This window comes from Papio anubis, chromosome 10 (assembly GCF_008728515.1).
Source record: "Papio anubis isolate 15944 chromosome 10, Panubis1.0, whole genome shotgun sequence".
Taxonomy (NCBI): Eukaryota; Metazoa; Chordata; class Mammalia; order Primates; family Cercopithecidae; genus Papio; species Papio anubis.
The window spans coordinates 20,380,384-20,524,562 of record NC_044985.1 but is presented as its reverse complement, the minus strand read 5'-3'; the positions used below and the strand labels follow the sequence as shown (position 1 = coordinate 20,524,562).

Genomic DNA, 144,179 nt, shown 5'->3' with positions numbered 1-144,179 from the left:
TGCTTGTCCCACCTCTTTCTCCATCTGCTTTAGTCACTGCCATGTGATGCCTGAAACTACACAACATCAGGCATTAAAGCAAAGCAGAATGGGCAAAGGCTCCTGGATCTCTCATGACATCACTGAGCTGCAGAACCAACACTGTACCCGGAATTCTTAAGTAAATAACAAATGCCCTTGTGTTTAAGACACTGCCAGTTGAATTTCTGTTACTTGCAGCTGAAAGCATTTCTAATATGCGCTGACAGGCTAGCATAAGAAGAGGGTTTACTGTAAGGATTCACGTGGCTAAAAGGAAGTTAGAATCTCATAAAATTTTAAGAACAGGGTCAGACCACATAGACAGTAGTTCTGAACAGTAGTTCTAAATCCAGGGAAGCTGTAAAGACCCTCATTAACAGTTTTAAAGATCCTTACTCCAGTGCTCAACTTTTTATAATCTTTTATCTGCCTCATAGTCTCTGCTTCCTCATCAATGTGAGTCCCTTAAGATATCTCAAGTCTCTCTTAATCTACTGAACTTCTAGTTCTAGTTCCCACTAGAAATTCTCAATATGTCCCTGTTGAAATCCCTCAGGAGAAGACTATAGCTGACCCAGCTCATCTTTTTCTGCTAGGCACACAGGACACTGGCCAGCCTATAGCTTCTCTGTTTTTGACACAAGTATCCTATCTTAGTCCAATCAGCTATGCTTGGAGGAAAAAGGTCACATGGATAAAACCTGGCCATACAGAGCTTCCCCTTCAACAACATTATATATGGGACAGACGCTTGGTCTGGCATAGGGACACACAGAGTCTAGCATAGCACAGTCAGGAGCAGAAAGGTGAAGCTATCAATGCCTTGCACTCTTATCCTCATTTCTGCCCCCCTCCCTCACCAAATTAGTCTGGTTCTAATACTTTTTGTCCATTTTGAGTTTTATTACTGGCAACAGTTATGTCTCACACAAATAAAAGATGTCTCCAAATGCATCTTTGGTTACTACCAGTAGGAAAGAAAAAGAGAAAGACAGACAGAGAGAGAGAAGAAAGAGAAAAGAGAGAGAGAGAGAAAGAAAGAAAGAAAGAAAGAAAGAAAGAAAGAAAGAAAGAAAGAAAGGAGAGAGAGAGAAAGAAAGAAAGGAGGGAGGGAGGAAGGAAGGAAGGGAAAAGAGGAAGGATGCAAGAAAAACAGAGCGAAAGAGTATTGTATTTCACTGGCACAAACAGGTGTTGATGGCAGAGACTTGGCACTTTAGCCAGAGAGGAAGACAGAATGCAAAGCCATGTAGGAGTGAGGTCCAAGCCAACTCCCAACTCAGCCCAGAACCAATGGGAAACAGAGAAGGTTTCATGGAAGATGGAGGTTTTAATTGATGACATAAACTAGACTAATCCCACAGGCTCCTGCAGTACAATCCTGCTCCATGGAAAGCATTTTATGAACTCAGCCATACCCTGGGTCATACCATTCTTCCCACAGGAGTGTCATCTCCCTTCCCCTGGCATCAGCACTATGATACATTTTTACTGCATATCTCATCAGAGAGGCTTAAATTAATACCATTTCTAAAACAGCATAAGCATCCAATTTATCCCTGGGAATATGACAAGCAATGGGAAAACCCAGCCCAACATATCTAAAAGCACAGTGAAACTATGAAAATGGGATTTTACTCCATGACTACCAAAAGGTTCTTGCAAGCATTTGCTTTGCAGAAACCTTGGCTTTCATTCCTCTCTTGATTTTTTAAGCCAGTCTTTGAACACTACTCAGTAGGTCGTTGGCCCTTTTGATGTGTGGCACTTGCATAAAAAGGATGAGTTATTTAATTTTCTGCAAAGGCAACCAAGCCTGTTCTGTATGTAAAGAGGCAAGCAGTTCAGGCATATGTGACTGTGTGGGAGTGAAAGCGTTTCTTCTTTGAAGGTTCAAAGTTAACATGTCAATTGAATTTCAAGGAATTGTGCATTGGACCCTAAAATGTGGAAACTAAGTTAGGCAACTTGAAGTGCAAGGTTAAAGCAATTATCAGGAAAATTAAGAGGAACCGAAGGACTGCTTATGGTGGAAAACTTTTTTTTTTCTTCTTTGTTTCCAATTATCTAACTTGGCTATCTTCTTACCAAATAGAATGTTGGCAATCCAGCAGAAAATCCAAAAGAAACTTAAATTGGCTACGACCTCAAAAGCAAGACAAATTAGAAGTCTGGCTTGATTATGCAGATTGGTTAGAATATAGGCTGGTGACAAAGGTCATTTAGCCTGAATGATCCAGATTGATCACTTGTGTGGAGTTGAGTTAATGTGTGCTGATAGAAGTTTTCAATTTTTGTGTAGACAAGGCCTGAGAGGAAGTGAATAACACTCAACAAATTTGTTGAATGTCTGTATGTGGTAGGCTGTGTGCTAAAGGCTACAAATACAGAAATGAAAAAAGACAAACATCTACCAAAACTACTCTGTAAAATGAATCTACGAAAGATAGACTAAAAATAAATTAAATATTCAAAAAGATTATGAGTTTTGAGGATGATGAAGTATTTTGAGTTTCATGGACTTTCAACCCCCACCTCCCAACCCAGGGACCAGCCTATTTGAATCCAATCCAATCACCTTAAATGGAATTGAAGACCTTCTACAATTTGATCTCAGAAAGTACTTTTACACTCTATCCCCAGCCAAACATCTCCAGCCCCACGCCATACCCTCTAGGGTCAGTTCACCTGTTTTCTAACGTACTGTCACTCTGTGGATTCAGTCAAGCCATTCTCTCCCCTTGAAATATCCTCTCCTTCTTCATTCCTCATAACCCCCCATTCTTCCTCCCACCAGTCCTTCCTGCCCTACCATATCTGACTGTTGAAGCCCCCTTTTTTCAGCCTAATAAAATGCAAAAGCCTCCATGAAGAACATCAGTGATTCTTCTTAGTCTACAATTACCACGCGCTCTCTGGGCTCCTATCACATTTTGTTTATAGCTCCTGCTGGGACCACATTACTTTTACCTGTCTCTGTAGTCATATACATATCTCCATCTCCTACTAGTTTGTTATTCTGAAGAGAGTTGTGTGGTCTTATTCATTCCCTTAGTCGTGCTAGATTTGCACAGAGTAGATATTCAACACATTCATTGCTGTATTGAACGGGGTTGAAGAAGGACAAAGCAAGATGCATGACTATGTTCTCCTTCCAGAAAAAGAGCCAACAGTAAAGCCTAAATAGCCTGCAGAAATTAGTTTGTGAGGTTTCTTTGTATCTCTCGTTATTTTTCTATATCAACACGCTGCTTTGACCATGGGTTTCCCCTCCAGACTTCTGTAATTCTTGATATTTTTTGTTTTAAAAACTTATTTTTGTTCTGAGGCACTCTTCCTTTGTGTGTCTATCTGTACTAGGAAGTTGGGCCACTTCAGGAAAGCATGGACCAGTATATGGCTGACAGAACTTCCTTATCATCAGAACACGCCCACATCCAGACTTTTCAAGGAAATGTACGTTTTGCAGGAATGTTCACCACACTTTCAGCTAGAGGGTTCTCTCTTTCTCAACTTTTATTTTAGATCCAGGAGGTACATGTACATGTCTGTTACAAAGGTATATTGTGTGATGCTGAGGTTTGGGATGCAAATGATCCCTTCACCCAGGTAGTGAGCATAGTACCCAATAGGTAGTGTTTCAACCCTTGCCCCCTTCACTCCCTCCCTACTCCGTGGTAGTTCCCAGCATCTATCGTTCCCATCTTTGTGGTCACGGGTACCCAGTGTTTAGCTCCCACTTACAAGTGAGAACATGCAGTATTTGGTTTTCTTTTCTTTTTTTCTTTTTTTTTTTTTGAGACGGAGTCTCGCTCTGTCGCCCAGGCTGGAGTGCAGTGGCGCAATCTCCACTCACTGCAAGCTCCGCCTCCCGGGTTCACGCCATTCTCCGGCCTCAGCCTCCCGAGTAGCTGGGACCACAGGCGCCCGCCACCTCGCCCGGCTAATTTTTTGTATTTTAAGTAGGGACGGGGTTTCACCGTGTTTGCCAGGATGGTCTCGATCTCCTGACCTCGTGATCTGCCCACCTCGGCCTCCTAAAGTGCTGGGATTACAGGTGTAAGCCACTGCGCCCGGCCCATTACTCGGTTTTCTGTTTCTGCATTGGTTCGTTTAGGATTATGGCCCATCAGCTAGAGGTTTCTTTCTTCCAGAGCATGCCAGTCAGTTACAAGAGGAGAGGCATGTGGACAGACAAACCCCAAATAAGGAGCTTCCTATTTGCAACCAAAATTACTTAGATCCCTGGACTAATTTCAGCTAATTCTTCCAAAGACTAAAAGGTCTAGTGACTGGATTTTTTTTTTTTTTTTTTGAGACAGAGTCTCACTCTGTCACCCAGGCTGGAGTGCAGCGAGGTGATCTCGGCTCACTGCAAGCTCCGCCTCCCGGGTTTACGCCATTCTCCTGCCTCAGCCTCCGGAGTAGCTGGGACTACAGGCGCCCGCCACCACGCCCGGCTAGTTCTTTGTATTTTTAGTAGAGACGGGGTTTCATCATCGTGTTAGCCAGGATGGTCTCAATCTCCTGACCTTGTGATCCGCCCGCCTCGGCCTTCCAAAGTGCTGGGATTACGGGCGTGAGTCACCGCTCCCGGCCTTTTTTTTTCTTTTTTTTTTTGAGTTGGAGTCTCCCTCTGTTGCCCAGGCTAAAGTGTAGTGGCACAATCTTGGCTCACTGCAACCTCTGCCTCCCGGGTTCAAGCGATTCTCCTGCCTCAGGCTCCAGAATAGCTGGGACTACAGGCATGTGCCACCACATCTGGCTAATTTTTGGATTTTTAGTAGACACAGGGTCTTGAACTTCTGATCTCAAGTGATCTACCTGTCTTGGCCTCCCAAAGTGCTGGGATTACAGGCGTGAGCCACCGCACCCAGCCAAGAATGGATTATTCTATGTCAACAATTAGAGAAATTCAGAATAGAGAGATCAAGAAAAGAGGTAAAGGCAACAACAAAGGTATTTTTTACATTAACTAAGCTGCTTTTGACTTCATGGACTTCTGAGGTTTCAAGGAAAGGATGGTTATCATTACTAACGACAGCCCAGACAGAGTCATTCATTCAGTCATTCAATAAACATTTATTGAATGTCTAACACATAGCAGGACTGTTCACAGGACAAGGCAAGATATGGTCCCTGTCCTCAGTCTAGTGAGGTGACCAGATCTTAAACTACACAATCAATTGTGAAAAGTCTGACTATGGAAAAAATGTATGGTGCTGTGAGAATGAATGATGGGGGTGTGCAACCTAGGCTGGAGGTCAAGGAAGGCCTTTCTGTGGAAATGACATTGAAGTTGGGCCCCAAAGGACAAGAGGATGTTTCCCATGTTAGAAAGTAAAGAGAATTTGTTTCAGGCAGAGATAATGTGAACGTGGACACAACCAGGCCTGGAAGTCATAACAGGAAGGAAGATGGAAGACAAGAAAATTAAGATGTGAATTCTTATATAGGGACCCAACCCTGACTGTCCCACTAGGCCTCCTTGTTATGTGTTCTTACGGCATCCGGTCTCTGTCTTCCAGAGTTCATACTTGTGTTGTGCGTGTGTTTGCCCAAAGAGACTATCACTCAGTCTCTACCACTTAACTGTAGGACCCACCAGGGTGGAAACGTTTTCCATTCTATTCACAATTGCAAACCCAGTGTCTACTCCAGAACCTCAAGCATCGTATGCACTCACTAAATGTTTGCGGAATTAAGGAATGACTGAGTGACATTCCCTCCATATTGTTTTATCCTACATTATTACGTATTTTAAAAAACACTGCAAGGAGTTGGGTTTAATTCTGGTTCCAGCCTTAACTCCCTAATGATCTTGGATATTTCATTGAACCTCTTTGGGACCATATTCCTTCATGACCAAAATTAAAATATTGAATGTGATTATCTGTGAACTCTTCACCAGCTCAAAATTCAAATGTGTTCTATTCCTACGGGTAATACTTTTTGTTTCTTTTCTTGTGTTTGTATTTCCCACTGGGTCTTGTGTTTTTTCCCTATCATTTATTATTTGCCTCCTCGCGGGAAAACCCCAGTACTCCAGGTGCTGCTGTATAAAGTTAGAATGTGTAAGTTTATCAAGCCTCAAAGGAAGCAAATCCTGAAGAACTGTCCTTTCCTCTATGCACACCCGTGGAGGTTATCAAAAGACTAACATCAAAGCTGATTACTTTACCAAGAGATTCCCAGCCAAGTAGCCCTTTGACTTGCTTTCATACCTATACACTAAGATGAAGCTAGTTAAAAAACAAAATTCAAAAACACTTCTCATGTATATTTTTGTCTCTTCCAGTGAAACAGATTACTTCAAACTAATTGACCATCAATGGGGTACAATGACCCCTCCTACATCTTGCACTGAAACACAAATACACATACACACACACACACAGAGGATGGATTTCCAGCAAGGTACATTTTTTCCTGAAAAATTCTTAGAATTATTCTATTTCATTGGTTTATTAATATGTGCTCTTTAATATGCTTGTCTTAAAAATGAATATGGATAAGATAACGGCCAGGCATGGTGGCTCACGCCTGTAATCCCAGCACTTTGGGAGGCCGAGGCGGGTGGATCACGATGTCAGGAGTTCGAGACTAGCCTGGCCAACATGGTGAAACCCCATCTCTACTAAAACTGCAAAAACTAGCTGGGCATGGTGGTGCACGCCTGTAATCCCAGCTACTGGGGAGGCTGAGGCAAGAGAATGACTTGAACCTAGGAGGCGGAGGTTGTAGTGAGCCGAGATCGTGCCATTGCACTCCAGTCTAGGGGACAGAGCAAGACTCCGTCTCAAAAAAATGAATATGGATAAGATAACATTTATTTTTGTATCTGAAAAAAATCACAATTCATAATTTAAAGTATTGCCAGTAGCAAGAGTTAAAAATAGCTGATTTTTTTACTCTGCTGATTATAACAGGAGGAGAAAAGATGTCAAATGCCTAGTAGTTTGCACTAATCTAGATCACAATAATATTATAAGTAGATTTACAATATATTAATTAACCAATTTAATCTAGCTTTTTTGTGAATATAAAGTTTTTTTCAGCAGGTAACAGGCATGATTTTAAAAATTGGCTTAGAATTTCCCAAAACATTGCTCCTATGTCTCTGAGTGTTTCCACCCATGAAACAAAATATAAATCTACTCCAGTTTGCACAAAGACAGCTAACAGATAACAATGTATTGGAAGGGGTATATATTTATATTCAGGAGTGCCTGTCTGGAAAACAAAGGTGACTATATCAGGTCTGATCTTCAAGTGTGTCTTTTAATTAGTCTGCTTCAAGTACTTGTTCTCTATGTGAGAATCCACCTTTTTTTTTTTTTTTTTTTTTTTTTTTTTGAGACGGAGTCTGGCTCTGTTGCCCAGGCTGGAGTGCAGTGGCCCTATCTCAGCTCACTGCAAGCTCCGCCTCCCGGGTTCACGCCATTTTCCTGCCTCAGCCTCCCGAGTAGCTGGGACTATAGGCACCCGCCACCTCGCCCGGCTAATTTTTTTTGTATTTTAGTAGAGACAGGGTTTCACCGTGTTAGCCAGGATGGTCTCGATCTCCTGACCTCGTGATCCACCCGTCTCGGCCTCCCAAAGTGCTGGGATTACAGGCTTGAGCCACCGCGCCCGGCCGAATCCACCTTATTTAATGCAGGACGATCATGTTATGAATGCAGGAAGTAGTGGCTATTCTGGCTATTTGCAAAGACAAGATTTGGATATATATTCTAATAACACAGTATGAAATCGAGTAAAGGAGTGTTCTTAGGTGGGAACTTTATCAATGTTGTCACAAAAGGTAATGAGTCAAAGCTTAACAACAATGTGCCAAAAAGGTTGTCTTAGCAAAAATAGCAAAAACCCATCCTAGTAGAATTCATCTGTTACTCTACAGGCAGATTTGTGAAAGCTTCAGCAATTTTCTTCTTGCCAAGAAAACTGACTTTGCTGTCCAACTGTTTTCTCATAGAAAGGGATTTTTATTTTTTAATCAACATTTTTATATATATTGGTCATGTTAAATATTACGTATTTCTTTGGAATCTTAATTAAAGATATGTCTTGTAAAAAGAGCTTTATTGAGATATTATTTACATGCCACACAACTCACCTATTGAAAGCAGACAATTCAATGGCTTTTCGTATATTCACAGAATTGGGCATCCATTACCATGATCAGTTTTAGAACACTCATTACTCCCAAAAAGAAACACCATACCCCATAGCCACCATCCCATAGTCTTCCCATCCTTCAAGTTTTAGGCAACTACAAAAATGATTTCCATGTCTATAGATTTGCCTACTCTAGGCATTTCAATAAAATGAAATTCTACAATTTATGACCCTTTATGACTGGTTCCTTTCACTTAGCATAATGCTTTCAAGGTTCATTCACATTGTAGCAGATATCAGTATCTATTTCTTCTTGTTGGCTAATGACATGCCATTGCATGACCATATCACCTTTTATGTATTCCTTAATCAGCTGATGGATTTGAATTGTTTTCACTTTGTGAATATTATGAATAATGCTGCTATGAATATTTGTATGCAAGTCTTTGTGTGGATACAAATTTCATTTCTCTTGGGTCTGTCTATAGTTAGGAGTGGAATTGCTACATCATATAGTAACTCTGTGTTTCACCATTTGAGAAACTGCCAGACTGTCTACCAAAGAATTTACCAAAGCCTTTATGTTCCTACCAGAAGTGTATGAGAATTCTAATTTCTCCACATGCTTGCCAACACTTGTTATTAACTGTCTTCTTTACTATAGCCATTCTAGTGGATATGCAGTGGTATCTCATGGTGGTTTTTATTTGCATTTCCTTAATAACTAATTATGTTGAACATCTTTTTTATGTGCTTATTGACTATTTGTAGATCTTCTTTGGAGAAATATCTATTCAGATCCTTTGCCTATTTTAAATTGGGTTGTCTTTTATTATTGAATGGTAACAGATATATATTTTAAAAGAACCTTAATATGTAAAAGCTAAAAATTCAATTAATATATGTTGAGCACCTGTTATGTGCAGTTAAGGGCAGTACCGTGTGTGCAGAAGGCACAATATGTGTGCAGAAGGGAAAATATGCATTAAGAAGCTTACCATTACTAAGGTAGATGGGGGCGTGAGACACATAAACTAGGAGAGGAAAATCATATCAGGTTAGAAAATCAAAAGGGCTTTGTAGAAAATTTGGTATTTGTGACGGGTCTTTAAAGTGGGGAGAATTTTGACAGAGAGCTAGGAGAGGGCATTTTGGGCAGAGAGAACAGCACAAAAGGGGCACAGGGACACTGGTGTTTAAGGCATGATAGGAGAACAGCAAGCAGTTTTTTGGCTAGAGAATGGAATGAGCAAAAGTCTAGATGATGAGACTGGGAGAGGTTAGACAGGAACACACTAGGGAGGCGTGTCAGGTTGAAGGGTCTGTGTTCAAATCTCAAAATCAGTAGTCCTCAACTGGGCATAATTTTGGCCCCCAGAGAATACTTCACAACATCTGGGGATATTCTTGATTGTCACAACTGAGGATGCTGCTATTAGTGGGTAGAGACCAAGGATGGTGCCAAGCACCCTACAATGCACTTCAGCCCCCTATAACAAAGAATTTTCTGTCCCCAAATATCAGTAGTGCCAAGGTGAGTCTGACAACGACCTCAGCTTACCACTCGGAGAGAATTTCCATGCTGCAGCACATGGAGAGGGACCCAGGTAGTGCCCAGGGCCCTTTTAAAGAAAGTATATTGACATGTTTAGAGAGAAGAGAGGATGGAATCATATAAAATGCTCGATTAATAACAGACAAAGCAGAAACGGGAAGGGAAGATAAGTGGGATGGAAAAAGATATACCATGCTAACACAAACCAAAATAAAGCTGGAGTAACTGTAGACAGTCTGTAGACAAACCAGAATTTAGAACAAGGAAAGTTTTCAGGAATGAAGAAGGACACTATGTAATGATAAAGGGGCTAATTCTCCAAGAAGATATAACAATGCTTAAATGTATATACCTAATAACACAGCATCAAAATACATGAGGTAGAAACTGATAGCACTGCAAGGAGAAATAGACAAATATTTTAGTTGGAGACTTTGACACCTTTCTTTCAGTAATTGATAGATCCAGCAGGCAGAAAAACCAGTAAAGACATATTGTAGTTGAACTGAATAGTACCATCAATCAACTATATCTAATTAACATTTCTAGAGTACCACATCCAACACCAGCAGAGTGCTCATTCTTTCCAAATTCACATGGAACATTCAATGCAGACCACATTCTGGGCCATAAGACGTGCCTAAGCAAATTTAAAAGAATAGAAATCATACAAAGTATGTTCTCAGACCACAATGGAATTAAGCTAGAAATCAGTAATAAAAAGATGGTTGAAAATCCCAAAATATTTGGAGATTAAACAACACACTTCTAAAAAGACAAACTGAAAAGAATGAAATCATGTCCTTTTCAACAAGATGGATGCAGTTGGAGGCCATTATCCTAAGCAAATTAATGCAGAAACAGAAAATCAAATACCACACGTTAACTTATAAGTGAGAGCCAAATATCAAGTACTCATGAACACAAAGATGGCAACAATAGACACTGGGGACTACCAGAGCCAGGAGAGAGGGGGGCAAGGGTTGAAAAACTAAATGTTGGGTACTATGCTCAGTGTCTGGGTGATGGGATCATTCAGACTCCAAACCTCAGCATCATGCAGTATATCCAGGTAACAAACGTGCATGTATACTACCTAAATCTAAAATAAAAGTTGAAAAAGAAAAAAAATTATACCAATAACTCATAAAGAATAAAAAGACAAATCATACCGAGTATTGGTAAAGATGCTTAAAACCGGACCTCTGATACCGTGCTAATGAGAATGTAAAATAGGACAACCAGATTGGAAAACCGTTTCACGGTATCTTAAAAGGTTAGACATGCCAGGTGTGATGGCTCATGCCTATAATCCCAGCACTTTGGGAGGCCAAGATGTGTGAGTCACTTGAGGCCAGGAGTTCAAGACCAGCCTAGCCTAGCCAACATGGAGAAACCCCAGCTCTACTAAAAATACAAAAATTAGCCGGGTGTGGTATCATACATCTGTAATCCCAGCTACTCAGGAGGCTGAGGCACAAGAGTCCCTTGAACCTCGAAGACAGAGGTTGCAGTAAACCAAGATTGTACCACTGTACTCCAGCCTGGGTGACAGAGACAGACTCTGTCTCAAAAAAAAAAAAGAAAAAGAAAAAAAAAAGTTAGACATAAACCTACCCTGTGATCTAGCCATTCTACTCCTATGTATTTACCTGGAGAAATAAAAGCATATATCTATATAAAGACTTATCCATGAATGTTCATGCAGCTTTATTGTAATAGCCAAAAACTGGAAACAACCAAATGTCCTTCAGTGGGTATACAGACAAACAATAGTGATATGTCCATACAATGGAACACTCCTCAGCAATAACGAGGAATGAACTATTAACGAATGCTACAATCTGGGCGAATCTCAAAATAATTCCTGAGGGGGGGAAAAAAAAAAGCTAGACAAAACAAGAATGCATGTTGCATGGTTACTTTCATAGAAAATTCTATGGCATGCAAACTAATCAACAGTGACAGAAAGAAAATCAGTGAATGCCTAGAGATTGTTGGGAGGAGGAATGGATGCAGCAGAGTAGGAGGCAGGGGGTAGAAAGCGGAACAAGAGAGTGCGGGGTTGTAATGCATATGTCCTTCATCTTGATTGCAGCAGTGGTTTCATGGGTGTATACATGCGCTGAAATTTATCAAATTGTACACCTAAATACATGCACTTTGTCGCATGTCATTTATACTTTAAGAAAGCAATTTTAAAATACATATAATGCAAATATTCAAGAAAACTGAACTTTATATAATGCGAATATTTCTTTTGCATGGAGGCAGATTAAGGCATTTATCAATCTAAGCTTCTTTTACTGGTTAGTTCCATTGTCTATCACAGACCACCGAAATGCTAAAATTATAGTGAAAAACTAACTCAGTAGCTTATCTCATTTTGTTTTGTTCCATGAATTATTCCTTTGACAAATGTGTGTCTGGTTATGAGGGTAACTGGGTAAGAGTATGTAGACAGAAAAGAGGCTCAAAATAAATGATGATAGGTCATTTAACATTATCTTCTTATACAAAAGGCAGTATACTGTATTTCTACAAATAGGTATTTTATATCTACACTTTTACCAAGCATCTTCTTGCAAATGTCAGCTCCTAGAGACAGAAATCACATTATTTATGAGTGCTTCATAGAGCATCTGGGGCCTAAATATGCTATTTGATGAGAAAGATGTTTCAACCAAATCTTAATTTTGCTCTAAAAATCTATTTATTTATTTTGCAGCTGCTTAAAACAAGTGTGGCCTTTTAGGGCTCTAAAAAAGGCAAACGAGCAAACATAATCCATTCTTTTAGACACCATCTGAATATCATGAGGTTCATTTTATGTGGCTATGTTTTAGATTCTGGGCATGTGGACCTTTATTTACTTTCATGGCAGCCTTAAGTACTCTCACCTTTGCAGGCTTTCCCTGGAGATCTGTTGATGGCCATTTTAGTTATGGGTTTCTCAACCAAAAGGTACTTTATTCAGGAATTAACATGCCTCAGCCTGTCACCTCTAGATATCATTAGCTTAATCATATTTTGAGCTTATTTCACTACATTGAAAGGAAGAGAGGAAGATTAATACATTTTATAAAGACCAAGTTAGGTGAATATATTAAACAAAGCAATGCTTCTAAAGGTTTCCATTTTAACAGGTAACATAAATAGCTTTTCTCCGATGAACCAGCTTCTTTGTTTCCCTCTTTCATGAGCTGGCTTTTCTTTCTTGACATCTTTGAAATGATCGCCCATTGAGAGGTGTGCAGTTGGAGGGTTGCAGACTCTGCTCAGGACAGCAAACACTCTTCACTCTGAACATGGATTTAACACATTGTCTGAACTTCTCATATGGACCTTAGCACAGTCCACTGAGCACTGTTGTTTTTATTTTCCATATATTGAGCCAAAAAATGTAGGTTCCTGGGCCTTTTCTACGATGCAACAAGTCAGAATCTTAGCGGGGAGGGGCCTCAGGAACCTAGCTTTGTAAAAAGCTTCCCAAGTATTTCTAATACACACTGATGTTTGAGAAACTTCAACTACAGCCAAATTTCTCAGTCTATGGGTAGGCCCATTACAGCATATAAAATCAGTGCATTCTGTTATAACAAGCATTTTTTAAAATGAAATACAAAAATAGAATAGACTAGAATATATCAGAATGCACCCAAGTTATAAAAATATGGAACTAGGGAAAATATGCTTTAGGGCAAATTTTGTGAATACATACATATTATAATATGAAATACAGATAACAACATAAATAAAATGTGTTTGTACATGTGAGCATATATATCACATAGTGATTATCAGATATACATGACATCATGAGATTATATTTTATAAATATATATTGTACATAATAAATATAATATACAATATTACATAATAAAAATATGTATTATATAATCTATAATCTCATGATGTCATATAAATACATATATATGAGAAATCTCATGTATTTTTTCCCCATGAAAACCACTAGCTAGAGGAATTCTTCAGACAACCCTCCCATTGGGCTGCTTCTCTGAACTCCTAGCAGCAGTGAGTCTGAGGCCATACCTGTGAGAAGAACTCTGTAGCCAGGGAGATGTCATGTGTCCTAAACCATCAGCTCAAGTGGGGCAAGAGTGAGTCACATTCGTGAGGAGCTCAAAAGCTAAACAAAAATCACAAACTGAACATGAGACCAAAGATCTCAACAAACTCCCTGAAGACTGGCCCAAGAGTCTCCTCGAGGCGGAATTTGGGCTCTCCCTAGCACGGCGGTAGAATGAGCGAGTCTAGGCTCATCTCTGTGGCTGAACAGTGCCTCCCCAATCTAACCCCTTTCTCTCCCTCTTCTTACATATGACCTCTTCTCCTGCTCAGGAAAAATCTAATCTGTATGAGTGTAGGGCTTGCAGTTGAGACATCTCTTCCCTGCCTTCTCCACCTGAGAAATGCCCATATTACAATTCTAAGCTTAATTTCTATCTCCTTGGTAAAAACTTTCCCAGCCACAGTCAAAGTTCCCTCCTCTGAAGTTCTACATTTTTTAATTCATTATGATGATTTTACTTCTATGAATGTATGCATTCATTCAAAACAAATATTTATTAAGCACCTACTATATGTCAGATACTGTGTTGGTAGGCAATTCATCACTCAGGCAAATGACGTATATTGTTTGATGATAACTAAGTCCAACAGAAATTGTTAACTGATTGACTATTAATATGCATTTTTGCTTCCTACCTATGTTTTTTTCATTTTTTTTTTCTCCTGTCCTTTGCTTATTTTTTAAAGTGGGTAATAATAGATGAAAGTTCAGAGCCAATTGAGTGACAGGTAGTTGTGCTGATGTTCTCATAGCTTTACAATTGAGTGACAGGTAGTTGTGCTGATGTTCTCATAGCTTTACAATATAGGGCTGCTTTTGTGTAGTTGTGATCATATTTAATCAAATTAAAAACACTTATCAGGAATGTATCTGAATATACTCCAAACATATCTATCCTAAAAAAGCAAGTCCACTGAATGCATAATACACTTTTTCATTTGTTTCAATTCGATCAACTTGAGATGCTTAAATGAACAAATAATACACTCATATCTCCCTAGGAATATCCTAAACCAAAAGCTAAGAATGACCTGCTCCTTTCTTTTCTACATAAACTTTAGGAGTAAAAATATTGCCTTTATGCATTTTTAAATGCATAAACAAGGAACTAAAATAAAAATATCTTTATATTTTGAAAAAATGGGATAAAAATGTATAATACTATATTTCTGTAATTGAGTAGTTTGAAATAGCTATGAAGCTGGATCCACAAACCCTCTTACAATAAAGCTTTTGAAATACACAATAATATATATTAATTACAGAAAAATTTGAAAACAGGTAAGTACAAAGAAAAATAGTTTTTTAAAAATCACCTGTAATCCTACCACCTATGGAATAACACTTCGACTATATCAATAGATCTTACTGAAGAAGTTTTTAGGTTTTCTTTTAATGTTGATTTGAAATCTTTGGATTTGCTGGCTCTAAGAACAGAACTATGTCATCCAGCCTTTGACATGATGGTAGAATCAGATAGGAAAAAACCAATGTGGAACAGGCAGTATGTTCCAAGAAAATTCCTATGCACCTCTCTTAATGCAACTATTAAAATGGGGGAGAAAAACTGTTAAGAAAAGGTAACTTTATCACCAGGACAAGATATGTTATTATTGCCTTAATAACCAAATTACTCTGTGATATTACTTTCACTCAAGAATGTTCTATGCTTAATAAGAAGTGCCAGGATGGGATGTGCTTGGCATTTTCACGCTCATTGATTGCAGTGCCTCTGAGCATTATAGAATGTTCAATTGAAATGTAATTTTCCAGCTAAGTTACAGCTCTGCAAAGGATTAGGGAAACTCAAACCCTAGATTTCGTCCTACAGATTTTGAAGTTAATGTTATTATGACTATCTCACATGCCAGGGTAAACCCCATAGTGTTAGGTTACACTCATGAGAATAGAGTGAAACTACAATCACCAATTTACAACTGACTTACAAAAAAGAAAAAATTCACACAGACAAACTGGTGCTTTAAAGGAAACTTAACTAATGATAGTATTGCAAAGATGAAAGCAACTTGATCTCTACATATTAATGTCAATATGTCCATGCATATCCCACTATAATGATAATATAAAAATGGAAAGATGTCAGGATATCTAAGCATGGTGTTAATGTCTAGACAAAATTAAATTTGATCAAAGAACAAAGATATTGTGACTATCAATCTTAACTTCCTTCTGTTAAGTTTAACTATGAGCGTACCCATAATTTATTTCCAAGGTCCCCGAGACACTCTGACTAGTTCTCTGGAACTTTTTACTTGGCAGTTCAAAGATTGAGATATTTTAAGAATATAAGCCTATAATAGCATATTTATAGATAATTATATATATAACATGATTCCCTGATCTTTTGATAATGCTAGGACCCGTTGAATGAGAGCCTGAGTGAAAGCAGTAATTCAAAATTTCCTTCCTTTGTGATTTTTTTCATCTAAATCTCACCATGGCTTTTTCATTGTTTAGGCCTTATTGTATAAAGGGCAGAGCGAGCCTGATAAGAGCAAAGGAAAGGCTTAACACAGTTTGGAGAAAGCAGTGTGGATTTCCTCCAAAATCAGCACAGGGACCCGCCCTGGGGGCCTGGAACCATGGGAATTTCCTACTGAAGGATGTACCAGACTATAACATAATTTCATCATAAGATTAATGGGACTTGGACTATGGAACATTCTCTGACTCTGGGTAAAATCAAATACCACAAGTTAGAAGTTGAATTTTTCTTTTTTATGGATACCAGCATATTGTCGAGGAGACCCACAGACTGCAACAGGGAGAAAAAAAGGTTTCTCCTGCATCTCCTGTGAACTGTGAAGAATTGAAATTCTATGCTTGAAGACAGCAACCACACAAAGCTTCAGAAGAAGAAAAAACTTTAAAGCCACTTCTGAAAACCGATGAATGTCACATATTATGCTCACAGGATATCCTATCCAAAAGGATTTGCTCCTTTCCACTGTCAGCTTGCAGCTGTGACTCTCACATTCTCGGGGTGAAACTATGCTCCACATCCACTTAAGCCTGATCTATCCATGAAAGTTACCAACCACAAAAAATGCAGCCACTGGAACATCCTGCCCTCCCATCACTACCATACACACTTGGATGCTGCTTGATTTATTAACGTGGTAAGTGATTCTACCAAAACAGTGGTTCTTAACATGGGGCAATTTGCCCTTCAGAAGACATTTGGCAATGTTTGGAAACATTTTTGGTAGTCACAACCAGAAGGTGTTTGGGGCTGCTACTGGCATCCAGTGGGTAGACGCCAGAGATATTGCTAAACATCCTACAAGTCATAGAAGAGCCCCGACAGCAAAGAATTATTTTGCCTGACGTGTCAATAGTGGCAAGGTTGAGATATGCTGAGCTGGAGTTTTTTACTTATTTATTTTTTTTCAACTGCTCCATGGAAATGATTATGTATGTGGATGTGTAGGGATGAAATAAGAGTATATCTACTTTCATGTTTCTCCACCCATCAACACCCTGCTCTCTACCTTTATACAAGTGGTCACCATTCTGTTTTCACCTAAAGCCATCCATGGCTTCCTACTGAAAGACACAAAAGGTCACTTTTAGCACAAAACAAATGTTTCTCTCTTCTAGGAGCCAAATGGTAAATGCTAACTTCTCAAGAGACTTCAACTATGTTGATGAATTGAGCTTCTTTTGTAGCCGGTGATGAAAAACAACATAGATAATAGTCTCTGCAGCTGTTGGGAGGCGTGTGTGTGTGTGTGTGTGTGTGTGTGTGTGTGTTGTCTAGATTAGCTGTCCTGGCTACATCCATTCACGCGCTTCACCAAGCAAAATGTCTCATTCCTAAAATAGGGTAGTCAAAGAAACCAGATCAACCTAGAGGGAAACATGAAACCATGGGAAAGAAGATAAGGCTGACCACACCACGTAATCATCTTGTTTTCAGAAGAATCGAAGGCTTGCAATGCCAAGGCCACCTGTTGAAGTCCAGGAAAAGAAACACTGGAAGAAGACAAAAATGCCCATGAGGATGCAATGACAGGGCAAAGCAGAAATAGAGGCTGGAGGATAGAGAGGGCCACATTCTCTTCCCAGAACGACCTCAGAACCAGGCCCCAAAATCTAGGCACTGCCTGCCTTCTTTTAAAAGTGCCAAAGGATAAGATACATCCTCCCTTGATTGCACATCACAGAGTTAACAGCCCTATTCTGATAAAGGTAGATCTCTCTATTTCCTGAGGTGTTTGAGTCTAAAAAGCAGAGTGGCCTGCGTGACCTGATAAGCCCCTATCTAGTATCATCTTTTGACATGGAGCACATTTTTATTCCATGTGCCTGGGTTATAGAAACTATGATGTGAAGGAAAAGGTCAAGTCCTTGCCAAAAACCAGAGCCCCTTATCAGAGAAAGGACTTGAACTTATAATGAGGCAAAGTGATATAAAGAAATATCCCTTGCTCAAATGAGTTTTCCACTGTCTATCACAGTGCTTGAAAGTCACCATCAGCGAGTCATTCCTCCTTTCTCCTTACACTCCAGCTACAGAAGGAAGTGTGGGTTTGCACACTTCGGGATTCTGTGTCCTGCCCCCATTCCCTTTATCATTCTGTCCCTCACCCTCATCCCCACCCTTGTCTTCTCTTTCATTAAAATAGGCTCAGGTATCATTTTGATTTTTGTTTTGTTTTGTTTTTTTTGAGACGAGTCTCGCTCTGTCATCCAGGCTGGGGTGCAGTGGCACGATCTCGGCTCACTGCAAGCTCCGCCTCCCGGGTTCACGCCATTCTCCTGCCTCAGCCTCCCGAGTAGCTGAGACTACAGGTGCCCACCACCACGCTTGGCTAATTTTTTTGTATTTTTAGTAGAGACGGGGTTTCACTGTGTCAGCCAGCATGGTCTCGATCTGAACTCGTGATCAGCCCGCCTCGGCCTCCCAAAGTGCTGGGATTACAGGCATGAGCCACCGCACCTGGCCTCAGGTGTCATTTTTAGGGAACTTCCCATTTGACCCTACCCCACCACCCACTTCTACGCTTCTATAATAATCAGTTCATAACATCATCATTATAACTAAGATATTTCACATCCATTCACAAATTCCAGTGGATCTCAAATGTTTAGTGACCAAAATATTCACTTGAGGGAGTTGGTAAAATACAGATTCACTTGCCCTGTGCAGATTTTGATTTAGCAATTGTGGGGTGGGCCTAGGAGGCAACATTTGTAAATAAAACCTTCCACAGTGATTCTGGTTTTTTTTAATGATTTGTTAATCTTTATTGAAGTATTTTAAAAATGTATATATTTAAGGCATTCGACATGGTGTTTTGACATAAGCATACCTTTATGATGATTACCACAATCAAGCTACTTTTTTGTATATGGTGAGAACACTGGTCTATTCTCTTAGCAAACTTCTAGTATCTAATACATGATTATTAACTAGAGTTACCATGCTGTATATTAGGTCTTCAGAATTTATTCATCTTATAACTGAAAGCTCGTGCCTTTTGCCCAACAACTTCCCATTTCCCCCACCCCTGGGCAACCACTATTTCTCTTCTCTCAATTCAACTATTTAGATTTCACATATAAGTGCCATTATGCACTATTTGTCTTTCTGTGATCCCTAGTGATTCTGGTGCTGGTGTTCACCAACTACACTGAAGAACTTGACCTTGTTTACACTCCAAGCCCCTTGATGCTCAAGGCTATAAGCCATGTTTAATTTATCTTCATATCCCTGGTGCTGGTCCAGGACCTGACACAAGGAAAGTCCATACTTGATAATAGCTGTTGAAGGAATGGGTCCTGAAACATCTCCAACTGAGAAGGCCAATTAAGGCCTGGCATAGTGGCTCACGCCTGTAATCCCCCAGCACTTTGCGAGGCTGAAGTGGGAAGATTGCTTAAGCCCAGGAGTTTAAGACCAGCCTGAGCAACATAGTGAGACCCCCCCCTTCTCTATTAAATATTTTTAAAAATTAGCCAGGTGGGCCGGGCGGAGTGGCTCACACCTGTAATCCCAGCACTTTGGGAGGCTGAGGCAGGTGGATCATGAGGTCAAGAGATCAAGGCCATCCTGTTCAACATGGTGAAACCCCACCTCTACTGAAAATACAAAAATTAGCTGGGCGTGGTGGCACACACCTGTAATCCCAGCTACTCAGGAGGCTGAGGCAGGAGAATCAAGCTCTGATTGCACCACTGCACTCCAGCCTGGCAACAGGGTGAGACTCTGTCTCAAAAAAAAAAAAAGAAAAAAAATAGCCAGGTGTGGTGGCATACGCCTTTGGTCCTAGCTACTTGGGAGGCTGGGGTGGGAGGCTTGTTTGACCCCAGAAGGTCAAGACTGCAGTGTGCCATGATTGCACCACTGCACTCTAGCCCAGGTGACAGAGTGAGACCTTGTCTCAAACAAAAAAAAAAGTTGATTGAGATGTCAAAGTCTTAAATGTGGAGTAGTTGAGAATGTGAGAGAAGGAAAGGAAACTAGAAAGCAGGGGTGATGGAAAATTCCTAAAATCAAATTTCCATTTGTTTCACATTTTGTCAAGGAACACTGCACCAGTCCCTCCTTCACTCTCAGCATCAACCCACTACTGAGCTTCCCTTGGCCCACCATGCCCAGGGTTACACCAATTAGCTACACATGAGCTTTTATATCATCTTCCTACCATAGACCACACCCTCCTAGTATTGCAGTCGGGAAGTAGGTGCGCTTTAAGCGCCCCCTTGTACTGTCTCAGCATCCTTTTTTTTTTTAGCTTTATTGAAGTATAATTGATATACCGAAGTGTGCACACATTGAATGTATACATCTTGATGAGTTTGGACATATGCGTATACCTATGATATTATCATCACAACCAACGCATGTAATATTTCCATCATCTCCAAAAATTTCCTTCTGTTTGTTATTATTATTTTGTAAGAACACTTGCAATGAGATCTGTCCAATTAACATATTTTAAAGTGCACAATATAGTGTTGTTAGCTATAGTCACTAAGTTGTATAGCAGGTCTAGATCTTAATCATCATCCATTCTTAGTAACTAGTAGTGCCCAGCCTGAGATAAAATGTTTAAGAGCCCAATTTGAAGGAAAGCAAGGAGTGGGTCTCATATCATACTATTTTTGAACAAATATAAAGGAAAGTTTGTATTCACACAACTAGTAAAATCTGGGAAAGAATATAGATCCTGGTTTGTAAATCAAAGTCTTGTGTATGCTGTTTGGCATAGATGTTAGCCAGATTAGAAAACAAAAAGACTGTGTGTGTGTGTGTGTGTGTGTGCTTGTGTGTGTGTGTAGTTAAAAATGAGCTGGCCAACAATTTTTTAGTTTCCTATTGGAGCAAAAAGAGTTTAATTCTTTGTTCCAGTGTTTCCCATCCTGGTTCAGTGGGAGCTGAAACTGTTCGCCTAACCCTCAGGGTCAAAGAGTTCTGTGTAATTGGAATGCTATTTTGTTTTCAGGCTGTTTGATGTTAATGGCTTGATTACCAATACAGTGGTGTAGCAAGGAGTTTCATTTGGGAGGTCTTAGTACCATATGTCAACAAATAACAAGAAAAACATTCCTGCATGTCTCCAAAACACACACACACACACACACACACACACACACACCCAAATCCTGATTTACTCCCCTCCCCACAACAAATCTCTTTCTAAACATTCCATCTAAGAAGCTTTCTACTTAAATACTTTTTTTAAACCAGCTTTTTATTTTGGAATAATCTTAGATTAACAGAAAGTTGCAAGGGGAGTACAGAGAGTTTTTGTATATCCTGCATCAATTTCTCCTAATGTTAACATTTTACATAACTTTGGTTCATTTGTTCAAACCAGGGAATGACAAGCTGTAGCAGCCTGTAGGCCAAATCCAGCCCACTGTCTGTTTTTGTAGGGCCTACAAACAGTATTAAATGTTTAATGGTTAAACAATCAAAAGAAGACTAATACGTCATAGCATGTGAAACTTACATGAAACTGAAATTTCAGTGCTCATAAATAAAATTTTAGCCAAACAAGTTGGCTCACGCCTGTAATCCCACCACTTTAGGAGACTGAGGCAGGAGGATGACTTGAGGCCAGGAGTTTGAGATCAACCTGGGCAACACAGTGAGACTCTATCTTTACCAAAAAAAATTGTTTACATTAGCCAGGCAGTGAAGTGTGCCTGTCGTCCTACCTATTTTGGAGACTGAGGCAAGAGGACTGCTGGAGCCCAGGAGTTCAAGACTGCAGCGAGCTCTGCCATTCCACTCCAGCCTGGGCAACAGAGAAAGACTCTGTCTCAAAAAAATAATAATGATAAATTTAAAAATAAACTTTTATTAAAATAGAAACATGCTCATTCCTTTATATATGTATCTGGTTGCTTTAGCTCTACAGTGGCCCAGTTGAGTAGTTGCACAGAGACCATCTGGACCACAAGCCCCAGATTCTCTCCTCTGCTCCTTTACAGGAAAAGCTTGCTGACTCGGGATCTAAACTAAGAAATTAACGTTGTTACATTACTATTAACCAAAGGACAGGCTTTATAGCACCAGTGTTTCCAGTTTCACGATGCAATCCAGGAACCACACTACATTTAACAAATGTATTTTTGCATGGTGAGCCTCTGCCTGTTTATCCACCAGGTGCATGGTAGGTCCTACTTTGGAAAATTTTCCTGACTCACAAATGAATTTCAGCTGGCCACTTGAACAAGGTTTGTTTTTGTTATTTGTCTGGGGTTATTTACGTCTTTCACACAATAGGCAGACAATGGAATACAACATCTGGGCTAGGAATGCTGTGCGAACTTGAAGATGGAGGAAGAGCTGTATTTGTTCAAGCAGTTCATGCGCTAGGCTAAGAGAGCGCACCAACTCAGGGTCTTGAGAAAAGGGGGTTCCCAATGTTCCCCCTCGCACGGTGTGAGGCCTTCTCCTGATCCCACGCAATCCCTGCCTCAGCTCGCTGTCCTTTGTTTCCTGTTCCCCGGACCCGGCCTGTGAACCACGCCGCTCTGCCTTTCAACCCGGCTGCCGCGGCTTTCGGCGCGCTCTGCAGGCGGGATCGGGCGGCGTCCAGTTGCCGGGCAACGGCCTGACAGGCAGCTCACGTTGCCGCCAGGGCCAAGACACATCCGCACCAGCCAGTCTGCACCGCGAGCCTGTGGCCTGATTTCTCCCCCTCCATTGTTGTCGCTAACACAAAAGGCTACAACACCAGTGTGGTCACCGGGCCTGCGTTGAATTACACGCCAGGCCATTCTTCGGGCCGGAGCCTCTGTGGGCTGGGATGCGTCCCCTCCCAGGGCCAGAACTCCGGGCCTCGCCAGCCTTTACGAGTTGTCTCCCTCCCTCCGCCACTTCCACCCACCTACCGCCTTTGTTCCTTTCAGTTGGCAGCCAGGCCCTCGCTTGCCTTTTGGCGGCTATGAGATCACTGGCGGCGGGCTTGGGCAGTCCTTCCCACCCGCTCCCCTCACTTTCAAATTAAGCACTGCACATAAAATCCCAGGCCTATTCAGTCATCTCTTCTTATCTCTTTCTCAACCATCTCCCCAACCCCCATCCCTCTCTCTCAAGTTTCTAAGGCTGCCGTTGCTAGGGAACTCAAACCTGGGGCTGAAGGGAAGTTTTCTATGGTGTCTGCTAAACTCCCAAAACTCAGCGGGAGGAGGCAGCACGAAGTCTTTGGGATTCCCCAAACGCTGAAGAGAGTTACATGTAACTCACCACCCTCTACCCCATAACCTAGCGTTCAGCGTTATGTTTGGATTCAGGGAAATTCAGTGCTGAAGTGGGAAAAGAGATTTCAAATCACACTAAGAAGCAATTGTTCCTAATGTAAAAGCTGAAAGGGGTCTCCTCCCAAAGGAAAAACATCCCAAGGTATGAGTTTATTTTTCTTCAACATTGTAACATGGACAAAGAGTGTTCTTACATCAGCTATTTGATAGAAATCCTTACTTAATGAGGGAGGAATGCATGAAGATAACAATATGCTATCTAGCTTTTTAAATACTAATACCAGGCTTTACATGGTGGCTCACGCCTGTAATCTCAGCACTTTGAGAGGCCCAGGTGGGAGGACTGCTTGAGCCCAGGAGTTCGAGACCAACCTGGACAACAAAGTGAGACCCCTGTCTCTAGAAAAAATAAAAATAAAATTATAGCCAATTGTGGTGGCATGAGCCTGTAGTCCCAGCCACTATAGAGGCTGAGGCGGGAGGATGGCGTGAGCCCAGGAGTTTGAGGCTGCAGTGAGCCTTGATCTCTGCAGTGAGCCATGATCATGCACTCCAGCCTGGGTGACAGAATAAGACCCTCTCTAAAAAAATTAACAAATAAATACTATTACCAATGTGAAATGCCTCCTCAGCTGGGGTCCCCAAGTGTGGGCTCCACCCACAGCGCCATCCGCAGGTCAACGGTGGGAGTGCATGCTGGCTACAGCCAGCGTGGGAATCCAGGTCTACCTTGCTCCTGCAGCCTTTTGCCATCTCTTTGTGTTTCTCCGATTATTACCTCTACCCTCCGTATAATATTCTGTTAAAACCTAGGCATAGGGCTGGGCATGGTGGCTTACCCCTGTAATCCCAGCACTTTGGGAGACCGAGGCAGGCAGATCACCTAAAGTCAGGAGTTTGAGATCAGTCTGGCCAACATGGCAAAACCCTCTCTCTACTAAAAATACAAAAATTAGCCAGGCGTGATAGTGGGCTCCTGTAATCCCAGCTACTTGGGAGGCAGAGGTGGGAGAATTGCTTGAACCCAGGAGGCAGAGGTTGCAGTGAGCCGAGATCATGCCACTGCACCCCGGCCTGGGTGACAGACCAAGACTCTGTAAAACAAACAAACAAACAAACAAACACAAACCTAGTCACAATGAAGTAAGGTAGGTCATGAGAGGGATTGAAATCATACATTGTAACTTATTCTTAATACACAACTCATATTACGAGGGTGGCAGGGAGGAAGTCAAAGCCTGTATACCTTTCCTCTATTTTAACTTTCTCAGTTGGTCAAGGCTAAACTCCAGTTACCATAAATCAGTCAAGCAGGGGTGATGTGCAAATATTTGTCAACCAACGTGGCACAAGCACTGACCCATCAGAACAGATGTCCTACGGAGGGACATGGTCCCTGGCTGGTAGCCGGTATGAGCACGACCCAGCTGAACAACACTCCTGGTACCCACTGAGATCACAGCCCCACACTAGGCAATTGCTGGGTTTCAAAGGGAAGCCCAACAGGCAACACATTGTCTTCTCCTCAAGATATTTACCATTTGGTTAAAAAATAACTAAAACTAGCATACATGAAATGATACCAAGTATCAGAAGAAAACAAAATTTATTTCATAGCTTCGCATTTTCTCGTTAATAATAATAGCTAAACTTTCACAATTGTTAGTATTATTATTACCCCCCATTTTACATATATGGAAACTGAATCACTAGAGACTTCTTCCCCCAGCTTTGGTACGTGTAGGATAGAGGGAAAAACAAGAGGGAGACACTTATTAACCGCTGCAGTGTTTCAGGTGCAGCTCCAGGCAAGATGGGCCATGTCTGCAAATGACCACATTGTAGAAACATAGATTTAGCAGGTATGTATAGGACAAATAGGAGTCAGGAGCACTAATTAGGAGAACTTTGGAAGAGTCTAGATCAAAAATTATAGGAAGGAAACAAAGGGAATAGTAGTACACTAGCTTCAGTTACCTAGCAAACTCAGGGGAGCAAAACCAGAATGCTTTGAGGGAAAAAAGAAAAGAAAGTCAGGGCTATAGGGGATCCCTGGGAGGAGGGGCTCCAAGCCTCAACCACAGACCAGGCAGTTGAGTAATATAAGGCCTTCCTTCAAGACAAGCAGATGAAGAAAGGAAAGAAGTGATGTAAGAGGCACTTGGGAAAGAATCTTAGCCACTGATTTGTGTGGGGGATGAGACAGAAGAGTAAAAAGTGGTGGAGGTTTTAAGCATGCAGAAGTTTGTTATAATAAATAGCTCAAGTGGGCTGCAAGAGTTAACTCAGCAGCCCAAGGCACCTAACTCATCTCTGAGTAGCTTACCAACAGAAAAACTGAACTAATGGATAAATATTAAATTACTTTATGTTATGCAAGACAGTGCTAGGCACATAGTAGTAGCTAATTGAGTATTTATTAATTGCTTAAATAAATTGAGGAACAAAGACATGTGCCCATCCTAAATTTTCTTCAAACTGATGTGTTTTCAGCTTCTACTCTGGCTCCAAGGCATGGAGGTACAATAGAAAGAAGCAGAAGACGTGGGTTTGTATCCTGGTTCCGGCTGTAACTTGGATGTAACATCTTAAGGTCATTTCATTCCTCTGTTCTTGGATGTCCTTGCTTGTTGAATGCTGAGGCTGGACTAAATAATCTAAACTATGAACATTCAAATTTTACAAACATATATCCACCCACATACTTGAAGAAAAATGAAGCATTTTCGCTGAACAGAGCTTGGCCATTTTCTCCAAAAGCAATAGAAATGCATCTGACTAAATGGTGAAGGAGATGATCATAGGCTCTTTGCCTGTAAGAATCCTGGCAATTTTCACACTTTTGGAGGGACTTTCCCATCAATTTTGATTCCCGTGATTTCACACTCATGGAAATTTCCTCAGAGAAGCAGTTTCTTTGGCACCTTCATGCTCATGATCATCATAGCATCAATAGGAGTGACGCAGACATGTCAGCAGGAGAATAGGCCTCTTCTGAGGCCCACATCTGAGCAGTGGGAAAAGGCGCTGTCTCCTTTTGTTACCAAAAAAAAAAAAAAAATACAGAAGACACAAAGATTTTTACCACACTTGTCACACATGGTGGCATGACTGGAAAATGAAACTAAAATCATCTCCATAAAACAAAGGCTTTGTGTGTATTTCAAAGACATTTTATGTTGTATAACATGGAATTAGCTCTCTGAGCATTACATATACATATGAGCATTATATATATATGAGTATCAATGCTCATATATGGCATTACGTGTGTGTGTGTGTGTGTGTGTGTGTGTGTGCAATGCTCAAAGAGCTGGAGCTAATATATTCTTAAATGAAAGTGTATTGAATTCTTCCTTATGCTTCCCCTCCCAGGAAAACAGGATGCCACTTACAAAAAAGACTGAAAGGCAACATTGTTTGGGGAGAGCTTATCTATAAACAATGAAGTGTCCTCAGTAATAAACAGTTCCACCAAGTGGCACTCGTGGTCACATTCACTATGCCTTGGCTTGGTGTATGTTGTGCTAAAATCTAGACTTAGCTTTGACTTACTATAGTCTGTTTAGTTGCATGTTCTTCTCATTGTGGTCCATGGATCACAGCAACAGCATCATCTGGGAGTTTAGTAGAAACACAGAATCTCTAGCCCTATGGGCCCAGACCTACTGCAGCAGAATCTGCCTTGTAAAAAGACCCCCAAGTGATTTTTACATTACTATCAGAAATAGACTGCTCTAGTCTTCTACAACACCCCTCTATCAGAGATAATGTTCAAAAGTGGTTTGATTATTTTGAAAAGATATTTTCCTTTCTGGGGAAAAAACTGTAGAAATCATTGGCTACATTGGTCAAAAATGGCACTAGTACTCTAGTGACAGAAAACAATGAAATATAGCATGCCATCATTAGTATAAGAAAATGCCAACAGACACCTGTGATCAATGAGGCTTGCATTTGTGGTAATTTTGGGACTCCTCCATCCACATTCTCTTGACCCAGCCTTCCTATGACCAAATGTTCACTTTTGCAAGATGGCTGAGGTTAAGAGTGCAATCTGGCCACAGAAAAGAGAAAAGCTTGCTGACCCATGCTGACCTCTGACCTTGACCTCATTAGCTAACCAAATGAGCTAACCAGCCATGGACATCAGAGAGCATTATGTGTTGATTGAGCCGAAGCATAAGAAAGACCAGTAAAAGATCAGTTATACAGACATTTCTGCCTTGATCACCCATACTTATTAAAACAATATGAGGAGCACATATGCGATTTCTTTTCTATCTTCCTGCATTTTTCGCCATTGTGCAGCAGGACTTGAAGACAACAAAAGGTTCTTTTCTTTCATAGCTCTCTACTCTTTTCCTTCAAAGTAATTAAATTGTAATCATAAATTTATTCTTGTCTTTATTCTTTTATGATAGTCTCCACCATCAAACCCCCTAAAGGCAGAGATCTTCTTCTTCTGGTTTGTCATCTATACCCAGCACTTAGCAAGATCCCCAGTGCCCAGTAGGAGTTCAAGAAACATTTGCTGAATAATGGACTAAATGAATAAATGAGTGAACAGTGGGTCAGAGCTCTAAAACCAAATCTACCTAAACTATCCTGTAACATTCAAGGAGCATTGAATATTCTATTATGCTACGGACTGGATATACAAATTTGCCCTTCCTTTTTTCCACATTCTCATGGAAAAGATGATTTATAATAATATTAACAGTTAATATTGTAGTCACTGTTCCAGGCACACGTTACGTACGCATGTTAACCTTGATCCCGACAGCAGCTCTAGGAGACATTATCTCCATTCTGCAGTCTGAGCCACAGAAAGGTTAAGTAACTTGCCCAAGGCCACACATCTAGTACCTGTATATAAACACAGGCTGGCTGGCTCCAGAAGCCATGCTGTTAATAAGGCACATTGGTAACTTGCCTTCCAATAAGCCAGCAGCGACTGGATATCATGAGAAGCAGTCAAAGAGGTAGACACAAGATCTAAGGAAGCAAAGAAGGGACAGCTGGTTCCAAACCCAGCCTATGCTCTTCAAACAAATAATCAAAAGCGAGCACTTGCTGCCAAGGAAGAATTCCCTGGCAAGGTCTGTGTGGTGGCTGCAGGGTGCAGCATGGTGTTCCTTGGGGTTGGCGTCAGCCTCCCAGAGGGTCGATTTCATCTTTCCTCAGCTTGCTCTTTTCAGTCTTGGTAGCAACAGAGATCTCAGTCCAATAAAAACGCGTATTAACCTACACTGTGAGTTTGGGGCAGGAAGCAAGCTCTGGCTTCAACAGTTTAGTAGATTCAGAGGAAGCTGGAACAGGATATCAATGACATCCAGATTCAGAACTTAGGGCACAAGAGGATAATCACATACTCAGGCACAATGCAAATAACTGTTTTCCCCCTTGGCCATCTCTCTACCTTTATTCTTCCTTTCTTCCCCGGCCAGGGAGGGACCTGTCTCCTTCAGTCTTAACATACATTAGGGTCTTTCAAGTGGAATCACTTCCTTTAATTCCTGATAGGTTATGAGCGTGACCTCTGGTTCCGCTTCATGTGTTTCAAGCTGAGATACCATCAGAAATCACATTTCCCTTCCAGGGCTTCACAAATTACTCTGGTGTGCAGATGACATAAAAATATACTCTCAGTTCCTCGAAGTAGTTTAACAGAACTTGAAATTTGGGGGAAATTATACACTGTGGCGCAATTTTTAAATAACTTGCTTAAACTAGTTAAGTTGAAAAAGGAAGATGTCATTTAATTCAAGTCTTCTCGAAGGCAACTATCTTTGAGTAGTTCCTTGGCCACTGAATCCATAACTCTGGGACCTTTGTCTTAGGAATAAGTTATAAGAAGTAAAATAAAAGAAACCTTCTGCTAAATTAAAAGTTACTTGAGTCCAGGCATAGTGACTCATGTTTGTAATCTCAGCACTTTAGGAGGCAAAGGCAGGAAGATCACTTGAGCCAGACTAGCCTGGGCAACATAGGGAGACCCCATCTCTACCAAAACAAAATTTTAAAGAAATATTTTTAAAGTTACTTGATATAGTCTTGGTCCATGTTATGTCTTTTTACCTTCTGCCTCCTTTTTTGGTTAATTGTACCTTTCAATGTGTTTTATTTTCTTTCTTTTCCTATTCCTTTTGTACTTAAAAGGTACCCGCATTTTTTATTCAAAAGAAAATCTCTCTTACAGCAATTCCACTTACCCTACGGGGTTTGGTTGTACTTCCTCCTTCCACCTTCTTTTTCACCGGCCCCTCCCAAATTCTTTGCCTCTCAACTTCTCTCTATTTGCTTGCTTCTCCCACAACCCAGTTTATCTTATTTCTCTCTCCCTTACATGCCCGGATGGCACCAAATGAACAGTACAAGGTGATGGTATTTTTCTATGTGCCGTTAAACTTATTTGTATTTTTTCCTGTCTGTGGATATATTATCACAGAACTTGGTCATTCCTTGGAAAACATTACCAATGACTTGCAACTCAATACTAACAATTTCTATGATTCTCATTGTTATAGCAATATACCAGCTATAGCCATATCAAGTGCAACTGATAACCAGAGTGAAGGCTAGATAGTGGTGAGTGTTCTCTCCTTCCAAGTCAGTGCCCTCCCTGCAGTGGCCTGGGTGAAGGCGGCCATTTAAGTAAGAGGCACACTGAGTGAGAATGGGGTAGGATGCAGTGGTAGTAAATATTTTTATTAGAAACCATTCTGTTGGGCCAGGCACAGTGGCTCATGCCTATAATCTCAGCATTTTGAGAGGCCAAGGAGGGTGGATCACTTAAGGTCAAGAGTTCGAGACCAGCCTGGCCAACATGGTGAAACCCCATCTCTACTAAAAATATAAAAATTAATCGGGCGTGGTGGCTCATGCCTATAATCCCAGCTGCTTGGGAGGTTGAGGCAGGATAATTGCTTGAACCCAGGAGGCAGAGGAGGTTGCAGTGAGCCGAGATCATGCCACTGCATTCACTCCAGCCTGGGCAACAAGTAAGACTCCGTCAAAAAAAAAAAAAAGGAAGAAACTATTCTGTTGATCTCATTTGCCCTGTGTGGCCTGACAGAAGAAACTGAGAGCTTTAAACTTGACATGAATAACCACTTACGTGTGATTTTCCAGCCATGTCTACTTTCTGAGTAACTGAAATGCTTTTCTGTTGCTGGTTTCAGACAAGTAGTACTTTCAATGTGCCACTGTCTAAGACACACACAAAAAAGAATTTGAAAACTCAATACAATTAGGTAGAAATATAAATTCAGTCATGTAATGTTTTATTATTAATATCTTATGCAGCACAGAGAGAATGGTTGAAATACTTTTTTTTTTTTTTTGAGATGGAGTCTCACTCTGTCACCCAGGCTAGAGTGCAGTGGCGTGATCTCGGCTCACCACAACCTCTGCCTCCCGGGTTCAAGAGATTCTCCTGCCTCAGCCTCCCAAGTAGCTGGGATTACAGGAGCCCACCACCACGCCTGGCTAATTTTTTGTATTTTTAGTAGAGATGGGGTTTCACCATGTTGTCCAGGCTGGTCTTAAAACTCCTGACTTCAGGTAATCCACCCTCCTCGGCCTCCCAAAGTGCTAGGATTACAGGCATGAGCCACCGCGCCCAGCCAGTTCAAATGCTTTTAACATTTGGGTAACCACTTGCTAAATTTAACTTTTAACTAATTCTTGCTAGTAAGAATAATCCTAAGCTAACTGAAGTTTTCATTACCTTCCTATCTAACACCATTCACCATGGTTTAACTCTTCAGCCCACCGAAGGAATAAGCAAGACTAGTGGGCAATTTTATTTTCACTGTACAATATCAATTTTATTTACATCCCAAGAAAATATGGATGAAAAATTACAGTTGAGTGGTTAGACTAAGGTAGTATGTAGTATTGCCTAATACATCAAGTTTTCTGCTAATAGTATTTCTAAATCTATTACCCTATTAGAATAGAATTAATAATTTGCTATGCATATATAACAATAGAAATCAAGTTGGAAGCTTGTTTCTTCCATAGGTCTTCTGCACTGTCACTGTTCAAAACAAAGTCTCTTTCAACAAAATGCCCACATCCGACGAGTGATGTTGAAATGTTAAGTGATTTGTAATTCCTAATAATAACTTTTGTTAAGTCTCTTTTTTCTGCCCATTAGCATCCTTCAAAGCTTTAATGATCCATGTAATTAAATTACAACCCAGAATGAGAACTTTCTGGAAACATATAATACTAGAAATATAGATTTTGATTAAAAGCGAAGCAATGTAATTTAAAGACAAATGTCTAAATGTCATTAAAATTGGGGGAGCCTGGGCTTAAAACAAGTGCTTCTGATAAAAAAGCGAATTGAAGATGTGTAAGAGAGCAGAGAACCACACCCCAAGGCCAAGGTCAAGATTAATTCACTTTCTAACTAAGACAGATGAGAATCATTGCACAGGAGCCCACAGAGATGAGGGCCATGCATCAAGCCCTGATGCCTATGGATTCCAAATGCTGCAAATAGCCACTGAAAATTCATCAATTCCATTTCAAAGGAGCAGTCTTAATGAACAAGGAGCAGGGCTCATGCAATCACATAGTTCAGACTTGGGGGAGTTTCTACCCAAGGAGTAAGTGGTGTCAGATTCCTGCCAGAAACAGAGCTACAGGGGAAAACAAAAAATAAAATAAAATAAATCTGAATTTCATCATCATAGGAGAACATTTTGCTATTTTGTCACCTGAAAAGAAATAACAGCACAACTGCACAGCTGATATCTTTGGATGAGGTCCTGCTGTCTTCAGAGAAAAGAGAACATCTGAGAGAAAAGCATGGCAAGTTTCTCAATCCAGATCCTCTACATTCATATTTTTTAAAAGGTGAAAAAAATATTAAGGTATGAAATGAACGTGAGTGCATGTATGTGTGCACATGTGTGCACTCAACCCTGCTGCTAAATATATTGTGAGATTTCTTATTGCTAGACAAAGCAAATTAGTCATGCTGTTCTAGGTGGTCAGAGGACAAAGGAAAGAGCTCATCCTCCCCCGATCCTACCCCATGTACAGTCCGGGAGAAAATGTCTTCTGTCTATTGCAGTGCACTTTAGAGGATGATTAGCTTGGTCAGGCTCATTCTAGCATAGCATTTTAGTAGAGCACATCTGTTTGAATTTCTAGACTGATGCCTCAATGTCTACTCCCCAGACACTTAATTTAACACATCTACCAGACAGAGATCAGAATCTCTTGATATTACATGCTAGCAGCCACAGATCAAAATAGTTGGCCACCTAACGACTCTAGCTCCATCTAGCAGCTCCCACAACAGCTCGGCTCTAACCCATTATCTGCAATGGTGAGAACTCACATCATCCTAGAATTGTAAAGTAGTAGCCAAAATTTATATGTGATAGAAACTGCCCTTTAGGGTTCTCTTTCTACCCCTTAGAGACTCACTGTATCTTTCCTACACCTTTTTAATTGCACTTTTGAAATTAAAACAGTTCATCGCTCTATGACACTTTCAAAATAGTAGGGAGGAGGTTTTCCTAAACACCTTGACTGAATGTGCAGAATCCATACAGAAGGATAAGTAACAAATCACAAATACTGACTCAGTTTTGTTTGGTTTATGTTACCTTTGATTATCAGCACTTAAGCCACATGAGATTATTTCTCTTTGACTCGAAGCCTAGTGATGCTTTTTTTTTTTTTTTTGAGACAGAGTCTCATTCTGTTGCCCAAGCTGGCGTGCAGTGATGAAATCTCGGTTCACTGCAACCTCCGCCTCCCAGGTTCAAGTGATTCTCATGCCTCAGCCTCCTGAGTAGCTGGGATTACAGGTGTATGCCACTCCCAGCTACTTGTTGTGTTTTTAGTAGAGACAGAGTATTTTTTTTTTGCTTTGTTTTTTTTGTATTTTTTGAGTCAGGTTCTTGCTCTGTCACCCAGGCTGGAGTGCAGTGGTGTGAATATGGCTCACTGCAGCCTCGACCTCCTGGTCTCAAGCAATCCTCCTGCCTCCACCTCCTGAGTAGTTGGGACCACAGGTATGTGCCACCACGCCAAGCTAATTTTTATTTTTTGTAGAGACAGGTCTTGCCTTATTGCCAAGACTGACCTCAAACTCCGAAGCTCTCACAATCCTCCCACCTTGGCCTCCCAAAGTGCTGAGGTTACAGGTGTGAGCCACCAGGCCCAGCCTGGTGTTTTTTGTTTGTTTGTTTTTTAATGACAGTGCTGTTCCCAAAAGATCTTCCAGGATGATTTATATATTGCACTATCTAAGAATTCCTGAAAGCCAGGGCACTGAAATTCCAGACCTGCCTGTCATGAGTGCCTTTTCCATATGTCCTAGCTGGTCTTCCCTCTCCTCAACAGAGAGAAATTCAAAAAGAGCTGGGAAGCAGCAGAGTGGGGAGGTGGAGGGAAGCCCAACAGAATGTGCCTGAAGGAGCCTGGAAAGAAAGAAAAATCTGTCAAGCAGAATGCCAGTGAAGAGCTTGCTCTGTGTGTTTGGAATGCCAACTAAACAGGGTCCTAAGAAGAAGGTTCTTAAAATAACTTTTCTGTCTTTATGTAGCCACCATGTGATACTACTTAGAGTATGGGAAAGCCAAGTGAAAGGCAAATATTCCGGCTATTGCACATGCTCCAATTAAATATTCCCACTGTAACTTGTTGTCCTATATTTTATACACAGGAATTTGGGACAATATAGTTCCTTCCTTGAAAAACAAGCATTTTCCCTCCTGGCCACCACACCATAACACAATTGTAACCCTGGTGTGCCTGATGGGCCCTGTTGAGCCTGCAGCCTCTCCTTCCTTGCTGCACTGAGAGCTTCCTCCCCACACTGTGTGTGCTCCAAGAGTTTGCTCTGCCTGAGCCTGTTTATAGCACGGGAGGAGGAAGAAACAAAGCAATTGTGAAGCTTGTTAATAGGCAGTTTGTATGATATTAAAGGTGACCTTGCCATTTCCAGTTCTATTTATTCCACTTCCTTCCAAACCGGGGCAAATCCTTCCTTTCAGGGCAAGAGCACCGCTCTGTGGATACAGTCTGTGGGAACGGAGAAAAGTTCAAGCCCTCAGAGGTTATTCATTACCCATGTCTGGAAATATAGTATTTCCCATTCACGCACATGTTGGGTCTGTAAATCACTGCTACTTGGCAGGAGAGGAACGTTGGTGAAAAGTAGTTTTTGTTGTTGTTTACTGCAGAAAGGATTCATATCAGTGAGGTTTAATTTGATCACGCTGGGGAACTTTCAAAAAGAAAAGTAATGATCTCCTTTTTGCCAATATAGTATATACATATAAGAATTTATACACACATGCATACACAGAAGAATCCATACTACGTAGACTCTACATGCATATGTGTATACGTGTGTGTGTATATATATATAAAATATGTGTGTGTGTATATATATATGACTTTCTTTTTTGAACTTGGCCTTAGCACAATCTGCAAATATTAATCACTCAAGTATCTAACCCTGTCAGAGAGGGAACAACAGTTCACAGTTTGGTGTCAGCTGGCTGGCTCTGGTGGTGTTTTGGGTTGTTTGTTGCATTCTTCAGGAAGCAAAGGTATTTCCTGAAGGGCCGAGAAAGCCAGCAGGTGTATTGTGAAGTATAATAGGACATGTAGGTATGACTTGTACTCAGTGGCGACAGAAAATTCCTCAGCAACACTTAGGCTGGACTATTCTGAACAGTAGTTCGGCTGTTCAGCTTAACTTCCTCATTGCCAGTCTCAAGGCATTTGCACCATCAACATAAATGGATTTTTTGCTGTACATTGAATCTGGGGGGGTAGAAATCAATGTGCGTCATTAAAACATTCCTTTTTCTCCACTGAGAACACTTTGTTTCTATTTTTATTTTGCCCCTGAAATCTATGGATAGTCTTCATCTCTTCATTTTGTGGACAAATGTGCTGTCATTGAGACAGTAAAAGAGCTGATAACTTAACCATAAGCCCTTACCTCGTTGCAATGTCTTCCTCAGTTCTCCCTTGGTAAAATTTCCAATTTATCCCTCTTCCACTAAGTATTGGGGTGACAGGGAGGGGTTGAGAGTGGGGAAGACTGCAGTGTGGTTTACCATTCTGGTCTCCCCTCTTGGTGGAGAGATGAGAGGCTCCCCTCAATGGCTCAGATGAGAAGTTTCAGCCTGAGGTCTCATGCCACACAAAAATCAAAGAGCATCTTCAGCACATTCTGTCAAGTTTATTCCATGTCTGCAGAGAATATGAGCATTTGGCTCCAAGTGCACTTTTGCATTCACTCACTCGCTTATTCAGTCAACAATCATTTTCCCAGCATGCCTTATAACTCTGGGAGGTATAAATCTGAGCAAGATTGGCCCCTGCCCTCAAGTTGTTCAAAATCTAATAGGAACAAAACAAAACAAAAAATATATATACACACGCACATATATTTCGGTAATTCTAACACAGAACAGAGGGTGAAAAGAATAGAAAATGAACAAATTGCTATGAGCATACAGAGAAGGAACTAAGTCCTTCTGGCCAGGTGAGGAAGGGGGAGATCATAATAACATTATGTAAGGTGGCTTACACAACTGGGTCTTGCAGTGGCGAGACCTCAGAGATTCAGGAAAGTCATTGAGACAGTGGGAAAGCATAAGCAAAGGCAGAGAGGCAAGAAAGTGTATAGGGTCAGTTCAGGACACAAATAGCAAGTGGTCCTATTTGGCAGGAACACAGGATATCTGAAGAGGAGGAAATGGAGGGGAGGGGATTGACCTTGGGTAGAATTATTAATACTAACTTACCTAAAACACTTGGAAGATTTTTTTTTCTAAGCCACTAGGCTTGGTTTCTAGGCATAGTGGACCACTACTGTTCCCTTCCTAGCATAATACCTTTTAAATTTATTAACCTGTTTTAGGGCATTTCTTTCTTTTTTTTTTTAGATGAAGTTTCACTCTTGTCGCCCAGGCTGGAGTGCAATGGTGCAATCTTGGCCCACTGCAACCTCCACCTCCCAGGTTCAAGTGATTCTCCTGCCTCAGCCTCCTGAGTAGCTGGGATTACAGGTGCACACCACCACGCCCAGCTAATTTTTGTATTTTTAGTAGAGATGGGGTTTCACCATGTTGGCCAGTCTGGTCTCGAACTCCTGACTTCAGGTGATCCACCCACCTTCGCCTCCCAAAGTGCTGGGATTACAGGCATGAGCCACTGCGCCTGGCCAGGCATTTATTTCTTTACTCATTTTCCCAATAATAAGCAAAGCTATGATGAATAATTTTGTACATAAGTTTTTGCATAGGTCCATACTATTCTTCTGGAATACATTCCTAGAAGGAGATTTGATGAGCTATAGGATGTGGATTGTTCTCCAGTCATGGTGAACCAAGGAATATTCCACAGGTAGAAGGAGAGAGCCTATCACTCCTAACCTCCCCAATGCTTGGTGGCCATTTTAAGTCTTTACCAATTTGATAGACCAAAAACAATGATTGAATTTTTATTCTAGTTTTCATTCCTTTGATTACTAATGAGGCTAAACACCTTCATCAAATACTAATGGCAATAGAGCCAACATATAAAATCCTTCAGGTTGGATTTTATTCTTATGAAATGAACTAAAAAGAATGCTTCAGATTCATTTTCATTTGGCTTCCCGAAATGAGACTGTAAAACTATTGATCTTGAAACTGCATCTATGGGAAAATAGGAGAGGGTGGCCTGATTCTCCCATTGATTGCACCTGCCCTCAGCTTCGGTCTTCGTTTGACTGGGAACAGCTGGCCTTCGAAAATTGGCCAGGCTGTAATGCATTGTACCAGAACCCCAGTTCTGTGCCTTATCTTAGGCTCTTTGAACCTTGACCTCTTCTTCCAACTCTTTGAAGCCTCATTAAAATTTATTCCTCTCTAAAGGCATGTATCATATCATATTTTGCTTGGAATAGACACTTAGCTTTCCCTTCTACAAAGTGGTAAGTTTTTTGAGAGCAGCTTTGTCATATTCATGTTATCCCCTGCAATTGCTAACATGATGCCTCCAGCATTTTTTGAATGTAAATAAATATATATAACAGTTTAAAAAGTATTTATCTCCTTCTCTTAAAAACAATGATATTTTGTTGTCATTGAGATTTCTTATTCCTGGAAAAACTCCCCACCCCCAACATGAAAACAAAATCTCGAAAAAAAGATATAACCAAATTAAATAACACAATGAATTAAATAATACCCTTCATACCTAAGTAACACCCAAAGAGGGTATTTCCTCCTTTCTAGAAACTCTCCCCTTCATGGGCCAGCTGTCATCGAATCATTACATTATATTGTATTCTAGTGGATGCAAATAAGAACATGTTTTTAAGCTAAATATGGTTGGTTTTTGGACCCAGTTGTTTTTTCCCTTTGATTAAAAAATAATCTCAGATTTTTATACATATTTAAGGACTGTGTATTTAAAACCCCAGATTGAAGTATTTTCTAACATAATTCATGTTGTGTTTCTCCACTGGAAAGGTTCACCTCCATTGAGCACAGGGACTTCTGAAACAGAACCTTAATAGCATACTTAGCCAAGGAATAGTCACCAGCTGACTAGCTATTGATTTAATGTTCCATCATTTCCATGGTTCAATCACACCTACCATGGTGAATCAGTTGGAACATCCTCAATGAACCAATAAATAAGCAATTTCCCCCACCAAAGGGATACGTTTCATGTGCGGCAGAGGCATACATAACTTACCTCAAACAATGTGAGGATCAAGTGCAGCATTGATTTACCCTGAATCATCCAGCCTTCTGTTTTCATTAATGGTTTAGTCCTCTAATTGGCACAAACCCCACACACCAGCTTTTTGTTTAAATATTTGGGCATGTGATGTATCTCTGCTTGAGGTCAGGGACCATTTCTTACATACTTTATCATTTTCCAAGACATATATTAGGTGGTCGATATGTATTTGTCAAATGAGAATCATATGTTAAGGTAGAATAGTGCCAGAGTTTGCTATATGCCTGTGGTTCTCAACCCTCGGTATCCATTAGAATCACCTGGGAATCTTTCTGAAAAACACCCAAGCCTTATCCTCAAAGCCGTAGGCTTAACTGGGTCTAAGATAGGGTCTGAGCATTCCACCCAAACCTTATGTTTTAAAAGCTTCAGAGGTAATTCTAATGAATTGCTACGCCTGAGATGCATGGCTATATTGTGACACAATTAGGCAGGCAGGAAGTATGGTAAGTGGTCTGGTAAGTACCACACAGTACCATACTTCTCAAAGTGTGGTCCCCGGACCACCAGCAGCAGCAGCAGCAGCAGCATCCTGCCACTTGTTAGAAGTGAAAATTATTGGGCCCCTTTCCAGACCTAGAGAATCAGAAACAGGCCAGGCATGGTGGCTCATGCCTGTAATCCCAGAGATTTGGGAGGCTGAGGCAGGTGGATCACCTGAGGTCAGGAGTTCAAGACCAACCTGTCCAACATGACGAAACCCCATAGCTACTAAAATACAAAAATTAGCAGGGTGTGGTGGCACATGCCTGTAATCCCAAATACTTGGGTGGCTGAGGCAGGAGAAGCATTTGAACCCAGGAGGCGGAGGTTGCAGTGAGCCGAAATCACGCCACTGTGCTCCAGCCTAGGCAATAGAGCAAGACTCCATCTCAAAAAAAAAAAAAAAAAAAAGAGAGAGAGAGAGAGGGAGAGAATTAGAAACTGTGGGTGACGTCCATAAATTTGTGTTTTTGTGCCCTCCAGATGATTCTGATGCCTCCTAAAGTTTGGGAACCACTGTAATAGAGAAATCTATGTTGAACTGAAAATGGCAAGGCTGGCACTGTCTTAGAGACTTAACTGATTTCAAGTTATATTAAACTCAAAACATAAAGCAGGTTATGCTTCCTAAAACAACACTCCGAATCATAGTTTTTTTTCTTTTAAAGAGACAGGGTCTCGCTCTGTCACTCACACTGGAGTGCAGTGGTACAATCATAGCTCACTGCAGCCTCAAACTCCTGGGCTCAAGCTATCCACCCACCTCGATCTCCCGAGTAGCTGAGTAGCTGGGACTACAGGCATATGCCACCATGCCCAGCTAATTAAAAAAAAAATTTTTTTTTAGACAGAGGATCTTGCTTTGTTTCCCAGGTTGGTCTCGAACTCCTGGCTTCAAGTGCTGGGATTATAGGCATGTTGGCCATTCACTGCCCCCACTTGTAGTTTTCCTTGGTATTATCCTTTAAGCACCTGAAAACAAAAACAAATTTCAGTATATATAAGATACTCCACTAAGACCAAACCGTGGAGATGGCCATGTCCGCCTTCCCTATACAGAGATACTTGGCCTAGAGGGGGAACCAACCACATGTCATCAGCTCCTGCCTTCATTGCTCTATGCTTTGTGGTGGCCCCTAATACTTGGGCAAGAGACCTATTACTCAACCTCAACTTCCACTCATTGTAAAATCAAAGGCAGCAGGAACCTCAAACCACAGGCCCAACTTTCTAGCCAGGTTTGCAGAGCTTCTTCAGAAGCCAGGGTCAGAATTAGGTGTGCTTCTGCTCCCAGCTGTGGGCTTGTGAGTGTAGAATGGGAACACCCTCATCCCGCCTTCCACAGTGGCTTCTTCCTCAAGGGCCCAATGCTGGATCTGACTCAGCTATGGAGGGTGAGGAGCAGAGGGACAGTGGCCGTTGGTGGTGGCAAGGGGGAAGTGATAAAGGGAAACGCGGGGGTTGGTGGCAACAGCAGAAGTGGTGACTGGCAGCACATGATGTGGTGAAGGGGTAATGCCGTGACTGTCACACCCCACCATGACAGGAGGCTTGTTTGCCACACCTTTATCCAGATCCATTCAAGGGACAGGCAGATTAGGGTTGCTGGTTTAAAAGTGATTAAAAGGCCGGGCGCAGTGGCTCACCCCTGTAATCCCAGCACTTTGGGAGGCAGAGGCAGGCAGATGGCTTGAGCTCAGGAGTTCGAGACCAGCCTGTCTCTAAAAAAATTTTTTTTAATTAGTTGGGCATCATGGAGCATGTCTGTGGTCCCAGCTACTCAGGAGGCTGCGGCAGACAGCATCACTTGAACCCAGGATACAGAGATTGCAGTGAGCCGAGATCATGCCACTGTACTCCAGCCTGGGTGATAGAGCAAGACACTGTCTCAAAAAAAAAAAAAAAAAAAAAAAGTGATTAAAGGCCTAACAGAAAGTAAAGTTGGTGATGCAGACCTGTGAACAAATCTCTCCAAGTCTGGCTGCTGTGCTACCTGTGTCAAAAATCACCAGAGATAATTGTTAAGGCTGCAGCCTCCTGAACCCCCACCTCAAAACTCCTGAATGAGCATTCCTTTTTTATTATTATTTTATATTTTACTTTAAGTTCTGGGATACATGTGCTGAATGTGCAAGTTTGTTACATAGGTATACATGTCCATAGTGGTTTGCTGCACCTATCAACCCATCATCTAGGTTTTAAGCCCCACATGCATTAGGTATTTGTCCTAACCCTCTCCCTCCCCTTGCCTCCCACCCCACGACGGGCCCTGGTGCGTGATGTTTACCTCCCTGTATCCATGTGTTCTCATTGTTCAGCTCCCACTTATAAGTGAGAACATGCGGTGTTTGGTTTTCTGTTCCTGTGTTAGTTTGCTAAGAATGATGGTTTCCAGCTTCATCCATGTGCCTGCAAAGAACAGGAACTCCTGAATGAGCATTTCTGAGGGGGTACAATCTAGAAATGTGCACACTAAACAAGCTCTTCATGGGATTCTGATACAGGTGGTTCTTAAGATCTCGCTTTCAGAAAACCACCCGAACATAATTTTGTTGCTTGGAAATTTGAAGTTGCTTGTCCTTCAACGTTGACTCTATGCGAAGAACTGCAGAAGACACATAGTAAATCTTAAGATATAGTCCCTTAAACAGAAATTAACCGTAAGTATTATTAGGAGGAAGAGAAGTAGTTGTGATAAATAAACAAATAAAACACTAAACTGCAACAAGGTAGAATGAGGGACGAAAAATAGCAATGAAAGTTTATGGACATTAACATGAGAAAAGTTAAAACTCAGGGTTTAGGAAGGGATTGGGAAGGAGGTGACAGTTCAGACTTCTTAAATAACTTTTTTCCTTAAAACAATACATGTGTAACAGTGGTTTATGTTCCTTGCAGACATCTGAGATCATTCTTGGAGGAATGAAGAGAGGATTTCAACAGGTGGAGCAGGAAGGGGAAAGGACAGGATTCCAGGAGGAGGGAAAAACATAGGCACTGATGTGTGTTGACTAGTTTGTGTCATCTCTGGAATTTGCTCTTAGTAAGAATCCTCAAGTGCCTTAAAGTTAGGACCTTAGGAAATTGGGTTCTGTTTCAGGCTAGCCAAGGCTAATTTATATTTTTGGGGTCCAGTGATTTCTTATAATGTTTCCTGGTTCCACAGTGTGTATATAAAATTGAGGTATTAAATTATCAAACGATAATAAAAACACTATGCTGCTTTAGGGGAAGACTACAGATGTCTGCAGTTCACTTTGAAAGGCATCCAGGAAATAAGGTGATAGAAGGATGGATAGAGGGATAGTTAGAAAATAAACAAGTTTATTAAAATGTTAACAGTAGAATCCAGGAATTCTACGTATATCCAGCGTATAAAGCTGTGCCTTGTAAAAATCCTTTCAACTTTGCTGTGTGTTTGAATTTTTTCACAATAAAATGGGGGTAGGATGTTCTGCTTCCGCAGGTCATGTGATTCTGAGCAAATCTCTGCTTAGCTCCCCTCAGCTTCACTTTGCCATTACTTTTACGGGCAAAAACTGCAACTACTTTTGCATCAACCTAATGGTTAATCTGCAAGGTGCTGTCCAGTTCCCAAATTCTCTCTCATTCCCTCTTCTCAGACAGGGAACATAGGGGTTACTACCACAGAGAAGCAGTCCTCTAACCTACCATGACTTAGCTCTGCTAATAAAGGTAGTTAATCTTCCTTATGGCGTGGCGGGAATGACCTAACTTGGACCCAGACAGTGTCAAACTGCTGTCTGTGGTTCTAGAGCAGGTGCCAGGCGAGTCAGACCTTGAAATTTGTTTTGAAACTGACCACCTGTTACTGTAATTGTGTGGCTGTTTTCCTGGCTTATGGGATTTTACTTCAGCTGTTGTTCTCAGGCGAGAGTTTATTTCCTCTAGGAATCACTCAGTTCACTTGCCCTAAACTTAGAATTTGAGTGTAGGGATCTTCCGGAGACTGAGTCAACGATGCAAATCTGAATCTTCTGTCAAAAATCCTGATGTTACCTACAGACTTGAGTAACAAATTTTAAGGGAAAAAGTGAGAATCCTCTTTCAAGTCTTTTGTTACAGATAAAACGTCTTCTGATTTTGCAGGGAGAAGGAGCTAGAGGATTAAATTTATGGTTGCTCCTCATTTTTGTTCCCAGTTAACAGAGAGCAAGCATTGTGCTGAGTCAGTACTTTCCTGGCATTCACCACCTCGCTGAAAATTCTCGTGCCCATAAAACTTTACTGCAAGCTATAACTTAACCAAGAGTAAGTCAATTTTTCCCTGATAGTTAGAAGGGAATGCCACAATTATGGAACTAGAATGGATCTTACTGATTAACTAGTTCAATCCTTCATATTAGAATTGAAGCAAGTAAAGTTCTGTGACATTATTATAAAGAGACTTGCCCAAGATCATCAATCTTGTTCAGGGCTGAGATAGAAATCTCCTTATGTTGCAGAATGCACTCATATAAAGGGAAAAATAATAAAAGCAGCTTAAAAAGCTCTGCTTATGAATATCGAGTTATTTTCTAAAAAAAATAAAAAAATTTTTAAAAGCTATGGTGTTCTAGTTTCCTACTGCCACCTAACAAACCACCACAAAACAGAGTGGCTTCAAACAACAATTTATTATTCCCTGCCATGGTTCTGTGAGAGAGAATACTACTAGGCTCCTGCAGGCAGTTCTCACTCGGGGTGAGCAGTGTGGTTGCATCAGATGGTAGCTGGGGCTGGGCATCTAGGATGGCTTCTTCACCCACATGTCTGGTGCCTGAACTGGGGATGGCTGGAACAACGCGGGGGCTGGCCAGATGTCTCTCCATGTAGACAGTTAGTTTGGGTTTCATACAGGAAAGAACACTTGCGCAGAATCATGAAAAACAAGAGGGAGTTTGCCATACACGGGAGATGGGAAAAGGAAAATCAATAGAACAGACACAGCACGTGCAAAGGCATGGAAGCAGAAAACATCACCGAGAAGGGAAAGCAGCTTTAGACTGAGAATGCAGTGCCTCCTCCCTCAAAAAGAGCCCAAAATGGAGGTAATCCTAATGGGGAAAAGAAAGTCGTGGAGGCCGGGCGCGGTGGCTCCTGCCTGTAATTCCAGCACTTCAAGAGGCCCAGGCAGGCAGATCACCTGAAGTCAGAAGTTCGAGACCAACCTGGCTAACATTGTGAAACTCTGTCTCTACTAAAAATACAAAAATTAGCCAGGCGTGGTGGCGCATGCCTGTAGTTCCAGCTACTAGGGAGGCTGAGGTAGGAGAATCACTTGAACCTGGGAGGCAGAGGTTGCAGTGAGCCGAGATTGTGCCACTGCCCTCCAGCCTGGACAACAGAGCAAGATCCTATCTTGAAAAAAGAAAGAAAGAAAGAAAGAAAGAAAGAGAGAGAGAGAGAGAGAGAGAAAGAAAGAAAGGAAGGAAGGAAGGAAGGAAGGAAGGAAGGAAGGAAGGAAGGAAGGAAGGAAGGAAGGAAGGAAGGAAGGAAGAAAGTTGTTGAATATTTGAATATTTCAAGGGAAAGCTGAAGGAAAATGTTCCCAAGTGAGTACCATCTTGGGGTGAAGTTCCCCTTCATTATTTGAAACCTCACAGTTTTGTTAGAAATTGAAGCTTCTGCTGGGTAGCAACTGAACTCCCTGAAGCTCTCTTCTCTTGATTTTTTTACTGCCAGAGAGAAGGGTCCTTTCTGCCTTGTGAAGGTAATAGAAACTTTCCCAGACCTAACACTGACATAGATGTGTCATGTGTCTCAGAAATTAAAATAGAAAACTCTTTTTTTTTTTTTAAAGTGAAAGCAGTTTGATAGCACTGAAGCATAGAACCAAAAGGAAGGAAGAGGAGAAATGAGGTAAACTAGAAGCACCGATGAAGGGACCATTTTGGAAGACATCGTGGCATCCCAAGCAAGAGATGATGAGGGTTTGAGCTGGAGTTGAACAGAGATGAAGTAAGGGGTGGTGATTTGAGAGCAATCTAAGGAGTACAATGAAATGACTGGTTAGCTATCCAGAGACAGGATGGAATCCAGAAACTGCCTAGATTCCTGGCTAAGATGACACAGTGGGTGATATATATAGTCATTAGCTGATAGAGTGTAACCAGCAAGAAGAATGGATGGGGTGGGAAAGAAAGTAATGAATTTGGACATACTGAGATGAAGATGCCCGCAGATCATCTAGAAGAGAACTGTTCCATATGTAGTTCAGTGTGTAGGCCTGGAGCTGGGGGAGCTGGGGCAGGAGAAGAGATTTGGGAGTTATTTGCCCATTTGGAGGAGTATTTTTAAAAGTTATTGATTTTAGGCCGGGCACAGTGGTTCACGCCTGTAATTCCAGCATGTTGGGAGGCCAAGGCAAGTGGACCCCTTCAGCCCAGGAGTTTGAGAGCAGCCTGGGCAACGTGGCAAGACTCAGTCTCTACAAAAAAAAAAAAAATGTTTTTTAAAAATTAGCCAGGACTGGGCACGGTGGCTCGCACCTGTAATCCCAGCACTTTGGGAGGCTGAGGCAGGTGGATCATCTGAGGTCAGGAGTTCAAGACTAGCCTGGCCAACATGGTGAAATCCCGTCTCTACTAAAAATACAAAAATTAGCCTGGCATGGTGGTGCATGCCTGTAATCCCAGCTACTCAGGAGGCTGAGGCAGAAGAATCACTTGAACCCGGGAGGCAGAGGTTGCAGCGAGCCGAGATTGCGCCATTGCACTCCAGCCCGGGTAACAAGAGTGAGACTCCATCTCAAAAAAAAAAAAAAAAAAAAAAAATTAGCCAGGTGTGGGGGTGAACTCCTGTAGTTCCAGCTACTCAGGAAGCTGAGGTTGGAAGATCACCCCCAGAGGGTGAGGATGCAGTGAGCCAAGATGGTGCCACTGCACTCTAGTTTGGGCAACACAGTGAGGCCCTGTCTCAAAAAAAAAATTTTTGTTAATAATAAATAAAAATTCCTGTATCACAAACTAACCAGGAAACCCTGCCACACCTTAGTTGATGGCCATTTAGTTGGTTCTATACACAACTAAATTATAGACAAAGAAACAGTCCACTGTTACAGTTTGATTCTCCCTGTTTACAACAGTAGCAAGCAGGGTTAGGGTCTAGTAAAGGTGAGAGAATTACTGCCAGGTCGGTTTAACTATTTTCACTAAAAGATATTAAAGGTCAGTGTCATTCTTTATCAGTACTTACTCTTCTCAAGACTCTCCAAGAGCACGCCTTAGGAATGAGGCACTATCAGTTCTGATATCTGTTCCACTGTTTCCTGTTGCAATTGGTTCTCAAACTTTAAAAAGTTTTAGAATGTCCTAGGGAGCTTTTCTTTTCTTTTCTCTTTTTCTTTTCCAGAGCCCCAGCCCCAGTGATTCTGATTCAGTAGGTCTAGGGTAGAGCCCAGGTATCTGCAATTTAACAAGCATTCCAAGTGATTCTGATAAAGCAAGCATTACCAGCACAAATGGAATCATTTCCTAGGGCTCAATTTCTTCATCTATAAAGGGGAAATAATGACACCTGCCATGCCTATTCTCGGGGTTTTTATGAAGTCCAGAACAACAGTGATACATGTAAAAGAGCCTTGAATACTGTGGGTTCTCCATACTGGCAAGATGTTGGTATTGTGTGGGACAGTGCGTCAGAATTACCTGGCAGGCTCCTTAAAACACGGATTGGTGAACCCTATTGCCAAGATCTCTGGTTCAGTAGGTCTGCGGTAAAGGCCCAAGAATTTGCCTTTCTATCAAGTTCCTAGGAGATATTGATGCAACTGCTCAGGGGACCAGGTTTGATATTCTCATCTGGGCACCCAGAAGCACTGGTCTCAGGTCAATCAACTGAAAGCTGTCAGATTGGTTCAGAGGGTGACATATTTTACCTTAGAATTGACTGGGCCTAGGTTCTCAAAGTTCATGATTCCCAAAACTGTATTCATTTATCCAATAAACATTAATTCAGCACCTTTGATGTGCCAGGCACTCTTCTGAACACTGGACACACAACCCTGAATAAAGTAGACCCAAAAATGAAAGAATAAAATTACTTCAGATAACAGTAAGTGCCATAAATAATATAAAACAGGGTAATGGAATAGAGAGTAGCTGGGTTGGGGGTAGTTCTTCATATAGAGGGGTCAGGAAAGCATCCTCAAAGGAAGTAACTTTTTTTTTTTTTTTTTGAGACAGGGTCTCTGAAGCCTCCTGAGTAGCTGAGACCACTGGCGTGCGCCACTTCACCTGGCTAATTTTTGTATCTTTTGTAGAAATGGGGTTTCGCCATGTTGCCCAGGCTGGTCTCAAACTCCTGAACTCAAATGATCGCCCACCTACACCTCCCAAAGTGCTGGGATTGCAAGTATGAGCCACCGCTCCCGGCCAGAAGTACCAGTTAAGCTGAAATAAAAGAGTCAGCCATACTGGATGGGGCAAGAGCACTCCAGGCAGAGAGAACAGCAAGTACAAAGGCTTGGAGGCCAGCACGAGAAAGACTAATGGGACTGGAACTAGTGGGGCAGATCTGTACAGATCAGGCCTTCCTAAACTAACGTGCGTGCAAATAGCCAAGGATCTTGTTAAAATGCTAATTGTGATTCAGTAGTCATAGGATGGCGCCTGAGATTCTGCGCTTCTCATAAGAAGATGCTGCTGTTCTGCTGCTGGAATCCAGATCACACTTTCAGTACGAAGAGCCACAGAAGATGCTAGGAAGCAAATAGACTCCATCTTCCTTCAATCAGGGAAAAGTACGAATAAAAGGTAAAGGGAATGGGGGAAGATAGGCGCCGAGGAAAAAATCATCATGGTGGGGAACCATGGACACTAAAAATTATCTTTCAGGATGATCTATAGTGTCCTTTTCAGCATACAGCTCAAAGGATTAAAAGATTGTCACCGAAATGAGGAACTTAAATAAAATAGTTTACTCAGAAGTGGCTGCATAGGTTTCCAAAGTGAGTTTGTCTGCTCACAGTTAAGTGCTGCTGCTTTCTTAAACCCCACTAGAACTGCTTGCAAAACAAGTGACTGTTTCCACAACCTCTTTAACCTTCTATGACTCTCTGTGGCTATTGCCTGCCACTGCCTTCCTCAAACATTCTCTATTCCTGTTAACCAATGTTGCTGACCCTTCTCCCTTCCTCTGCCATGTAAGGGCCCAGGACTTGGGTGGGGTAAGAGGGAAACATAGGCCTGAGGATAACAGGGGGGAAGAAGGCATTTCAGAGCCTCCCTGTTGCCTCTGCAGTACTGCCTGGAGTGCAGCCATAAAAATATAGCCAGAGTCTGCTTCCCTTCCTCCATACTCTCCTGGGGGTTGGGGTGGGAACTGAGTAGTCTTACCTTATAAGCCATATGGCTATTTCTTTTAAGAAATGATCTCCCTAGAATGTAGCCAGAAGCCTAGAACAGTAAAAAAAAAAAAAAAAAAAAAAAAAAAATCTTAACATCGGATGCCTCTTTGTATAAACTTCTATACCACACGATAGATCCCTTGTTTGTTATCATAAGCACGTTTCCCCAAAATTTCCTGTTTTTTAGATGATTTGTGAATTGAAAATTCTGTCTGTGAAAGGAAAGCCACATTATTGAAGCCCCAAACAATAGAATGACTATGGCTTTAATCCTTTGAATAAGGCTTTGTTTCCCATTGACTGAAAATTTCCGAAAGGAAGAAAAGCTAGGAACATTCAGGAAGGATTTGTATTTTATTTTACAACGGTTTTGTGAAAGGGGAAAATCATCTGGAGGCCTTAGACTCTCTTTCCTGGTTGATGGGTATCCGAACACACAGCCGTGCTGGGAGCTGGCCGCAGATGGTGGCTCCGGCCCCCCAAACACTTCCCCACCCCACTGCCAACTTTGTTTCCTTATTGTTGTGCTGACACCAACAGACGTTCATCCTGAGCCAGAGTTTCACATATTCCCTGGGCATGACTAGGAACAGGTGCACCCAGTCTATCTCAATGTACTTGCATAGATCAAAAACGTTTCCCTAATATATTCCACAAGGTTTATATTGCATACTTCTTAATTTATGAATCTCCTGTTAATAAAGTGATACCATAATAACTGAGAAAATAGTCATCAACGATTGAACTCTTAAATTACTTTCAATTACACTCCCCCTTGACTGTGTTTTCATTTACTTTAACACATCAACAATTATTTTCTTTTAAAATAAAGTGAAATCAATGAGCTGAATCCTCCTTACAGTTTGGGGAAGAGGTCTGTGGATAAAAGAAGCTGCTTTAGCCGGGCACAGTAGCTCACGCCTGTAATCCCAGCACTTTGGGAGGCCGAAGAGGGTGGATCACCTGAGGTCGGGAGTTTGAGACCAGCCTGACAAACATGGAGAAACTCTGTCTCCACTAAAAATCCAAAATTAGCTGGGCGTGGTGGCGCATGCCTGTAATCCCAGCTACTCAGGAGGCTGAGGCAGGAGAATCGCTTGAACCCGGGAGGCAGAGGTTGTAGTGAGCCAAGATCATGTCATTGCACTCCAGCCTGGGCAACAAGAGCGAAAATCCATCTCAAAAAAAAAAAAAAAAAACACAACGCTGCTTTAAATCCCCAAATGCTGATGTGGCCATTCCTGCTTTGCACAGATTCTATGCCAGAGGCATAAATTATGGAGCTCAGTTCACGGGCTGTCAGGCCCCATTGCAGAAGTCAAAAGGGCCTCCTGGACACCTGCCCCTTCTGAGTGATACCGTCCTCATTTATAAATCCCCACTGAATGTGGAATACCACACACACCCTCTTACGGTCAACAGCCCTTAGGGTTTTGCCCCAGGTATGTCTCTGGGGACATAATTTAGAGATTCATCATCCTGAGAATTATGTTTCAGGTACCTAATCCTAATTATAGGTCTACTCCATAAGCGACTTCCCAGAGACAGAAGGTGCAGCTGAGGTTAGGCCTGGGTCTTTGTTAGCTGTAATTAGAGAAGGCAATACCTCTTTGTCCACGTGGTCCTATCTTTACCACATTACCTGTACTGGTGGGAACAGCCAGCCTCACCACTCTGTTAGGGACACATTGGAGAAAAGAGACCAGTCCTTGGCTGAGAAAGACAGGATCCATTTTTCCAGTGCTTTCCAAAGCAGCATCCACTTTGTTTTAAGTCAGGGAAGGCCTTCAAATTACTTTCAGTAGAAGATTTAAAAGAATGTTTCTGTTGAGGGTTTTTCAGTCTTTTGTCCAAGGACTCTTCCATCTTTTGTCCAACCACAGAATCCTTTGAAAGTCTGTTGATAATTATGAATCATTCCCCCTCAAAAATGCACATATGTGTAGACACAAACAATGTTGCATGCAATTTCAAAACGTTCACGGACCCCTGGAAACCCGTAAGCCTCAGATTAACAGCATTTAATCAAGATTCAGACATTTTTAAATTTATAGAAGTTGTGAATTTATAGAAGTTGAAAGCAGAAGAGCTATTAAATGCTCCAAAGCATTTAAAGTACAAAACTAAAATAAGAAAGTAAAACGAGAAGCGATTAAAAGATAGCATTTTTCTAAAACAGATCACGCGTTGTCTTTCTTCCTCAGCAAACATTGTACAGCAGAGCATGAAACAGCAGCTTTACCCTTTGCAGCTTACATGCTAAGACTACATGGTATGTTAATGGTCTCATAGATTCACAATATATTCTATGTTTGTAATTAATAGCTACCCTGATGGTTGCCTGGTACATATGAGGCCAAGGGTTTTGACTATAGGATTACTTATTGCTCACAACAAGCACACAGGGTAAATATCACTAACCCATTCTACAGCCAAGGGCACTGAGAATCTGAGAAGAAAACAGCTTTCCCAAGGCCACACAGCAATTAAGCAGCAGAGACGGAACTCTGACCCAGGGCTGTCTGTCTCCAAAGGCCTTGTTCTTAATACAACCTAAGAATACAGGCCTACTGAATTTTATAATTAGCGTTTAAAATTTTCCTTCAGAGTCCTTGGGGCAGTTATCAGGCAAATAGGAAGCAGGAGAACTTCAAGGGCTGCTTGAAGCAAAATCACACGCTTTGCAGTGACAGCTCCAGGATGTCCGCCTAGGAGGGATCTGAAGGCCGTGGGGGGCTTGCCTTAAGGCTGCAATTGCAATTGCGTAGCAAGCACAGAGACTTTCCTCCCCTTCAAGTCAGATGGCACAGTTTTGGCAGCCACAGCCCATGCTATTAGAAGAAGCTGCCCTCTCCATCAATGGGTGGTTGGAGAGTTGTGGCTGAGCTCCCGCCTAGCTCTCATGCCTGAGATGTGTAGATAGCTCCGCCCACCCCTGCCCTGCCTGGGCCCTCCATCAGTTCTGCTTCTCTGCCCCCTCTGCACCCTCAGCCTGTCACTCTGCTGCCCTCTGTGGTGGCCACACAGGGATGAGAAACCTGGGAAAACCAGGCAAACACTCTATCCTACCCTGAACTGTGAATGTAGAAATAGTCAATTTAGACTTTTCTATCATTAGAGTTTTCTAAATGTAACTGGAGCATGGGACACAGCCTGGAACCTAGAATAAAGGAAGGAGGCAATCAAAGCCTTAGAGAATTTCCTTAACTCAAGTAGGGCCAGGCATAGTGGCTCACCTGTATAATCCCAGCACTTTGGGAGGCCAAGGGAGGAGGATCTTTTGAGCCCAGGAGTTCAAGTTTACAGAGAGCCATGATCATACCACTGCACTCCAGCTTGTGTGACAAAGCAAGATCCTTACTCAAAAATGTTTTTTTAAAAAAATAAAATAAGCTTGAGACATTATTTATGGGAGGCAGGACATCACAGTAGCTAAGCATGTGGCTCTGGGGTCTGATGCTTGGGTTCTGATGGTGATTCGACCCACTTACTGTTTTATCAGTTACTTTGCCTCTCTGTGCCTTAGTTGTTTTATCTGTAAAATGGAAATAATACTGCCTAGCTCGAAAAAGTTGTTCTAAAAGTTGTTTAGACTGAAAAACCCTAAACAGCAACATTCCTTTAAATCATCTTCTACTGAAAGTAATTTGAAGGCCTTCCCTGACTTAAGACAAAGAGAATGCCGCTTTGGAAAGCACTGGAAGTGGTTCCTGTCTTTCTCAGCCAAAAAGTTGTTCTAAAAATTAAATATGTGAATAAATATATTATACTTAAAACAGTGCCTGGCACATCATAAGCATTCAAAAAGTCTTAATTAGTATTGTGATCATTATTTGGCCACTTTCATAGTCACTGATGAGTGAACCACTTTGTCCATAGAGCTAAAATGATTGTGAAAACCCAGAAAGTAAGTTGTATTTCCCTGCAGAGGTTTGAGGGTGATGAGGTGAGCAAGTGAACGTGGTGCAAGGCCTCAAAACCAAGCTGAGTAAAGGAGTCCCAGTGTTTCAGTCAGGTATTGCTGCATAACAAACCACCTCCCAATGTACTGGTTTAAAACAGCAGTTTATTATTTCTTATGATTCTGTGGGTCGATCAGGCAGTTCTAGTTTGTAGAGTGTTGGCTAGGGCTCCAATGGGCTGGAACACTCAAAATGGCCTCATTCACATTCCACCTGGGAGCTCAGCTAGGGTTGCTGGCCAAAGTCCTCGGTTATCCTCCATCAGGTCTCGTCAAACGGCTCTGGAGCTTCCTCACAGCTTGGCAGATGGTTCCAAGAAAGAACACTCTAAGACATGAAGGCAGAAGCTGAAGACTTTTTAAGGCCCAGCCTTGGAGATTGTATTATATTGCTCAAAATAGGTCATAGGCCAGTCTAGATTCAAAGGGAGTGAATCTAGACTCTACTTCTTGATGAGGGAGTGGCACAGTCACACTGCAAAATAACATATGGGATGAGAGATACTGTGGCAGCCATCTTTGGAAACACGATCCACCACAGCTACGGGAAGAGAGAGGAACCAGATTTTCCTACTAAGGTTTGGATTGAATGTCTCAAATAGGATGATCAATCCGAGTTTGGATCACAAAGTTACCTACTAAAATGAAGAAGTAAATGGAACTAAAAGTTTTTAATTTAGCACAACTTGTTTATACGTGACTTAAATAGGATTATTCCTCAGAATATTAAAAATAGTTCCTTTAGGTCAAAAATCACATGGAGAGGTAGGGCGTGGTGGCTCACGCCTGTAATCCCAGCACTTTGGGAGGCCGAGGCGGGTGCATCACCTGAGGTCAGGAGTTCGAGACCAGCCTGGCTAACATGTTGAAACCCCATCTCTACCAAAAACACAAAATAAGCGGGGAGTAGTGGCGCACACCTGTAGTCTCAGCTACTCAGGAGGCTGAAACAGGAGAATCGCTCGAACCCGGGAGGCAGAGGCTGCAGTGAGCCTAGATCACGCCACTGCACTCCAGCCTGGGCAAGACAGAGTGAAAATCCGTCTCAACATACATACATACATACATACATAAAATCAGAACCATAAATGAAAATAGAAAAAAAGACATTAGGTTGGAGAAAATAATTATCAGTAAGGTGCCTTTCTAAAAGTAAAAACTTTTCCTTAAAAGGTAGATGATAAAACCACATACTCCCTGATAGTGACAATGGTAAGCTTATAGTGAAAACTGCAGGGAACGGTGTTAAAGTGAACAAAGCAGAAAGCCATAAAAAGAGGCTGAGTGAATAGGAAGAGTCAGACAAGAGCCCCATGAGAGTCTTGAAATTGCTATTGCTGAGATTTTGATTTTTCCCTACCTCCTCACACATGTAGAATTCTTTTTAAAGTGTGATATACTTTATATTTGTATTTTACATTATAATTTATTGGGATTGGGGGTTAACATCCCTTATAAAATTTCTGGATATGGCTGCAGTCATACATGGATTTACAAAATAAGACTGGAGATAATCTCACCAAATGAATTATGATTTACCTTGAACGTTCCAGTTCTCCACAATTACAAAAGGTCTGGTCTTTAAGATTCATTAGAGACGGGTAATGTTAAAAAAGGAAAAAGCAGAAAGACTTTGATAGATTTTTGAATAGTGGGGAGAAGAGAAAGCAGTAAGAAATGGCACCAAGATTTTGGGCCTCGGTGATAAATGAATGGTTATGTTTCCTAGAGTGATTGAGAAGGTGAGTAGAAGGAAAGAGAATTGCATGTTGCAAGGCAGAATTACAAAAACAACAAGTTTGGGACTGAAAGACTATATTAAGGGAAAGTAGCAGCCATCCAGCATTTTCATAACATCCTGATATCCCTGGCTCACTTCTGTTTGGGAGAGGGGCCCCACTCGTTCTCATTTTATGAGACTATAACTTTTTAGTATTCATTTTACTGTTTGCCATTTATTGAGTTGTTTCTACCCAGTGTGTTTACAACTCACATAAAATACTGAAGACAATCAAATATACAGAAACAAGGCTGGGAAATGCAACTTGCCCAGTGAAAATGTCATTAGTATCTAGTGGCAGCTGCGTACTGTAAAACCATTGGCATCACCTCAGATAAAAGGCAGATGAAAAACAAGGGAAATGACTATCTAGATACCTTGATGGAAAACTGTTTTTAATAGAAGGTGGTTTTAAATAGGCTGTCAGGGAAAAAGGATAAGTTGTCCAAGTGAGAAACTAGACAATCCATCAAGAACAGAATGCAAAGAGGAGAAAAAGGTAAAGTTCTCATGGGAACAGGATATAAAGTTGATGACAAAGGGCCTTCATAGGGAATGAAGAGCGACATAACAATGTGTGCCATGTATTATTTGCATAAACTCCAAAGAACTTGGCATAATTTACATTTCCCACATCACAATCATAAACCAGGAAGTAAGAAAAAAGAGTGCCAAGCAGCCAAAATAGGTGGAGTATTCAACTTCACTCAAGGGAGTTAAGGGAGTTCTCAGGTCCTCGCTTTACCAATAATTCCAATAAGCTTGGCTATCCGTTTCTCCAAACCCAACCACTCCAAGTGAGATGCAGATTCAACAGTTACGTGTTACGTATCTCAACAGTAGCTCACACTTGTTGGGCATTCACTACGCATCAGGTACTGTTCTAAATCATATTTAGAGGGACCTATTTATCACAATAGCAACCTAAGAGGTAGGGACTAGAATTATCCTCATTTTACAGACAACGAAGTTGAAACACAGAAAAGTTTTTAAAACTACCGACCAATCACATAGCTAGGAAGTGGTAGAGTCAGGATGTGAACCCAGGCTAGGCAGGTTCCTATATCCTTAACAACTAGGCCAGCCCTGCCCATAACAATCACCTATTGGGCTTTTAAAACAGTTTGCTGGGCTTCACCCTGAGTGTTTCTGATTCAGTAGGTCTGGGATGGGGCCAGAGACTTTACATTTCTAACAAGTTCCCAGGTGTATCCGTTTGCTTGGACTGCCGTAACAAAGTATCATATACTGGGTGTTATTTAACAGAATTTATTTTCTCACAGTTCCAGAGGCTAAAAGTTTGAGATCAAGATGTTGGCAGGGCTGATTTTTTTTCCGAGGCCTCTATTATTGGCTTGTAAATGGCCCTCTTCTCCCTGTGTCTTCACATAACCTTCCCTCTTGTCTGTGTGTATCTGCGTCCTATTTCCCTCTTCTACGGACACCATTCATATTGGATTAGGGCTGACCCCAATTACTTCTTTCTAATTTAATTACCTCTTTTAAGACCCTATCTCCAAACACAGTCACTTTCTGAGATATTGGGGGGTTCCAACGCATGAATTGGGGAGGTGGAGGTGGGACTACACCTTTAGCCCATAACACCAGGTGATGCTGATGTTGACATGCTGGTCCAGGGACCACAATTTGAGAACCACTGAAATCAGCAAAAGTAGGTGCCATGGACTGTTTTCTCTTTCAATTATTATGTCTTTTAATGCTTACATGAGAAAACACGATGACTCTTATTTTCTTGACAAAATTGAGGATCCAAGATGTCAAATGACTCTCTTCAAATCACACAGCTAATGTAGTGGACACGGCTGGCTATCCACTCAGCATCCATTCTTATCCTTCCTCCTTCCTAACAGAATCTGGTTTTATTTAGATGTCCACCCCTCTCCCAGGTACACATGTGCTTCAGTGGAGGCAACACTCCCAACTCACCCCCAAAATCCTGAGGTAGGCCTGATTGCCTACTGATCCCATTTCCCTTACCAGTAACTAGTTTGAACACTCACATGTGTTTGGCCACTTCTGGCCAATCAGGTGTTAAGGAAAGCTGGATGTAGAAATTTTAAGGAACAGTTTCTATGTTTAAGAGAGAGGCACGGGAAAGTACAAGATCTGTCTCCTTCCCTGATGTTGTCAAGACTAAATGTGATGCCTGAACTTGCTGCAGCTGTCTTGCTACCAACCTGAGGGTGAAGCCTCCAGAGCTGAGAGAAGGAAAGAACTGCTTGGTCCTTGATAACGTTGCTGAATGCATGGATCAACCAAACCTGGACTCTCCTTTTTCCCCAACTTCCTACTGGATGAGCAATACATTACTGTTTGAAACAGTCTCAGTCAGGGTTTCTCTTATTCGCAGCCAAAGGCATCCCACCTGATTCAGCTGGTAAATAGGGGTGTTAAGATTTGAATTACATGCAGGCACAAGAGAAGTAATAGCTAAATTCAACATGACAGCAAGGCTGGAGCCAGAATGCATTTGCAATACAAGAACTCAACAAGCTTGGCAATATACAACAGGACAAATACTATGTGATTCCACTTATCTGAGATATCTAAAATAGTCAAAATCATGAAAAGAGAAAGCGGAATCTTGGTTGCTCAGGACTTGGGGGAGGGGAAATGCCAAACTGTTACTCCATAGGTGCAGGATTTCAGTTTTGCAAGATGAACAATTTCTAGAGAATTATTACACAACAATGTGAATACAGGTAACATTACTGAACTGTATACTTTAAAAAGGTTAGATAATTTTTATGTGTTTTGTCACAATTTTTTAAAAAGCTTGGCAAACTAGAGTCATTCAGGATAGAGAAAGAATCCTACACACTTCAGAGGCCTTAAAGATGTTACCCTAGGTAGAGAACACTGGCCTCCTGCTCCTCCCATCTTAAAGCCTTTACACTGGTTGTCTTCTTGCCTGGAACGCTCTTCCCCCAAATACACACGCAGGCACATCTCTCAGTGCCTTCAAATCTTCAAATGTCACTTTCTCAATGAAGCCTACCCTGACCACCATATTTAAAACTGCAACCTCACCTCCCCAGAACTCCTGTTTCTCTTAACTTGCTCGATTTTTTTTCATTTTCTCACATGTTATATAATTTACTTATTATGTTACTTATCTTGTCATTTATTATCTGCCTCCATCTGCTAAAACATAAGATCCACAGGAACAGGGACCTTTATCCACTTTATTCTCTGATGTATCCCAAATGTCTAGACTAATGCCTGACATATAGTTCACTCTCAATAAATACTTGCCGAAAGAATGTATGAGCATTGGGACCACGTGCGGTGGCTCACACCTGTAATCCCAGCACTCCGGGTGGCTGAGGCAGGCGGATCATTTGAGGTCAGGAGTTCAAGAACAGCCTGGCCAACATGGTGAGACCCTATCTCTACTAAAAATACAAAACTTAGCCGGGCGTACTGGCGCTCGCCTATAATCCCAGCTACTTGGGAGGCTGAGGCAGGAGAATCTCTTGAACCCAGGAGACGGAGGCTGCAGTGAGCCAAGATCATGCCACTGCACTCTACTCCAGCTAGGCAACAGAGTAAGACTCTGTCTCAAAAAAAAAAAAGAAAAAAGTATGAGCATTGGTCTAAATTTTGGTAACTATAGTCATCAGCCAGAAACTCTGTATACATTGAGATTATAAAACAAGAAAAGTGAATTCTGCACTAAGATAGCAGATCTAATCTTGCTCCTGCCCCAGATCTAATCTTGCTCCTGCCCCTAATGCCACAAAAACTATAATCAAGAGGATGCGAGAACAGGAGAGGAGACAATACCCCCCAAAAATGCAGGAAGCCAGAAAGCAGCAGGTGGGCCAGTGGTAACCTACTTAGCAGATATGAAAAGCAGAATCCTAAGGGAGCAGTCAAGAAAGCTGAGAAGTGACCTCACTGATACCACAGAAATCACAAAAGACTCAAGACAAGCAGCACCAAATACCTCTGGAAACGGAGATGGGGCGTGGGAATGATAATAACAATCTGAGGAAAGCTACATGAGAAGTCTGATCCCTGCAGCCCTCCATACTCCACTCTTTTGGCAAGAGTCCTCTCCTACCCTGACATGATGGAAGGTAAAAGGTGGATCTTTGACTTCAGGAACTGGGTGCTATCCCCAACTAGGGGAATTCAGTGACCAAATACATGTGGGATGCCAGATAGTCCCAGAACACTAGCGGTCAGACCTTTATTCTTCATGCAGCAGATCAGAAGAGTTTTTTTCCCTGAACAATCTGACCAGCCAAAAGGAAAGATCTAAAGATACTGACACCCATCAAATGGCCCAACCAGAGCATCACACAGTAAAACCCACAAAGGACAAACCACATGGAAGAGCTCAGAGCTTCTAGTCCGCTTCTTAGTCTCCACTTTTTTTTTTCTTTTCTTTTTTTTTTCTTTTGGAGACGGAGTCTCGCTCTGTCGCCCAGGCTGGAGTACAGTGGTGCCATCTCGGCTCACTGCAAGCTCCGCCTCCCGGGTTCACACCATTCTCCTGCCTCGGCCTCCCAAGAGTAGCTGGGACTACAGGTGCCCGCCACCACTCCTGGCTAATTTTTTGTATTTTTAGTAAAGACGGGGTTTCACCGTGTTAACCAGGATGGTCTCTGTCTCCTGACCTCGTGATCCGCCCGCCTTGGCCTCCCAAAGTGCTGGGATTACAGGCATGAGCCACCGCGCCCAGCCTAGTCTCCACTTTTAACATAAGCAGACAATCAAGGATTCACCGAACACCTGAGGTAGGTCTCTAACATGAAAGACAGAGGCCAAAAATAAACAAATAGAAAAGCAACTTGTAAGAAAGGGGTTATGTAGAGAGAACACTTTTAAAAATTCCCCCCAAAAATCACTTTATTAATATGCTCAGTAAGATGAGAAGATATTATATGCATTTTAAAAGATCAGGATTCTATTACAGGACCATTCGAAGAACAAAAAGAGTGCTTTAGGAAGTTATTAAATGATGGCAATAATGAGAAAACCGCAATTGAAAGACTATATGATAAAGTTGGAAAAAATCTGCCACAAGCCTATCAAAATGCAGTAAGATGGAAAATTTGAGAGAAATGATAAGGAAATTAGACCAGCTCAGAAAGTCCAACACTTAATAAGAATTCAGGAAACAGAGAAGAGAAGAAATGGAAGGTAGAGAATCATCAAAGACATTTTTCAAGAAAATGCCCTCGAACTAATTAGCTTCCAGATGGAATGGCCCAATGTCCAGCACAATGATGAATTTAAACCCACAGGCTGATAAATATTATGAAATTCCTGAGCATTAGGAACAAAGAAAGACCCATGTAGTCTACTTAGCAGATGTCCTGTGAGCTTCTTTCTTTTCCAGGGGGAAAAGAACCACATACAAAGGACCAAGAATCACAGTGGTGGCCGGGCACTATGGCTCACACCTGTAATCCCAGCATTTTGAGAAGCCTAGGCGATGGATCGCTTGAGGCCCAGAGTTCAAGATCAGCCTGGGCAACATGGGGAAACCCCATCTCTACTAAAAAACAAAAAAACAAAAAAATTACCTAGTCTCATAAACCAGTCTCAAAAAAAATAAAGAAATAGAAGAACCACGGCGCTTCAACCCTCTTAACAGCAACACCTAGAATGAAATGGGTCCATGGGTCCATGAACCTACCCAAAAGTCATTTTCCTGCTCCCTAAATGTATAGTTTAGGATGGATATTATATTGGAAATTGGCAGAGTCCCACGCTGACTGCTGTCAAGACAGGAGCACACAGGACAAGCAAGGAAAGGTCAACGCCTGAATGATTCCATCAGTAAAGCTGTTAACAAGCTGCTTTTAGATTTAGATCGTTTATTATTTACATAGACAGTGAAAACAAGATTAAGCCTACAGCCTTGACAACATGGTGAATCCCCATCTCTACAAAAAATACAAAAATTAGCTGAGCATGGTGGTGCACACCTGTAGTCTCAGCTACTCCAAAGGCTGAGGTGGGAGGACCCCTTGAGCCCGGGAGGTTGGGGCTGCAATGAGCCTTGTTCCCACCGCTGCACTCCAACCTGGGCAATGGAGAGGGACCCTGATTCAAAAAAAAAAAAAAAAAAAAGGCCAGGTGCATTGGTTCACGACTGTAATCCTAGCACTTTGAGAAACTGAGGCAGATGGATCACCTGAGGTCAGGAGTTTGAGACCACCCAGGCCAACATGGCGAAACCATGTCTACTAAAAATACAAAAATTAGCCAGGCATGGTGGAAGGCACCTGTAATCCCAGCTACTCGGGAGGCTGAGGCAGGAGAATCACTTGAACTCGGGAGGTAGAGGTTGCAGTGAGCCAAGATCATGCCACTTCACACCAGCCTGGGAGACAAAGGGAGACTCTGTCTCAAAAAAAATTAATTAATTAATTAATTTTTAAAAAAAGAGAAAGAAGAATAAGCCAAAGGTGCCAGCTCTCTGTGATTCTTGTCCCGTTAAGGACATCACTGAAACAAAAATCACCAAATGACTGCAACATGAGTAGTGGGACACTCTGTTGCTGAAGAGCCACTTCTAGACTCCAGTTAAGCAGTAAGATATTATACACATTTTTGTATTCTGCATTTTCCTTGAGGGAAGGGGGCAAGAAGTCCCACACCTCATCAGAATCTAGGAGGTAATAAGAAACCATCCCATGACAGGCTCTCAGGCAGACAGGGAAGTGAGTAGGAGACGGCCTTCCACCCTCTCATATTCCAGCAGCATCACAAGGTGTTTTTCTAAGATTCAGGTTAGCTGCGGTTCAAGCCCTCGCCTACATGGCTTATGTGGATCCTGCAAAGCAGCCAGAGCACCACGGCCGAGCTGTTCCCCTATTCCTTGGTCTGTGGAATAGGCTACCATACTGGATAAAGCTAAGAGAAAATCTCTAAGTCACTTTCCCAGCCCCCAACTAGGATAGTAAATCATAAACAATAACACGTCCCCAAGAGGAATACTGCAGATCAGTGCAACCCTTAAAGACCTGATGGTTGGTAATCTCCATCACATTTCTATTGCCACCGGTGTGGCTCCAGCAAAATCCAGACAAATTCAGGAAATTGACAGTAGACTACTGCAAGTTCAACCAAGTCATAGCCTCAGTTGCAGCTGTGGTGTCTTTACTACAGCAGATTCTTAAGACCTCAGGCACGTGACATGTGGCCATTGATCTGGCAAATGCTTCTTTTCTATCACTATCAGGAAAGGGGGCCAGAAACAAGTATATTTACAGTCTTACTCCAGGACTAAATGAGAATACTCTTATCAAGGCAACGAGGCCAAAGAAAGAAAGAAGTACATGGACAGGCCTCATGGACAGATGAAAAGGTAAGATCACTACCCTAGTGAAGGGAAAACAGATGGGATTTGTATCCAGATTTCTGATAACCAGTCCATACATTAGGACTATACCTGATTGAAGCAACCCAAGCTTTAAAAAAAAATTCCAAGATGAAGCAACTTCACAGACCCCCTTCTGTATTCGAATCCGATGAATATAATAGAATGCCTTTTTTAACGGAATGTGATATTGATCATGAATATTCAGTGTTGCTCCCCAAGGAATGAGTAAATTCTCCTGCCCCCATGAACTCAGGAATGACTATGTAACTTGTTTTGGTCAATAAACTAGGAGCAGAATGTGAAATGTATCACTTCCAGGCAGGCACTTTAATAGCTAAACTCTTCCTGACTCTGTAATCATTGAAGCATCTATCAAGATGGCACATCTATCAGCTTAGGTACCTGTGTAATATTAAGAACAGGAATTAGGACTTCTCTTTTTATTGCCAGCACCTGCTAAAATGCCTGACACAAAGTAGATGTTTGTAAATAATCTTTGATCAATTAAATAGGGAATAAAATTTCATATCACCTGCAATTAGACGGTAAGCTACAGGCGGGCAGGGAGCATGGCTGTCTTCTCACTACTGCATGAGGGAGCCTCCAGAGACTTTTCACTTGCGCTGGAATCTACGTGCACCCCTTAACACTTTGTGCCAGAAGAAGACACTACAAAGTCAGTTGAAACGACGGAGTGCAAAGTCTGGCAGGGGAAACAGTATTAAACCAAATCTCCAAATTATTTTCAATTTCGATTCAAAACTCACGAATGATAGTTTTTTTAAAAAGCCTAACTTGGGGATATTCACCCATTGGGCAACCAACACTATGCACTGTCCCTAACACTGCAACAGATCCAGGCAATCAGTGCAATTGTGTGGTTTCTTGTCGTTGTCACTGTATTTACACCTCACTTATACAGGGACTGGTACCCCCATGCTGCCTTGGCAAGCCAACTGCACTCCTTTGTCCCAACACGCAGTGCAACGGATTGCGAAGAGGTCTCCTCCAACCCCAAGCAGCTACGTCGCCCCGGGGAAGAGAGAAGGCGGGAAAGTCCAAGAGAGGAGAAACTGAGGCCCGCGCTCATGTGGGTATTTTAGTGACCAGTCTGCGGTTACAGCCGAGCAAAGTTTAACGGGCTGTTAGGAGAATGGGCAGAAGTCGCAGTTGGGACGAAACTGAAGAGAGCTGGCATTCGCCCGGGCCTACAGCCAGCCACCTGGTAACCCCAGACCCCGCCCCCAGAGCCAATCCAGCGAAAACTACCGGGAATTCCCTCCAACTCCAGGAAAACTCCTGGAGGGGCGGGGCAAGAGTGGGAGGAGACCCCGCGCGCGACCGCCGGCGCTTCGGGATCTCGAGATAGCCGCAGCTCTCGCGATCTTTCCGGAGCCGCCCCTCCACGCGCAGTCCAGGCGCTTGTGCTGAGACCCGAGGGTCGGGAGGGCGGAGACTGGGAGGGAGGGAGAAGCCACTTTGGCCTGCCGTACGGAAGCCTACGAGGGAGGGTGGTGTCCACTGCCCAGTTCTGTGTCCCGATGCCCAGCGCCAGCGCCAGCCGCAAGAGTCAGGAGAAGCCGCGGGAGATCATGGACGCGGCGGAAGTGGGTTTCCTCCTTTCCCTGGGCCTGGGAGGACAGACCCCTGGGCCGGACCGCGCCGAGGGAGGGAGGAGGGGGAGCGGGGCCCTCGGGGTCCTTATCAGCACGTTCTCCTCAGGCTGCGAGCATGGGGTCCGGGCGCCTAGAGCCCTTACCCCAGCAGAGGGACCAGACCCTCTCCGGACCGCGTTTCTCGCGGGGTCACCTGGGAGTTTGGCCTACTAGAAGCGTGTCCCCCGGGTGGGGAGGACGGGAAGAACCAGCCGCCCCGGAAGTAGGAGCGCGGCGTCACACTTGAGCCTCTCTGGGTTAGGCACGTCCTGCACGTAATGCACAATCCGTCGGAAAATTTTAATAAGCACTAGTAATCGATATGTACTCAGCCCTCGTGTTCCTGATGCTTTAGCAAGTAATGACAGTACTTAGCAAAACCATCTGCCAATATGTTTAATGACCATTTCCCATGTGACAGCTTTAAAGAGCACATGTCATTTTTATTTACTTTCTCCCTCTCAGTGACCCGGTAAGGTAAGTAACAGGAGTTACTGAGAATGCGTTTGAGGTGAAGTGACCCCAAATCACGTGGATAATTCATAACACCCAGTGATCCTTCGGTGCTTTTCAGAAATCAAAGTTTGAAACCATCCTACAAGTTATGTGTGTTGTAGTACTGTTAAGCCTTAATTTCCGCCTGGCTCCCTAATTTTTCTATAAGGAGTTCTGAATTTGTGGTAAGCAACATGAGAAATAGGTCATCTTAGAATACTACATGAGGAAGAGTCACTGAAATATTAATAGTACTCCTTAGAATGAATGCAACTTTTATGTCTTCTAACAGTTTAATCTTATGTTGCCCTCAGGCTTCATTGTGTGACTGTATCTCTCTCCTCTTTCCAGGGTTATCTTTTTCTTTAAATTGTTCAGAAAGCACCTTAAACATGTCTGGTTTTATTTTGGTGTAAACACAAAATCCAGCATCCTCCTGATCTAAAGGAGAGGATTCCAACAGGTAGCTGTAAAGTGACAGAAACTTAATTGTTTCATACAGATATTAAGTTACCTTGTAAAAATCTAGGACAATTATTTTTGTGTATTCTTAATCTGGTTAATTACATAAACTATCAGTGTACCCTTACAGATAGTATAGGTCTAGATACAAGGTAGACATTGTGGCAGAGTTATGCCATTTTATAGCTAGAAGAATCTTAGATCATTTTAGAGGTAAAGTAAGATTGACATAAAGGCCACTTATCTATTTAATAAGTATATTTTGTTAACAGATTGGACCCTAGGTCTCCTGTTTCCTGTTCCTAACTCTAATCTGTAACAAGAAATTTGATATATTGTCAGTGTCAAACCCCTGTAACCTGGTATCCTGAAGCTGGTTTTTAGAAACAGGAAACTGGTGAATTTTTTGATGATGTTTTACAAAAGGAAAAGTTGTAGTTAGCTTATACCCAGCATCTCCAGTTTCTAAAAACTGTGGACATCTGGTGCTCAGAAAGCTTACCCAAAACGTTGGTTCTCTTTGAACATTTCTTCCTGTAATAGGAAGTTAATAAAACTGTGGTACTTCATCCTACTCCCTTCACAGGAAATTTATGTCCCTGCTTTGAAGTAGTTTCGTCTTTTCGAAGAAGGTAGTTAAGATGTGTTGTACATATGTGTAAATTTTATCTTACAATGTTATTAAGTATGATAAATCCATCTAGGAGTGGTGATCTTCAAAACAAACTAACCAGAAACTAAGTACTTTTCTGTTTTCTATAGAGTACATATGTAAACAAATGACAGATTTCCACATTATAAAACTACTGACTTTCTGAATTAATAGAATGATCCTAAAAGTTAAATTCATTGTTATATTCTATTATTTGCATTGGTGTGTTTACTGTGCTCTTAGTGTTTACATAAAAAGTCATGATGCAAAAATTTTTTGTAGGATTATGCTAAAGAGAGATATGGAATATCTTCAATGATACAATCACAAGAAAAACCAGGTTAGTAGCTATGTGACAATAAATAAAGCTTTTTGCTGTCTAATTCCGGGAAAGCTCTTCATGAAGTTTTAAGTAAGGTTGGCATAAATCTGAAGGTATAATTCTGAAAAGCTTAAATGCCATTAATAATCCAAGTAGATGTCAACCCTGTGTAAACATTGTCAGTTTAGGGTTCCAACTCTAGAAAAGGAAAAAAAATGTTATTAAGTGTTGTAGGTTAAATGGTATGTTTTAAATGGTAGATTATATTTTTTAAATATTCCTAAATGATTAGGTAAGATTCAGCCGTTGTCTAGGAGATAGGAGAGTGGCCAATAATAACTGCGTTCATCACATGTATCCTTTTTGCATGCTTTAATATTACTTCCCCTAACCCCCACAACTTTACTTCTCTGTTTTCAGCTATTATTTATTCCTATTTTGCTTGACTCTTCCCAAACATTTGTATTTTCACTTATTCTCTACAGCATCCTTGAAAACTAAGGAACCAAAGTTGAAAGATAAGAAACTTGACTTAAACATAATCTGCCGGACCTGGGATTAGAATCAAAGGCCATCTGACCCTAGAGTCCATGGGTCCTTCCATCTTACATCTTCTCTGGCTCCTATGGCAGTACTACGATTGGAGTTTTAAAGCCTCCACCCCCACTCCATTTTGTTTACTCTTAGCTTTAGTGTCTGGGAATGAAATTAATTATTCTTAGACCCCACTCTATCTTTTCTCATAACCGCTCTTTTTTGTTAGTGTATGTTGGCATCTTTATTTTTCTTTTTTGTTTTGTTTTGTTTTGGAGACAGAGGCTGGCTCTGTCTCCCAGGATGGAGTGCAGTGGCATGATCTCGGCTCACTTCAACCTCCGCCTCCCAAGTTCCTGCGATTCTTCTGCCGCAGCCTACTGAGAAGCTGGGACTACAGGCACATGCCACCACGCCTGGCTTATTTTTTGTATTTTAGTAGAAATGAGGTTTCACTATGTTGCCCAGGCTGATCTGGAACTCCTGAGCTCAGGCAGTCCACCCATCTCAGCCTCCCAAAGTGCTAGAATTACATGTGTGAGCCACCGCGCCTGGCCTTATATTTCTTTGAAATTGACCTGATTCTTGTTTCTCTCAGACCTGTAGATTTTTTATTTATAAATGTTTGCCTTTCTTTTACTTCTATATTATATATGTAATTTCAGCAGATTTATCTTACTCAAGTATTTGGCTGTCTTTTTTCTTTTGGTAGACACTTCAAATTACGTCTCTCACTCTTTGGTGCAGTAATTGTAGACCTTTACATTCTTGCCCACTGGAAGCACTGCTTCCAATTTAGAGGGCTGCCTATGAATATTATGCTTTGGAAATAAAACACCTCTAGGTTAATTTTATTGTTACATTTGATTTACCACATGATCACAAAATCACTTTTCCTTCCCAACCTTGTTGGGAAAGAATACAATAAACGACCAAAATTCAGAGACTGAGTTGGGAGGATCACTTGAGCCCAGGAATTTGAAACTAGACTGGGAAACATAGTGAGACCCCGTCTTTACAGAAAATTTAAAAATTAGCTAGGCATGGTGGCACACACGTTTTATTCCAGCTGCTCAGGAGGCTGAGCCTCACTTGAGCCTGTGAGGTCAAGGCTGTGGTGAGCCACGATCACACCACTGGACTCCAGCCTGGGCAACAGAGTGAGACCCTGTCTCAAAAACAAAAACAAAAAAACCCCAAAATTGCTTAAAATCATTTCCAAAACATAAAGATGAAATAAAACAGTTGAGTACAAGTTGAGTATCCCTTAGCCAAAATGCTTGAGACCACAAAAGTGTTTTGTACTTAATTTTTTTTGAATTTTGGAATATTTGCATTGTATTTACCACTTGAGCATCCCTACTCTGAAAATCCAAAATCCTCCAATGAGCATCTCCTTTGAACATCATGTCAGCACTCAGAAAGTTTTGGATTTGGGAGGGTTTCAGGTTTTGGGGTTAGGAATGCTCAAACTACATAAAATAGACTATGAGCAGTAGAGTGTAGGGGATGACATTCCTCTGCCAGGGCAAACCGGAGGAGACACTTGAGACTTTGTTTTCAGGTTAGGTGTCTTTCTCAACTGTACTTCCTTGAGCTATAACACAAAGAACCTCACTGGAGTTTCAGTCTTTAACATAGGCCCAAAGCAGCCATTAACTAATTGCTGTTCCTCTTTTGCTTGCAAATCCACACTGTTGTGTTCTTCCACTTACCAATTCCCCCCAACCAGAGAGAAAGATAACCTATGTATGTAATATGGTTATAGTAATATAACAATAAAATTCTACCTTTGGTTTTACCTCTGCAAAAATCCCAATACTTTGCTCAAGGTAGTTTCCTTTCTCATCTGCTTCCATTTCTCCACATTAATCACTCTGATGCCCATGGCTCTTGAAAGTGCAGTTTTCGAACTGAAATCCTGCTACCATTGCTTGTTGCCTGTTAGCCAATCACTGGTGTGAGTATGGCATGGGCTTCAGGCATGTTCGATGTATTAAAGGTTGAGAACCCCTATGCTAATTAATTGCCATGCCACAAGAAAGAAGAGCCATTACCCTTTTTCTTTTCCAAAGTGCTATTACAGTTTTCCTAATTATCACATATCTCTTAGATTTATGCTTTTCTCTTTTGTTTGATTTTGAGTTGTGATTGCTTAGTTAGCCATTGCTTTTTCAGTCTTGGCATTTTCAAATCTGCCTTTTAAAAATCTTCTGCTGATGTGTCTGTCTTTTCTCTTTCACACTTTCTTTTGCCTGAGTTTACACAGCAGACTTGAAAGTTGGCTTAACTCATCAAGTCTGTTGGCAGTGTTTTGCAGAAATCCTCTTATGATACCAGTGGCTTTAAAATTCCTCTTTCATTCTCTTTGCTTTTGGCTATGAGAACCACGTTATTTATTCTCCTGTAAATCAGATTCTCTCTGCAGCTGCATCTTTTCTTCAATAGGCAAATTATAAATACATTTAGACAAATTTGGTAAGACACACAGTATTTATACTATGACTTCATTTTATGTCTCAAAAGGTATTCTTGATATTGTAATGTCATGTCTATTGCTATGTTTAATTTAACTAATACTTAAATGTTTTTCTCTAATCAAATGATTGCATTTAGAAGAGTAGCAAAAATGATTGTTGAATGTTGCATTGTATACACATCTTTACATAATAGTTATTTTGTAGCTTTTTTCCTGTTTAGGAACTCTAGATGAATGTAGTATTTTGTTTAGTATTAGGAGCATAGTAGTTGGGGCTCCTTACAGCCAAAAGGCTCGATAGCAAAATGTGTGAGATGACATCAAGCATGATTGGATCTTGGGGCTCAGGAAGCATCTGCAGGCCTTTCTGTCTCCACCTTTTGACTCTGTTTCCTTTAGGATATTGGTCTCCTTCTCAAATCCTGCATACGTAGCAGGAAAGGTGAAAGCTGCAACCCTGGGCCTGTACCATCTCAGCGCAGCAATCCCAGGAAAGAGAGCTTCATTCCCAGCATCGGTATATTTAGTCCCAGAGAAAGACTTTGATTAGCTCGGTTAGAGTCACTGTGTCCTGGGAAATAGGATACTGAAACTGTCCAGACTTGGCAGAGACTAGCTGACTTAGGTACTGTGGCAGGCAGGCAAAAGTTCCATGTCCTAGGCAAGATAGGATGTGTTTGGCCTTATAAGTCATTGAAGTGTTCAGATTTGCATTTTGAAACTGACTTCGAAGGAGACTGAATTAGAAGGGGACACAGGGATTGCAGTTAGAAAGCTATTGCTATAGTTTATGCAGGAGATAATAGCTTGGTTTAGTATGGCGGCAGTGAAGATGGTAGAGAATTAGACGGATTTTAGAAATAAGTTTAGAAAGCACAGTTCACAAAACTTGAGGCAAATTGCATATGGAACTTGATAGAGAAGACAGCGTTGTCAAAGATTGAGAATTATTCAAGATGGTTCCAAGTACTTATGTTAGCTGTCAGAAATAATTATGATCTCTTTGTAAATTCTGAATTTAAAAATTATTTTACTATATAAAAATTGTTTACTGTTATTGCAGATCGAGTTTTGGTTCGGGTTAGAGACTTGACAATACAAAAAGCTGATGAAGTTGTTTGGGTCCGTGCAAGAGTTCATACAAGCAGAGCTAAAGGTAGGATTGATTTAATTATTAAAGCTCTTTCGGTAAGGACTCTGAATTTTTTGTCTCACATATTCCTGACAGACCAAAGTAAATCTTTAAAAACAAGACAAAAACATGTAACTGTTTTCTTTCTTAAAAGTCCCTGTGAAGTATTAACCCATGGTTAATCAATTTTAGATTCCTGTAAGACATCCTTACAAATAATTTGACCCTAAAGACTAATGAAATCTAAGACTTCAAGCTACTTTTCTAGCATCGCTCTAAAGTTTAATTATTTTCAGCTGGAGAAGGAGTAGCTAAAAAAAAAAAATTGAAAAAAATAAAAGTAAAGTTTTAATTATTTAAGTGAAGAGTGTTTTTGAGAAACTTCCCACTTGTTAATATTTTTATATTTGTAATTAGATGAGGAGAGAAGTGAGTGAACGATAAGACTGGGCAATTCAATACAGTAACCACTGATCACGTGCGGCTATTTACATTTAAATTCAATAATTCCATCACACTAGCTGTATTTCAAGAGCTTAATGACCACATGTGGCTAACGGCTCCCATTTTGGACAGACAGCACAAATACAGAATATTCTCATCATGGAAAGTTCTTTCAGACAGTGCTAAAAATTTAGCCTCAACAACAGAGAAGAAACATTAGGATCATTTAGACAGACCTCTGTTTCTTATAGAAAATTGGCCTACTGTAGTGTTCAGAATTGTCTAGAAATATCAATTGACACATTAGTTTATAACTTTATACTTTTCATACTTTTTCACATTTGATCTTCCCTACAAGTTGTGAAGTAGGCAGAACAAACATTCCTGTTCCACTTTATAAATGAGGAAACAGGTTCAAAATGAAGCTACTTACCCGAAGTCTCATAGTAATTGGTGGAATATAAACAGAAGCTAGAAGCTTTCTAAGACACCTCCGTCTCTTTAGCAGAGTTCTTTACTTCTATAGTATTTAATATGTCCCATGACACAGCATTTTTTATTGTGTTTTATAATATTTTTTATTGTAGATTTAAAACATGCCCATCTTTTTAAAAATTCTACTTTGCCTCTATAGTATTTAATATGTCTCATGATTATAGCATTTCTTTTCTTTTTTCTTTTTTTTTTTTTTTGAGACGGAGTCTTGCTCTGTCACCCAGGCTAGAGTGCCGTGGTACAGTGTCAGCTCACTGCAACCTCCGCCTCCAGGGTTTGAGTGATTCTCCTGTCTCAGCCTCCCAAGTAACTGGGATTACAGGCATGCGGCACCATGCTGGCCAATCTTTGTATTTTTAGTAGAGACAGGGTTTCACCATGCTGGCCAGGCTGATCTTGAACTCCCAACCTCTGGAGATCCTCCCACCTTGGCCTCCCAAAGTGCTGGGATTACAGGCATGAGTCACCACGCCCAGCCAATAGAGCATTTCTTAATTGTGTTTTATAATATTTTTTATTGTAGAATTAATACATGCCCATTATTTTTAAAATTCCAGCACTTTATACATATATTTCACTCTTAGGGCCACCACTGTTAAGAGTTTGTCTATTCTTTCAATATCCTCCCCTGATCAATACTGATGGACTTTGAGAAGAGTACTGGTGGAGTTTTAAATTTTCAAATAATGTTGATTTGCCTTCCTGAAAGGTTGGGCCACTTATTCTGCCAATAGTCACATTGTATTATAATCCTTCATTTACTCATCTCTCTCCCGTTATACTGGGAGCCTTTGTTCTGTCCAAATTGGGCACTTTGTTTCCTAAACATAGTAATTTAACAAATTAAAAGATAGAATGCATGCTACAAGCAAGCCTGAACCAAGACTATTTCCCTTCATACCCATCCCTTTATTTTATGACTGCCATGTCTCTTTCTTCTCAGCACTTAAAACACGTGAGTGAGTGATACTTCCCAGTGGTTATGAATAAGACCTTTTCAGTGAGACAGATCTGTGTTTGAATCCTGGATTTGTGCTTACAATCTGTTCAGGCAAATTGCGTAACCTTTCCAATCCTCAGTGTCTTCTCTTAAAACAAGTATATATTAATACCTGGCTTATAAGATGTTATGTAGTAATGTTTTATAAAGTATTTAGCTCTATGCTTGGTGCAGTGTGAGCCTTCAATAATTGAGTCATGTTAATGAGCATGACAGTTACTTGCCTTCCATTGTAGTTTTTTATGTGTCTTATTTCCTGTTGTCAGCTCTTAGAAGGTGCTACTGCTTATTTTCTTGCTTCGTTTGGTACACAACACATAATAAGAAACCTACCGAATAATAGATGAATAAAATAGATGTTTTATACACAAATAATAGAGCATTGTCTTCTGGGTCTTATTCTTGCTGTCCAGTAGCTTGCTCTAATTGAGATCAGCACGTAAGTAGGAAACATCACAGAAGTGAAAAAATATACAGGTTGAATATCCCTTATCCAGAATACTTCGGACTGGAAGTGTTTTGGATTTTGGATTTTTTTGTTGTTTTTTTTTTTTTTGGAATATCTGCATTACTGGCTGAGCATCCCAAATCTGAAATCTAAAATGCTCCAATAAACATTTTTTTTTTTTAGGGTCATGTCGGCATTCAAAAAGGTTTTGGATTTCGAAACATTGCAGATTTTCAGATTTGAGAATGTTCTTCCTATACCATCTGCTAGTGGTTTTTTGTTTTTTTTCCATTTGTGACAAATTATTTCAGTCTCTTAATTGATAGTGCCTCCTGCCTTAAAACCCGAAACAAATTGCAAGGTGTAAGGACTTTATTGATGATACGAGCTAATGATGGTGGGCGGATAGGGAGAGTTTATGAGTGTCAATGTTATGAAGAGACTGAAAGGTTTAAAACTTTCTTAAGAGTTTTTAATTTAGGAATTTCATAGCACTTTTTATTTGTGTATTAACTGTTATTCTGTCTCAAAAAATAAATTATTTATGGGTATTGGGGAATTTTGGAGGGGCTAAATGGAAATAACCTTTTTCCTTTTAACTGAAAACTAATGCACTATTTTAAAACTCAAACAGCACAAAAACTATAGAATAAAGCAGAAACTGTAATTCACTTGTTCTCCCAAGGGAATAAAAACACTGCGAAAGTTTGAAATGATAGAAATTGCTTTAAACAAAAATTGATACTTTTTCTTTTACAAAAATGAGTTCATAGGCTATATCAGTATTTTATGTAGCTCTACATGATCATTTACAATATTTTTAATTTGCAAAATAGAAAAATTTGTTCTAGATTATAAAAGTAATCATTTTTTGTAAAATACTCAAGCATAGAATTAAATCAGGTATAAAGTGGAAAACTGACTGTAATCCTTCTTTGCAGATTTGTGGAGTTTATTTGGTTTGTTTGTTTGAGGTGGAGTCTCGCCCTGTCACTCAGGCTGGAGTGCAGTGAGGCAATCTCAGCTCATTGGAACCTCCACCTCCTGGGTTGAAGTGATTCTCGTGCCTCAGCCTCCCAAGTAGCTGGGATTACAGGCACCTGCCACCACATCCAGCTAATTTTTATATTTCTAGTAGAGATGGGGTTTTTTTTGGTTTTTTTGTGGTTTTTTTTTGAGTCAGGGTCTTGTTCTGTCACCCAGGCTGCAGTGCAGTGGTGTGATCTCTGCAACCTCCGCCTCCTGGTGTCCAGAGATTCTCATGCCTCAGCTCCCAATTAGCTAGTACTACAGGCAGGCGCCACCATGCCCAGCTGATTTTTGTAGTTTTAGTAGAGATGAGGGTCTCACCATGTTGGCCAGGGTTGTCTCAAACTCCTGACCTCAGGTGATCTGCCTACCTCCCAAAGTGCTGGGATTACAGGCTTCAGGCACCGTGCCCGGCCTCAGATTTGTTTTTATGGGGAAGTTGAGCAAGGTCAGTATGAGTGTATATGTGTGTTTGAACTAAAATTTTTATAATAATCTGTATTATTTTAAAACCTGCACTTGTCTTTATCTTTTGGACATCTTTTCATGTCTGCGCGTGTAGTACTGCTGCATCATTGTTTTTTAATGGTTTCATAGTATTCCATAGTATGGCTATATTTATTTACTTATATTTTTCCCATTTGTGTAAAGTTCAGGTTTATCCATTGTTGCTTTAATTTGTGTTTCACTCATTGGTTAGATTAAACTTCTTTTCCTGATATGTTAACTATTTTGAACTTCTTTTGTATATTGTTTGTTCTTGTCCTGTTTGTATTTTTATTAAAAAGGAACAAATAATTTTCTCCAAGTCTGTTTGCATTTCAGTTTTTTGAGGGGAAGAGAGGCATTACAACTAATGATCATTATGTCATTTTCTTTCAGATGTTTGTATCTCATTTCTTGTTGTTTCTCCTTGCAATACTAGTAGGTTCTCTAGTACTTCAGGGATTCATACAATGAAGAATTTTTGAAAGAGTGGAAATTCAAGTTCTAAATGAATTATTTTGACTTTAGGGGTCTACATAAAATGTCATCAGAAAATAAATGGCAAAGTTTTAAAAAGTAGATTAAAAGTAGTTATTTTCTCATCCAAGTTTTCTGTTTGTCAGTAGGAGATGTTGAATTTTATTAGAACTTTTTCTAGAATTTCTTCCCTTCAAAATATAATTGTGTTATTTAGTGTATATGTAGAGAGGTTCATTATACTATTCACTCTGCTTTTGTGTTTGTTGGAAATTTTCTGTGTAATAAAATAAATTTTAATGTAGTTGATACTCATTATTCGTGGATTGTGTATTTGCAAATTCACCTACTGGCTAAAATGTATTCATAACCCCAGTGTGAACACTTGCGGCACTTCTGTGGTCATTCTCGGTCATGCCAGACCTGTATGTGTGCAGAGTGGCAGAATATTTGCATCATCCAGTACACACATTCCCAATTAAAGTCAAACACAGTAATGCTCTGCCTTCTTGTTTCAGCTCTCATACTGTAAACAAGCGTCCCTTTCACAGTCTGTTTAATGCCACATTTATGCCTTTTTAAAAAGACTTTTAAAAAATGTATGTGGGTACATAGTAGGTGTATATATTTATGAGATAAATGAAGTATTTTGAAACAGGCATGCAATGTGTAATAATCACATCATAGAAAATTGGGTATTCATCCTCTCAAGCATTTATTCTTTGTGTTACATACAATCCAGTTATATTCTTTTAGTCATTTTTATTTTTTAAATTTTATTTATTTATTTATTTGGGACAAGGTCTGGCTCTATGGCCCAGGCTGGAGTGCCGCTGTGTGATCTCCACTCACTGCACCTCCGACTCCCAGACTCAAGCCATCCTCCCACAGCCTCCTGAGTAGCTGGGACTACAGGCACATGTTACCACGCCTGGCTAATTTTTTTTTTTTTTCTTTTTTGTAAAGATGGGGTTTTGCCATGTTGCCCAGGCTGGTCTGAAACTCATGAGCTCAAGCAATCCATCCACCTCGGCCTCCCAAACTGCTTGGATTACAACTATGAGCCACCACAACAGTCAGTCATTCTTTTAGTTATTTTTAAATGCACAATTATTATTGGCCATAGTCCCTCTGTTCTGCTATCAAATACTAGGTCTTATTCATTCTTTTTTTTTTTTTTTTTTGGTACCCATTAATATCCCCAGGACCCCCCACCTTCAACCCCTATTACCCTTCCCAGCCTCTGGTAACTATCTTTCTGTTCTCTATCTCCATGAGTTCAATTGTTTTGATTTTTAGATTCCACAAGTAAGTGAGAATATGTGATTTTGGTCTTTCTGTGCCTGGCTTATTTCACTTAAAATGACCTCTAGTTCCATCCATGTTGTTGCAGATGTTAGGATCTCATTCTTTTTTATGGCTGAATAGTACTCCATTTTGTATATGTACCACATTTTCTTTATCCATTCATCTGTTGATGGATACTTAGGTTGCTTCCAAATCTTGGCTGTTGTGAACGGTGCTGCAGAAACATGAGAGTGCAGATATCTCTTCGATACACTGATTTCCTTTCTTTTGGGTATGTACCCAACAGTGTGATTGCTGGATCATGTGGTAACTCTATTTTTAGTTTTTTGAGGAACCTCCAAACTGTTCTACATAGTGATTGTACTAATTTACATTCCCGCCAGCAGTGTACCAGGGTTCTCCTTCCTCCACATCCTCACCAGCATTTGTTATTTGACTTTTCGATGTAAGCCTTTTTAACTAGAGGGAGATGATACCTCATTGTAGTTTTAATTTGCATTCCTCTGAAGATCAGTGGTGATGAGCACTTTTTCAGATGCCTGTTTGCCATTTGTATGTCTTCTTTTGAGAAATGTCTAAATCTTTTGCCCATTTTTAAATTGTATTAGATTTTTTTCCTATAGAGTTGCTTGAGCACCTTATGTATGCTAGTTAGTAATTCCTCATCAGATGGGTAGTTTGTAAATACTTTCTCCCATTCTGTGAGTTGTCTCTTCACTTTGTTGATTGTTACCTTTACTGTGCAGAAGCTTTTTAACTTGATGTGATCCCATTTGTCCATTTCTACTTCAGTTACCTGTGCTTGTGGAGTATTACTCGAGAAATTTTTGCCCAGACCAGTGTCCTAGAGAGTTTCCCCAATGTTTTATTGTAGTAGTTTTGTAGTTTGAAGTCTTAGATTTAAGTCTTCAATTCATTGTGATTTGATTTTTATATAAGGTAAGAGATGAGACCAAGTTTTAGTCTTTTGTATATGGATATCCAGTTTTCCCAGTTTTCTCTTCTGTTTATTGAAAAGACTGTATTTTCCCCAATGTGTGTTATTGACACCTTTGTCAAAAATGAGTTTACTGTAGATGTGTGGATCTGCTTCTGAACTCTCTGTTCTGTTCCACTGGTCTGTGTGTCTGTTTTTTTGCCAGTACCATGTTGTTTTTGGTTACTATAGCTCTGTAGTATAATTTGAAGTTAAGTAGTGTGATTCCTCCAGTTTTATTATTTTTGCTCAGCATAGTTTTGGCTATTCTAGGTCTTTTGTGATTCCATGTAAATTTTAGGATTTTGTTTTTCTATTTCTGTGGAGAATATCTTTGGCATTTTGATAGGGATTGCACTGAATATGTAGATTACTTTTAGTTGTATGGACATTTTAACAATATTGATTCTTTCAATCCATGAACATGGAATATCTTTCCATTTTTTGTGTTTCCTCTTCAATGTCTTTCAATAGTGTTCCATAGTTTTTAGAGATCTTTCACTTCTTTGGTTAATTCCTAGGTATTTAATTTTATTTGTGGTTATTGTATATGGACTTTTTAAAATTTCTTTCTCACATTCACTATTGGCGTATAAAAATGCTACTGACATATGTTGATTTTGTATCCTTCAACTTTACTGATTACTGAATTTATCAGTTTTGATAGGTTTTGCTGGAGTCTTTAGGTTTTTCCAAATATAAGATCATATCCACAGAAGATAATTTTACTTCTTCCTTTCCAATTTGGATACCCTTTGTTTCTTTCTCTTATCTGATTGCTCTAAGATTTCTAGTCCTATGTTGAATAACAGTGGTGAAAGTGGGCATCCTTTTCGTGTTCCAGATCTAAGAGAAAAGGATTTCAGTTTTTCCCCATTCAGCACAATACTAGCTGTGTGCCTGTCTTATATGGCTTTTATTATGTTGAGGTATGTTCCTTCTATGCCCAGTTTTTTGGGGGTTTTTATCATGAAGGGATTTGAACTTTTTCAACTGCTTTTTTAGCATCAGTTGGAAATGATCATATGGTTTTTGTCCTTCATCCTGTTGATATGATGTATTACACTGATTGATTTGTATATGTTGAACGTCCTTACATCCCTGAGATAAATCCCACTTGGTCATGATGAATGATCTTTTTAATGTATTGTTGAATTTGGTTTGCTAGTATTTTGTTGAGGATTTTCGCATCAGTATTTATCAGAGATAGTGGTCTGTAGTTTTCTTTTTCTGATGTGTTTTTGGTTTTGGTGCCAGTGTAATACTGGCCTCTTAAAATTAGTTAAGAAGTATTTTCTCTTCCTGTGTTTTTTGGAACAGTTTGAGTAGGATTGGTGTGAGTCCTTTAAATGTTTAGTAGAATTCAGCAGTAAAACCATCAGGTCCTGGGCTTTTCTTTATTGGGAGACTTTTTATTACAGCTTTAATCTTGTTATTTGTTACTGGTCTGCTCAGGTTTTGGATTTCTTCATGGTTCAATCTTGGTAGGTTGTATGTGTCTAGAAATGTCCATTTCTTCTAGATTTTCCGACTTATTGGCATATAGTTGCTCATAGTAGCCACTAATAATCTTTTGAATTTCTGTGATATCAGTTGTAACGTCTCCTTTTTCATCTCAGTTTTATTTATTTAGATCTTTTCTCTTTTTTCCTTAGTCTGGGTAAATGCTTGTCAGTTTTGTTTATCTTTTCAAAAACCCAGCTTTTTGTTTCATTGATCTTTTATATTGTTTCCTTCATTTCAAATTCATTTATTTCTGCTGTGATCTTTATTATTTCTTCTCCTAATTTTGGGTTCAGTTTACACTTTTCTAGTTCTTTAAGATGCATTGTTAGGTTATTTGAGGTTCTTTTTTTAGGTAGATACTTATAGGTATAATTTTCCTCTTAGTACTGCTTTCACTGTGTCCCATATGTTTTGGCATGTTGTTTCCATTATGATTTGTTTCAAGAAATTTTTTGATTTCCTCAGTTTCTTCATTGACCCACTGGTCATCCCAGAGCATATTGTTTAATTTTAATGTTCTGTGTTTATGTAGTTTCCAGAATTTCTCATTATCGATTTGTAGTGTTATTCCATTGTAGTCCACGAAGATGCTTAATGGGCTCTGTTTGTTTGTTTGTTTGTTTGTTTGTTTGAGACGTGATCTCACAGTGTTACCCAGGCTAGAGTATAGTGGTTATTCACAGATGTGATTGTAGCGCACTGCAGCCTCCAACTCTTGGCCTCATACAATCCTCCCATCTCACCCTCCCAAGTAGCTGGAACTATAGTCATGCACTACTGTGCCCAGCTTGCTTTTGCCTTTTAAAATGGCCCCCAAGTATGGTTCTCAAATGTTTCTAAAGTTGCAAGCACAAGACTATGCTGTTCCCTTAAGGAGAAAATACCTGTGTTTAGATATGCTTTGTTTAGGCATGAATTACAGTGCCCTTGGCTATGAGTTGTGTTAATGACTCAATAATACATATTAAGGTATCTTTAAACAGAAACACACACAAAAAAAGGTTATGTATTAATCAGTTGGCAAAAATGTTGTGACCATAAGCGTGAAGAAACCTAACCCTAAACTTCCCTCAGGAGCAATGATTCAGTATGCCCTAATTCAGTATTGTGGCAGCTTTGTAGAACATAACTTCTATAAATAACGAGAATCAACTTTATGTAATTGTAGTGATTTACAATAATGTATTTTATAATGTTGAACTATTTTTATTTGGCAAAGGTGCAAGTGACTTTTTTTAGTGTAGTGCTTGTTTAACTTACTTTTTGTGGAATTTTGCATCTATAATCTGGTTTTCATGATTTTTAACTGGAAAATCCTGTTTTTAAGTTATAATACTTATGTAAGTTACTCAAATAATACGTTAATACTTTCACGTGAATCTTTAAAAGAATACAGAAATAATGATACTCCCTTTTTTCTTCTATACTACCTATCCTCTGCCCCAACCTTTTCTATTCATTCTTTTTTTATTATTCATTCTATTTGTTCAGTATCTTTCCAAATCTTTGTAATGCGTGTATGCACGCATACATACACACACACACAGTTTGTTTTATTTTGGGTGTGTGTATGTTTAATATGCCTTGTTATACTTTACGTATTATTTTTCAACTTTTAAAAATAATTAACTGTTTCTTGGAAACCCTTCCATGATAAGTAGTTATAGATCTACACGAGGTAGTATTTCTCCAAGATGGGTATGTAGAAATGAAATTGCTGGGCTAAAGGGCATGCATATGCATTTTTTAAATTTCTAATACTAGATCATCCTCCGAAGAGGTTGTATTCAAATATATTCCCACAGGTATGTCACAGTACCTTTCTCCACATCCTTGCTGCCATAGTTTCATTATTTTTCCCCTGCAAAACTCTTACTGAAACTTGATGCCAGTCAGACACGGTGGCTCACATGTGTAATCCCAGCACCTTTAGAGGCTGAGGCAGGCAGATCACTTGAACCCAGGAGTTCAAGACCAGCCTGGCCAACATGGTGAAACCCCGTCTCTACTAAAAATACAAAAAATGGCCGGACGTCATGGCGCACGCCCGTAATCCCAGCTACCCGGGAGGCTGAGGCATGAGAATCACTTGAACCCGGGAGGCAAAGGTTGCAGTGAGCTGAAATTGCACCACTGCGCTCCAGCCTGGACAACAGAGTGAGGCTCTGTCTCAAAAAAAAAAAAGAAAAAAAAAAGCTTAATCCCCAGTGTGGCATTGTTGAAAGGGGAGGCCTTTAAGAGGTGATTAGGTCATGAGGGCTCTCCCCCCATGAATGGATTATCACAGGAGTGGCATTAGTGACTTTAAAAGGAGTCCTAAACTAGCACACTCATCTTCTCACCTTGATGCCCTCTGCCACCTTAGGACTCTGCAGAGTCCCCACCAGCAAGAAGGCACTTACAAGTTGTGTCCCTTCGACTTTGGACTTCCCAGCCTCCAGAACTTTAAAAAAAATAAGTTTGTTTCTGTATAAATTACCCAATTTCAGATATTCTGTTATAAGCAACAGAAAACGTACTGAGACACTTGTCAGTAGTGATTGTAAGTGTTTTTTATTTCTGCCAACGTAGATGATCTTTATTTGAATTTTTTGAAACAGAGACTTGCTGTTGCCCAGGCTGGAGTGCAGTGGTTTGACATCAGCTCACTGCAACCTCTACCTGCTGGGTTCAAGCGATTCTCTTGCCTTAGCCTCCCAAGTAGACTACAGGTGTGCGCCACCACATCCAGCTAATTTTTATATTTTTAGTAGTGTCGGGGTTTCACCATGTTGGCCATGCATGCTGGTCTTGAACTCCTGACCCACCTTGGCCTTCCAAAGTGCTGGGATTACAGATGTGAGCCACTGCCCCTGGCCATAGATTGTCTTTAAGAATAGAATCTTGTGCTCTGAATTTGCAAAAACTCTGATTGCCAGTACCCTCTTCTTCCTATATCTTATGTCCGAAAAATCATATCAATAAATATGACTTACTTGGGATCGTTTGTGTGCTTTAACCCCAGGAGTAATAACATTAAAGCTGGGCTTGAAGGAGCAACTCATAGTGGCAATTTCCAGTAGAGCAAAGCCCTGAGAAACTATGAATAAGGAAATGGAAGTGTCAAAATCCTAGTGTCAAGAGTATGACAATTAGAATCCTGTAATGCAAAAATAAGAGTCTCTTCATATTTTTTTTTTTAAAAAGCCTGTATATTTTTTCCTTAAGGGCAGCATTTCAGACATTTTTTAAAATAGAAATCGGATTTCTTACAGTAGGTTTATATATAACATCCCTAAAGTGAAGTGTTTTAAATAGGATCAATGATAAATTTCTTACCTTAATGATATGCTTAAAATTAGTGTTTTTCAAGCGTGAAACATATGAGCTTAAATCTGCATATTGAAAGAGTAATTGGAATGTCTGTCGTTCCTTTCAAGTTTTACACATACCACGTGGAAAGCACCGGCACAAAATAATTATTTCGACACTATTCTTGCTAAAAACTTATACTTCCAAAATAACTTCAACTTAAATCTATGCAGGAACTTTTCAGGGGAAATAATAAGTAGAAAAAACTTTAGAATGTTTAGATCTTTGTTGTTTTAATCCCTAATTGATTAATACAAATGATGAAGGAAAATATTAATGTTGGACATTAGGAAGTTAAGGTACATTATCTAAATAATGAATCCAGGGGGCTTAGCAAGCTAAAAGTCAGCAATCAAAATGCAGCACAAAGTTTTAAGTGTTAAGAATTTGAATTTAAAATATCAAAAGATAGACCAGGCCTGTAATCCCAACACTTTGGGAGGCTGAGGCAGGTGGATCACTTGAAGTCAGGAGTTCGAGACCAGCCTCGCCAACATGGCGAAACTCCATCTCTATTTAAAAAATTAAAAATTAGTTAGGTGTGGTGGTGCATGCTTGTAATCCCAACTACTCAGGAGACTGAGGCAGGAGAATCCCTTGAACCCAGGAGACAGAGGTTGCAGTGAGCTGAGATCGTGCCATTACTTTCCAGCCTGGACAACAGAGCAAGACTCTTGTCTCAACAAAACAAAAACAAATAAAATATCAAAAGATAGTTTGTTCAGCTGTTTTGAACACTGACTTTTCTATAAACTGTCTTTTGTGTTGGAAAGTTCCAAGAAGAAAGATGAATAATATTTAGCAGTTGATTAATCTGCCCTCTAAAGTTCATGTACCAGCTTTTGAAGTGAGAACTTTTTACTAAACCGAGGAATTATGTATTTGCTTCTTAAAATAAAAAGTAATGTATGGGTATGGTAAAAATAAAAATTCCAGTAGTAGAAAAACATATGGAAGTAGAGGTCTCACAATTCTATCTCCTCCATCTCACAACAGTCTCTTCCCTGCAAAATAGCTGCTGTTTTTTCTTGTGTGTTCTTGCAGGAAAAAAAAAATATACATTTACAGACATGACCATATTTTTTGTTTTTTTAATTTGCACAAAAAGGAACATGTACACACTGCTCCTATGTATGTCTCAGCATGTGGAAGGTAGTGCCTTGTACAACATGGAACTAAGGTAATCATACAGTACAGTGTGTCACCAGCCAGAGCCAAAGAAAGAACCATTTTGTTTCCTAATACATGACAAGAACTTGGTCTCAAAAGTACTTCATAGAGAAGTAGTCTGAGTGGACAGTTCTATTTACCAGGAAGCCAGTACTGACTGTTTTCTTGAGTCCTTTAAAGATCATTTTAAGTGGACCATTAAGGTTCTTGTATTTGAAAGTGCTTTGAACATAGAAAGCTTGGGGACCATAGCATTAGTCACAAGTAGTTCCAGCAGACACGGTTGTGATTGAAGATGGCGTTTGGACTGCTGGGCATTGCCAGGGGTGGTAGGAGGCAGTGGCAGAGGTGCTGGCGCGTGATTCTCAAGAACAATTACGTTTAATTCTCCCAAGCATTGAGGTAATACTTTCGATTTTTTTTTTGGCCCGGAGTCTCGCTCACAATGCGCCCAGGCTGGAGTGCGAATGGCGCGATCTTTCGGCTCACTACTGGCGCTCCAGCCTCCAGTTCGCCGATCTCCTGCACCTCAGCCTCCCGAGGTAGCTGGGACTACAGGCACCGCCCGCCGCCCGGCTAATTTTTGTATTTTTACCGTGAGACAGGGTTTCACCGTATTTAGCCAGGATGGTCGATCTCCTGACCTACGTGATCCGCCCGTCGGCCTCCCAGTGCGGGACACGGGCGAGCCACCCGGCGCCCGGCCTACTCGATTTTATATTTTTGTATTTTTTAATAAAGCCATTTGAGAGGTAATCTGTTGTTGTTTGCTTCAACTTGCATTACTTTCATTACCAGTAACATTTTTTCCTTATACTGTATTTACTTACTATGGTTTTCTTCTTTTTCCTTCAGATTATCTGTTTTGGTCTATTGTCTGTTTATCTATTGGGATCTCAGTGTTCTTTTCTCAGAAATCTTTAAGATCCTTATGTATTAAAAAGATTAACTTATATAGGTTATATGTCGTTCAGCACTTATTTTTTCTCAGTGTTATTGTTCCTTTGATTTATTTTTGTATATAGATGTTCTTTCATTCTTAAACTTAGGAAGTTCTCCCTTCCTCCATGTTATAGTTTAATATTCAGTTCCATTTTTTACTCAGTTTTTGTATTTGTTGGGGTGTTTATTTAAATTTTATAATCTCCTGAATTCTCTTTAGAATTAGGATCTCCTTTATCTAATAGGGTCTATTATCAATTTTTTCTTATGTTCTATTGATCTGGTTGTTTTTTGTACTGGCACACTTTTACATACTATATAGGGTTTTATAAAATAATATCCTCATAGATTGGTCTCTCTACTTCATTCCCTTCCTCCCCCATCTGTTGCCTTTTTTTAATAAGAAAAAAATAATTTATAGTATTAAATGTAATAGGCACAGTAAACATTTAAAGGGTATAGTGAACATTCTTCACTTCACTTTTTTTTGGAGATGGAGTCTTGCTCTGTCACCCAGGCTGGAATGCAGTGACACAATCTCAGCTCATTGCAACCTCCGCCTCCTGGGTTCAGGCAATTCTGCAGCCTCAACCTCCCAAGTAGCTGGGATTACAGGCACCTGCCACCACGCCCGGCTAATTTTTGTATTTTTAGTAGAGATGGGGTTTCACCACATTGGCTAACCTAGTCTCGAACTCCTGACCTCAAGTGATCTGCCCACCTTGGCCTCCCAAAGTGCTGAGATTACAGGCGTGAGCCACTGTGACTGGCCTTCACTTATAACCATTGATTTCATTTCTATTCTCTAGCAGGCGTACAAATCTTAGGAGGTACATTTGCTCCTGTATTTAGCCGCCTAAAACTTCCCGAGTTCTACTTCCTGCTTGTGTTTAATTTTGAACTTGGCCAAAGTTCCTTTGCAGCCCTTCCCTTTCTTCTGTACCTACCTCTGAGTGTATAGTTCTCTTAAAAATTTTATATTCTGATTAGAAAAGTAGTGCATATTTATTGTAGAAAGTTCAGAAAATACAGAAAAATACAGGGACAGAACAGTTTCCTATAATTTCACCATTCATTGGTAGCCACATTTTGGTGGGTTTTTTCCCTATATGATCAATCTTATACTTCTTACACCAACAAAATTGGGATTACACATTACATATGGTTTTATCACTGTTTCCTCATGTAATAGTCTATCATGATTTTCTAACAAATATTTGTGTTTGTGTTCCCAGCGCCCTGCATAGTTTTTGTATATAGTCATCCAGCTGCGAAACAGGAATGATAATCAGTCATCAAATAAGTAGTCAGTGGTAGTGGTGTTACTAATAATAATCATTAAGGCTGGGCGTGGTGGCTCACACCTGTAATCCCAACACTTTGGGAGGCCGAGGTGGGTGGATCACCTGAGGTCAGGAGTTCGAGACCAGCCTGACTAATATGGTGAAACCCCATCTCTACGAAAAGTAAAAAATTAGCCAGGTGTGGTGGCGGGCACTTGTAGTCCCAACTACTCAGGAGGCTGATTCAGGAGAATTGCTTGAACCCAGGAGGTGGAGGTTGCAGTGAGTTCACGCCTGTAATCCCAGCACTTTGGGAAGCTGAGGCAGGTGGATCACCTAAGGTCAGGAGTTCAAGACCAGCCTTGTCAACATGGTGAAACCACATCTCTACTAAAAATACAAAAATTAGCCAGGCCTGGTGGTGCGTGCCTATAATCCCAGCTACTCAGGAGGCTGAGGCAGGAGAATCACTTGAACCCGGGAGGCAGAAGTTGCAGTGAGCTGAGGTTGCGCCATTGCACTCCAGCCTGGGCAACAAGAGCGAAACTCCATCTCAAAAAAAAAAAAAGTCATTAATAGTTAACATTAATTGGGCTCCATCTCAACTTTAAACATCTTATAAAATCCTCATGATTATGGGAGAAAACCCCAAGACTATTACCATCTCCATTTTCCAGATGAAGAACTGAGATATAAAGTGGTTTAATAATTTTCCCACAGGCCCCTTCATAGGAAGTGATAGGATATGATACCAGACCTTTTGATTTCAAAGCCTTTCGGTTTTTTTCTACCAGACACTTAACACTAATTGTTACCCCCTAGTGCTGACCCATAGTCTTTTCCTGTGCTCACCCTTTGTAAGTCCTTTAGAGTTCTCCATTCTTTCTCCAGGGTCTTTGTGTAGGCCTGAAATTCGTCACTGGATGGCTTTGTGAGGCAGCTAGGTTGGGTGCTGCTTCTGTCTGCACTGTTAGAGTAGCTAATACATTCTGACTAAATTGTGGCTTAGCCTAGCACTGTCGTATGCACATTATCTTCCATTTCACGGTAACATACTTTTCTAAGTGGGGTAACGTGTGGCTGTGATTTCAATAGTAGTTCCTAGGAAAATGTTATTTTTATTCATCTGCAAGTTTCTCTGTGGTAATAACCTTTGTCCATCCAGTATTTTTTAATTCTTTTGAATTTGTTTCATTAATACAACTTTGTTTTTTAGGATTTTACTTTGTGACTGGATCATCCTCCAAAGGAAAAGGGAAAATTAAGAGTGTTTTTTAGTGGTTAAAAACCTGCCAGTCATATATGACTCCAAAGTAAATAGATTATGTCTGTGTTGATACTTTGTTTGCAACCTGTCTTTTTAAACTTGTGATTGCTATCTGATTTGCATTTCAAAATACTGTATGTTGAAAGTAGTAACTGTAAGACTGCTTGTATTTTTGCTCTCCTTTTTCTTTCTTTTTTTTTTTTGTTAAGGCCCATTCTAAATGTAAAAGATAATGCTCAGTTTAAAAAACAAAATCTTCTCTTGATGTTTTACAAGACAATCTGATGTGAAAAGTGGTCTTGGAGAGATTAGCCCCTTTTTTATGAGGAAGTATAATTTCCCAGAATTTGATCAGAAACTTAAGAAGGGTCTGTTTTGGAGGAAAAGGGATGTCACAAGGAGACGTAATAAATGATATATATTATGAATAATGTTTTTCAGAAGGTTAAGAATAAGGAGTGACAGTTCTTTATAAAAGGAGGAGGAATAAAGAGGCACAGGATATGTAAAAATAAAACTGGTTATAGGGCTTGAAGAAAATGATCTTTTATAGACAATGTAAGTTATTTGGAGTAAAAAAAAAAAATGTGAGGCTCTTATAAAATATGAAGGACTAGGAAGACGATAAAGGAAAAATGAAGAACGTAGAACATGAAAGGTACTAGCCTGTCAATTTAAATGCTGTTTAAAATGCACTTTGGTAGGAAGAAACTCTGTAGATGGACCACCCCCATAGAGTGTTTGTGTCCTTGTTTTTAAGCACTATGTTAGCACTTTCATGGTTGCAGTATTGAGACTTCCATAGTAGTACAGTGCCTTTGCATGTAGAATATACTAATTATTGAATGAATGTTGAAAGTGATCTCAGGTTACTTGAAATTTGTTTAATCAATGCAATGACAAAGTAATTTTCTTGATTTAGAAGTTTTTTTGAAATTGGTGATTTGCCTGTGTTCTTATAACAAGTTAAAAGCATTTCTTGTTACTCATCATAGGAGCTTGAGTTTCTTTAAGGGTTGTTAGTTGAGTGTGAGTATTTTGGCTGTGGAAGCCGAATGGATAGGATACACATGTGTGCGTGCCTGATGAGTGTAGTACATTTTGGCCCAGTTTTAAAGTAAAGAGCATTTTCCTTCTTTGTAAAACCTGAAGTTGTGTGTCCTTAATACATTTGTGTTCTTTCTGTCTTTTTTAGGGAAACAGTGCTTCTTAGTCCTACGTCAGCAGCAGTTTAATGTCCAGGCTCTTGTGGCGGTGGGAGACCATGCAAGCAAGCAGATGGTTAAATTTGCTGCCAAGTAAGTAAGCAATTATATCCTGTTGTCAGAATAAACAATGGTGGGAACGGAGACTCCCAGGGGTTTGGACCATTTTCATACATTAACATCAATGCTTCGTTTGTTTAAAAATGTAGTTATTTAAATTGTCAGTTCAGTGTTGCTGAATACATTAAACTTACAAAAGAGAAAATATGGAGCACAGGCTTGAAATTCATTTGGAACTGCTGAAGCAGCACTCTCTACAGACAAGTCACATTTACTTTCAAGTAGAGTAACAAAAAGCCTGGCAGCCTCAACATAGCAGAGCAACTTTATTTTGTTGTGTTTGTTGAACTTCATTTCCTCCCTTCTTCCCTCCCTCCCTGCCTCCCCCAGTTTGAGATTTGCATATTGAGCAACAAGTTTTCTAGCCAAAAAATAAAAGTATATAAAATAAAAGAATGTAGTTTGGCAAATGATTTCCTCCAGAAGGAAGTAAACATGTGTTACAACTTTTAGCTTTGACACCAAAAGGGTTTAGGAGAAAAAAGGTAAAACTTACTTTTTCCTCCTGTAAAAAGTCTGAGCTGTCTGGCCCAGAGTTCCCGTAGAAGCAGCACATTGTTTTGTTCAGCTTACAGGAGGCGGATATAGAGATAGAAGTGTGGTTGTGCGTGCAGTGGCTCTAAGGTGATGAGAGCTGTTTTACTTGGTAATGGTGATGTGGCTAATTTTGTTTCATGTTTTTTTCAATTTCATCAGAATTTTATTTCCATGATAATGATCTCAGAAAACATGGGAAAATGTATGGTCTTTATGTTTTAAGTAATAAAGTAATTTCATAGGTGTAAGTGTTTTTTAACAAAGAATTCAATCAGAGTAAATGATATATTTTTTCTACTTCTTTTTTAAATCTTTGCTCTTTAGATGCATGCTTTCTAAGATGAGTTAATACAGATGGAATTATGAATTTTGGAGTTGGAAAGAAACTTAAAAATTACCTAATTCAATATCCTAATTTAGCTTTCAGCCCTCCCTGACCCTCTAGCACAATGTTACACATATAAAGGATGCTCGGCAGCTGGTTTTGATTTAGGTATTTATCAAAATCAGTTTCATTACATCATAGTAATACCTGCACTCAGGTTTCAGAACTCCAGTGCCATGAATTAAGTCATTGGTGAGATCAGTAGTATTTTAGTACTCCTAGTACAGTAGCCCCACCTCTCCCTATCTCCCTATCCTGCTGCCCAGAGATGACCACTTTTCTTCTGCATGTGTCTTCTGGTAATTAGGTTTGCTTGTTTTGTCTCCTAGTTAGAGTGTGTGCTTGTAGGGTGCATTTGTCTTCCAGCCTTTTAAGGTTAGTGTGTATCCTGTGAAGTCAAACATAAATGAGCTTGGTCCCTAGAAATTTAATCTGCACAGAGAGCCTTCTATAAAAGAAAAAAAGATGGTCCTGGAAACTACAGACATAGATCCTAAATTCTGTTAAATATACTGAAAAATACTGGAAAAAAGTCAACCTCAAATCAACAAACAACTTTTTTAGTTATCGTCTTTTGTATAATAATTTGGTTCTGAAAACTAATACATGAAGCCAACAGTTACATAGAGAATACATTTTTCCATTAAACTGCATTATAAGCTCAGTGTTATGTTCCTAAAGCTTCCAGTGGAAAAGCCTTTTGAAAATCCTACTTACCCATAATATTCAGTGAGAGGCATTCTACTGACAAGTGGACAGTTAATCCATGTGATGTGTTTAGAAGTAGACACATTTAAAGTACTCCACAAATAAGTTATTCTTATTATTTCAGGTCTTCTCAGAAACTCCTGGGGCTTGACTAAGTAACAGCAATTGACTATATCAAATGTCAACCATAGCTTAATAGCTAAAAAGGCTACTTTCAAATGGTCTCCCAGACAGAACTTAGTTCACTAATGCCCTCATAAAATTAAAGAACACCTTTTTATCATTATTTCAATAAGGGCTTTCATCCAATTGGGATGATATACGGGTGATCTTTTTTTTTTTTTGAGACGGAATTTCACTCTCGTTGCCCAGGCTGGAGTGCAATGGTGTGATCTCTGCTCACCGCAACCTCCACCTTCCAGGTTCAAGCAATTCTCCTGCCCCAGCCTCCTCAGTAGCTGGGATTACAGGCGTGTGCCACCACGCCCAGTTACTTTTGTATTTTTGGTAGAGATGGGTTTTCTCCATGTTGGTCAGGCTGATCTTGAACTCCTGACCTCAGGTGATCCACCCACCTTGGCCGCCCAAAGTGCTGGGATTACAGGCATGAGCCACCACGCCCAGCCATGGGTGATCTTTCTTTTAGACAAGGGAAGAATATAGATAATTTAGCCTAGAGTTTGTAATTCCTGAAGTGGAACTCCATAAAGATCTAGATGCAGTTCAGGCTTAACAACTAAATTGTGACTTGAATTTTTTTTTTAAAGCAAAGAACATGTAGCTATTTTTAGTCCTTTTAAAAAATGGACTTTATATAAAGTAGCAATGTGTGGGAAAAGGTTGAGCTGTTGCAAATTATAAACCTTGTCACTGGTTATATGTAAGTGAATGGAGCCAATTTTATACAATAGATTCAACATGTGGTACATAGATAACTATTATTAAACTTTTGGCACTAGTATGTTAAGGAATCAAGCCTGAGTAATTACCAGTAGGTGAGTTAATGGCTTTTGCTATCCTGTGAAAAAGGGAAATTCTTATGGCAAAGACTCGTTGGCAAAAGATGAGTTTTTAGGTTTTGTAGTTGGTTAAGATAATTTTCTTAGGAACATGATTTTATGTTCCAGATGGGTCATTTTGTCCTTTCTGTGTGATGTAACCTGTACTTCTAAGATAGTTCAGAAATCCTGATCCTTGATAAGAGAAGTCCACTTTTAGACTTCAACAAGAACTTTTTAGAACTTTTTTTAGGGAAAAGATGTATGGAGATTTTCTTCGTCTTTTAACTTCCTTTTCCTAAAAATTGTTACTGTGTTTTTTCTAAAATGGGTATGCATTACTCCATTGTGAAAGCAAAAATTAAGATAGCTTTCATACATTTATCTTTGAGGTCACTTGTTTAGGCAGTACCGTTTGGTGAACTGATACTTATAAAAACAAAAATCTAAGGTGTAAGGTTATTATTGAATCATAAAGAGCAATAAAAAGAAATTCCTCTATTTGTTATTAACAGATTAAAAGGAGGAAATTTTATAACCCGCTGTGGTCTAACTATATTCACTGTGGTTATTATTATTGTTATTCACTAACTATATTCATTATTGTTGTACCAAACTGAAGAAACTTTAAGTTCACTTGGACTTTCTGTGTTTTGTTGTTGTTGTTTTGAGATGGAGTTTGGCTCTTGTTGCCCAGGCTGGAGTGCAGTGGCACGGTCTCAGGTCATTGCAACCTCCGTTTCCCAGGTTCAAGTGATTCTCCTTCCTCAGCCTCGTAACTGGGATTACAGGTACCAGCCACCACGCCCGGCTTATTTTTTGTGTTTTTAGTAGAGACGGGATTTCACCTTGTTCGTTGGTCTCGAACTGGTCTTGAACTCCTGACCTCAGGTGGGATCCACCCGCCTCAACCTCCCAAAGTGTTGGGATTACAGGTGTGACTTTCTGTGTTTTTAAGCATGGAAGATAATTGAATTTTCTGATATGATACTGGAAGGACAGCAGTACTAAAATTTCTAAAACAAATTTGAGAGTAAAGTCTTATGTCTGTCTGTCCACATGAGATTTTAAAGATATTTGGCTTCAATTTTTTTTGTCTCCCCTTAGTGTTCTTTGTATTTGCTGCCATGTTATTTGGTTTAGGACAAAGTAGTCCAGTCATTTATTAAACTCATATTTATTGAAGGATATATGCCCTTTTTGCTCCCTCTTTAAGTCCACACTTGCCAGAAGTTTTATTTTCAGTGCTAGTTTATCTAAAATCTGTAATGGCTTCCTACTTCCGACCATGTCCAAGATTCATTCTGCCTGGTGTTTCCCTCCCTACAGTGTTATTTCCCACTGCTTCCCAGTACGCACCCTTCAGATGGGCAGACATTCCATGCCTGCAGTGACCTCTCTTCACTTCTCATTTTAAAGGCATTGACTTTATTCATTAATCTTCATTCTTTGTCATTTAGCTTAACCCCATATCCATCAGGATCCTCATTGTTTGGTTTCTCTGTTCGTTTCTTAGGGATCCACATATGTATTCTTAGGAGACTGAGAATTATATGTATTTACATGTATGTATTATATATATTTAAATTTTTAGTATATATTTTGATGATAATCTTAAAGTTATATTATTCCATATCATTTTAAAGACAGATTTATAACTGAAAACTGCCATGTGAATCTAGTGCTCCATTAGCATTACTGTCTTATTTACAATTGCATTCATGCCAGCTGAAGCCAAATGATATTCATATTCTGTACAAATGAAGGTTTCACAGTAGTTTGAATAGAGACACATGCTGAACGAGTTGGGTTACCAGGTAGTACTTGGTAATTTGGAGGAATTCTGAACTCAGAAAAGCCTGTACCATTCAAGGAGATATATTAAATTCTCTTTTTGTCTGTATAGGAGCAGCAGATCACTAATAGTATAACAGTTTGATGCAAGGAAAAATGTTTCTATTTCTAGTTCCAGTTAAGTTTCAGGTATTCGATAATTCATTTGATACAAATTGTAATTAATGCCACATTAACTTTCACATAAGCAAGATAGTTTTATAAAATGATTACTGATGCTTTATTTAAATTGTCATTCTTAGATTACTCTTTACAGAATTTTGGTTAATTATGAAGCTAAAATATCCTGACTCTACCTCAGAGTTAATGTTTTAGGTAACCGAACAGGTATTCTTCACATTACTAGTATTGAAGTCAGAATACAGAAACAAATTAATTATGGAACTGGCTCTGAGGCTGCAAGCTTTATTCAGTAAACCAAATGTCAGCAACTTAGTTTTAGTGAAACTAAAACTTAATATTACTTATTAATTTGAATTTTGTTTTTATTTAAACATTTATTTCTATTTTAAAGTTAAGGGCTATAAGCATAAGCATTTACACTAGTTTGGTATTTGTAGGTGTTTAAGTAACGTGACAGAACTTATTTAAGTGATTACTGGGGGTTGTTGACATTTTTTGTTCCACTAAGGAGAACCCATATAGTAGTTTTAGAACTGCTGGTCTGTGCCTTATTGAGTAGTGCATACTTCTCACCATGCTTATTTTGGACCCAAAATTCTTGGGGTTTTAGTGAAGAAAAATTAGTTCATAAAATAAGTTAACAGCTGGGCATGGTGGCTCATGCCTGTAATCCCAGCACTTCGGGAGGCCAAAACGGGCAGTTTACTTGAGCCCAGAAGTTTGAGACCATCCTGGCCAATATGGCGAAACCCCATCTCTACAAAAAAAAATTTTTTTTAGTTAGTCGGCCAGGCGTGGTCACTCATGCCTGGAATCCCAGCACTTTGGGAGGCCGAGGCTCCCAAAGTGAGGTCAGGAGATCAAGACCATCCTGGCTAACGTGGCGAAACCCCATCTCTACTGAAAATACAAAAAATTAGCTGGGCATGGTGGCACGTGCCTGTAGTCCCAGCTACTCGGGAGGCTGAGGCAGCAGAATCACTTGAACCCAGGAGGCAGAGGTTGCAGTGAGCCAGGATTGCATCACTGCACTCCAGCCTAGACAACAGAGCGAGATTCTGTCTCAAAAAAAAAAAAAAAAAAAAAATTAGCAGGGCATGGCGGCATGTGCCTGTAGTCGCAGCTGCTCCAGAGGCTGAGGTGGGAGAATCACCTGAGCCCAGGAGGTCCAGGCAGTGAGCTGTGATTGTGCCACTGCAGTCCAGCTTGGGCAGCAGAGCAAGACTCTAGCTTAAAAAGTAAGTTATCATGGGCCGGGCGTGGTGGCTCACACCTGGAATCCCAGCACTTTGGAAGGCCAAGGTGGATGGATCATCTGAGGTCAGGAGTTCAAGACCAACCTGGCCAACACGATGAAACCCTATCTCTACTTAAAAATAAAAAAAGTTAGCCAGGTGTGGTGGTGGGCACCTGTAATCCCAGCTACTTGGGAGGCTGAGGCAGGAGAATTGCTGGAACCCAGGAGATGGAGGTTGCAGTGAACCGAGATCACGCTGTTGCACTCCAGACTGGGCAACAGAGTGGGACTCCGTCTCAAATAAATAGATAGATAAATAAGTTATCATGATTTAAAGAATGATTTAAATCTTTAATTTTTGCAAAGCACCTGTGGACAGATTGGTGTAATAGAGGTACAGAGAACGCAGGGATTTAGTTCCCTACTAACTGGTGACACAGAGTCCCTCATTGACCAAACCTTCCTCAGATTCCTTTGAAAGAACTTTCTGCTCCAATAAACCTTGACTTTTTTACTTCATGTTTATGTGTGCATTGTTCAGTTTTGACAAGAATCCTACTGAGTTGCTTTAACTACAACCCCTGTCATCCCCCGTCAGTGTCTGATCACCCTCCGTAGCTAATCAGGTTCCTACTCCTCCACCATCCCTCAGGTGATGTCTGATCACCCTCACCTGCCATCAACAAGAATCCTGTTAGGTCACTTTCACCAGAATCCCCCTTTCCCCTGATGGCTCCTCTTAGTAATTTTCCATCCACTGACTATGTTCCCATCTTTGGCTCTAAGTTTCAACTTGCCAATGGTATATTCAAAGTTGAGCCCAGTTCTATACTTAGATCTGTTTTCCCCTATTGCAGTAGTCTTGAATAAAATTTGTTTTTACCACTTTAAATACTGTCCATCTCTGGTTTTCCCGGACAACCATGTGACTTCATATATTGTTTACTGTTTGCTTATCTTACCTCATTCTTCAAAGCTAACACTCTTATTCAAACACTTATTTCTACTTGCCTGATAAATACACAAGTCTGAGATCTAGTGTAGTACTATACTAATTCACTATAATTGAAAGAAATGCTTGCTTGACGTATAAACAAAGTTTGTTCTTCTCTTAAAATTGAAACATATGGCTGGGCGTGGTGGCTCACACCTATAATCCCAGCATTTTGGGAGGCCAAAGCAGGCAGATCACTTGAGCCCAGAAGTTCAAGACCAGCCTAGGCAATATGGTGAAACATCATCTCTATAATAAAAGTCAAAATAATTAGCCGGGTGTGGTGGTGTGAGCCTGTGGTCCCAGCTACCTGGGAGGTGAAGGTTGCAGTGAGCCGAGATCGTGCCACAGCACTCCAGACTGTGTGACAGAGCAAGACCCTATCTAAAAAAAAAAAAAAAGAAAAAAAAAAAGATTTTTATTGTCAAAAGGTGGTTTTATTATTTTTTAAAGTACTTACCTAATTTATTTTTATTTTTGTTCTTTTAATGCTGTTTTAATTAGCAAATATATGGTTTCTTGTGTTTGGGCATTTTGCACTTCTTTGCCTCAGTGAATTGTACATTTAATTTATAACATTGAAGCATTTTATGTTGGTACATTATTTGAAGAACTGGTGTGTAACAACTTTATGGCATGCCTCTTTTCTAACTAATCTTTATTACATCCTTGCAAAGATTTAAAAATTACTCATTTGAATGTAGGTGGTTATGTAGATCTGTGAGTACGTTTCTCATTGAGTATATAGTCAGATTTAACACATTATTTCTGATAACCAGAAAGCTAAAAAGTTTATTGGTTTTGCTGAAAACCTTTAATAGTCAAGTTTCTGTGTTAAAAATTTTAATAGTTTTTGTTGATATAAGGATATATAAGTATGCAAATGAAAAAACTTAATGTACATAGTGTCTCTTTTACCATTATTGATTTTTTTTTTTTTTAGTGCTGGTAATAAATGAAAATAGTTTAGAAAAATATGAGCGATTATCCAGGATTAAATTTTGATCATCACCCAGCCTCTGCCAACTCCCAAGTTTATCCCTACTATTAACAACACAATCAGAATACTTCAATATATAGGATTTCTGTTATATTTTAGTTCTGTATTGTGACTATCTAATATAATACAGTGCTTCTAGGTGCTTAAATCTGTGGTACCTAGAATGACGAGAAATAAAAGGTAACACTATTATGCTGCTCATCTTCTGTCATTATCTTGGGTTTATTGATAGATTATGTGAATAACGATGGGATACTCTTCAGCGACCTCCGTAGTAGGTGTCATATATTTTTTAGATGAAAGATCATGGAAAACCCATCCCCCACCACATACAGGACTCTTATTGCATGTGAAATATTATTATTTTTAATATTTAAGAAACTTAATCTGCAATTAAAACTCAGTATAGTAACTACCCTTGCTTTATCTTGCCAACCTTTCCAGTGTCTAGCATGGATTTTTATGCTTATTTGGATGCCTCTTCTCTGTTAGTCCCTGTACCAGACCCAAAAGGTACAGTACAATGGTCACCAGCATCTTCCCCATTTGGTGTACAGGGGAAATAACAGGTTTGCTTATAATAATAGCAGTAATAGCTGACTATTACTATATACTAAGTGTGGAGCTGCAAAGTGCCAGACTTTTTTCTCACTTGATCTGCACAGCAGCCCCATGAGGTATAAATACTGTTTTTGTCTTTTTTTTGTTTTGGGGTGGGGAGGAGGTTGATTCTGTTCTCTTTTTCTTTTTCTTTTTTCTTTTTTTGTTGTTTGTTTGTTTTGTTTTCAGATGAGGAAATCGAGGTGTGAAATATTAAGTGTTTTGACTAAGGTGTCTTAGATTCTGTACTCACTCTAGTCTTTTAATAGAACTGGGCCAGGCATGGTGACTCATGCCTGTCATCCCAGCACTTTAGGAGGCTGAGGTAGGAGGATCACTTGAGCCCAAGAGTTCAAGACCAACCTGGGCAACGTGGCAAAACCCTGTCTCTACAATAAATAAATAAATAAATAAGTAAATATTAAAAATAAAAAGTAGAACTGATTATAAAGTAATAAAAAATTTTTTTATGTTTGAGTGATAAATTCATGCTAAAAATTCCAAAGGAGGAATTTATTTTTAACCATTTGTAACACTAATGAGTTTGTCTCTTCTACTGTAAAGCAGTAGCTGCCTTCTAAGGAGTCACACTATTGTTAAAAAGCATGCTCTAAAAATAAGGGGAAGAGACAGGGAGTTGGAACCTAGAGAGTTTCATGTTTTCAGTGACAGTTATTCTTCCTGAATAATCTCAATAATAAAAATGTTGAAAGTTATAAACATGCAATCTAACACCACTAGAGGCAAATCTAATAATTAATTGTGTCTACTTTTGCTTAGGCTTTGGGCTTTTTTTCCTTATCAGCACTGCCATTAACACGACACAATACATTTTGCACCTTTGTATCACTCTTGTGAGGAATAAGGCACAAAGTCATTCAAAAAAGCAGCTGTGTGGTGTATGCCACTGATGTTGAAAATAAAACCACAGACTCAGAATTTAAAATAAGGATTTATCTTTTACTAAGATTGTGGATGCAGGAAAGAATTGAAAGGATTTGTCTGGATAACTAATACTGTTCCTTAACACATCAAATTGCAGGTTCTTTGTTAGACACTTGTACCAACTAAAGTCCTTTCCTAGAATTGCTCCATCAACAGCAAGGGAGAAGAGATCTTGAGACATTTAGGGATGGGTGTCCTTTTAGATTAGCTTTTTGTAAACTGGTGCTAATGTACTGTCAGTTCTGCTGTGTGACATATGCATTCCTAAAAATTACTGTCCTATGCAAAATTGTGCAATAAAAACCACGGTGTTTATGGAGAAAATGGGGTTAATGGCATAACACTCAAAAACTTGATGTGGAGAAAGGGAACCCCTCATACACTATTGGTGGGAATGTAAATTACTATAGCCTCTATGGAAAATGGTATGGCGGCTCATCAGAAATTAAAAATAGAACTACCATATGATCCATAATCCCATTATGGAGTAATTATCCAAAGGAAATGAAATGATTATGTCAAAGAGAGATACATATTTGCACTCCAATATTTATTGCAGCACCATTCACCATAGCCAAGATAAGGATTCAACCTAAGTTTCCTTCAACAGATGAATGGATAAAGTGTGGGATATATACACACTGGAATACTATTCAGCCATAAAAAATGAAATCTTGTCGTTTGTGGCAACATAGATGAACCTGCAGAGCATTGTGTTAAGTGGAATAAGCTGGACGTGGAAAGAGAAATACTACATGATCTCATGTGCTAAAGATGTTGATCACATAGATGTAGAGAGCATAGTTGGTGTGGGGGAGGGAGACAAGGGAGAGTTGGTCAGTCTGTTCAAAATTACAGATATATAGGAAGAAGAGTAAGTTCTGGTGTTCTCTTGCACAGTAGGGTAACTATGGTTAACAATGTTGAATATTTCAAAACAGCCAGAAGAGAGGTTTTGGAAAGTTCTCACCGCAAAGAAGTGATAAATGTTTGAAGTGACAGATATGCCAAATGCCCTGATTTGATTTTTACACATTGTATACCTCTATGGAGACATCACACTGTACCTCATAAATATGTACAATTGTGTGTCAATTAAAAAAAAACTTCATTAATGGCACACTTTTTGAAAAGACAAGAACCTAAGGGTTTTTTTGGTTGTTGTTTGTTTTTTTGTTTTGTTTTTTGTTTTTGTTTTTGTATTTGTTTTTTTTGAGACAGAGTCTCACTCTTGTCGCCCAGGCTGGAGTGCTGTGGCGCAATCTCAGCTCACTGCAACCTCCGCCTCCCGGGTTCAACGATTCTCCTGCCTCAGCCTCCTGAGTAGCTGAGTAAATTACAGGCGCCCACCACCATGCCCAGCTACTTTTTGTATTTTTAGTAGAGACAGGGTTTCACCATGTTGGCCAGCCTGGTCTTGAACTCCTGACCTCAGGTGGTCCACCCGTCTCAGCCTCCCAAAGTGCTGGGTCTAGAGGCGTGAGCCACCACGCCTGGCCAGTAACCTAACTTCTTAAAGGTAACAGTTTTATACTCATTGAATGGTTAAGAAATACATAAATACTACAATATATATAGCATTTTACCTTGAAAAAAATGTGCAGTTTGCTTGCGGAAGTGGGTGTCAAAAGAAAGGCAGTTTGTACGTTATTGTGAAGTGATGGAAGGAACAGTGTCTGAAATCAAAGGGAGAGTTGTAACAGCAGATGTGGAGGGGCATGGCTCATAACATGAATTACAGGTAGATGTTTAAGGTGTGTGCATTTTGTATATTCCTGCATGGCCGAGTGCACCCAAGTATTGTTTTCTGTATTGACCGAGTGTTCTCACTGATGAAATCTGGCATAGGCAAAAGCAAAATTCTCATACTCAAATTGTTCCCTAATATGTCAGTGGTGTTGAAACAAATTCACATTTTCAAAACAAGCTTTATAGCAAAACTGTACTCTTGAAAGTGACAACAGGGTTTGCTAGTGAGTGAGTAAAACATGAATCTTATCTGTTTGCTTATTACTTAATGTGTGGGAGTAAGGAAAATAATGAATTAAAAAATGACTGGTTTGAGAAACTAGGTGGAAATGACACCTTTAATCTGGAATAAATTGCCAACATGGACTGAGAGTACACATGACCCACTCTTTGGAGCTGGGATGAACTCCTCTTCCCATATAGCACTTGGCCGAATAAAGAGTGGACACCGAAGAGGAGTGAAGCTAGCTCCTTTAGCAAAGAAGAAAGGAAGTCCATTGAGTAGGCAGCCAGTGGTGTCTCCTAAGGTTAACTATATTGAGTTAACTGAAGAGAAGTTCCAGGCTTTTGAGTTTATAAAAAGCCCAATAGGTTGTTTTACCCCATAATCCTCTGATTATAATTTCCACCAATCTGCCTCCCCCAGGCCACCTCATTTTCTGTTGGACCTCATCAAGACTTCTAGTCTTTTTATCCATCTCCACATTCTCTCCCAGTCTTTTCAGCCTCCTCCTTATCTCATGTGGCCCCATGCTCCATTCCTGAAACTACTCTCTGCACCTTTATCCACTATTTTCCGCCCCTTTGTTTCTCTTGCCCCACAAACACCCTACAAACTACCCTGTCCCAAAGACTCCTGATTCCGTCATCTAACACCAGGCTGGAGATATCCTCTGTGTTCATGGCATGACAACTGATTCCTGTTCCTCCGCTGGGCCCACTTGTGTATATTCTACTTTATAATGAAAATAGAGGTTTATGGGCTGTGCCTGTTATTTTCGTTGTTTCACTGACCTCTTCAGGATCTCATTCCTCTTTATCTCTTAGTCTCTAAATATAATTGGAAAGGCAAAATTTGGAAAGTACTGTGAGTCCCATTGCTTAGTATTCTACCACCCTTCTGTTATTATTAAAAACAGCATATCACCAACATCTAAACCAATTCTATTGGATTCTGTTGCTTAAATAAAACAAAAATCTTTACTTAGAAACTTGAGGATCAGTGAAGCATGAGATAATTCAAAAGAATATTTAGTTAGTAACACATTCTCTTTGGGAAGCTAGCAGCTCAGTTAGTGGACCAGCTAACCATTCTGCCAGAATCTGGTTTGGAAAATAGTATGGATAGAAATATGTCTGTGAGGGAAAGGTCATTTTTAATCTCCATTTAATTTTCATTCTGTCTTAGATCAGTTGTTGTACATAAAATGCTTGGAGTTATCTTTAGGGCTAGAGGAGTGCCTGAGGACTATTTGTTTATTTTCAGGATGTTTCGTTTCCATTTTGAATGTTACTGCCCAAAGAAACGGGACATTTAAAGCATGTGAACTCATACACAACAAAGTGGGAGAAATAATGGTATTTATATGTTAATTCCATGAAGCCCTATATTTAACGCTATTCCCTCTGGCCATATACCAGGTGGAAAAAAGCAAGGACTCTACTATTAAAAATATCAAATCAGATAGTTCCAGCTGGGGTTTCTTAATCATTTAAAAGGCAAAATATGAGGTCACTTTTAATATCTTAAGTAGATAACGATCTTAGCATTTACTTTAGATATTAAATCTGAAGTGCTTGTCTTTTGCTTTACTGGCTAGACGATACTGCTGGCAGTTTCTAGCGTTGGAGTATTTTCCTTAAAAGAAACACTGGAATTTAATACAGAGCCAACTATTTTGCCTCAAATTGTCTGTCTTAGGAATATCCAATTCATCAATAGAGTAATCTAAAAAGTTGACTCACTAATTGGATTTAAGTGCCACAGGACTCTTCACACATTATTTTAATCAATTTGTTGGAAAGATCAATTTTCTCATGGCTGAATGCATATAAAAATGAAGCAACTGAATGAGTTGCATAGGAAGGTTGGCACATCTAATTCCCTAGAGGTTTTAGGAACAGGTTCTTAATTATATATCTGAAATGGTTTGAGGTTTTTAAATGAAATTTGTGTAGAAGCAGAAAGATGCAGTACCTATCTGTCCAGGCCTGTTTCTGGATCCACATCTTATCTAATGTTTAATAGTTGATCCTGGAGTTGATATATTATCCCTTTTTTCTTTTTAAAATTTTTTTTTTTTGGTATGTGTGCCATTTTAAAGTAATTAACAGAGTAGTTTTTGTTAGTTTTGGTTAAGTGTTATAAAGCCAGTTTTTTTTTAAAGGAAGTCCTGGAGGCCTTTTTGTATTGACTCTTACAGAGGACAGTGAGTGTGAACACAAGTTTTTAAAGTTTAATGTTACAGTGCCTGCTATAAAGGACTACAATTAATGTGAAAAGTAGTTTTAAAGTTATAATTTATATATCGCTGTTTGTGCTTACATAATGCTTCCCACTCTCCCTAAACATAGAGGTATTTTGATTATGAAAATGAGCCTTTTTTAGTACCATTATGTGTGTACATATATATTTTATTTTATTTTTCTTCATATTAGTCATTGTGGTTAAGTGATTTATTGGTAGCTGATGAGTCACAAGTATGTTTCTCATTCTCTAATGAGTCACCTAGCTACATACAAGTTTGTTTATTTTCTTTCCTTTCTAGATCTTTCACCTAAAATAGGTGTTTTACTAGTTGGTAGGTTAAAATTTCAGTTTGCTACATTAACGATTTGTTTGTTTTGAGATGGAGTCTCGCTCTGTCGCCTAGGCTGGAATGCAGTGGCGCAGTCTTGACTCACCGCAGCCTCTGCCTCCTGGGTTCAAGCGATTCTCTGCCTCAGCCTCCCGAGTAGCTGGGACTACAGGCGCACGCTACCACGCCCAGCTAAATTTTTTTTGTGTACTTTTAGTGGAGATGGGGTTTCACCATGTTGACCAGGCTGCTCTCAAACTCCTGACCTCAAGTGATCCACCCACCCTGGCCTCCCAAAGTGCTGGGATTACAGGCATGAACCACTGCACCCAGCCTACATTAACTATTAGATCTGGAAAATACCAAAATAATACTCAGAAGAAGTCTCATTGATTTTTACAAACTTGTATTTAGCACGTGCTCTGGTCCATTTACTCTGCTGGGCTTGAGTATGCAAAGATTTATGTGTGTCATGTATATCTTAGGAGAAGCTTAATTTTGGGAGAGGGAAAGGGAGATAAACAACTGCATGCAGAGGCAGGGTACAGGTGCTGTGGTAGGAGTGTATATTGTCTGTAGTTGAGGCCCAAAGAGAGGTGGGCATGTGGATACCCCTTCAGCATCCGTGTGGATAAGTTGGTGAATGGAGGCGAAGCCATTATACTGTTGTGTATTGCAACTCCTTGAACAGTTGCACCTACATTTTATACCTCTTTGTTGGAACAGGGTATTTATCTGTTAGAGGAAAAACAGCTTCTATTTTCAGTCCTGTCCACTGCAACATCTGTGTTGGAAATTTGGATAATGCTAAAGATGTGCTAAGGAAAAAACAGGTCTAAAATCTGCTGTCAGAAATTTTCAGATCATTTGTGGGATTCATTCTCCTGGGCTAAATATAACTTTGTATAAAACAAAACTATTACTAAAGAGCCTATTATTTTCCGTTTGTTTTTTTTTTTTCCCCACAGAAACTATAAAGCAATCTAGCAGCTCATGAGCTTCTAAGAATGAAAATGTATTATTTCAGAGTGAGCCAATGATGCATTCTGAGATATTTAAATTTAGTTCTAATTTGTCAGTCTGTAACAGAACTGTCCAGGGCAATAATCATTAAATGATATTAGCTATGTGATGGTAGTCTGATTACTTAACCTTTTAGAGTCTCAGTTTTCTCATCTGTAAAATGTTGATAATACCTACTGTGTAAGCCTTTGTGAAGCTCAAATGAGATAGTGTATACGTAAAGCACTTCACACAGAACCTGGAACATAAAAGGGAATTGCTAAAGAGATAATAGAAATAATACTTTAAGGATTTAGTTGTGAAATCTCTTTTCTCTTTTTCCTTTCTTTCTTTCTTTTTTTTTTTTTTTTTTTTGTCTGAGATGGAGTCTTGCTCTGTCACCCAGGCTGGAGTGCAGTGTTACAATCTCTGCTCACTGCAACCTCTGCCTCCTGGGTTCAAGCAGTTCTCCTGCCTCAGGCTTCCGAGTAGGTGGGGCTACAGGGCCGCTCCCCCACGCCTGGCTAATTTTTTGTATTTTTAGTAGGGACGGGGTTTCACCATGTTGGCCAGGCTGGTCTTAAACTCCTGACCTCAGGTGAAACACCTGCCTTGACCTCCCAAAAGTGCTGGCCTAAAAATCACTATGCTTGGCCTAAAATCACTTTCATTTGAGCTATAAAATAAAAGTGTGTTTGCCAGGCATGGTGGCTCACGCCTATAATCCCACCACTTTGGGAAGCCGAGGCAGATGAATCACTTGAGCCCGGGAGTTCGAGACCACCCTGGGCAACATGATGAAACCCTGTCTTTACATAAAATGCAGAAATTAGCTGGGCGTGGTGCGCCTGCCTGTAATCCCAGCTACTCAGAAGGCTGAGGTGGGAGGGTCACTTGAACCTAGGAGACGAGTTTGCAGTGAGTTGATCCCAGTGATTCTTCTCTGTACTCACAAGAGGACTTGTAGAGTCAAAACCTGACACTAGGACCCAGCAGCAAGAGATAAACTGCTTTTTCTCCAGATTTATGTCTCCATCATTTATTTGCAAGATGGTGACCTCTTTGACTGGAGCTGTGTGCTGTTAAATATTTTTTCACCTGTCTCCTGTATAGAAATTATACCTTCACCGTTGATTTTCAGGTCATCTGCAGTAACCATTTCTCAGGGTTTATGATTCTTGTTCTCTACCCCAGTGCTCTCCAAAGTGTGATTTGCTCAAGATTACCCATTGAGGGAAAGAAAATAATTAAACTAACTTTCTTCTTTCCGCCTACCCTGTCTTCCCTGCTTTTTTCTTTTATCTAAAAGAATGAGAATGAGTTTGAGTTTTTCCAATAGTTAATTTATACATAAACACTGGACCCATCACTTGCATTGCTCCTCAGAAGGTCACTTATCACCTATAGCGTGTGAGGTTTCTGAAGAAAGATTGTGGGATTCCAATAATGAAAAGAAGCTAGCAGTGGTACCCTCACTCTTCTCTCTCCTCCCCTCTTTCTTCCCCTCCCCTCCTTTCCTCTCCTGTAGATACTATGCCATCTTCATATACAATGTCAGTTAAAATCATATAATTAGACTGTTTCTACAATCAGTAGAATTTTATTCTTCTACTGGCAGTAATGTACTCAAGTATTCCTGTCTCTCTTGTTTTGACTCAATTTTATATATATACATAAAACCCTCCAATAGTCTGACCCTTTTTCACAAATGGAACCTTTTTGATTTTAATACTTTTTCTTCTGAATTCACTCATGTCTACAGTAAGATAGAAATAGATGTAGATACAGATGTAGCTGTATAGAGATAATAGAGCTAAATTGTCCAAAATCATGGAATGGTTTTACTAATGTCTAAATAGGTTATGATTTTTAACAGCTGCATATAGAAATGCTGAGATTGGAAGGGTTAAAAAGATTAACTGTTCCCTATGTCTGATTAATCCTGCCTTCTTTCCCATTGATTCAGTAGAGCAATTTGTAATTGCAGAAATTTATAATAACTTTGGCCCTAGCTTACAAAATAGTTTGTGGTTTCACAAGTTATTTTGTAAGTTGTTTAGGACCGGAAACAATGTTCTAAATGGTAGGTAGTTGTTTTCTAGGCTAGCTGATCGAATATTTTAGCACTCAGTACTACTGAATTAAAGTACTAAAAGTAGATACAGTTCCAGGTTTCAGGTCCTGAGTTAAAAGAGTCATCTGGTACTTCCGAATGAGAAAGAAGAGGAAATTTTTGTTTGCTTTAATTGGACTTACAGCCAGCCCTGGGCAGAGTATCTTTGACTACATTCCACCTTTCTAGAAGGATACTAGCATGACTCTCAATCCTTAAAAGTAGATGTGTTTGGGCCAGGTGCGATGGCTCACACCTGTAATCCCAGCACTTTGGGAGGCCGAGACGGGTGGATCACCTGAGGTCAGGAGTTTGAGACCACCCTGGCCAACATGGTGAAACCCTGTCTCTGCTAAAAGTATAAAAATTAGCCAGGCATGGTGGCACATGCCTGTAATCCCAGCTACTCAGGAGGCTAAGAGAGGAGAATCACTTGAATCCGGGAGGCAGAGCTGAGATAGGGCCACTGCATTCCAGCCTGGGTGACGGAGATGAGACTGTCTCAAAAAAAAAAAGTAGATGTGTTTGACTTGAGTTGCTTGAAGAAAGTTGTCTGATAATGGGAGGTCCAGAGGGCCAGCAGTGCCTTCTAATAGGAGTCAAAGGAGGTGAGATGAGGGGACCAAGGGGTTAGGGATATAGAAGAAAGGTAGCAGAGTGTACCTCTACTTGGGACGGGTCAAGTTGCTTGATGAAGCAGTACATTGATTGGTACAAAAGAGAAAACCTTCCTTGTAAAGTACATGTGAGATAAGCAATAGAATTCTCACCACGCCTGAATATACACTCAGTTATCACATTTACTGGTAGGTGGCAGTCACATTGAAGGTAGATTCATTCAGTGACACTAGATTACAAGTATTAGAAAGCCCTTATAACAGTCCACTGGAACCTCTTGATACCTTCAAGCCTTAGAAGTGCCTTACCTTAGTTCATCAACTACTTCTTTTGCCATAATAAATTCTGAGTTTCTTCAGTAGTCAAGATTTTAGCTAGGTATTAGGTGATAGCCCCAGTGCAGGAGACTTAACGAGAGTGCAAGAGATATGCATGCTGTTGATTTTTTTTTTTTTAAGTTAGTTGGTAACAGACATACAGATTTCTAGGCATTGTAACCAAGTGAAATAAACAATTTTCTTTCTTAATTACTCTTTACCTATTATCCTCATTTTGATCCTTTTTCATCGAAATGGATTCTGGTGTTCTCTTGTGTAAGGTAAGTACTGTCCAGTTTCTAGAATGTCTAATTGCACCACAACTACTAAAGACCCAAATCCTCATCAGAATGAATAGAATTTTTCCATGAAAATTAAATTTTATCCTTTTCATCAACTATATTGTGATAAACTTTGTCAGTGCAATAATATACATAAAAGTAAAACTGGTACATTTTGTATGGGAATCGCCATTTTGGATTATACATTTTCTTCCTCAGTTATGTACTAGTGATTAAAAAATAATCATTGTGTTTAATAAGCTACTTTATAAATTTTGTATTTTAGAATTTGAGTGTCTGGTGTTCAGAATTCAAGTTGTTATAAAAATGAGCTACCCAGGAGATGCATTTATTTTACGCTCATCATATATTAAACTTCATGTAGGCATCCTTTTAAATGGGAGTACACAATCCAATAGTCATAAATCCGATGACAGAGCATACTCAGAAACTAAAGATAGTGAGAATTTAATTGCAAAACAGTACCCTAATGTCCTCTTATTACTTTAAAATCTTTCGGTTGACCTTCTATTATTTAATTCCATCACATACCAGTAATTGCATTTATTGAAGCCAGTATTTCTCATTATAGGAAATGCTGATCTTAGTGAATCTCAAAAATAGGGAGGGAAATGTTCTTTAATAAATAATTAAAAGACTTTTTACTACTTTTCCCAATTCAGTACTGGTTTTATTACCTTTTATGTCCAGAGTATTTTATAAGTGGTAACTAAATTATGGCATCTAAAAAATCATCTCTTCAAGGAATCTCACAAAGTATGCTACATAATAGCTTATTCTAAGTAGGTTAAATAGACTGGCTTTGTCTCAAGTGGCTTACTATATTAAAGAAGAGTTTAACATATTCAGCTTTACTGCTGAAACACCAAATGAGTTCTGACACCTCTGATGAGATGATTAAAGTTGGAAATTTTTTCTCTTGACAGCATCAACAAAGAGAGCATTGTGGATGTAGAAGGTGTTGTGAGAAAAGTGAATCAGAAAATTGGAAGCTGTACACAGCAAGATGTTGAGTTACATGTTCAGAAGGTAACTTTTTTCAAAACATAAAATCACATATAGAAATAGATTTGGGTTCTAATGATTTTTCATGTCCAATTTATATGTTCTTACTAATTAAAATTAATGTAAAATACTGAGGTTTATAAATTAGTTACTGAATCAATTGGCTTTTATTATATAACAAATCACCCCAGTACTTAGTGACTTAAAACAACAAACATTTATTTGCTTACAATTCTGTGATGCACCCAACTGAGATAGCTCATCTGCTCCATGTGACATTGGCTGGGCTGACTGATAAGTCTGGCGCATCTCTTTCTGTGACCTCCCCTCATCCAGCAGGCTAGCCCAGATATGTTGATATTCAGGTACCAGGAGGGTTCCCAAAGGCAAGAGAGCGAAACCCTAAGAACAGACACTTTTCAAGCTTCTACTTGTGTCACATCTGCTAAATATTCCACTGGTCAAAGTCACACAGCAAAACTTAGATTTAAGGGATAGAGAAATAGATTCTAGCCCTTGATGGGAGGAAAAGCAATATGATTGCAAGGGAATATACATGCAGGAGCAAGAGGAAGTATTGCAGCCATTTTTGCAAACAGTCTACCACAGCCACATAGGGAAAAATATAAAACACATCTGAAAAACTACTTACCAATATAAGTGAATAACAATGGACCTGTCTTGCTGTAAGTTTTCTGATGATGTACTTTTATTTATTTATTTGGTTTCCATTTTTTCTTTTTTCTTTTTTCTTTTTTTTTTAATTACACTTTAAGTTCTAGGATACATGTGCACAACGTGCAGGTTTGTTACACATACATACATGTGCCATGTTGGTGTGCTGCAGCCATTAACTCGTCATTTACATTAGGTATTTCTCCTACTGCTATCCCTCCCCCCTCCCCTGAGCCCATGACAGGCCCTGGTGTGAGATGTTTCCCACCCTGTGTCCAAGTGTTCTCATTGTTCAGTTCCCACCTACGAGTGAGAACATACGGTGTTTGGTTTTCTGTCCTTGCGATAGTTTGCTGAGAATGATTGGTTTCCAGCTTCATACGTGTCCCTACAAAGGACATGAACTCATCCTTTTTTATGGCTGCATAGTATTCCATGATGTATGTGTGCCACATTTTATTAATCCAGTCTATCATTGGTAGACATTTGGGTTGGTTCCAAGTCTTTGCTATTGTGAATAGTGCTGCAGTAAACATACGTGTGCATGTGTGTTTATAGCAGCATGATTTATAATCCTTTGTGCATATACCCAGTAATGGGATGGCTGGATCAAATGGTATTTCTAGGTCTAGATCCTTGAGGAATCGCCACACTGTCTTCCACAATGGTTGAACTAGTTTACAGTCCCACCAACAGTAGAAAAGTGTTCATATTTCTTCTCCACATCCTCTCCAGCACTTGTTGTTTCCTGACTTTTCAATGATCGCCATTCTAACTGGTGTGAGATGGTATCTCATTGTGGTTTTGATTTGCACTTCTTTGATGGCCAGTGATGATGAGCATTTTTTCATATGTATGTTGGCTGCATAAATGTTTTCTTTTGAGAAGTGTCTGTTCATATCCTTCACCCACTTTTTGATGGGGTGGTTTGATTTTTTCTTGTAAATTTGTTTAAGTTCTTTGTACATTCTGGATATTAGCCCTTTGTCAGATGGGTAGATTGTAAAAATTTTCTCCCATTCTGTAGGTTGCCTGTTCACTCTGATGGTGGTTTCTTTCACTGTGCAGAAGGTCTTTAGTTTAATTAGATCCCATTTGTGAATTTTGGTTTTTGTTGCCATTGCTTTTGGTGTTTTAGTCATGAAGTCCTTACCCATGCCTATGTCCTGAATGGCATTGCCTAGGTTTTCTTCTAGGGTTTTTATGGTTTTAGGTCTAACATTTAAGTCTTTAATCCATCTTGAATTAATTTTTGTATAAGGTGTAAGGAAGGAATCCAGTTTCAACTTTCTACATATGTCTAGCCAGTTTTCCCAGCACCATTTATTAAATAGGGAATCCTTTCCCCATTTCTTGTTTTTGTCAGGTTTGTCAAAGATCAGATGGTTGTAGATGTGTGGTATTATTTCTGAGGGCTCTGTTCTGTTCCATTGGTCTATACATCTGTTTTGGTACCAGTACCATGCTGTTTTGGTTACTGTAGCCTTGTAGTATAGTTTGAAGTCAGGTAGTATGATGCCTCCAGCTTTATTCTTTTGTCTTAGGATTGTCTTGGCAATGTGAGCTCTGTTTTGGTTCCATATGGACTTTAAAGTAGTTTTTTTCCAATTCTGTGAAGAAAGTCATTGGTAGCTTGATGGGGATGACATTGAATCTATAAATTACCTTGGGCAGTATGGCCATTTTCACGATATTGATTCTTCCTATCCATGAGCATGGAATGTTCTTCCATTTGCTTGGGTCCTCTTTTATTTCGTTGAGCAGTGGTTTGCAGTTCTCCTTGAAGACGTCCTTCACATCCCTTGTAAGTTGGATTCCTAGGTATTTTATTCTCTTTGAAGCAATTGTGAATGGGAGTTCACTCATGATTTGGCTCTCTATTATTGGTGTATAAGAATGCTTGTGATTTTTGCACATTAATTTTGTATCCTGAGACTTTGCTGAAGTTGCTTATCAGCTTAAGGAGATTTTGGGCTGAGACAATGGGGTTTTCTAAATATACAATCATGTCACCTGCAAACAGGGACAATTTGACTTCCTCTTTTCCTGGTTGAATACCCTTTATTTCTTTCTCCTGCCTAATTGCCCTGGCCAGAACTTCCAACAGTATGTTGAATAGGAATGGTGAGACAGGGCATCCCTGTCTTGTGCCAGTTTTCAAAGGGAATGCTTCCAGTTTTTGCCCATTCAGTATGATATTGGCTGTGAGTATGTCATAAATAGCTCTTATTATTTTGAGATACGTCTCATCTATACCTGGTTTATTTAGAGTTTTTAGCATGAAGGGCTGCTGAATTTTGTCAAAGACCTTTTCTGCATCTTGTGGTTTTTGTCTTTGGTTCTGTTTATGTGATGGATTATGTTTATTGATTTGCGTATGTTGAACCAGCCTTGCATTCCAGAGATGAAGTCAACTTGATTGTGGTGGATAAGCTTTTTGATGTGCTGCTGGAATCAGTTTGCCAGTATTTTATTGAGGATTTTTGCATCGATGTTCATCAGGGACATTGGTCTAAAATTCTCTTTTTTTGTTGTTGTGTCTCTGCCAGGCTTTGGTATCAGGATGATGTTGGCCTCAAAATGAGTTAGGGAGAATTCCTTCTTTTTCTGTTGACTGGAATAGTTTCAGAAGGAATGGTAACAGCTCCTCTTTGTACCTCTGGTAGAATTCAGTTGTGAATCCGTCTGGTCCTGGACTTTTTTTGGTTGGTAGGCTGTTAATTATTGCCTTAATTTCAGAGCCTGTTATTGGTCAATTCTGGGATTCAACTTCTTCCTGGTTTAGTCTTAGGAGTGTGCATGTTCCAGGAATTTATCCATTTCTTCTAGATTTTCTAGTTTATTTGCATAGATGTGTTTATAGTATTCTCTGATGGTAGTTTGTATTTCTGTGGGATCAGTGGTGATATCCCCTTGATCATTTTTTATTGCGTCTATTTGATTCTTCTCTCTTCTTTATTAGTCTTGCTAGCGGTCTATCAATTTTGTTTATCTTTTCAAAAAACCAGCTCCTGGATTCATTGATTTTTTTTTTTTTTAAGTTTTTTCGTATCTCAATGTCCTTCAGTTCTCCTCTGATCTTAGTTATTTCTTGCCTTCTGCTAGCTTTTGAATGTGTTTGCTCTTGCTTCTCTAGTTCTTTTAATTGTGATGTTAGGGTGTCAATTTTAGATCTTTCCTGCTTTTTCTTGTGGGCATTTAGTGCAATAAATTGCCCTCTACATACTGCTTTAAATGTGTCCCAGAAATTCTGGTATGTTGTGTCTTTGTTCTCATTGGTTTCAAATAACATCTTTATTTCTGCCTTCATTTCATTATTTACCCAGTAGTCATTCAGGAGCAGGTTGTTCAGTTTCCATGTAGTTGTGCAGTTTTGAGTGAATTTCTTAATCCTGAGTTCTAGTTTGATTGCACTGTGGTCTGAGAGACAGTTTGTTATACTTTCTGTTCTTTTACATTTGCTAAGGAATGCTTTACTTCCAACTATGTAGTCAATTTTGGAATAAATGCGATGTGGTGCTAAGAAGAATGTATATTCTGTTGATTTGTGGTGGAGAGTTCTGTAGATGTCTATTAGGTCCACTTGGCACAGAGCTGAGTTCAATTCCTGGATATCCTTGTTAACTTTCTGTCTCATTGATCTGTCTAATGTTGATAGTGGGGTGTTAAAGTCTCCCATTATTATTGTGTGGGAGTCTAAGTCTCTTTGTAAGTCTCTAAGGACTTGCTTTATGAATCTGGGTGCTCCTGTATTGAGTGCATATATATTTAAGACAGTTAGCTCTTCTTGTTGAACTGATCCCTTTACCATTATGTAATAGCCTTCTTTGTCTCTTCTGATCTTTGTTGGTTTAAAGTCTGTTTTATCGGGCCTGGCGCAGTGGCTCACTCCTGTAATCCCAGCACTTTGGGAGGCTGAGGCGGGTGGATCACGAGGTCAGGAGATCGAGACCATCCTGGCAAACACACTGAAACCCCGTCTCTACTAAAAAAAAAAATACAAAAAATTAGCCAGGCGTGGTGGCGAGCACCTGTAGTCCCAGCTACTTGGGAGGCTGAGGCAGGAGAATGGCGTGAACCCCAGAGACTGAGCTTACAGTAAGCCGAGGTTGTGCCACTGCACTCCACTCTGGGCGACAGAGCTAGACTCTGGCTCACAATCAATCAATCAATCAATAAAATAAAATAAAGTCTGTTTTATCAGATACTAGGATTGCAACCCCTACTTTTTTTTGTTTTCCATTTGCTTGGTAGATCTTCCTCCATCCCTTTATTTTTAGCCTGTGCGCGTCACTGCACATGAGATGGGTCTCCTGAATATAGCACACTGATGAGTCTTGACTCTTTATCCAGTTTGCCAGTCTGTGTCTTTGAATTGGAGCAATTAGCCCATTTACATTTAAGGTTAATATTGATATGTGTGAATTTGATCCTGTCATGATGTTAGCTGGTTATTTTGCTTGTTAGTTGGTGCAGAAAAGCTGAAAATTCTAAAAATCAGAGCGCCTCTTCTCCTCCAAAGGAATGCAGCTCCTCGCCAGCAACAGAACAAAGCTGAACAGAGAATGACTTTGACGAGTTGAGAGAAGAAGGCTTCAGATGATTGGTAATAACAAACTTCTCCAAGCTAAAGGAGGATGTTCAAACCCATCCAGCCAAACCCAAAAACCTTGAAAAAAGATTAGACATATGACTAACTAGAATAAACAGCGTAGAGAAGACCTTAAATGACCTGATGGAGCTGAAAACCATGGCATGAGAACTACTTGACACATGCACAAGCTTCAGTAGCCTTTTCAATCAAGTGGAAGAAATGGTATCAGTGATTGAAGATCAAATGAATGATAAGAATCAAGAAAAGAAGTTTAGAGAAAAAAGAGTAAAAAGAAATGAACAAAGCCTCCAAGAAATATGGGACTATGTGATAAGACCAAATCTACATCTGATTGGTGTACCTGAAAGTGACGGGGAGAATGGAACCAAGTTGGAAAACACTCTTTAGGATGTTATCCAGGAGAATTTCCCCAACCTAGCCAGGCAGACCAACATTCAAATTCAGGAAATACAGAGAACGCCACAAAGATACTCCTCCAGAAGAGCAACTCCAAGACATACAATTGTCAGATTTATCAAGGTTGAAATGAAGGAAAAAATGTTAAGGGCAGCCAGAGAGAAAGGTCAGGTTACCCATAAAGGGAAGCCCATCAGACTAACAGTGGATCTCTCGGCAGAAACTCTACAAGCAGAAGAGAGTGTGGGGCCAATATTCAACATTCTTAAAGAAAAGAATTTTCAACCCAGAATATCATATCCAGCCAAACTGAGCTTCATAAGTAAAGGAGAAATAAAATCCTTTATAGACAGACAAATGCTGAGAGATTTTGTCACCACCAGGCCTGCCTTACAAGAGCTCCTGAAGGAAGCACTAAACATGGAAAGGAACAACCAGTACCAGCCACTGCAAAAACATGCCAAATTGTAAAGACCATCGATGCTAGGAAGAAACTGCATCAACTAATGATATACTTTTAAAGGATGATTAATTAACTAATTCTTAATCTTATATCTTACAATTATTTTTCTGATATTTTTACAGCATAGAGAAGTCAAAATAAATAATACCTTATTGGTCTTATATTCCAACAGTAGCTTCTGGTTTTTTTGTTTGTTTGTTTGTTTTTCACAAGACTTATCCCTGATCTGTTTTTTTTCTCAGGATTAAAAACTGAAAGATCTCATTATCATTGACTTAAAATATGATAAGTGTCACTTGAGGTCAGGAGTTCAAGACCAGCCTGATCAACATGGTGAAACCTTGTTTCTACTAAAAATACAAAAATTAGCCAGGCGTGGAGGCAGGTGCATGCAATCCAGCTACTCAGGAGGCTGAGGCAAGAGAATTGCTTGAACCCAGGAGACAGAGGTTGCAGTGAGCCAAGATCGCACCACTGCACTCCAAACTGCCTGACTGAGTGAGACCCCATCTCAACAACAACAACAAAAAAATCATAAGTGAATTCACACTATTGAAATAACCCTGCCAGTTTGAACCTACAGTGCTCAGATTTAGGTCTAGATTGTATTTACAATATGCATCACTAAATTTCTCTTAAGGAGTAGTCTTTAAGACAGCATGGCCTCTTCTCGCCCTGATCCATGTACAGTAGTACTTAAAGACTACTGCATGAGCATATGTAAGAGTCAGTCAGACCAACAGGCAGACAGATTCAGAGATAGGCCCATATGTACTTATTAATTTAAGAGTAATATTGTATTTAACTGGAATTGATTGTCCTGGAACTCTTCAAGACTTAGAAAACCTTGTAGTTTTTACTGACCTAATTTGACAAATGACTTTATTGTCTTTGTGTAAGTCTCATCTTGAACCAACCCCACCGGGAAGTTTGTAACCTAGTAAAGACAAAGTGACCAAAGAGTAAGAATAAAGATAAATGAATAAACCCATTTATGCTGAACAAGAAAGGTAACTTCCACATCTTCTAAGTAACACATCGTTTTCAGTACTTGAATAAAGAAAATTTAGCCGGATGTGGTGGCTCATATCTGTAATCCCAGTGCTTTGGGAGGCCAGGGTGGGAGGATCACTTGAGTCCAGGAGTTGGAGGTTACAGTGAGCTATGATCACACCACTGCACTCTAGCCTGGGTGACAGAGCAAGACCCTGTCTCAAAAAAAAAAAAAAAAAAAAGTGTGTGTGTGTGTGTGTATATGTACTTCTATTTTTCTACTAGAAGCAAATGTAGTTTTAATATTATCTAGATGTGTACAATAAATATTAATAAATTGTAAGCCTAAAGAGCTTACAAATTTTGCCATAATAAAAATAATTATAAAGTATTTCACAAAGAACGAAGTATTACATACTAAGTAGAATGTTATATAAGTAATGACTTTGCTTTATCACTTATTTATTTATTCAGCCAGCAATTACTGTTGATAGGTACTTTGTGCCAAGCACTATGTGAAGACTCTGGGGTCAGAGTACTCATGGTATAGTAAAGAGGATGATGAATTCCCACTAGTTATAAAAGTAGAAGTAGCAGCTCTTCAGTTCTCCAATTTGGATTGGAGATCAAGTTTCTGTTAACTTGTCAAAGGGAATCCTAGAATTTGGGTTTAGGGAGGGGAGTGGTGACAGATAATTCTATTTTATGATAAGGAATACTAAAGTTTCCTACACTATTTCTTGGGGTATCTCAGCTGAATGCCAATATTGATCTGCCAACTAGAAGAGTATAATTCCCTTTCCTGAAGTAACTAAATAAGGCATTTTTCCTGTTTGTGCTTTAGCAGGTTTTCGAGACATAGTTTGGGTTAACTAATACGGTAATAGGCTTTTTAAAGGTAGCCAGAAAAACAAAGAGCAAAAGACTCTAGCTCGGTCTTTATGATCCAGTTGCTTTTTATCACTAAAATGTGAAATTAGTGCGAGTGATATTGAGGAATTTTGACAACATAAAGGAACAAACTCTAGGGTATTTCCTAACCAGGAGACTGGCAGGAAATGAGATATATGTAACATATGTAACATGAGAGAGAGCAATGAAGGGGACTTGAAAGGAGAAAGAATGAGAAAAGAAGTGTAGCAGAGCTGGACTGAATTTGGTCCTAGTAGTGGCAGTGGCAGTGGCACTGGCCAAATGCTGTTAATGATAACAAGGCGGCCAGGCGTGATGGCTCATGCCTGTAATCCCAGCACTTTGGGAGGCCAAGGTGGGCGGATCACCTGAGGTCAGGAGTTCGAGACCAGCCTGGCCAACATAGTGAAACACCGTCTGTACTAAAAATACAAAAATTAGCCTGTGTGGTGGCACGTGCCTGTAGTCCCAGCTATTCGAGAGGCTGAGGTGGGAGAATCACTTGAACCTGGGAGACAGAGGTTGCAGTAAGCCAAGACCACACCATTGCACCCCAGCCTGGGTGACAGAGTGGTACTCCATCTCAAAACTAATAATAATAACAACAACAAGGCATATGTTAATTGCTCCTTCACATGACTGAAGTGTTTTCGCATTTATTATTCTGTTTGATTTTTGTTTGTTTGTTTTCTGAGATGAAGTGTCGCTTATTTTGCCCAGGCTGGAGTGCAATGGCATGATCTCAGCTCATCACAACCCTTCTGCTCTCGGGTTCAAGCGATTCTCCTGTTTCAGGCTCCTGAGTAACTGGGATTACAGGCGTGCGCCACCAGCCTGCTAATTTTTGTATTTTTAGCAGATACAGGGTTTCACCATGTTGGTCAGGCTGATCTCGAACTCCTGACCTCATGATCCACCCGCCTCAGCCTCCCAAAGTGCTGGGATTACAGGTGTGAGCCACCGCGCCTGGCCTATTCTGTTTGATTCTTATAGCAGGCTTTATTTTAATTGAAACTCTGAGATTAAGTGATTTCCCTGAAAATAGCTTTTTTGTGTTTATGTTTGTTTTTGTTTCTGTTTTTTTGAGACAGGGTCTCACTCTATCATCATCCAGACTGGAGTGTGGTACAATCTTGGCTCACTGCAACCTCTGCCTCCCAGGTTCAAGTGATCCTTCTGCTGCAGCCACCCAAGTAGCTGGGATTTTAGGCACGTGCTACCATGCCTGACTAATTTTTGTATTTTTTGCAGAGACGGGGTTTCACCATGTTGCTCAGCCTGGTCTCGAACTCCTGGGCTCAAGTGATCAACCCACCACAGCCTTCCTAAGTGCTGGGATTGCAGGTGTGAGCCACAGCACCAACCCCTAACCATAGCTTTTTTGACATAGCTAGACCGTAAGCCAGTGCCTACACCCCAGTCGTTACTTATTACATTGGTAGACATCTTAGAATTTACAAATAATTTTTATATATGTTATCTTATTTGACTGTTCTAACAACCATAGAGGTAGGCAAAAAATATTATCCTCATTTTAAACAAATCATCTAGGTGAAAAAACCTGTATCATCTTGTTTGATTTCAGCAAGTAGTTTCAATTAAAGATGTATGCAAACATTGCTTCATGCTTAAGTCAACTGTAGATTGTTTTTTAAGCAAAGGATGCAGATTTTGTGTGCTTTCTACTATTTTTGGCAATCTCTCACTTTCAGATTTATGTGATCAGTTTGGCTGAACCCCGCCTGCCCCTGCAGCTGGATGATGCTGTTCGGCCTGAGGCGGAAGGAGAAGAGGTAAAAAATTATACTTATGAAATATTATGCTTCCTCTGTATATTTAGTTTGCAAAACATTGAAAACCCGATGCCCTACTTTTGTACTAAGGGTGCCTGTGAAGTGATTTTGAGCTCCATTGTTATTTAAATTTACTCTTAAAATCAGCAATTCTCAAACCTTTTGGTATCAAGATGCCTTTTACATTGTTAAAAATAATTAAGAACCCTACAAGCTTTTGTTTTTATTGGTGTATATATATCAATATTTATAGTATTGCGAATTAAAACACATTTTTAAATATTTATTTATTAAAAATTATATATACATTGCATGCATGTTGGCATATGTAGTATTATGCAAATCATGAAGCTAATAACATTTTATGAAAAAATTACAGTTGTCCAAAGCAAAAAATAATTATTATTAGAGTGACATTGTATTTAGCAGTCCATTGCCTTAACCACTCAGCTACCTCATCCTTCAGATGACATTCTGTTTATATAACCACAGTTCTTTGTAATTTTTGGCTTAATAGACAACAACTAGATTCTCATATTGCCTCTGCATTCATTCTGTTGTGATGAATACACATCATAGAATCTTTAGAAAACTGCTCAGTGTACTCATGAAGGGTGAGAAAGAAAAAGTATTATTATGAAAAAGTAAGTTTGACTTCTTCAACTCCCGGAAAGTCTCAGGCACCTTCACTGCTCCCCAGACCACATTTTGAGAACCACTACTCTGTCAGTTTTTATCTGTTCCTTCACCCTTGGGCTAGCAGGTTAAATCCAGGAATCAATGAAGAAGCGGGTGGTGAATTTTTCTTATATCCCAATAATGAGGCAAGGCTTTGAGGGGTGGAGGAGGGAAAGAAACCATTAATATCTGTTAATTCTTTGTCTTCTTTCCATCTCTCTTTTAATGTTAACTTCTCTCTGGCCGCACTTTGTGTTTCTACCATTATTTGAGATCCCTGAGATTTTTGGGCATAGTATTAACATACAAACATCCTGCTCAATTAAAAGTAAATATGACTTCTAAAAGTATTTTTTGTGCTCTTCAAAATATAAGTAAAATTTGTTTTTTTCTTTTCTCCTTTTTTTAGGAAGGAAGAGCTACTGTTAACCAGGATACAAGATTAGACAACAGAGTCATTGATCTTAGGGTATGCCTAATTTATTTATTAAGTGAAGCAATTAGGCCGCAATCGAGAGGGGCAGGGATACCATACCTGTCTCAGGCTTATAAAGCTAATGGTATTTGCCTGACTGTAAGTATGATAATACAGGAAACAATTTACTTTTCTGACTGACCTTCCCCTAAAAAGAACTGCAGGCAACAGGAACAGTTAAATACTAGTTAACAGGATATTGACTTGCTTTGTTTTAAAATGACAGATGAATTTGAAGCCAGTAAATGATCTTGCTTCCAGGTGGTATCTTTTTTAGACAAGTTATTCAGGAAGTAGAAACATAACCATTAATATCACTACAAAGTTATGAAAAAAATTACATGCACATTTTAGATCGACCAGGTGGAGATGAGTAATTAATGCTTCAATCCTTTGAGTTTGATTGGAGCACCAAATTAAAAATATACAAGCAGTTGGCCCTAGTGGTTTATGCAGTAGTCTCATGGGTCTCCTGTTTCCCTTTCTGGTTTGGTTGCAAGTGAAAGAGAGTTTAGTGGTTTCATCATTATTGTAGTAAACCATTGCATCTTTCTTTCTTAATATTTTGACCACATCTTCCTTTTTTACTTAAATATTCTACCTGAAGCTCAAATTTTTTGTCACCTTAAGAGTTCTTCTTGGCTCTTCTACCATCATGTGAGTCTACCCTTATTATTTACTCATGTTATTCCTAATTATTTGCCTTTTGTCTTTTACCTTTTCCATTTTAATTTGTATAGAAAAAGCAAGCAGTCATCCAAAGTCCTCTTGATACTACCTGGAAACCTCAGGTTTTTCATGTATGTTGGCCACAGGAGTGAGACATCATTCTGTATTTATTTGTCCTTGCTAGTTGTTCACACAAGTTATTATTGGTTTGTGCCTCTAGAAGTTGGCCTGAGGAGTTTTTGGGTTTGGGGTTGTTTTGTTTTGTTTAAATTCATTGCCACCATTGAAAAAATGCGTTTTCACATTAAAATCTGGATGACACTTCTTAAAAAGAGGAGAATCTGGCACATGAGCTAGCATGCTAGATGGGACATATACAGGTTTCTTACACTGTCTTTTGCTTTGCCCTGCACCAGCCAGCAAATATCATTCATTTCATTCATTCATGTTATTTGGCCCTTGCAAGCATTCACATGTTTAACTCTTACTTTGACTTTACATTTTGGGAGACATTGTGTACATTAGTCACTTTAAGGTTTTAAACACCTTAGATTCCTTCTAAACTACTGTCTTGGTTGGCTGCAGTGGCTCACACCTGTAATCCCAACAATTTGGGAGCCTGAGGTGGGAAGAATGCTTGAGCGCAGGAGTTTGAAACCAGCCTGGGCAACATGGCGAGACCCCCGTCTCCTCAAAAAAATTAAAAATTAGCCAAGTGTGTTGGCATGCATCCATGGTCCCAGCTACTCAGGTGGCTGAAGCAAGAGGATTGCTTGAGCCCAGGAGGTTGAGTCTGCAGTGAGCTGTGTTTGTACCACTGCACTCCAGCCTGGGCAACAGAGTAAGATCCTGTCTCAACAAATAAAAAATAAACTACTATCTAATTTAGTCCCCAACTAGTTCTTTCCATAGACTCTCAGCAAAGTCAAGGGTTAAAGAATTTGGAAATAAAAGGCAAAATTGCCATTCTTCTTCTCTAATACGAATGTTCCGAGATATATCCTCCTTTAGGTTCTAGTGTAGCCTAACTTTTTTCTCATAGATGAATTGTTTTCTCTCTGAACTTTCCAGGCAGGTGCCCTGATTAAAACTACTTCACTTTCCAGCCCCCAAGAAGGTTAAAGCAATTTTCATTCCTAGAAAAGTGAATTAAAATGTCTTTGGCACCCTTTTCATGCCTAGCACTCACATAGCTCATACTCCGGATTGGCACGGCAAATTAGCTTCGTCCTCATAGGTTAGCAGGTTGTTAGGAAGGTTTTCTGGGAACCTATTCAAGAGAGTTCCCTTTAGATCAGAATTGTTCCCTTTATTTCACCTCACTCTTAGGTACAGGTGAAGGTTGTCCTAGGAGTAAATGTTAGTCTTGCCTCTTGAGAATCATTGTTTAAGTTCTTTTCCCAAATATGAATGGATTACTTTAGTTGGTTCAAAATTACAGTCTGTTTCTTTATCTAGACCCCCTGTACTATAGCTAGTCTACAGAATATTTATTATGTTCATATTACAGGTTTCTTATCCTGTGGAATATATATTGGTCACCTTCAAAGAACACATCATTTTGTTGGGGAGATAAGACTAGTAGTGTGAGGTCTCCTTAATAGGGATGCCCTCTCTTGGGTTGCCAGGTAAGCATAGAAACTGAGCCATCTTTAAAGGTGAATCATCAGCTCTTTTTTGCTACTCGGTTTCACATGCCAAGGGAATAGACAATTCAGGACTCATGGGCAACCTAACCCTTGAGACCCTATGGCTTTCCTAAAGTTCCCTTCGTTTGCTAATACACTACATTATCCTCAGTGCTACCTCTGAAATCACACTATCAAATAGCTTCTACTATGTAATTCTGTAACATTTTTTTCCTGAATGTTTAGGTATATTTTGGCATGCAGGGATTAAGAAATAGCTATCTGAGCATATATTTTATTGTTCACCAATGAACCCTACTTTGACCCTGTGGGTTAATGAATGAAAAGTATCTGCTATTAGGGTGTGGTTTCATCTTATCAATTACATATTTTTGTTTTGAAATTGGTCACCTTTGTCTTCACCATTCTTTTCTCTTGGACAGACTGTTAATCCCTTAAGTCAAGGCAAGTACATGAGTTAAGGGGTTAACAGTCTGTCCAAGAGAAAGAATTACATTCATGGCAAATGCCCTCAATCAGTCACAACATACCACATACATATTATTCTTGATGAGCTTAAAGTAGCCACACAGCACTCAGGGCAGCCTCCGCTAACTGATTGGAAATAAGCCTGTTTGCCATATCTCCCTGAAACTTTCTGTTAACAAAGCCACAAAACGCTGAAACAAAGAAAAATTAGATAATATCAAGAGCCCATCTTCTAACACATCGCCTAGCTCATTATTTTCAATACATATTTTCCAAACTAAAAATTAAAATCTCAACTCTTTAAGAGAAGTTTTTTACTTTTGTAATATAAGAGATTATCTTGGCAATATAGTTTTGATGCCAATATATTGAAACTTATATGACATTTCAGTGGTTTTGCAGTGTTTTCCCAAGTATGGTAGCTTTACCACCGGAGGTACACAGTGATTTCTGGGTGTTAAACAGATGAACATTTTTTATTTTAATAGCTATACAATATAACCAGCAAATAAAACCATGTTTTCATGGATATTATTGCTTGGAATTAGTTGAGTTTTAAAACCTGAATTAAAGGAAAATATTAAGTACTAGTATGAGAGATACCCAGTAGACAGAAATGATAGTAGAAGACAAAAGACAAGTTTAAGAAATGCTGGTTTGTGTCAGCAGTGGACAGAAAATTGGGAACTCGGGGCTGCCATGGAAATGATAGGTGTTTGATCACCACAGCTATAGGAGTTCTTTGAAAGTAGATCTGGATAGTCTGAAATAGGCAAGGGAGGTATCCTCAGGGATGTCGTAACTGTTGACCTCAAGACCAATACATCAATTAGAAAAATATTTTAAGGGTGCTCAGCACTGCTGTGTATCACAGGGTCCCTCCATAGGACATACATACTTGATTGGCTAGCGTTTTTGTCATACATTAGAATGAATGGATATGTGTTGGAATGTCTTGACACAGAGTTAACCTGAACACATACAACTGGAATTCCCCTGTTACAGTAATATAATAACAATTGCAGACAGTTCGGATTCTTTCTCACAGAGATTACTTTTGTTTGAGTAGAAATTCTACATAATTCTGGCCAGCGCAGTGGATCACTTGAGGTCAGGAATTCAAGACTAGCCTGGCCAACATGGTGAAACCCCATTTCTGCTTAAAATACAAAAATTAGCCGGGCGTGGTGGCACACACCTGTAATCCCAGCTACTCAGGAGGCTGAGGCAGGAGAATCGCTTGAACAGGGGAGGCAGAGGTTGCCGTGATCCAAGATCACACCATTGCACTCCAGCCTGGGTGACAAGAAAGAAATTCCGTCTCAAAAAAAGAAAAGAAGGAAAAAGAAATTCTGCATAAATCAGGCCAGGCACAGTGGCGCATGCCTGTAATCCCAGCACTTTGGGAGGCTGAGGCGGGTGGATCGCTTGAGGTCAGGAGTTCAAGACCAGCCTGGCCAACATGGTGAAACCCCATCTCTACTAAAAATACAAAAAATTAGCCAGGCAGTGCTTGTAGTCCCAGCTAGTCAGGAAGCTGAGGCAGGAGAATCACTTGAACCCAGGAGGCAGAGGTTGCAGTTAGCTGAAATCACGCTACTGCACTCCAGGCTGGGCAATAGAGTAAGCCTCCATCTCAAAAAAAAAAAAAAAAAAAAGGGTCTACATAAATCTGATTTTTAAAAATAATAGTTCTCTTTGGAATTAAATCAGATACCAGTTTAGAAATGTCTTTCCCACTGTCTTTTCTACTATCTCTCCTGACCCCTAGTCCAACTTCACGGTAGTGTCTCTGTAACCTGATAAACCATAAACAGGGATTCTCTGCAGCCATTAAAAGCAAAAGATGTAGTGGGTATAGTTTAGTTGATAACTTAAATAGGTATTTTTAAAAGCTACAAGTCTCATACAGCATGGAAGTAATTTGTTGTGAGAATTGTAAGGAGCTAAATACTATTGAAGATTGCTTTATGAAGTTTGGGTTTGTTTGCATTTTTGTCTTCTATTGGAATTCTTTCTCCCAACACCCTTACTTCTCTCCATATACCTGCCTCTCTTCTCCACAAAAGATATAATTTTGCTTTCTAGTGCTATGAGGACCTCAGGGAAAGGAATTCTATAAATGCAGAATATTTTTTCCCGTTATTTCAGATCTTTTGCATAATACAGAATAGCAGTGTTTTAATTTTAATAACCATACTTTTGGGAAGTTCGCTATAGAATTTTAAAATAACTATTTTAATGTAAGGAATGTCAGGCTTTTTTAGAACTAAAGTTCAAGGACTGGGTTTTTCATTTTGTTTTTCTAAAAGTAATTTTTTTTAAGTGTAGAAAAATTAGTTTTCTGCTTTCTGTTTAGTTTATCTTCTACCTCATGCCCTCTGTAATCACCGTTATCATCTAACACCTAGCCCAGTGCCAGGAGCATATAATAAATATTTGTTTAATGAGTGAGGAGGAAGTATTATTTTTTCACATATTATGGTATCATTATTTGTTTGACCCAAAACAATTTTTAGATTTAAACATTAAGGAAACTAATATTATTAGTATGGTTTATAACTTAAATGATAAAGCCTTTTTCCTGTTCATTTATGTATCTTAAGGTAAGGGTAAGTATAGTAATGATAAATTAAATATATCAGATATTTGTACATTCTTTGTCAATTGAAAATAAGGTTGTTATATATTTGCAGTGAAATTAACATATGTTGCTTTCACTTTATGTACTATATTTTAGAAGCATTTAATTTGAGATAGAGTTAATACATAATTACCCTATTAAACATACTTTTATTTTGTTACATACACTCTGTAATCTTACTGATAAGTTGGGTCATTGTTGATTTTTACCTTAACCACCAAATTCTTATATAGAAGTCAGTTGTAGTAATCAATATGTAATAGGGAAAGAGCTTGAAAATGAGTCTATAAAAAATTGATTTTGTTTCTCTTTAGATGTGTTCTTCCCAAAGTGTCTTGTTTTGACCAGGAAAAGAAAAAATACTGTTACCATTTCTTATTTTAACTATGTTGTGTTGTTCTCTCATGTTGTGATAATGCTTTTTGAAGGAGGAATAAATGTAGAAAGACGACCCAGGAGTACGTACAAAAAGTTTCTCAGACTCTGATGCAGTCTGCTTAGTACTTTTCCTCTGCTAAATTAACTGACCAACCTGGGCCTGAGGACAGTATTTTCCTCTGAGCAAAGTTAGAGAGTTTACAGGATACTAATCTTACTTCTTTGTCTTGTTCCAACCAGCAGAGATAGCTAGTCTGAATTTGCTCTCACAGTGTGATTCTCTTTGCAGTAATGGGTATTCTTGCTAGTAAGATACATAAGTTGAAGATTTATTTTGAAATATTTTTCTTCCTTGTTATTTACTTTTAAAGAACATCTTATATTTAGTAATTCCTTTTTGTTTAATTCTTTTCCCATCCACCTCTGCTTTGAGTGGTGGTTTTCAAATTAAACCATTTAAAAGCTAGAATCTGCTAGAAAATATTCTCCAGTATGTAAATGCTAGGTGGAAATTAGTATGTATTAGAAATGTCATGTGAATAACTATTCACTAATCAAATAGGTGCCTGTGTTCCTAGCAATTAGCAAGTGCCTTGAAGAAACTAATGAGAAAAAAATTATTTTTCTTATATATGACAGATCCATACTAACATACTTGTAAATTAACAAGTATGTTAATTTACACATTAACATACTTGTTTATACAATCAGGAAGTGAAGAAGTACAGTTTTTTAAAAACCATAATTGGTGAAATTTCTATTCATATTAAATAATCTATGACAACCAGTTCATAAGTTGAATTTCCACTTAGCAAGATGTTGAAGTGAGTTTAGGCCAGGCGTCGTGGCTCACACCTGTAATCCCAGCACTTTGGGAGGCCGGGCAGATCGCCTGAGGTCAGGGGTTCAAGACCAACCTGGCCAACATGGTGAAACCCAGTCTTTACTAAAAATACAAAAATCAGCTTGGCATGTTGACGGGCACCTATAATCCTAGCTACTTGGGAGGCTGACGCAGGAGAATCGCTTGAAACCAGGAGGCAGAGGTTGCAGTGAGCCAAGTTTAGTTGAACTAGCTAAGAGGCAAACAGCAATAAAATGTGTTCAGTGACCCTCTTAATATATTCTGAAGTGAAATACATCTCTGTACATTTGTCAGTAACAGTGAAGCAGCTTTTTGCTAAATAGGTCACTAGGTTTTTGAAAGCAGAAGATTATGCCATTTGTTTTGATTGGATGAACCAAATGTTTCACTAAACCACATAATGTGGAAAAAAACGCAAGTATTTTTCTATAGTTTAAATGTAGACATCTTGAAAATGAATAAGTAAATAATCTAATAAATCATAAAGACCTTTTAAATGGTTTTCATTGTTTTATGAGAAACTGATTTGTAACTTTGAATGTAAGTTATAAAATAATGTTACTTAAATATGACCACTTTACATGAATGTTTTTATCTGATCTGCAGAAATTCAAGGTTATTTCAAAATTATTCTTTAGAGTGAAAGAAATGTAATCATTCCATCATTAACAGTGTTTTCACAGGGTACTACTGTGTAAAGGCAGAAGGGGTGAGCCCTTTGGTATGGGAGAAGTAATTGAAATTCTTGTAATGAGACTAAGAAGACAGCTTCTTCACCTAACTCAGTTATTCACAGCTAACTTAGTGGTTTGAGGTCACATGTTTTACTAAACACCTATCTAGCCATGGGATAGCTATTTTTAAAAAATACAGTAAGCCAAGACCTAAAGATAAGAAGCCACTTCTTTTGACCAGAGAAGTGGACAAACGTTAAAGTAGAGATAATTACCTCTAGAGCTTTCTGGTCACCATCACAACTGATTGAGGCTAAAAGTAAATTAGAAGGACCAGAGAAACTGAGAAAGAAAGGAGGGAAAGAGAGAAAATAGAAACAGGTGACTGTGCTGGACAGTTGGAGTACTACTATTGTTTTATGTACCACATTGGAAGTCAGTGTCATGGGATGCCATCTCCTTTTATTGTATTTTTTTTCTTTTTAATTTCTTAATCTAATTGAACAAATACACAAGTATCTGCAATTGTATTGTTGTAATGGTTAAAATAAAAATACATGGTTTTTATTCATTTATTGTCAAATACCAAAATCTTACTTAGAACATTAATATGCTGCACAAACATTGCTATGTCTCACTTTATGGGCGGCCTTTAAAAAAAGCAGTAAGACCATTCACAAGTAAGTTGTTTCACTAATTGTTAAGAAAATTTTTTTTTTATGGAATTCCTACAAATTAAAACATCTGCTCACTAAGCATTTCTGGTGAAATACCTTTATATGATCATATATAGTCATTATATTCCAGCATGTCTTTTTACCTTGTATTTATTTGTGTCGTTTTGTCCTATCCCCAATTATTAGAATTTAAAAACGTTGAAAGCAAGAATTGTGGCCGGGTGCGGTGATTCACGCCTGTAATCCCAGCACTTTGGGAGGCCGAGGCGGGCGAATCACAAGGTCAGGAGATCGAGACCATCCTGGCTAACATGGTGAAACCCCGTCTCTACTAAAAATACAAAAGATTAGCTGGGCGTGGTAGTGGACGCCTGTAGTCCCAGCTACTCGGGAGGCTGAGGCAGGAGAATGGCGTGAGCCCGGGAGGCGGAGCTTGCAGTGAGCTGAGATCGCACCACTGCACGTCAGCCTGGGTGACAGTGAGACTCCGTAAAAAAAAAAAAAAAAAAGCAAGAATTGTTAGGTTTCCACAGTGCCTAGCCCACAGAGTTAGTGCTTAGTAATTAAGTGTGTCGATTTAATTAGATTTTATTACTGTCTTCTAGACATCAACTAGTCAGGCAGTCTTCCGACTCCAGTCTGGCATCTGCCATCTCTTCCGAGAAACTTTAATTAACAAAGGTTTTGTGGAAATCCAAACTCCTAAAATTATTTCAGGTAAGCTGCAAAATATTTCTTTTAATTTTTAAAAATAAATTTGCTAGCCCCAGAGTTGCTTTATATTAATAAAATTTTTAACTTGAGAATCTGAGTGTCCATTAAGGTTTATTGCCATGAGACTACTATTTTGAAGACCATCTTACATAGCAACAATCATATATCACCAACATTAATAAGTACATTTTCTTATTCCAAGAGTCATTTTGTGATAATGATTGTAAAGTGAGGCATTAACACACAAAGCAAGATTCTTGTTACAGAAGTTACACCAGGAACTACTTCATTATATAGATTTCTTTTGAAATTAGTATTGCAGTTTTGTTTTGTATAAACTACATTGTAAAATCAGTAAATACTAATGATGGGAAAATTTTTTTGAGACAGAGTTTCGCTCTTGTTGCCCAGGCTGGAGTGCAGTGTTGTGAATTCGGCTCACCGCAACCTCCCAGGTTCAAGCGACTCTCCTGCCTCAGCTTCCCGAGTAGCTGGGATTACAGCCATGTGCCACCACGCCCTGCTAATTTTGTATTTTTAGTAGAGACAGGGTTTCTCCATGTTGGTCAGGCTGGTCTCGAACTCCCAACCTGAGGTCGTTCGTCTCGGCCTCCCAGAGTGCTGGGATTACAGATGTCAGCCACTGCGCTTGGCTAATTCTTATTCTTGTATGAGAATCTTGTCTTAATCATTTTACCCTTTTTAGATTTGTTTAACACGAGAAAGTGTGTTACAAATGGCATTTTGTTACAAATTCAAAATTGAACATTGTATTCTTAATAATTAGAAAAATGATTATTCCAGCTGCTGGGGAAATTGTTTTTAAAAGGGAAAGATGATGAAGAATAACTTTTTTCATTTAAAAAAAAATTTTTTTACAGCTCCAAAGGGGCTTTAATAGTTTTGAAATTGATGCAGAAAGGGAGCATATATATCCACAGAAGTGAAGTAAAAGCATAGCCAAAGAAGTAAATCTGGTTTAAATATAAACTATTTAGAATCACATAGTAGAAGACTACATAGACTATGATTTAGCCACAATTCTTCATTTTCCAGTTTTTCTTAAAGTGAACTACCTGAGTATAAACTTTTTAACTAGAAGTTTGCATTGATAAGCTTACAATTGATTATAATAATGTAAATATAAATGTTTACATTTCAGCTGCCAGTGAAGGAGGAGCCAATGTTTTTACTGTGTCATATTTTAAAAATAATGCATACCTGGCTCAGTCCCCACAGCTATATAAGCAAATGTGCATTTGTGCTGATTTTGAGAAGGTTTTCTGTATTGGACCAGGTAAGATTTTGGCAGTTATGTTTTATCCAAGTTCATTAATTGTGCAGTAGTTACAATGTTAGAAATATATTTTACTTATATAATGTACAGACACTTTGAAAACTTAAATTATTTTATCTGCTGACTACACAAATGTTAGACTTTGAGGTAGAGATGATAATATATTTGGGTAGACATTTTCCAAAAAAAATAATAATAATATGGTCAATAGTACTTTAAACAGTTGAGTATCGTTCCATGTGAATACAGTTGTAAGCATTATGTATTCTTACAGAGGAATGCTGAAGAAAATTTTTATCTTGAGAATATATCATTATAAAAATGCATTTTTTTGAAAATATACACCATCTGAAATATACCTAAGTATATATTTTAATATACCTACATGCAGTTAGAACAGAATTAGCTCCCATTTGGACTCTTTTCAGCTCCCCATCAGCAGTAAAGAGCAGGTAGTTGCAGTGGCCAAAGTAATATATGTTTTTGTCCTTTGTAACTTCTTACTCTTGTAAGTTTACAGTGTACCTCTGTCTAATTTGCTATCAATTTTATTCCAGAGCTGTTCTGTTTCACTATTTTGTTTGTATTGTCCTTACTATTGGTAATGTGCTGATGTCCATTAGAAACTACTAACAAATATCATATATTTAATAAATTATATTAATACGGTTTTTAAGAAATGTTTGCTAAAAGTCAAGCACAGGCACATAATCATATGGCAGTTTCTTTTTTGGAGCTAATTATAAGTGAAAAGCAGTTTTACTTTATTCTTTAAAACTTACCAAGTTATTTTATATATCTTTTTTGATAGCTTAATAAAAATTAAATACCTGCTAATAGAGAAACTAGCAAGATCATTAAGGGTCTTAATTTTCTGAATTTATTAACTAGTTATTTGTTAAACACCTGCTGCTTATATAACCTTGTGCTAGGTACCATGTACATAAAAGAAGAACCAGCCAGCACTTCTCAAATGTTAATATGCACACAGATTACCTGGAGATCTTGTTAAAATACAGATTCTGATCAGTAGATCTGGGGAGAGGCCTGAGATTCTGCAGTTCTCACAAGTTCCTGGGTAGTGTTGATGCTGCTCATTTCCCGACCATGCTTTGAGTGATAAGGGAATCAACATTGTAGCCTGCCCCCAAGACTGAGTAAGACATGCATATGTATCACAGTCATAGGGAATAATCAAATAATTTTCACAACGAATAATCAGATTGTCCTATACAGTCAGCAAATGGGTGTTAATTATGTAGTATAAATAGTAAGTATAAAAAGAGAGAAAACAGAGTGTGCTAGAGTCACCATAAATGAAAATTCAAACTGAGATGTGCTTTAAGGACAGAGTAGGATATGTAGACAACAGAGATGGCGTTCTAGACGGGAAGCAGAGTAAGTAAAGAGCAAGAACTACACAAGAAAACAAAATAAGACAAGTTAGTATTAAGAAGTGAGAAATATAGGTTAGGATTAACTTATGAAAGCATAAAGGTTTTAGGGTTTTTTTGTCATTTTATGTCTTAACTACAGTAGTCATTTGGGAACCACTGTAAGTTTCTGAGCAAGAAAGTGTTATAGGAATATTAGTGATGTGAAGGATGAGTCGAGCTAGAGTCAGGAAGACTAGGCAGGAGGAAAAGGCACTGAGGATATTAAGTCTGGACTGGATATTAGCTGGACTGAGCTAGTGGCTCGTAATATCCTCAGTGTCTTTTCCTCCTGTCCAGTCTTCCTGACTGTAGCTCGACTCATCTTTCACATCACTAATATTCCTGTAAATGACTACTGTAGTTAAATGGAATATGTATGTTACTTTATTTGTAGAGTTTCACGTAGTTTGAGTCAGGTTTTAATAAAATTGAGAAGAACTCACTGTCTTGGTCATAATCGAATATATTTTTAAATATTGAGAAGACACCTCAGGATCTTGCATTCCCCCAGGGTTTTCATGAACCTCTCATTAATTTACATTTGGTATGGCTTTTATTGCATGACCATAGGAGTTTGTAATGAACTTGCTGTCCAAGAGAATGTGCAAACAGGTGGTTTATCAGAGGTCCTTCCAGCCCTATAATATGAAAATAATGCCACTGAAATCCTACTAAATACAGTTTTGTATTTAAATCCCAATTTATCTAAAATCGAAAACAGTATTTGCTGTTTATTTCTTTTATTAAATTCGCAGTATTCAGAGCAGAAGACTCTAATACCCATAGACATCTAACTGAGTTTGTTGGTTTGGACATTGAAATGGCTTTTAATTACCATTACCATGAAGTTATGGAAGAAATTGCTGACACCATGGTACAGATATTCAAAGGACTTCAAGAAAGGTAAAAAGTATTTTATACACCTAGATGGACTTAATTTCAGATCAGTTTGGGCTCTTTAAAAAAAAAAATTCTTCTATTTAAACATGCAAACTAAGTTTCTATGAACATATATATAAAGATTTATCAGTTAGATGATCCATTTAATTGGTTGGAAAAATCCACACTCAGAATACTGCTTCTGGATTCAAATCATTTGGGGGCTCAACTAATTAACCTCTATTTTGCTGGTAAATTTACCACATTGTGAACAGTCCAACTGTATTTTGTTGTTGTCCTTGTTTCCTTTATACTGACATCCCGAATGTCTCAAGAAATGCAGCATATGTTACTTTTAATAGTTTATTATTTGGGAAATAGTATGAGGGTAATGCTTAAGAGGTTGGATTCAGCAACATCCAGATAGCCTGAGTTCAAATCCCAACTCTGCTGCTTCTGTGTGGGCCTTGTGCAGATTATTTAACTCTGTGCCTCAGTTTCCTCAGCCATTAAGTGGAAATAGCATTATTACCCACCTCAAAGGTAAAAAGTTCCTTCAGTCAACTGAATCTGTCGACATGTAAATTAAGTCTAGTCAAATATGGTTAATTCTTAAATCAATTTATATTTACATTGAGTGCTCAGTAAAGATTAGAAACTAGTAGACCGAAGGGATGTTTAAACCTATTTGGATCTGATGAATTAACATTTGCAGAAATATTAGATGTGTTCTAGATGTTCAGAAAATTGAATTATGTAGAATGTCCATTTAGCTACACCCTCAAAACTGGCAAAGAGCTCTTCCCTTTAAAGGTCATTGAAAGTTGTTTACTTATGATGATGGTTAACATGGGGAAAATAGGAAAAGAAAATAGAAGTGAGTCAAGTTGATTAAGAAAGTCTCTATTTTTCCCTCTTTCTGTATTCGTGACTATATTTCAAGTATTAGGTAAGCTATAATAGTCTAAGCTAGCATTTTAATAACTGACAAAGGATCATATTAAAAATTTTTATTTGGGGGCCGGGCGCGGTGGCTCAAGCCTGTAATCCCAGCACTTTGGGAGGCCGAGACGGGCGGATCACAAGGTCAGGAGATCGAGACCATCCTGGCTAACATGGTGAAACCCCGTCTCTACTAAAAAAATACAAAAAACTAGCCGGGCAAGGTAGCAGGCGCCTGTAGTCCCAGCTACTAGGGAGGCTGAGGCAGGAGAATGGCATGAACCCGGGAGGTGGAGCTTGCAGTGAGCTGAGATCCGGCCACTGCACTCCAGCTTGGGTGACAGAGCGAGACTCCGTCTCAAAAAAAAAAAAAATTTTATTTGAAGTCCAGCAATTTATTCCTTATTGATGTATTTGATATGTTTCATTGGTATTTTAAAAGAGTTCAAAAATACAAATTTTATTTACTACATTGCAAGGCTAATGAGTAAGTTTAAGAATGTAGAAATTGGCCAGGCACGGTGGCTCACGCCTGTAATCCCAGTACTTTGGGAGGCCGAGTCGGGCGGATCACTTGAGGTCAGAAGTTCAAGACCGACCTGGTCAACTTAGCGAAACCCCATCTCTACTAAAAATACAAAAATTAGCCGCGCATGGTGGCATGCACCTGTAATCCCAGCTACTTGGAAGACTGAGGCAGGGGAATCATTTGAACCTAGGAGGCGGAGGTGCAGTGAGCTAAGACCACATCACTGCACTCTAGCCTGGGCAACAGAGCAAGACTCCGTCTCAAAAAAAAATAGAATGTAGAAATTAACTACTGATCTTATTTAAGAATACTGTAGCGTAAGTGCCAATATTTCAAGGCATTCTCTGCAGATCTGTGCCTTTGATGGCTAATTAATTGCAGACAGCCTTTTTCTTTTTATATCTTTGTTCTCTAAAACATTTTGATGCAGTTTATTTCAATCAATTTTCAATGGTTCATGGAACAACTGATAACATTTTCCTTATAAGACGAAATATACTTTAGAACTACACTGAAGGAACACACACAGCATTTCTCATTTTCGGTTCACATTTATAATTCAAGAAAGTTTCAGAAACTCATTTTTTTTAAATACTGATAGCTTCTCTATTAAATAATAGAATTTGACATTTCCACTTTGATTTTTATAACAACAGACCAAGCATGAATTTGGGTCCTTGGGATTAATCAAATCTCTACTTACAAATTGGACTCAAACGCCGTTACTGCTGAACTTTTTCAGTAGAGTTAAGATGGCAATTTGAAAATAAAGCCTTCTTTGTATGTTCTTCAAGTCATTTAGGAATTTTAAATTTTGGTGTCACCCGTTTATTGGATTATCTGGCCTGTGTCATGTTCCTCTCGTGTTTATCATTAGTATTTACCTCTCATAGAAAAAAATATATACAAATGTATATGTATTGTATGTATATGTATTTTATATATATCCAAATACATATATAAATGTATTTTAAAGTATTGACAGTCATATTTTTGTACTACTATTGGTAGACATGATGAATGGGAGTTGATATATAAAGGAAAGAAAAGCTATGTAAAGATGAATTGGGGGCCAGGCTCAGTGGCTCATGCCTGTAATCCCAGCACTTTTGGAGGCTGAGGCGGGCAGATCAGGAGGTTAGGAGTTTGAGACCAGCCTGGCCAGCATGGTGAAACCCCGTCTCTACTAAAAATACAGAAAATTAGCCAGGCATGGTGGCACACACTAGTTGTCCCAGCTACTCAGGAGGCTGAGGCAGGAGAATTGCTTGAATTGCCGAGATAGCTCCACTGCACTCCAGCCTGGGCAACAGAGTGAGACTCCGTCTAAAAAAATAAAAAATAAATAAATAAATAATCAATTATGGGGTCTTTCTAACCCTTATATCAAGATTTTAATAAATCAATGGCTAAGCTTTATTCCCATGAAAGTCTGTAAGACCAATCAAGAAATGATGGTGTTTTAATTTCGAGAATATAAATTCTAGGCCAGGCGTGGTGTACATCTATAATCCTAACACTTTGGGAGGCCGAGGCCGGCAGATTGCTTGAGCCTAGGAGTTCGAGACCAGCATGGGCAACATGGTGAAACCCCGTCTCTACAAAAAGTAACAAAAAGTTAGCTGGTCATAGTGGTACATGCCTGTAGTCCCAGCTACTCAGGAGGCTTGAGGTGGGAAGATCCATTGAGCCCAGAAGGCCAGGGTTGTGGTGAGCCAAGATTGCACCTCTGCGCTCCAGCCTGAGCAACAGAGTGGGACCCTGTCTCAGAAATAAAAAAAATAAAAGTAGAATGTAAATTCTAGGTAGAGAATTCTATATATAAAATACAAACATACTTTTTTCTGTATATAGAATATAAACATACTTTTTTCAAGTCTGTTAATTGTGGAAAACTTTCAAACACATACAAAAGGATGTGCAATAGTCTACTGAGCCCCCATGAACTCACCAACCAGTTTCAGTCCTTGTCAACCTGTGGCCAATTTTGTTTGCCCATTTCCCTCATTCACTATTATTTTGAAGCAAATCCGAACCTTTTTTTTCGAGACAGAGTCTTGCTCTGTCAACCCAGGCTGGAGGGCAGTGGCACGATCTTGGCTCACTGCAGCCTCCACCTCTTAGGCTCAAATGATTCTCCTACTGCAGCCTCCTAACCATGCCCAGATAATTTTTGTAGTTTGAGTAGAGATGGGGTTTCACCATGTTGGCCAGGCTGGTCTTGAACTCCTGACCTCAGGTGATCCACCTCCCAAAGTGCCGGGATTACAGGTGTGAGCCACTGCACCTGGCCAAAAATAAACTTTTTAAATCTCAATAAATCATCGTCCATAGCAGAAATTCAGCTCAGTGCAATAAACATTGTCTTGTACCTTCTATATATATAGGGTAAGCATTGTACTATAGAGATTATCAAAATGGGAAATTGGCACTTCTCTGAACATACAGTGTAATATGGATGCAGGAAGATAAGACAAATACTCATTAATTTGGTCTTCCTCAGTGATAAGAATTGTTAAAGAATTAAAAAGTCAGATTTTTGTAATGCTTTATAAAATGGGCATTTTATGTTTCTAACTATATTAACTGATATGAGTTATAAAGAAAATTTTTAATCCTTTGATGTTACTGTGGTTACAAAAACATAAGATTGAAAAATGGTGTTAGATATTTTAAGTATTTAAATTTCATTCTTTAATAATTTGATATGCTTTTCCTGGTGTATATACTGATTCAAAGATTGATTTTTGTATATTGCCACAGTGACCTCTTGTGGAGGAAACATTTGTCTCACACATTTTCTTAACTAAATCATTCTGCAAATAGGTTTCAGACTGAAATTCAAACGGTGAATAAACAGTTCCCATGTGAGCCATTCAAATTTTTGGAGCCAACTCTAAGACTAGAATATTGTGAAGCATTGGCTATGCTTAGGGAAGCTGGAGTCGAAATGGGAGATGAAGACGATCTGAGGTTTGTCTTTGTGATTTTGTTTTTTTTTACTCTAAGTTCCAGAATCCATGTGCAGAACATGCAGGTTTGTTACATAGGGACACATGTGCCATGGTGGTTGGCTGCACCTATTGATCCGTCCTCCAAGTTGTCTTTGTGATTTTTAAAACCTTAGTAATTTGGTTTAAGGTAAGAGAGAAGGAAAATATTAATAAATGATTTTTTTCACCTGATACACTTATATTTTATTAACTTTGATATACAGTATGATGCTGTTTTATATAATGTGTGATCTGAAATAAAAATGTTTACTATGGTTTGCTTAAGTTTTCATAATTTTGTTTATAAACACCATTTTCCATTATTTTTCCCTCATGTTTGTAACTCAAAGAGTATAGGGAGTTTTGCCTGTGATTTTGTCTTCTAATATGTTACTTCTCTTTCCAAATTAGTGATATTAGAGAAAGTAGACAGCAGTCTAAATCCATCCCCACACAGGATCGGGGTATAAACTGTTAACATCCAAAAGTTATATAAAAGTCAATATTGTTTATATAGTATCATACATACTATATTATATGTAGCATTTGGTATAGAGTGGGTATTTGTTTTCTCTTCTCCCCTCTGGTCCCTTACGACAGACCTTTACCCACAACCCTCTCCTACAACCTGGAAAGAATAACTCTCCCAGTGTCCCTGGTATTCAGAGTACAATCTGAATTCAGATCATAAACAAATGATGTCTTTTAATAAAGATTGAGGCTGGGCATGTTGGCTTGCGCCTGTAATCACAGTACTTTGAGAGGCCGAGGTAGGAGGATCATTTGAGGCCAGGATTTCGGGACCAGCCTGGACAACACAGATCCTGTCTCTACAAAAAAATTTAAAATTTAGCTGAATGTGGTGGCACACACCTGTAGTCCCAGCTACTCTGGAGGCTGAGGCAATTGGGTCACCTGTGCCCAGGAGTATCAAGGCTGTAGTAACCCATGATCATGCCTGGGTGATAGAGTGAAACCCTGTCTGTAAAAAATAAACAAACAAAACATGTAAAGGTTGAAAATTTCTATCTACTTATATTTTATTCAAGACTTCCTTGAATGATTCCTTTAAACCATCACAATACTTAATGTATTTTAGGAGGGAAAGGAAATGATTATTGTCACTTTTTAGGGTTTTTCAAAAAACAGTTCACCCAAAACCGTTTATTTTTGTTTAACAAAAATATACATATATATGGCTTTAAACATTGCCTACATTGCTAGATGATATTTTAAGGCAAAATAAAAATCCTACAAGCTTGAGTAGTATTTTTTTAAGTATTTTAGAAATTGTTTTTACATAGGAAACTAAAGTAACTACCTCTTGGCTATAAATGTAACATGTTCATATAAACACTATTTTAAAACCTTGGATAATACTAATTTTTATTTCATAAACCATTGATAAAGAGTACCAAAAAGGGAAGACTATTTCATGGCAAGACTAGCCTATATTAGTGTAGCGAACGTTTATTATGTGTAATTATAGGAAATTATGTCATCCATGATATTTCTGAATCGATGAATTGCTAAATTCTGTTTATTGCTTTAATTAAATATTTGAACAGCATCTACTAAGCGCTGAGTCACTCTACCAAGGTATACTCATAAGTGATTTTCAATAGGACTTGCCTTTTAAGAAAAGAGCAGAATAGACAACTGCATGTTTTGGCCAAATTTTGTAATCCCTTGAGAAACTTAAATAGAAGTTCCTTATTAACATTTTTAAGTTGCCGTTTCATCTTCAAACACTGATTTCGCGTTTCTTTTTCAGTACACCAAATGAAAAGCTGTTGGGTCACTTGGTAAAGGAAAAGGTAGGACTCTTGTATATGCTGGATTTCTTTTTCTAATTTGGAAATGTCTCTTGGGACTAAAAACAGTTGCAGAGGAGACTGAGCTTCCTAGAATGGTGTGATTCTGGAATAAATAAAAACTTCAGAGGGACGTTCAAAATTTTTTTTCTTAGAAAAATGAGAAATATTCAGACAGCCTGCCTTTCTCCCAGATGATTTGATTAACTCAGTATTTAATATTTCTACGAAGTTGTTCTGAGGTGTCTCTAAAAGTGACAGAATGTCAGATTAGTTAGAAATGACCTCCAAGTTATTTGAAATTATTTAGATTTGATCTTCCCTGTGTACCCCTGCTGTTTCATGAGACTTAAAGATGAATGAGCCTCCTCTCTGCCTCTTATGTAATAGCTACTTTCCAATCTCATTTTCGAAAACCAAGACTCCAAAGAGGAGAAAAGCTAAGCTTAGTGTGATCTTTTTAAAAATTTTAAGATACTGGTATAATGAAAAGGAAAATTAGTCCTTGAGCTCCTCCTACTGGTTGCACTTGAAACTGTTAAACTAGAGAACTGATGTTTCTGAAGCCATACAATATTCAGTTTATACGTTTAAAATGCTATTTCAGCAGAGCCAATTTCAGTTTGTCAGCTGTTAACATCCTCTTCTCAAGTTTTATCAAAAATGTTGAAAGTCAAAAACGGTTGAAATGCAATTTTTTTTTTTTTTGAGACAGAGTTTTGCTCTTATTGCCCAGGCTGGAATGCAATGGCACTATCTCGGCTCACTGCAACCTCCACCCACTGGGTTCAAGCAATTCTCCTGCCTCAGCCTCCCAAATAGCTGAGATTACAGGCACCCACCACCACACCCAGCTAATTTTTTGTATTTTTAGTAGAGATGGGGTTTCACCATTTTGGCCAGGCTGGTCTCGAACTCCTGACCTCAGGTGATCCACCTACTTCGGCCTCCCAAAATTCTAGGATTACAGGCATGAGCCACTGCACCCGACCCTGAAATGTAATTTTTTTTTTTTTTAATTAAATCTAGGTCACATAGTAAGCATTCTCTTAAAAAAGTTGTAATTTCAAGTTAATGTCATTTATTTCTTTCAGTTGCAGCATTCATTTGAAGAAAACTACCAAAATCTCATGTATATATCTAGATAAAAATTTAAATTGTTGGGAAGATAATCCATGTTTTTCAATGATGAATATTATAAATTACGTCAAATTTCCCAAAATAATTCATAGACTTAATATAGTTTCTATAACAACCAAAAGGATTTCAGATAATTTTTTTCATTATAAAATGCATCAGAATGACTAGATGAACTAGAATAACAAAGAAAAAAGTAAATTCAAAGATGTTTATCAAAGCATAATTTAGAATGGGGAAGAAATTAGAAAGGGATTACGTGTTCAAAAAAAAAGAACAGGAAAAAAATGAATATTTAAACCGTAGGCCTGGCACAGTGGCTCATGCCTGTAATTCTAGCACTTTGAGAGGCCGACATAGAAGGATCACTTGAGGCCAGGAGTTCAAGACCAGCCTGGGCAAACACAGCGAGATTCCATCTCTACAAAAAATTTTAAAAATTAGCCAGGCTCCTATTTAAGCCATGAGCGCATCATGCACTCCAGCCTAAGCAACAGAGCAAGACCCCATCTCTTTTTAAAAAAAAAATTTATTTTTGAGAACTATGAATAATAAGCAATGCCTAAAAATTAGGTATTGCAGTAATTTATGACACCATGGCAAAATGCTATACGATAAAAATGTTACTTGAAAAAAAGCAAGATATTCATTGTATATACAATATAATTAGAGTAATTATGAAGAACCAAAGTTTTTGTGTAAAAAAGTTAATTACCAAAATGTTAGCCATTTTACTTTTTAAAAATGTATTTTAATTGCATTTATTCTTTTTATAGTATGATACAGATTTTTATATTCTTGATAAATATCCATTGGCTGTAAGACCTTTCTATACGATGCCTGACCCAAGAAATCCTGTAAGTAATTTGGTTTTAAGTAACCCATTTGGGGGCAGAAGGGAAATTTTATTGCCACTGTCAGAATGCATAATGGGAATAATGGTTTTCATTAATAATTTGCAGTTTTGATAGACATACGTATTACCACTGATGTCTGTCACCACTGGTCAAAATGATATTGTAAAATTTGAATATTCTAGAAAATTAATTTTTAAAACCTATGTTAAAATCATTTTCCTTGGTCATTTTTCTGAAGATTAATGAGGGAGAAAGACTATGTAAATTATAAATAGTACTACTAGTTTTGCATACTTTAGCAAATCATCCTGTCATTGACCTTAAACTGGGAAATCACATTGTATCCTGGGAGTTAATAATCTAAATAATGTCTTATGGTCTTTTACCATTTTTCCATTGCAGTGGTTTCTAAATTTTACTGTGCATCAGAATCACTTGGAGGGCTTTTTAAAACATCAATTGCTGGGGCCCACCCAGAATTTCTCATTAGTTGCTCTGGAATGGGAGCCTGATCATTTTGCTGGCCCCACTCCAGACCAACTAACAAATTTCTGGTAATACTGAAGCTACTGGTCCGGGAATCACACTTTGAGAACCACTGGTTTATTGAAAGACAGGGGATTAAAGTAAAATTAATAATAAAGACTCACACCTGTTAACTTGGAGTTCCAGAAGTCACCCCAAAATCATATCAAGCTTAAAAACATCTCAGATGATAAAGTGAAATAAGGATCAGCACTGCTTCTTAAAAATTAGATGTGGCGCTCTGATTTGTTGTTGGGGGGTGTGGGAGGAGAGCACAAAATTGATATAAACAAAGAAAAAGTTATTCAGCCCTCAGTAGTTTAATTCTACTTTAGAGAACAAGGTTGCATTGTTAATTATAGGAAAAAATGAACTTGCTCTTCCTGCAGCAGAGATTTTTTTCTGTATATGTGTAATAGAAATAGGATAGTAGTCACTTGAAGAGTGGTGTTTTTTCTCTTGCAGAAACAGTCCAACTCTTACGATATGTTCATGAGAGGAGAAGAAATATTGTCAGGAGCTCAAAGAATACATGATCCTCAGCTGCTAACAGAGAGAGCTTTACATCATGGAATTGGTAAACAACTTAAAATAATTTAAGAGAGTGTATTTTCTGAAAATAATACAATGTAAACATTTAAAAGACTTCTCGGTCTTTTTTAAAAGTCTCCATTGAACAGTAATTGCTTTTGTGATTTTTTAAGATAAATAAGATGATAAATTATATTTTGTTTTGTTTTGTGTCTTTTTGTAGATTTGGAGAAAATCAAGGCTTACATTGATTCCTTCCGCTTTGGAGCTCCTCCTCACGCTGGTGGAGGCATTGGTAATATTCTGTTATTGCTTACAAATAAGTTCGTAACTTCTAAGTATAATACAAATTTGAATTACAATAATTTTTAAAAGTCAATTATGACATAAGTGAAAATTTGATTTCCAAGAAACAAAATGAACAGCTAACTTGTGTGTTTTAAAATATTATTGTCATAAAGTTCTAGCCATTTTTTCTCTTAAGAGTTTTTAGAAGCCAAATGCCTTGTAAGTGGAATATCCTGTTTTCTCTCTTGCTACTGTGAGTTCATTCACATTAGCACAAATTAAAACTCTACCTTAAAATAGCTCAAAGAGCTGCTAAGTGTTTTTATTGAGATGTAGCACTTGATTGACCTTAAGAACACTTCTACAGTATATGTAAGGGACTGCTTTGCAATTTAAAATCAGTAAATATTTAACTCATCTTTGGATGTCCATATCAAACATTCTTAAAAATTTTGAATGTATAGTTTTATTGAAGTTTTTGTTGTTTGTTTTGGGTTTTTTTGGAAAATAAAATATGTACTTACAAAATTTTCAAATTAAAATTGGTAGAGGGACAGTCTTTTCAACAGATGGTATAGAGAAAACTGATGTCCATTTGCAGGAGATTGAAATTAGACACTTACCTAACATCATATACAAAAATAAACTCAAAATGGATCAAAGGCCTAAATGTAAAACCTATATTTAAATCGCCAATAGGCATATGGAAAAAAATGCTCGACATCACTAAACATTAGGGAAATATAAATTAAAACCTCAGTGAGATAACCATCTCACACCTGTGGCTGTTAGCCAAAAGATAATGGATAATTGTTGGTGAGGATGTGGAGAAAGGGGAATCCATATTTGTAAATAGTTGACGGGAATGTAAAATTGGTACAGCCGTTAGGAAAAACAGGATGAAGATTCTTCTAAACGTTACAATGAGAATTACTGTATGATTCAGTAATTCCTTATCTGGTCTTATATACCAAGGGAAATAAAATCAGTATGTTGAAGACATTTGTGCACTCTCATGTTCAATGCAGCATTATTTACAATAGCCAAGATATAGAAATGACCTTAGTGTCCATCAGTGGATGAATGGATAAAGAAAGTATAGTATAGATTGAGTATCCCTTACCCAAAATGCTTGGGACCAGAAGCATGTCTGATTTTGGATTTTTTTTCAGATTTTATAATATTTGCATTGTACTTACTGGTTAAACATGCCAAATCTAGAAACCTGAAATGCTCCAGTGAGCATTTTTGGTTTTTTTGTTTGTGTTTTTGAGTATCATGTTGGCATTCAAAAAGTCTCAGATTTTGAAGTATTTTGGATTTTCATATTAGGAATACTCAACCTATTTTATCTATACAATGAAATAACACTCTGCCTTTAAAAAGAAGGAAATCCTGTCATTTGTAGCAATGTAGAGTAACCTAGAGGACATCATGCTAAACAAATTAGCAAATCAGACACAGAAAGACAAATACTGCATGATCTGACATACATATGGTACCTTTTAAAAGTTGAACCCATAGACAAAGAGTGGAATGGTTGTTGGAATGGGGAGAAGTTGGTCTAAGGGTATGAAGATTGAATTAGGATGATTAAGTTCTGGAGATCCATTGTTCTACATTGTGACTGCAGGTAATAATGTATGCTTGAAAATTGCTAAAAGAGTAGATTTTAAATGTTCTTTCCACAAAAAATATAGGTATGCAAGATGATAGATAAGTTAATCAGCTTGATTTAATCATTTCACAGTGTATCATAGTGTCACATTGTACACTGTAAATACATACAATTTTTGTCAACTGTAACTCAATAAAGCTGGGCAAAATTTTAAAAATAAATAGCACCAGTTAAGGTCATTACATATGGTTTTTTGTTTTCTTGTTTTTTTAAGTTTCAGGATACATGTGCAGGATGTGCAGGTTTGTTACATAGTAAAAGTGTGCCATAGGGGCTTGCTGCATCTGTCAACCCATCACCTATGTATTAAGCCCCGCATGCATCGCTCTTTTTCCCAATGCTCTCCCCCACCCCACTGTCCCAACAGGCCCCAGTGTGTGTTGTTCCCCTCCCTGTGTCCATGTGTTCTCATTGTTCAGCTCCCACTTATAAGTGAGAACATGTGGTGTTTGGTTTTCTGTTCCTGCGTTAGTTTGCTGAGGATAATGGCTTCAGCTTCATCCATATCCCTGCAAAGGACATGATGTCACTCCTTTTTGTGGCTGCATAGTATTCCATGGTGTATATGTACTACGTTTTCTTTATCCAGTCTATCATTGGGCATTTGGGTTGATCCCATGTCTTTGCTATTATGAATAGTGCTGCAATGAACATACACGTGCATGTACCTTTATTATTCAGAATCCACAAAGAACTCAAACAAATTTACAAGAAAAAAGCGAAACAACCCCATTAAAAAGTGGGCAAAGGACATGAACAGACATTTCTCAAAAGAAGACATTTATGCAGTCAACAAACATGAAGAAAAGCTCAACATCACTGATCATTAGAGAAATGCAAATCAAAACCACAATGAGATACCATCTCACACCAGTCAGAATGGCGATTATTAAAAAGTCTAGAAACAACAGATGCTGACAAGGTTACAGAGAAATAGGAATGCTTTTACACTGTTGGTGGGAATTTAAATTAATTCAACCATTGTGGAAGACAGTATGGCGATTCCTCAAAGATTTAGAACTGGAAATACTATATGACCCAGCAGTCCCATTCCTCTGGATGTAAACATGATTTTTTTTAAGAGTTGTAGAGATGAATGACAGTGATGATTGCACAACATCGTGAGTGTATTTGGTACTACTAAACTGGACACTTAAAAATAGTTCTGATGGTAGATTTTATATGTATTTTAACACTGTTTTTTAAATTGGAGGAGGAAAAAGGAGAATACTGCATATTCGCCTCCCTACAGGAAACCATTGTTTCTAGTTTTCAGCTTACCTTTGCAAAGATACCTTCGCATATACAAAAAGACACACACACACATTTCTTTAAATATTTTTACACAAATTGTAGCATACTATTATATATAAACCATTTAGTAATTTGCATTTTTTACTTACTGTATCATTTTTTTAAATATGAGCCCAGATGGAGAAGAAATACTTTAATGTATCTTATAACTTGTTATCAATAGCTAAAGAGCTTTTTCATTCTTTTTACATCTCTACATGGAATCCATTGAAAGGAGGAACCATAATCTTATTAACCACTTTCCAAAAATCAGTTTCTTTTTTACAGTCAAAACACTTAGTATAATAATGTACTCCAGAGCTTTTTATCATAGGGTCCACCATGTTAAATGTCTATAGAATTACAATAAATTTTCGCACACTTCTATTATTGCTTAAGCAAGTTTATGGCTCTGATCCTCATTGCCTGGACTATATAATCAGAGTGTGGTATCATTTGAAATGTTCAAGCTTATAAAGTCTTTTGTTTTTCTTACTGTTTACATCATAGATTTTGTTCATTCATATAGATTTTTTTTCTTTTTTTTTTTTTTTTGAGACAGAGTCTCACTCTGTCGCCCACACTGGAGTGCAGTGGCGCGATCTCGGCTCACTGCAAGCTCCGCCTCCCGGGTTCACGCCATTCTCCTACCTCATCCTCCTGAGTAGCTGGGACTACAGGCGCCCGCCACCACGCCTGGCTAATTTCTTGTATTTTTTAGTAGAGACGGGGTTTCACCGTGTTAGCCGCGCCTGGCTAATTTTTTGTATTTTTTAGTAGAGACGGGGTTTCACCGGGTTAGCCAGAATGGTCTCGATCTCCTGACCTCGTGATCTGCCCGTCTCGGCCTCCCAAAGTGCTGGGATTACAGGCTTGAGCCACCACGCCTGGCTCATACAGATTTTTGTGGTTCACATTTTAGACTCCATACCACTTAAGGATATATTACTTAGTCCTTTTCATTTATAGCAGCATCTTTATTTCTGAATCAATACTCAAAACAATTTTAAATAAACCCAAAATAATAGGAGTCATTTTCTTTCCTAATAAGGAAAAGTATTTAGTTTAACAATTATATTTATGTTTATAGTTCTAAGTAAGACCCTGAGAGATTTTCAGAAAGGAATTGATGATTATTTTTGTCTTCCCCAGGGTTGGAAAGAGTGACTATGCTGTTTCTGGGATTGCATAATGTTCGTCAGACCTCCATGTTCCCTCGTGATCCCAAACGACTCACTCCTTAAATTCACATCTTGCCTCTGAACTCCAGTGTGGATGACAGAGCGAGACCCTGCCTCAAAAAAAACAGAAAAGAAAGCCACACTTACTCTTTCCAGTAACCTGCTAGTGCACAGGCTGTACTTTAGGTACTTAAAATATGCACTAGAATAAATTTGCAAGGCCCTAAAGTATCACTGTTATTTTTGGAGTAATTCAGTATAGATATGTTTAAAAGAGATTTTTATAACTTCAGACGTGCGTCAGTAGGAAATACTTGAGAAATTAATACGGTTATGTGAAAAATTCATATTCTGTTACTACAGTAAATGTTACGAGTTTTAAACAGTTAAGATTGTACAACTTTTCTTCTTTTCTATATTACAAGGGCCCCAGTGTTAATGTCTTGGATTTTCAGTATTTGAACTTATTTTTTTAAATTCTGACATTGGAATAAGAATATTCAGGTAGCATCTGAAATTTTAATGATTGTATAATTGGCATATCATGGAAAATTAACCAGAAAGTATCAGTTCTTAAAAGTTATGTCTAGAAATTATGTAAAGCAGGCTAAAATACTGGTTAGAAAGTATTCAGTGTAATCTTGTATTAAATTGTTAAATTCTGAACTTGAATTTCAATAAAATTTTAAAGCTAATTATAGTTTGTTTTTGTGTAACTTTGTGACCGTCTGATTTTATAACTGGTGCTAGGCATTTATAATTTGGGAAAAGAAAAAATACACAACTGGTTTATGTAAGTAAATGAAGACTAATATGTTGTCAACATGTATTCATTTCAGATATTTAGATGGGCATAGAGATCGAGTTCTTAAAGTTGACATCTTGGGTCGGTTGACAGTTCATTTCACATGGGTTAAAATATATTGCAGAATTTTGTTTCATTTTTAACTGGAACTGGTACTGATACTTAGTGAACGTCACTAAAATACAGTCCCATCTTATCCATCAAAAAGAAATTTTCATGTAAGAATTACAATTGGAAGCACTTTCCCTCTAGATTATTACAAATGTTGATGCTAATGTTAATTTTACATGAACCACAAATATTGAGCAGGAACAAAACATATTTTTGTACAGGAAGAAAAAATTATATGCAGAAAAATAGGAGGGTCAAAAAGTTAGGAAGTTACCCCTGGACCACAAACATCTGCCCATTATTTTTGAAAGTTAAAGAGAGTGTTTACCACCTAGATTGTGCAGTCTTTGAAAGTTTAGATTCAGTTCTTA

General features: G+C 39.1%; 1 protein-coding gene across 3 annotated transcripts; it reads left to right on the top strand.

The window, feature by feature from the left end:
- Positions 1-62,581: 62,581 nt before the first annotated feature.
- DARS1 (aspartyl-tRNA synthetase 1) lies at positions 62,582-143,588 on the top strand. 3 transcript variants are annotated; one of them, XM_003909169.3, is made up of 16 exons: positions 62,582-62,858; positions 64,798-64,855; positions 68,914-69,006; positions 86,360-86,462; positions 105,696-105,798; positions 115,541-115,621; positions 116,709-116,768; positions 125,404-125,515; positions 126,675-126,809; positions 129,001-129,148; positions 133,422-133,568; positions 135,363-135,405; positions 137,316-137,396; positions 138,387-138,498; positions 138,676-138,747; positions 142,864-143,588. In XM_003909169.3, exons 1-16 carry the CDS (start codon positions 62,793-62,795, stop codon positions 142,953-142,955), a joined length of 1,506 nt encoding a protein of 501 aa, XP_003909218.1. In that variant the 5' UTR covers positions 62,582-62,792; the 3' UTR covers positions 142,956-143,588. The 3 variants fall into 3 exon arrangements, with proteins under 3 accessions (XP_003909218.1, XP_017803361.1, XP_021779252.1); XM_017947872.3 differs by lacking the exon at positions 62,582-62,858 and adding an exon at positions 63,017-63,864; XM_021923560.2 differs by lacking the exons at positions 62,582-62,858; positions 64,798-64,855; positions 68,914-69,006; positions 86,360-86,462 and adding an exon at positions 90,102-90,246 and having other exon boundaries at positions 142,864-143,017.
- The last annotated feature ends 591 nt before the right edge of the window (positions 143,589-144,179 follow it).

Coding starts and splice junctions, on each gene's coding strand:
- DARS1 (XM_003909169.3), top strand. CDS start 62,793: ATGCCCAGCGCCAGCGCCAGCCGCAAGAGTCAGGAGAAGCCGCGGGAG. Junction 86,463..105,695: donor ATGGTTAAATTTGCTGCCAA/GTAAGTAAGCAA, acceptor TTCTCTTGACAG/CATCAACAAAGAGAGCATTG. Junction 125,516..126,674: donor AACTCCTAAAATTATTTCAG/GTAAGCTGCAAA, acceptor TTTACATTTCAG/CTGCCAGTGAAGGAGGAGCC.